This window comes from Leucopleurus acutus (assembly GCF_964270905.1).
Source record: "Leucopleurus acutus genome assembly, chromosome: 14".
In the NCBI taxonomy this organism is placed as follows: domain Eukaryota; kingdom Metazoa; phylum Chordata; class Mammalia; order Artiodactyla; family Delphinidae; genus Leucopleurus; species Leucopleurus acutus.
The window spans coordinates 48,512,516-48,656,694 of NC_139156.1; the positions used below are offsets into that span (position 1 = coordinate 48,512,516).

At 38.6% G+C, this 144,179-nt stretch overlaps 1 protein-coding gene across 3 annotated transcripts; it reads left to right on the forward strand.

Moving 5' to 3' along the window:
* Positions 1 to 31,103: 31,103 nt before the first annotated feature.
* Positions 31,104 to 108,300, forward strand: WAPL (WAPL cohesin release factor). Of its 3 annotated transcripts, none has more exons than XM_082854217.1 (19): positions 31,104 to 31,537; positions 34,200 to 34,720; positions 55,821 to 56,864; positions 60,056 to 60,174; positions 84,005 to 84,100; positions 85,261 to 85,413; positions 85,689 to 85,825; positions 86,542 to 86,653; positions 88,841 to 89,068; positions 92,196 to 92,307; positions 92,681 to 92,778; positions 93,493 to 93,569; positions 96,323 to 96,498; positions 97,198 to 97,313; positions 97,687 to 97,851; positions 101,061 to 101,268; positions 102,015 to 102,103; positions 105,546 to 105,641; positions 105,985 to 108,300. In XM_082854217.1, the coding sequence occupies exons 2-19, from the start codon at positions 34,222 to 34,224 to the stop codon at positions 106,048 to 106,050; spliced, it is 3,591 nt and encodes a 1,196-aa protein (XP_082710343.1). In that variant the 5' UTR covers positions 31,104 to 31,537; positions 34,200 to 34,221; the 3' UTR covers positions 106,051 to 108,300. The 3 variants fall into 3 exon arrangements, with proteins under 3 accessions (XP_082710343.1, XP_082710345.1, XP_082710344.1); XM_082854219.1 differs by having other exon boundaries at positions 60,074 to 60,174; XM_082854218.1 differs by lacking the exon at positions 31,104 to 31,537 and adding an exon at positions 32,386 to 32,396.
* The last annotated feature ends 35,879 nt before the right edge of the window (positions 108,301 to 144,179 follow it).

A 144,179-nucleotide genomic window follows, 5' to 3' on the forward strand; every position in this document is an offset into this window, starting at 1 on the left:
ATAGCTAGAGAGATAAATGAAGTAGAACTGAGAGTCCAAGAATAAGCCCTTACATTTATGGTCAATTGAGAGACAAGATGCCAAGACAATTCAAAGGGAAAGAATAGTGTTTTCAACAAATGGTGCTGGGACAACTGGATATCCACATGCCATAGTGAACTAGCTCACATCATATGGAAAAAAACTAACTCAGAATGGATCGTATACCTAACTGTTGGAGCTAAAACTATAAACATTTAGAAGAAAACATAGAATGAAATCTTCATGACCTTAAGCTAGGTATGACCCCAGAAGCACAAGAAAACAAAGTGGCGGAGAATAAATTAGACATCATCAAAATTAAACACTTTGGGGACTCAAAGGACACCATCAAGAATGTGAAAAGACAACCATAGAGTGGGAGAAGATAATTGCAAATTATATGTCTGATAAAGGGCTGATTATATCCAGAATATATAAAGAACTCTTACAACTTAACAATTTAAAAAATCCATTTTAAACTTGAGCAAAATACATTTTTCCAAAAAAATAAAAAGATATACAAATGGCCAATAAGCACATGAAAAGATGCTCAACATCGTTAGCCAGCAGGGAAATGCAAATCAAAACCACAATGAGATACCACTTCGTATCTACTATGATGGGTTTAATTTTTTTAAATGGAAAATGACAAGTGTTGAAAAGAATGTAGAGAACCCACATACATCACTGATGGGAATGTAAATGGTGCAGCCACTGTGGAAAAGTTTGACAGTTCCTCAAAAAGAACTGAAAACATGTTCATACAAAAACTTGAACATGACTGTTTCATAGCATTATTCATAATTGTCAAAGGTAGAAACAACTCAAATGTCCATCAACTGATGAATGGATAAACAAGGTGTCGTATATACCTACAATGGCCATTTTTTTTTTTTGCGACACCGAGCAACTTACAGGATCTCAGTTCCCCAGCCAGAGACTGAACCCCAGCCCCAGCAGTGAAAGCCTGGAATCCTAAACACTAGGCCACCAGGGAACTCCCCCTACAACGGACTGTTATTCAGGAATAAAAAGGAGTGAAGTACTGATACATGTTACAACATGGCTAAACATCAAAAACATGATGCTAGATTTTAAAAGCCAGCCACAAAAAGCCACATATTGTATGATTCCATTTATATGACTTTCCTGGAATAGGAAAATCCAAAATAGAGAAAGTAGGTTAGTGATGGCAGGACCTGGGGAGGGGGAATTGGGAGTAACTGGTATTTATTGGTAGCAACTGCATATGGAGTTTATTTTGAAGGATGATAAAAATGTTCAAAAATTTTATAGTATATTCTTTGAATATACTAAAATTACTGAATTGCACACTTAAAGGGTGACATTTATGGTATGTGAATTATATCTTGATAAAGCTATAATTAAAAAATGGGTCGTAGACTAAATGTAAAAAGCTAACATTATGAAACATTTGGAGGAAAACATAAGAGAAAACCTTTGCAACCTTGGAGTAAACAAATACATTTTAGATAGGACACAAAGAGCACAAATCATAAAAGGAAAAATGATTAAATTTCAAAAATGTAAAACTGCTGCTTGAAAAACATCATGAAGAAAATGAAAAAGCAAACCACAGACTGGGGAAATATCTACAATACACAAAACTGAAAAAGGACTTGTTTCCAATATATATAAAGAACTCCTTCAATTAAGGAAAAAGAGAAAAGCCTGGTGAAATAGGAACAAAAACCTCACCACATGAGTGGCCAAAAAACAGAAAAAGATGCTCATCATCTGTAATCATCAGAGAAATTCATAGTAAAACCATGATCAGATACCACTACACACCCACTAGATCAACTAAAGCTAAAAAGACTGACAAGTATTTATGATTATAAAACTAGAACTCTCATATATTTCTGGTAGAAGTATGAAATGTTAAAACCAATTAGGAAAACAGTTTGGTAGTTTTTTTAAAAAATGAAATGAAACATATTCTTACCATAAGAGACAGCAATTGTACTCCCTAGAGAAAGGAAATATATATTTACATAAAGACTTGTACATGAATATTCATAGGAGCCTTATCCATAATAGCCAGAATCTGGAAACAGTATAAATGTCCATCAACAGGTAAATGGATACATAAATGATTGTATATCCATACAGTGGTATATTATGCAGGAAAAGGAAGAAAAAAAAAAGAATGAACTGTTGATACACACAACAACATGGTTAAGTCTCAGAAACAATCTGCTGAGCAAAAGCAGCCAGACAGAAAAGGGTACATACTGTACATTCCATTTATACAAAATATAGGAAAAACAAATCTATAGTTAGAGAAAGAAGATACGTGATTCTTTGGATCTGAGAGTGGTGCATGTAGATCACCTGGGGATGGGCACAGGGAACATTCAGGGATGATAAAAATATTCTATATCTTGATTGTGGTACTGGTTACAGGTTATGTGTATGTTTTTCTAAACCCATCAAATTGTACTCAAAATGGGAACATTTTATTATATGTAAATTATGCTTCAATTGAGCTGATTTTTTAAATCTCAAATTGATTTTTAAAATATATGCAATTCAGGGACTTCCCTGGTGGCGCAGTGGTTAAGAATCCGCCTGTCAATGCAGGGGACACAGGTTTGATCCATGGTCCGGGAAGATCCCACATGCCATGAAGCAACTAAGCCCATGTGCCACAACTACTGAGCCTGCGTGCTCTAGGGCCTGCATGCTGCAACTACCGAAGCCCGCACGCCTAGAGCCCGTGCTGCGCAACAAGAGAAGCCACCGCATTGAGAAGCCTGCACACTTCAACAAAGAGTAGCCCCTGCTCACTGCAACTAGAGGAAGCTCGCATGCAGCAACAAAGACCCAATGCAGTGAAAAAATATATATGTGTGTGTGTGTGTATGTGTGTGTGTGTGTGTGTGTGTGTGTGTGTATATATATATATATATATATATATATATGCAATTCAGGGAGTTCCCTGGCAATCCAGTGGTTAGGACTCATGCTTTCACTGCTGGGGGCCCAGGGTTTGATCCCTGGTTGGGGAACTAAGATCCTGCAAGCCTCACGGTGTGGTCATATATATATATATATATATATATATATATATATATATATATGCAATTCAGATCACAAAGGCCAATCTCTCTAATAATAAAGAACTTCTAAAAATCAAGAAGTCAAGGACCAACAATTTATGCAGAACATTTATGCAGAAAAATGTAGAAAGGCATGAATATAGTTTTCAGAAAAAGCAATACAAATATGAAAAAGATGTTTAGCTTCACTTATAAAAAGAGAATGCAAACATATACCACAATGGGGTTGCATTCTCACCTATCAGATTGGCAAAATTCAAAAGACTGACAACACACCCGCTGGGACTGTGGGAAAGCAGTCATGCATGAGACAGTCACATATATATGCAGCTCATGCATAGCTGGTCCAGATGCAGAATGGCAGCTTCCCCAAAGAAGGAAATTTGGCAATAACCACCAAATTACAAATGCACATACATTTTGACCCAGCAATCTCACTTTTGAGAATGTATCTGACAGATATTCCTACATATGGACAAAAAGATGTGTATACAAGTTTACTTACTTATAAGATAGTTTTTAATAGTAAATATTGGAAACTCCTCAAGTGTCCCTCTGTGGGTATTTGATTAAATAAACCATGTTTCTTCCATATAGTGGCAGGTAGTTTTAAAATGAATATATTCTGGGGCTTCCCTGGTGGCGCAGTGGTTGAGAGTCTGCCTGCCGATGCAGGGGACACGGGTTCGTGCCCCGGTCCGGGAGGATCCCACGTGCCGCGGAGCGGCTGGGCCCGTGAGCCATGGCCGCTGAGCCTGCGCGTCTGGAGCCTGTGCTCCGCGACGGGAGAGGCCACAGCAGTGAGAGGCCCGTGTACCGCAAAAAAAAAAAAAAAAAGAATAAGTTCTTTGTATACTGATATGGAAATTTCTCTAGAAAATATTATTAAATGAAAAAGCAGGGCACAAAACAGTGTAAATAACGTACTACCTGTTTTTGTAAGAAAGAGAGAAAAAATGTGTATAAATAAACTACTTTATTGAGGTCTGATTGACCTACAAAAAACGGTATATATTTAATGATACAACTTGATGAGTAATATACACTTACCTGTATTTTCTTTTATTTGCATAAATAAACACTAAGTATTCACAATAAATGAATAAATGTGGTTCTCTGCAGAGAGCAGATAGGGAGGTAATGGGGTGATGGGGATGTGAGTGCAAGCAACACTTCTGAGCATGAACATTTATATACTGTTTTTGTATTTGAACCAGGTAAGTGTATTACCAATATTTTTAAAAATTTAAGAAAAACCCAACAAGAATGATATCAAATCTAGGAAGAATGTAATAAAATTATTTTACACATGCACACATATGCACACACACAAGCTCCATCTGCCTCCAAGCAAGCATCATTCATTGCCAGCATCAAAGATCATTTTTCAGTTGATTTTTGTTTTTGGCCGCACCGCACAGCTTGTGGGATCTTAGTTCCCAGACCAGGGATCCAGCCGGGCCCTCGGCAGTGAAGGCGCGGAGTCTTAACCACTGGACTGCCAGGGAATTCCCTGGTTTTTCTTTAAATCTTCAGTAACTCTGCTCTGCACTACAGAGTAATGTGATGTCTGGGCAGTGATTAGCACAGTGACACAAGAGGCTTGGAAAAATCTAGCTGAAGATGGGAAGAATGGAGCTTTGACTTTCTTTTAAAGCTGCCAAGCATGAACGTATCTATGTCTCTTGGTGGGAGGCAGAGATCATTTTCCACTATGGAAGCCATAAGGGCCAGATACCCACTTTTCCAGCTTCCTTTACAAACAGGGCATGGGCACGTACGACACAGGCTTAGTCAATCAGCTGCATCCTCCCTAGAGCCTGAAGTGAGAGCCAGTGGTGTGAAGAATCCTTTCTAGGGTCATCAGCTGCAACAAGGGTACCACCCAGGTGCTGGGACAGTGTAGGCCAGAAACAATGGTAGTAGAGAGTCTAGGGCTGACAGTGGGTCCAGTGGTGATGTCCCAGATTCCACGTTAACAGACCCAGTAGATGCTGCAGCGGCCTCATTTTATATCACTGGTTTCGTTTTCCAGCATAATATTTGCTGTGGCTCTGGCTACATAGCTTCCCTTGGACCTGTTCATTTTCCAGGCCTGGGTCTCCAAGTCTCCCCATATTCATGCTATACATTCCATTTTCCTTAAATCTGTCAGAGTTGGCTTCTGTTGTTTGCACCTAGTAACCCTGATTCAGGCATCTGGATTTTGTCAGAGTTTCTCTAGATAGAAATCAGAGCAAATAAGTGAACCCACAACCTAGCAGGGATCTCCAGGCATGCACTGCTGGTGGAAAAGTAAAAGAGGCTACAGAAGTCCCCTTAATCTTAAAATTGTGTGTGTGTGTGTGTGTGTCTCATAGGACAGCAGTGGGGGTAGGAGTCAGACATGAGAACACAAGAGGCTTTCCTGAGAAGAGGCTGCTGGACCAGGGTCCTGGCTTAAGCTGGAAGGCAAGCTTTGACAGGTACACATGGGTGTTAATTTCAGCCAATTATCATTGGAAGTAAAAGCTTGAGAGTGGGGGTAGGATAGAGAATCTGTGAAAGTGAACCGTCACATAGTTACTGTTTGAGGGTGTATAATTTTTAATAACAACCACGAATTCATATATTGCTCTTGAAATTTAAAAGACAGATGGGAAAAAGGGATTCAGCCATGAAGGTTTGTGTGTTTGCTCCTCTGTATATGTCCAACAACACTTCCATTAGATCTGATTCATTTATTCATTTAATACATATTCACTGAGCAGATAAAAAAGTGAATTAAACATGTGCGTCTAATTTTACGACTCTGGAAACCCCGATAAAATGACAATAAAGGAATTTATAATTACTTTTTTCTTCATTTGGATCTATCTTTTTTATTGTGGTAAAACACACATAATATAAATTTTAAACATTTTTACACATACAATTCAGTGGCATTAAATACATTCCTAATGTTGTTCAACCATCAACACTATCCATTTCATCATTCGAAACAGAAACTCCACACCCATTACACAGTAACTCCACGTTCCTTCCTCCCTCCAACCCTGGTGTCTCTGTTCTGTTTTCGGTCTCTATGAATTTGCCTATTCTATGTACCTCATAAAATGGCATCGTACAATGTTTGACCTTTTGTGTCTGGCTCATTTAACTTAGCATAATGTTTTCAAGGTTCAACCATGTTGTAGCGTGTGTCAGAATCTCCTTCCTTTTTAAGGCCAAATAATATTCCATTGTATAGATGTACCACCTTTCGTTTACTTATTCATCTGTTGATGGACACTTGGGTGTTTCCACCTTTTGGCTGTTGTGAATAATGCTGCTGTGAACGTTAGTGTACAGATATGTGTTCAAGTTCCTGCTCTAAGTTCTTTTGGGTATATGCCCAGAAGTGGGATGTCTGGATCATATGGTAATTCTACATTTCACTTTTTGAGGAACTGCCATGCTGTTTTCCACAGTGACTGCATTGTTTTATATTTCTATCAGCAATATATGAGGGTTCCGAGTTCTTCACATCCTTACCCACACTTATTTTTCATTTTTTAAAACTAACAGCCATCTCCAAATGGTATCTCAGTGTGGTATATTGGTTTTTAATGCATAGCCTCACAAAGCCAGGGATGTACACCCAAGCGTGCTTGACTGATCTTTCCATTACAAACCCTGGCCCTTCTGAGGCACAAACATGTTTGTTTTAACAAAGCAGAAGGTTTCCCAACATTGCAGGACTTAGCTTAGACATGCAGTGTTTGGTGCTGATACCATGTATCTCATCTTTAGCCCCATACCCTGGAATCCTGTTTCGGGAACTGTGGGAAAATGAGCCTCAAGAACTAACTTTGATGTATAAAAGTGTCCATGACATTATTCTCTTATAAAAGTAAAAAAAAACCTAGAATAATATAAATGTACAACAGGTCAAATAAATTACAGTGTATCTTTTCAATGAATATTATGCAGTGATTAAAGAATGATAATTATGAAGTCTTTGTTGAACCATTGCACCACTGAAAAACACTTAGGTGGAGAAAATGGTCTATAGCTATAGTAAAATAATATGAAGTGAAATGAACAAAGACCAGAAAACACACTCCAAAAAAAAGTTGCTATGTTAGGGTGTGGGATTATAGGTGATTTTCTTTTTTAAAAACATCACTCATGTCTTTTATTGCATTTCCAGTAAGAAAAGGGAAGGACAAAGTGAACCAGACACTTCACTGAGTTGGCTTATGAGTGACAACCGAATATCAGGTCTCACTTTCTAAAACTGAGATGCAATTGACATAAAACTTTGTGTAAGTTTAAGGTATACAGTGTGTTGATTTGATACATTTATATTGCAATACAATTGCCATTGTGGCGTTAGCTAACTGTTCGTCATGTCACATAAGTACCATTTTTCAAAGTTATGGGAACAATTAAAACTTTAGTATCAGCAAGTTTGATGTTTATAAAATGGTATTGTTGTCTATAATCACTGTACTCTGTACACGTTTACACTATGATATTGTGGTCTATAATCCCTGTACAAGTACGTCTCCAGGACTTACTTATCTACTAGTTGTAAGTATGAACCCTTATATAATATCTCTTCCAATTCCTCTACCCCCCAGCCCCTGGTAATCACCATTCCACTCTTTCTTCAAATCTGGTTTTTTAGATTCCACATGTAAGAAATATCACACCATATTTGTCTTTCTCTGACTGACTTAGCATAATATCCTCAAGGTCCATCCATGTTGTAGAAAATGGCAGGATTTCCTTTTTTCTCATGGCACAATAGTATTCTAATATATATATATATATATATATATATATATATATATAAAAAAAAACTAATACACATATACATGTATATATTTACATATATTAGAATATTATAGAATAAAATGGATTAGTATTCTATATATAATAGAATTATGTATATTATGTATTGTTATTATTTTTTATTATGTATTGTTATATATATGTATGTTATCTTCTTTATCCGTTCATCCGCTGACAGACACTTAGGTTGTTTCTGTATCTGGGCTGTTGTGAATAATGCTGCAGTGAACGGGGGAGTGTAGATATCTCTTCAACATCAGTTTTCATTTTTGTCAGGCAGCCCATCTCACTATGATTTTGAAATTTATTCTGAATCATCTGCTGGCATTTTTTGCCTAGTTACATCCTTAGATGGGTTCCAAGAAAGGTGTGATTAAAAACATGGTGTCCAAATTCTAGGAGTCCTAGACAAATTTGTCACATTTGGATGCAACCCATCACCAAGGTTTATGGCAGTTGGTTTGACAGGAATATCCTGATCCTCACATTTCCCCATGTATTAAACAACCACTAGATGCTGCTATAGGCTGTGATATGCTTCCCAGACAGGCAGTGTTTGCCTTTCCTCTTTCCTGTGGGGAAATGACAAACATGCATTTAAAAATGTTTTGTGTTAGGACACACCTGTGTGCATTTTTATGCCAAGTAAAGATCTGCAAATTGGAAGCATAACTTTTTCTACATCTTTTGAGCAGTGAGTTGGAACTAAGTATTATTGAGTGTCTTCTCTGGGCTGGGCAGGCAGTCTTCATTCATGTTCCATTTAATATCTGCACCGCAACACCCCCCATCCACTCCCCAGCCCTCTCCACCCACCCTGTGCCCCCCAGAGGCTGAGTTGTTGAGACAGCATCAGCCAGCTCCTTCCTGCTCTGGCTTCCCCTTGGGTTTGGCCAATGGGGAGCACCCGCAGGAGGTGGCACACAGAGGACAGAGCACCTGAGGTGTTTGTTCCCCAGTTTCCACTGAAGAACCCCTACTGGCTGGCTACGTCCAGCCACTAAGGGCCCCACCACCCATAGGGTAGCCCTCCGCACAGCCTCTCTGTCTCCAGTGTTTGTCCTTGAGGCCCACGGGAGATGACAGCCCTATTGTTCCTAGTCCCTAGTCTCTGCTCCCAGAGGACCACACTATCCCTGGTGGTTATTCTACACCTTATTCACACCTTTGTAAATAGTCCCTTTAGTAAACTCTCCTCAAATTACCCCATAGAGTGTGTCATCTGTTTTCTGCCAGGACCCTGACCGATATAATCCCTAAAGAGATAAGGAGTAACTCACCCAAGTTTAAGGGTTCGTAGGTGGCAGAACCACACTGGGAAACAGGTTGGTCTGCATCCTTTGCCAGGCCGGACTACACTGCCCAGGAAGGAGCTGACTTGAGGAGTGGGCAAGTTGGGCACCAGGGATGAGGTCCAGCACTGGGCACGGGGAATGACCTCTTCTCCTCCTCCATGCCCTAGGCTGCTGCACGTCCTGAGCCCTTTCCGCCTCTGTGTTTCCTGAAGTTGGTGTGTGCCCTCCTCATGATTCAAACACTGCATTTGCCCGGGAAGCCTTTGCTTGCAGAGCCCAGAGCAATCTCTCTAATGATTCCTGTGGTGGTTTTTAATACATGGCCACAAATTCTTGGAGATTCTCACCATCGGGAGTGGAGTCTAATTCCCCTTCCCTTGCATATGCGTTGTCCCTAGTAATTTGCTTCTAACAAATAGAATACAGAAGAAGTGATATGGTGTGACTTCCGAGGCTAGATCATAAAAGTAGATCAGCTTCTGTCTGCCTGTGTCCTCTTGGGACACTCCTTCATGGAATCTAGCTGTGATGAGACCTAGGTCACAGGGAAAGGCCACAGGCAGGTGATCCAGCTGAAACCCCAGCTGAGGTTCTAACCATGAGAAAGCCTTCAGGTCCCAGCCGTGGTTTGACTGCTACAGGAGAGATACCATCGAGAACTGCTGAGCTGAGCTAGGTGGTGACCAAGAAAAATAAAATAAAATAAAATGATTGCCATTGTTTTAAGTCACTAAGCTTTGGGATGATGTGTGACATGGCAATAAAAAATTTACAAACTCCTTTCTGCATTGGTGTGGTGGAGTCACCAATATTGATTGGAGTGTCCAATGTATTATGGAAGACTACTCTTCTCTAATCCTTTTTAAAAAATCTCCAAATCTCTGATTTTTAGTTTCACCATGATTGTCTTGGATAACTTCTTGGGATTAAATGTAGCTGAATTTTGTTCAGAACAAGTTCATGTTCTAGGGCTTGCTTTTTTCATCAAGAAATATATTGTAGACAACTTCCCAAGTGAGTAATTATAGATATCATGCTTTTTAGAAAGTAGCTTCACAGTAATAAGCTTAGTTTTTAAAGAGTTTTCCCAAGCTAAATATGCCACCAGATAACATCCACCCTCTACTGGAGAATTTATTAATTCATTCATTTAGACATTCATTCTCTCACTAGCTTATTCAAAAAACCACAAAGTGTTCGCTATATACCTAATGGTAGTTTTGAGAATATCAAGAACTTTTTAGAACACTAACCCTAATTTTATAGAGAACTTTTTTTTTTTTAACTTTTATTTATTTATTTATGGCTGCGTTGGGTCTTCGTTGCTGCGTGCGGGCTTTTCTGTAGTTGCAGCGAGCGGGGGCCACTCTTCCCTGTGGTGCGCAGGCTTCTCATGGCGGTGGCCTCTCCCCCGTTGTGGAGCACGGGCTCCAGGCGCATGGGCTTCAGCAGCTGTGGCTCCTGGCCTCTAGAGCGCAGGCTCAGTAGCTGTGGCGCACGGGCCCAGCTGCTCAGCCGCACAGGGCTCGAACCCACACCCCCTGCACTGGCAGGCGGACTCCCAACCACTGCGCCACCAGGGAAGGCCTATAGAGACCATTTTTGCTTAAGCTAACCACAGTTGGTTTTTTATTTTGCCATGAAGAACCCTGAATATAACAGCAATTCATATGAGGTGTGAGGTATAAGCAATAGACTCTCAGGGAAATGGAGAGAATCTGAGTCTGGTATCTTCCCTTATTGGGGTTAAGATAATTGTGGTAGGCAGTCTTTAAGATGGCTCCCAAAGATCCCTGCCTCCTGCTAGTCATGCTATTTTGTAATCTGGACCTAGTGACTTGCTTCTAACAAATAGAGTGTGGCAAAATAATGGGATATCACTTCCGAGATCAGGTTACAAAAGACCATGATTTCCATCTTGCTCTATTCCCTTCTATGTTTGCATTCTTTTTTTTTTAATTGAAGTTAGTTGATTTACAGTGTTTCAGGTGTACAGCAAAGTGATTCAGTTATACATATACATATACTCTTTTCCAGATTATTTTCCATTATAACTTAAGATATTGAATATAGTTCCCTGTGCTATACAGTAAATCCTCATTTATTTTACATATAGTAGTGTATGTATGTTAATCCCAAACTCAAAATTTATATCTTCATCCCTGCCTTGCTATCCCCTTTGGGTTATAACTGTAAGTTTGTTTTCTGTGGGAGTTTTTTTCTGTTTTGTAAATTAGTTCATTTGTATCATTTTTTAAGATTCCACATATAAGTGATATCATATGATATTTGTCTTTCTCTTTCTGACTTACTTCACTTAGTATGATAGTCTCTAGGTCCACCCATGTTGCTGCAAATGGCATTATTTTATTCTTTTTATGGCTGAGTAATGTTCCATTGTATGTATGTGTATATATATATATATATATATATATACCACATTTTCTTTTTCCATTCATCCGTCAGTGGACATTTAGGTTGCTTCCATATCTTACCTATTGTAAATAGTGCTGCTATGAACATTGGGGTGCAGGTACCTTTTTGAATTAAGTGTTTTCATCTTTTCCAGATATATGCCCAGGAGTGGGATTGCTGGATCATATGATAACTCTATTTTTAGTTTTTTAAGGAGCCTACATACTGTTCTCCATAGTAGCTGCACCAATTTACATTCCTACCATATGTCTGCACTCTTTAGTGAAGCAAACTGACATGTTGGAGAGGTCCAAATGATAAGGAACTGATGGGGATTTCTGACCAATAGTTCATGAGGAACTGAGTCTTCTCAACTACCATGTGAGAGCGCTTGAATATGGATCCTTCTCCATCAAGTTGAGATCACAAACTCAACTGATACGTTGATTGCCACCCTGTGAGAGACCTTGACATAGATGATGCATATAGACTGTGCCCAGATTCCTGACCCACAGACACTGTGAAATAATAAGTGTGTGTTATTTTAAGCCCCTAAATTGCAGAGTAATTTGTTACGTACCAAAGGTAACTAACAGTAATTATTTAGGGATGGGAACTTGCAAGTTATGGCATGTGGTGATGAAATAAGTAATTTAACTATTGCTTAGGGTTGCCTACAATGAAGTATCCATTGAGGCAAGGCTCTGGGGGACCAGATGGCTGACACCAAAAACCAGCATATAGGAAACAAGGAATTTAAGGGCTATGGGTGATGCCATTGCTTTGAACTCTGCTGCACAATTTAAGGAAAGAGATTGATAAGCACAAGTTCATAAATTCTTGTTCCTCTTCTACTTCGTTTTACTTTTACTTTTCCCTTTTCTTCTTTTCCCTTACCTTGCTGAAAAATTCAATCCTAAAGGCATTAGGTAGGACAGAACAAGGAAGGCATTTGTGCCTGGAGTGGAAGGAACTGTGGAGGCACAGAGCGGGTATTGGTGTCTGAATTGGGTAAGGAGAGTATTTATATAGGAGGGCGGCCTGGCATAGAGAGTCAGAACTTGAGTTGGCTGTGGAGGGCACAGGAGGGTGGCCTAGCATAGGTGTTAGAGCCCAAGAAAGGTGAGTAGGACAGCCCTGCAAAGGAGATGCTCAGTGAGGGCGTCATAGCCTGAGCATGACACTGAAAGTATATTAATTACCTCTTGCTGCATAGGAAATTACCCCCACATTTAGTACATGAGAACAATAAACTTTTACTATCTCACAGTTTCTGTGGGTCAAGCACTGAGACAGGGCACAGCAGGAATAGCTTGTCTCTGTTCTATGACATCTGGAGCCCTGGCTGACAGACTTGACAGGTGGAGAGCTGAAATCATCTGAAGTCTCAGCTGAGTGGGATCTGCTTCTAAGGTGGCTCACTTCAGACTTGGAAAGCCAGTGCTAAAGAGTTGGTTTCTCTCCATGTGGGCCTATCCAGATGTGGCGCCCTCCACAGGGCTGTTGAGTGTCTTCACAACACAGCAACTAGCTTCCCGGAGAGCCAGTGATCCCAGAGAGTGAGTCAGGAAGAAGTGATCCTTTTTAAGACCTAGTGTAAAAAGTCATATGGCATCATTTCCTTCATGTTTTATTCATTAGAAGTGAGTCGCTAAATCCAGCCCACAGCCAACGAATTAGGTTCCACCTTTTTTAGGCAGGAGTATCAGAGAATTCACAGACATATTTTAAAACCACTGTAGAAGCCATGGAGGGACAGCCTGGTATGGGGTCTCACAGTCTGAGCAGGGTGAGAAGGGCGTACACACAAAGGGGAAGCTGGCCTGGGTTTCCAGAGCCCAAGCAGGGTAAAGAAGACATCCATGTGGAGAGACAGACTGGTGTGGGGAGTTAGAGCCCAACTGTGTTTGAGGAAGTCATCTGTGTCTGTGTGGGGGTGGGAGCAGTGGTGGAAGATAGTTTGCATACAGGGGATTGAGCACGTGAGTAAGTGTATTAAGGATAACTGGAGTTTCTCACTGTCAGAAGACTGAGTTACAAATATAGAAAGGGAGAAAAATAACATAAATCCTGTGGTGTCGGAGGTATGAATGTTAACTCATGGTTTTCTAGATAAGATAGATAGATAGATAGATGTGTGTGTGTGTGTGTGTGTGTTTCCTATTGCTGTCTAGGGGGCCTGGAAGAGGATAATCCTAATAGCAATGATCATACCTAGCAACCAGAAATACCATTTTTCCTAAAAAAGAACCAGTGTTCCTTAGAGAAATGGCAGATTCCAGGCTTAGAGCAGGAAATATACAAGATGAGCTCAAAACATCTTTTTGTACCAGAAGGCAAGGATTGCTCAAAGAATGTTGGAGACGCGTCAAAAGGACCTGTGAGCCAGCATGAAGGGGTTCCTGCTGGCCAAATCTGGGACAATTTGAGCCAGTCAAAAGAAATGACATTAAGAAAGTACAACTCATTAAAATAAAATAGGAAAGCATGAGTCTATATAAATTAATAAACAAATTAATTAATTACGAATGGGATATTTACAGAGTTTCAAAATATCCACAAAATACTTGTTAATTTCAAGGAGAAAACGGTGACTTTACAGTGGCAAGGCCCGGCAGACACTTTCTTACTTAAGTGGTCAAAATGGCGGTCCAGTGCTTAGGGCTCTGAGCTTCCACTGCAGGGGGCACGGGTTTGAACCCTGGCTGGAGAACTAAGATACCATGTGCCATGTGGTGAGACCAAAAATAAAACCTATTAAAAAAAAAAGTGGACATCACCAGCAATGTGACAAATCAAAATCATGCACCATCTGTTTGGATGAAAATAGAAGGAAACAATATCACTTCAGTGATAACCCAAATCTAATCATGAGGAAATAGCAGACAAATCTAAATTGGGAGCTAAAAAAAATAACTGAACTGTAATCTCCCAAAATATCAAGGATACAAAGGTTAGGGAAAGACTGAAGAATTGTTCCAGAGTGAAGGAGATTAAAAGGACATGAAAACTAAAAGCAATGTACCAGAAGGCAGACAGCAGAAGCAAGAAGAACTACAATCCAGCAGCCTGTGGAACAAAAACCACATTCACAGAAAGACAGACAAGATGAAAAGGCAGAGGGCTATGTACCAGATGAAGGAACAAGATAAAACCCCAGAAAAACAACTAAATGAAGTGGAGATAGGCAACCTTCCAGAAAAAGAATTCAGAATAATGATAGTGAAGATGATCCAGGGCCTCAGAAAAAGAATGGAGGCAAAGATCGAAAAGATGCAAGAAATGTTTAACAAAGACCTAGAAGAATTAAAGAACAAACAAACAGAGATGAACAATAAAATAACTGAAATGAAAACTACACTAGAAGGAATCAATAGCAGAATAACTGAGGCAGAAGAATGGATAAGTGACCTGGAAGACACAATGGTGGAATTCACTGCTGTGGAACAGAATAAAGAAAAAAGAATGAAAAGAAATGAAGATGGCCTAAGAGACCTCTGGGACAACATTAAATGTAACAACATTCACATTATAGGGGTCCCAGAAGGAGAAGAGAGAGAGAAAGGACCTGGGAAAATATTTGAAGAGATTATAATCGAAAACTTCCCTAACATGGGAAAGGAAATAGCCACCCAAGTCCAGGAAGAACAGAGTCCCATACAGGATAAACCCAAGGAGAAACACACCGAGATGCACAGTAATCAAATTGGCAAAAATTAAAGACAAAGAAAAATTATTAAAAGCAGCAAGGGAAAAATGACAAATACTAGGGAACTCCCATAAGGATAACAGCTAATTTCTCAGCAGAAACTCTACAAGGCAGAAGGGAGTGGCATGATATACTTAAAGTGATGAAAGGGAAGAATCTACAATCAAGATTACTGTACCCGGTTTTTGATCCACCTCCTAGAGAAATGGAAATAAATACAAAAATAAACAAATGGGACCTAATGAAACTTCAAAGCTTTTGCACAGCAAAGGAAACCATGGACAAGACCAAAAGACAACCCTCAGAATGGGAGAAAATATTTGCAAATGAAGCAACTGACAAAGGATTAATGTCCAAAATTTATAAGCAGCTCATGCAGCTCAATAAAAAAAACAAACAACCCAATCCAAAAATGGGCAGAAGACCTGAATAGACGTTTCTCCAAAGAAAATATACAGACTGCCAACAAACACATGAAAGAATGCTCAACATCACTAATCATTAGAGAAATGGGAATCAAAACTACAGTGAGATATCATCTCACACCAGTCAGAATGGCCATCATCAAAAAATATAGAAACAATAAATACTGGAGAGGGTATGGAGAAAAGGCAACCCTCTTGCACTGTTGGTGGGAATGTAAATTGATACAGCCGCTATGAAGAACAGTATGGAGGTTCCTTAGAAGGCTACAAATAGAACTGCCATGTGACCCAGCGATCCCACTACTGGGCATACACCCTGAGAAAACCATAATTCAAAAAGAGTCATGTACCAAAATGTTCATTGCAGCTCTATTTACAATAGCCCGGAGATGGAAGCAACCTAGGTGTCCATCATCGGATGAATGGATAAAGCAGATGTGGCACATATATACAATGGAATATTACTCAGCCAAGAAACGAAATTGAGCTATTTGTAGTGAGGTAGATGGACCTAGAGTCTGTCATACAGAGTGAGGTAGGTCAGAAAGAGAAAGACAAATACCGTATGCTAACACATATATATGGAATTTAAGAAAAAAAAATGTCATGAAGAACCTAGGGGTAAGACAGGAATAAAGACACAGACCTACTAGAGAATGGACTTGAGGATATGGGGAGGGGGAAGGGTAAGCTGTGACAAAGCAAGAGAGAGGCATGGACAAACGTAAGGTAAATAGCTAGTGGGAAGCAGCCGCATAGCACAGGGAGATCAGTTCGGTGCCTTGTGACCGCCTGGAGGGGTGGGATAGGGAGGGTGGGAGGGTGGGAGACGCAAGAGGGAAGAGATATGGGAACATATGTATATATATAACTGATTCACTTTGTTATAAAGCAGAAACTAACACACCATTGTAAAGCAATTATACTCCAATAAAGATAAAAAAAAAAAAACACCAAAATATACTTTAGGAAGCCTTAAAAAAAAAAAAAAAAAAGATTACTCTACCCGGCAAGGATCTCATTCAGATTCAATGGAGAAATCAAAAGTTCTACAGATGAGCAAAAGCTAAGAGAACTCAGCAACACCAAACCAGATCTACAACAAATTCTAAAGGAACTTCTCTAAGTGGGAAACACAAGAGAAGAAAAGGACCTACAAAAACAAACCCCAAACAATTAAGAAAATGGTCATAGGAACATACATATTAATAATTACCCTAAACGTGAATGGATTAAATGCTCCAACCAAAAGACACAGGCTTGCTGAATGGATACAAAAACAAGACCCATATATATGCCGGCTACAAGAGACCCACTTCAGACCTAGGGACACATTCAGACTGAAAGTGAGGGGATGGAAAAAGATATTCCATGCAAATGGAAATCAAAAGAAAGCTGGAGTAGCAATACTCATATCAGATAAAATAGACTTTAAAATAAAGAATGTTACAAGAGACAAGGAAGGACACTACAAAATGATCAGGGGATCAATCCAAGAAGAAGATATAACAATTATAAATATATATGCACCCAACATAGGAGCACCTCAATACATAAGGCAACAGCTAAAAGCTATAAAAGAGGAAATTGACACTAACACGATAATAGTGGGGGACTTTAACACCTCACTTATACCAATGGGCCAATCATCCCAAAATGAAAATAAATAAGGAAAGACAGCTTTAAATGACACAATAGACCAGATAGATTTAATTGATATTTATAGGACATTCCATCCAAAAACAGCAGATTACACTTTCTGCTCAAGTACGCACAGAACATTCTCCAGGATAGATCACATCTTGGGTCACAAATCAAGCCTCAGTAAATTTAAGAAAATTGAAATCATATCAAGCATCTTTTCTGACCACAATGCTATGAGATTAGAAATGAATTATAGGGATAAAAATGTAAAAAACACAAACACATGGAGACTAAACAATACATTACTAAATAACCAAGACATCACTGAAGAAATCAGAGAGGAAATCAAAAAATACCTAGAGACAAATGACAATGAAAACACGACAATCAAAAACCTATGGGGGGGCCTTCCCTGGTGGTGCAGTGGTTGAGAGACCGCCTACCGATGCAGGGAATATGGGTTTGTGCCCCGGTCTGGGAGGATCCCACATGCCACGGAGCGGCTGGGCCCGTGAGCCATGGCCGCCGAGCCTGCACGTCTGGAGCCTGCGCTCCGCAACGGGAGAGGCCACAACAGTGAGAGGCCCGCGTGCCGCAAAAAAAACAAACAAAAAAGCAATTTCAAGTTTTGTATGGTTTTACTTCTACCCACCTCACATAATGGTGAAGACATTTATTTAATAAAAACAAAGTCAGAGAAAGAGATTGCCTCCATTCAGGAATACAGTAGGAAAACCACTTGCTCAAAGTGACTGAGAATTCTTTGAGGAATGAAATCATATAACCTGGGATTGTGCTAAAAGAATCTCTCACCTCTTGTAGCCACTGGCTGAGGTAGCCAAAAGTCAGACCCAAAGTTTGAGCCGTAATCTGATAAATTACAATTGATAAATGATCAGTTGAATTCACAGCCTCACTGTTTTGTTTTTGTTTTAATTAATTTTATTTATTTATTTATTTTTGGCTGCATTGGGTCTTCGTTGCTGAGTGCGGGCTTTTCTCTAGTTGTGGCGAGCAGGGGCTACTCTTCCTTGTGGAGCATGGGCTCTAGAAGCATGGGCTTCAATAGTTGTGGCACATGGGCTCAGTAGTTGTGGCTCATGGGCTCTAGAGTGCAGGCTCAGTAGTTGTGGTGCATGGGCTTAGTTGCTCCACGGCATGTGGGATCGTCCCAGACCAGGGCTCGAACGTGTGTCCCCTGCATTGGCAGGCAGGTTCTTAACCACTGTGCCACCAGGGAAGCCCCAGCCTCACTGTTTTTTAGCTGAAAGTCAAGGCAGTGATGAGGATTCTCAAAAGTGCAATGAGGTTCACACTTCTAACGATACTCAGCCTCGTTTGTCTGAAGAGTCACCTTGCTTGAAGACTCGTTAGAGACTCTGGAGCGAGTTACCTGCAAGAGAAGGCCAATCCCTCCTGGTGCTGTATCTAGACCTACTACGAGAACTATGGTTCTCAACCTTGGCTACACATCGGAATCACCTGGAGAGTCTTAGAAAACACTGTCTCTGGCTTTCATGCCTAGAAATTTTGATTTAATTTTTCTGGGGTCCAATTTAATTTGGGTTTTAGCAGCTCACAGACCTTCTAACTTGCAGCCAAGACTGAGTACTACTGGACTATAGAGATCAGACCCAGCTTGTCCCGAGGTCAGATTGCAACATAAAACACAGGAGCAGCCTTTTATGAAAAAAAATTTCAAGATTTAACTAACTCACATCAGCAGCATGCATTATTTGAAATTCATGTGAATGGGAGATTTGTCTTTTCTTTCCCATTTATTTATTTATTCAATCATTTATATCAGCATGGACTCATGGATATTTATTTTATATTTTGGGTTATCACCGATACTACTTTTATTGATCAAATTGCTCCAGCTTTAGCCATTGGGAGCTCTTTCAATTGACGTCTGTGTCCCCTTAACACTCCCAGAATTGTGAGGCTTTGTTTTTCAGCACTCCCTTACTTTCTGGCACTACAAGATGCTCCAGGTTTTTCTTGCACATTTGTTACCCCAGTCCTAGAATGAGTCATATCTCCAAGGGACCCTGGTTCCTTTTATTGGAGAATGGTATTTGAAACCAAGAGCTGAGAGCTCTGTGTAATTTTTATATCCTGCTACACTAAAACAAACAAAAACCACAAATTAAACAAACAAACAAAAAAAACCCTGAGTTCCCAGGGCCAACCTTGGAATCCCTTTCCTGGCTTCCTTTGAGAGTTGGGGTTGGGGGTCGTCCTGACCATCATCTGTTTGGGGACCTTCCTTCAGGTGGGCACCAGCCTGGCTCTGGTGGGCATTGATAAAACTAACAAATGATAGCGTAGTAAGTACTCAAAGAGAGGGAGAAACTAATGCAGTGGGGTGGAGCTGGAAGAAATTTCAAGCCTTGAGAGTAGCTCAGGGTGTGCTGCTTGTACAGACACAGTAGCTGTCATCTTTTAGATCCCGTGCTCTTGGTACCCCTAACCTGACCTGTTGCCTGGTCCACAGCAGTCCTCCATCAGCATCCTGCTGATGGTCCCACCCCATTGAGCTCAGAGTTGCCCACAGAATATTAGCAGAGCCCTCAATGTGGGAAGCCCCAAAGTAGTTCTCCAGCCCTACTGCTTGTCCTAGGCAGAAGAATCCTGCCAAGTTTCTGAATTTATTCTGTGTGCCGTTTGGGGATTTCTGAACTATCCTTGGTGACATCTCCACTGAAAGCAACATCTGGGAGGTTACCTCTGAGGTGAAGTTATCAAAGGGGTCCTCCAGTCAGCTCTGGACTAAGGTGGGTGGAGAGGGAACAGAGAAGAGCGAAGTAAAGGCCCTGTCCCAGGAGTGTGCCAGTCATGGGAACTGAGACAAACCCAATGAAGACAAAGGCTAGGAGGCAGCTGGCTCCAGGTCAGAAGGTTCAGTCAGTTGCTGTGGCAGTTCTGAGGTGATGACCCGTGGCTGCAGTGGAGGGTGGGAGGGGTAGGAGTGTTGCAAGGGGTGGCATTCCTGTAGGCAACTCACTGCTAACAGACACTGAAGCTGGCCAGCCCAGGTACCTACTAGGGAATAACAAGTAAGCCATCTTGACAGGAGTAAGGGAATAAGCAGGGAAGTGGAGGCTGGGAAGGTTTTAGAATAGGATTCTTATACCTGGGCCCAGACAAATTTCATGGCCTGGAGACTGAAACTGGGTGCAAAGCTGAGAGATCACGTGCGTTTTTCAGGGCACAGGGTTAACAGAGCTCATAGCATTTTCGCAAAGGTTGAGAGCCACTGTTGCTTCTGGGCAGAGTGAGATAAAACTCGGAAGCTGCCTAGGATCGGACCTTACAGTTTATCAACCCTGTCTGAAGTACAGTGGCCTTAACTCAGTGGGGCCTCCTAAAACCCTTTCTGTAGGGGGAAGGGGGACTGGTATTATTGTTTTCATTTCACCGAAACTGACAACTCATTCCTTTTCTATAATCCCAGGGGTCCTCTTGGAGATATCTCCGTGATTCCAGAGAAAAGGGTGCACAGCCTGGGGTGAGTACGTGAGACTCTGTGTGCAAACATTCATTCTGCAGGGGAGACAGAGCGAAGCCAAGGCCTGAGGAAGTCCAGGGCGCACACAACTAATTATGACTGCGACTACAACTTTGTGGAATACCTTCGGGGTCGCCCAGGGATTTGGGGGCGGATAAGAGGCCACGGGCTCGGAGGCCTCAGATCTGCTGTGTTGATCAGCTTCGGGAGGACAGAGGAAGCAAGGCAGGTGTGAGCGCCGGGGAAAGGGGACAGCGGCAAAACGTGCAGGAACCGTGCATCCGGCAGCAGAGACCCCGGTAGCATGGTGCGTGGCCCGATGGGCACTGTGCGTGGCCTCCGGCGCCCAGGACCCGCTGCAGACCGCGGGTTCACTCCCACACTTCCCTCCTGAGCTGCACAGGCCAAACCCGCTGTGGGCGGGAGGCACGGAGGTGTGGGTGTCCACTTCAACCGGGCTGGCTCAGTGCCAGTCGTTGCTAAGCCCTTTTGGACTCAAAAGCCTCAGATAAGGAGGTCAAAGCCCAGCTGGGGGTGGACGGGAGAATCCTGCCGCCGCTAGCCGGTCCCCAGCGGCTCCCGACCACTGTGCGGATCAGTAGAGCCGGTGTGCTCGGGCGAAGGCTGCTGCCCCGCGTTCTTCCGCCCGCGGGAGCCCAAGGACCCGCCTTCGTTCATCATCCCCCATCCGCTCCCCGGGCCACTGCCGAGTAGCCCCGCGTAAGCCGCTGGGCCATCGGTCAGTCCAGGAAGTGCCCGCGAGGTCGTCGGTACAACAAAGGCGGCCCCAAGCGGCGCCTTCTGTCTTGTAAATACCGGGCCGGGTCCCCGGGCACAGTGGAGCCCCGGGAGAGAAGCAGCCGGAGGAATCCCGCCCCCACTCCGCACCCTTCCCCCACAATTACGGAGCGCATTCATTTGAAATGTTAATGTTTTGAAGCTTCCCTTAGGCCTGGATCTGTCTCCTTGAAAGCAGGCTGCACCCTCTGGGATTAATAAACAAACCAGCATTTGGCTTGGGTGGGAGCCGGGTAAACATTTGTTGTCTCAAAGAGAGGCAGGTGTACTAGGACAAACGCGGGTAAATCATTACACAGTCCCGCCACTCGCTTTAAAAAGACTACTTTGTGCACAGATTCCAAGAGAGAGAAGTTTTCCCAATCTACAGGCCCTTATTTGCACCCTCCGGGCTGACGGCCCCAGCTCCGCTGACTCCTGCCCCCCGACCCGCACGGTGGAATCCGGGCCACAGGTAGAGAGCGGGGCGGCGCCGCGCCCGGGCGGAGCCAAGCCCAGGCCCCGCCCAGGTGCTATCAGGCCAGATCCCCGCCCGCAGCTCCACCGCCAAGTGGCCGCTAGAATTCCGGATGTCTTGGGGTAAGCCCCGACCACCGCGAGGTTCTGTGTCTCTGGCCCGTAGGCCTGAGCCTAACGCGCCCGGCCTCCTTAGCGGGCGGACACAGAGGGTTGTCACAACTGGTGTTTTTAAAAGACTTGACCTGTGTTTCCCTGCTCACATTCCATAGTTGTCGGGTTATTGCCAAAATAGCATCCTGTCGGATTCTTTGCTCAGCCCAGCTGCTAGCGATGATAATAGTACCCGCGAACACTTTGGCAGCGCTGACACTCTGCCAGTCACTTTTCGAATGCCTTCACATGGATTAATTTTTGATGAGATGATTCAAGTCATCAACGTTTCTTTCTAGAACAGGTACATCACTTACTCTCCCCCCGTCCTCTCGGGATGAGAGCAAATCGGGATGCGCGCACAGAATATGGGGTTCCAGTTGTGCAGGTATGACTTCAAGGGCTCGGGGTTCATATGTGCTGGAGAGAGGCTGTGGAGGTCGCCAGGGCGCCATTGTGGTCCTGGAACGCTGCCAGGCCCCCACAATTTCCCAACTTCAACATTCTTTAATCCATTAAACCCTCCAAGCAGGCGCTGCCTGGCCTTCCAAAAGCTTTTTCCTCAAGCTGGGAAAACCCAACAGAGAAATGATCATTTTTCAACAATGAGAGCCAACAACACTCATACATGATGAAGCAAGTCACATAAAAGAAAGAATTCCTTCCCACTCTCCTGGGAGAGGTCCCTCAGCGCAGAGAATATTGAGCTGCCCGAACTATGGGCCAGGCTGGGGTATGTACAGATTAGGAGGGCTCTCACCCAAGAGCTGGAGTTTGTCACTGGAAGAAATCCCTGCCCAGGTTATTCATAAGCATTTCTTTGAAATCCCAATTCCTGTGTTTCCTCTGTCCCAAGTTGTGGATCCCCTGGGCCAGCTGAGGGACACAGGGAAGGGAGGAGGAACAGCTTAGAGTAGAGGAGCCCGCTCTCTATCCCAGTAATAGCATCTGGGTGTTGTCAGAGGACCCAATGGACAAGGTGGGAAGAGATTGTATATCACCTGGGTAAGACTAGGCACTGTGGCCCCAAACTGTTGAATAAGCCTGGTCTTGTAGACACCTGTCTGCCCCTCTACCCTTGGTGTTCACAGATTACATATCTCCTAGGGTCTCCTAGATTTGTTTTATCTTGCAAGGACTAGTCCATTCCTGACTCCAACCTGGCCTCTTCCTCTAAATACCCCCAAAGTCTCAACCAGATTCTTACTTTTCCAGGCAGGCCTGAACCTCTGGCTTAAAAGGACAGCAAAACTATAGGGTTCCTCTACATGGCCTGATATTAAGGGCCCAGGATAGTACATGCTTCATGCCTGTGACCTTTGGGGAAAGACAGACACCTAAGTAGCTGGGTGATCTTTGGCAAATCATTTATCTTTGACAGTGTTCCTTAAGTTTCCCATCAGCAGAGTGGCTGGATAATAGAACCAAAATCCCTGAAAAGGAGATGTAGGGAAATCTGCATCGTAAACTCAGCACCTGGAAGCCTGCTCACCTGTTTTCTCACATGCTCTCCTGAGGCTCTACTACATGACAGTAGAGACGGTAATGTCACTACCACACTATCATTTGCCCTGCAAGTGAAATACTTGAAACTGAATCACCCTGGCATCCTGGCTTGGGTGAGCAGCAGTCAGAGGGAGATTGGCTTTCAGAGCAGGTGACAACCCAGAGGCCTGCCTCCTGTCACCGTAGCTAGGCAGTCAGCTAACACCACCTCACTGTTGGGATGGATCTTGCTCCCAGCAGCATATCCCACTGCCTCCTGCCTAGGAGGAGAGCCCAAGCAGATCTTTACTGACATTCAATAGCCTTGTTCTGCCACTGTTTCCATCTCAAGGATATTAATCTCTAGCCTGCCTACAGCTATCAGAATTCTTTTTCAACACTTCCAATACATACACTCATCATAGCCATTTTCCAGGCTTACTAGAAAGAGGCACAAAACTCTAATATGACCAAAACTCCACATGCCTGGTTTTCTGTATCTACTTTTGAGAACTATGGAAACACGGAATAGAGGATAATTGGCTTATGTGAGAGGGTATATGATTCATGGTAAGTCTATTTTTTTTGCGGTATGCGGGCCTGTCACTGTTGTGGCCTCTCGCATTGCGGAGCACAGGCTCCAGACGCGCAGGCTCAGCGGCCGTGGCTCACCGGCCCAGCCGCTCCGCGGCATGTGGGATCTTCCCGGACCGGCGCACAAACCCGCGTCCCCTGCATCGGCAGGCGGACTCTCAACCACTGTGCCACCAGGGAAGCCCCATAAGTCTGTTTTTTTACATTTTCCTTCAATAAATATTTACTGACCTTCTATAGCAACTTCTATAGATTCTGTCTATCTAATAAAGATATAATGCAAGGTCACAAATTTACTTTTTCTAGTAGCCACATTAAAAAAGGTAAAAAGGAGATGAAATTAACTTTAATAACATATTCTACTTAACACAATATATTCAAAATATTATTATTTCAACATTTTATCAGTATAACAATTGAGATACTTTATATATACAATTTTTGTACTAAGCCTTGGAAACCCAGTGCTTTGTATTTCCAGAACATCTCAGGTTGGACTAGCCACATTTCCAGTGCTTGGTGGACACACACAGCTGGACAGTGCAGTACCGTGCTAGATGCTGAGGATGAGCAGGTGGACAAGGTCTCTGACATCATACTGCTGACAGTCTAGTGTGGGAGACAGATAGTAGTCAACAAATCATTTTGGAGAGTGATAAGCGTTATTGAGAAAATAATACACCCGTATTATACAGAGACTGGGAGGCAGATTTAGATTGCCTGGGTAGTCGGAAAAGCCTTTCTGAGGCTGCAACCCAAATGAGGAGGCATTAACCATCAATTATCTATTGCCACAATAATGCTGTATAACAAGCCACTTCAAAACTCACAGGCTTACTATAATAGTTGGTTATTATTGCTCATGAGTCTACAAGTCAGCTGGGCAGTTCTTCTGGTCCCAGGTGGGCTCACACATGCATCTGTGAGCAGCTGCAGGTCAGGTGCGTGGCTATGCTGATCCTGGCTGGCCTTGCCTGTTTGGGGTCTGCTGGCTGTTGACTGGTATAGGATGTCCTCAGCTCTTTTCCATATAGCTTCTCATCCTCCAGCAGGCTAGCCCAGGCCTGTTCTCATGGTGGAGGCAGGGATCCAAGAGAGAATGTGGAAGCATTCAAGGTTTATGAAGGCTCAGGCTCAGAACTATTTATCACTTCTGCCACATTCTTTTGGCAGAAGCAAGTTACAAGGCCAGCCCAGATTCTGGGAGGAATTGGAAAGACACATTGCAAGAGGTGTGTGTACAGGGAGGGGTGGAAAATTCAGGCAATTTTGGCAATTCATCTCCCATATTACTTAAAAAGCTTTCAACACCATCAAGAAGTTAAAACAATGCTAAACTCTATGTGCCCAAAAAAATATCCTAAAAACATAAAAACAGAAATAGAATTGTAGGGAGAAACTGACAAAATTCCTCTTACGGTGGGAGGTTTCAATATACCTTTTGCAATTATTGGTAGTTCAAGCACACAAACAATAAGTAAAGATATGGAAGAGTTCAACATAATTTACGAGGTATTTAGTTCACAAATATTTTCAGCATGCTTTCTGTGTGTGAGGCACTATTCTAGGTGTGCTGGGCATACAGCAGTGAAAAGTCAACAATCCCTGTCCTCATAGAGTTTATATTCTAGTGGAAGGAAACAAACAGACAAGTTAATATGTAAAACAAACATGATTACTATGGTGAAAGACCAGAGGGAAAGGATATGGAGTGTGGGGATAGCAGGGTGAGGGGTTTAACTTAAATAGCATGGTCAGTGTTGTCGCTACTGAGGAGACACTGGAGCGAAGACCTGAGTGGCGAGGGCTTGAGTCCTGTGCTTATCTCTAGGACCAGTGGAGGGAACTGCAGTACAAAGACCCTGAGGCAGTAGCTGGGAGGTTCTAGTAGTAGACAGAGGCAGGCTTGGCAAAGTGGGATGGGATAGGAGTTGTCAGGGGCCAGATCATGCAGGGCCTTATAGGCCATGGTAAGGATTTTGGATTTTACTTTTCGTGATGGGAAGTCCCAGGAGGGTTTTTGTTGAGGGAGAGGGGTATCATAGAGCATTAGGGGTGAGGACCTTGGGGAGAAGAGGGCTGTTTCCAGACAAGAGTCAGGTAGCCAGACCTTTAGAGATGACTGGGTACCAATCCTTGTCAGGCAGCCTGTCCCCAGGGAATTTCCCTTGCTTTGTCTTTCAATTACCTAGACAGCAGTTTATTCCCCAAAGGATGTCACTATCTACAGAGAACATGTTCCAATTATCCCAGAAAACAAGGTAATTGGGATTGTAGTAATATTCATCGCCTCAATTCTCAGAATGAAAACCTATCCAAAGCAAGAACAAAAGGTAGCTCCAGAAAGCACTCCCTCCCATTTGGGAAAACCCAGTCATCAACTTTTGGAGTCACAATTTATGGGAAACTGTTGTTAGTTTCAAGTCACTTTCTTTTTATGATATAATCTTACATTAAAAAAAGAAAGAAATGGGGCCATTTATTCAACAAATATTTACTGAGCACCTACTATATGCCAGGTGCAAGGGATACAGCAGAAAACAAGACCGGCAAAGATCTCTAACCTCATACAGAAGATAAACACGCAAAATATGTGATATGTTGGATGAGGAGATAAATGCCCTGAAGAAAAATAAGGGGGGGAATAGTGAACATTTGAGAGTGGGTGTGTTACAATTTAAAATAGGCTAGTCAGGGGGACATTAGTTGAAAAAGTCCTATCAGCCCAATATTCCTCGGAACAGAGAGAAGGGTTGCAGAGTGTCAGAGAGATAAAGGCAGGGCGGGGCCCACATCTTGTAATACAACCGCTACAATGTTAAGGGTATGATTTATAATTTTATTCCACATTCCATGAAAAGGAAAAATTTCCTCTAGCCGATGTGGTAATTTTTGACCTCTAGTTCTTGGAACTGAATTATATAAGTTGTAGTACATTTTACTACACATTATCAGAGAAAGACTGCATAGCTCTATTTAGCAACTCCAGTTCTGACAGTTCCCATGACTGGGCTAAAACAAAGGCACAACAATGGCGGAATAGATTATTCTATTAGTTTTCTTTGTGGGATTTTCTTTTTTCAGCTAGAGTCCATCTGAGTGGAACTCAAGGTAGTGGGGATGCTGTGCTCCTCTAGGCAGCATACAGGGACAGCCTGCAGCATCAAAGGGTACACGCTTGCCTCAGATCCTTTTCAGTTTCTGAAATACATAGGAAATTTAATGGAAAAAAAATCAGACATCTGAGAGCTTTGCATAGAGGCATTCTAGCAAAGAAAAAAGCACCTACTGGGTATGTATGTGCACAGATTCAAATGAAGTGAAGAGAACCAACCTAGGGGGTGGGAATGGGGAATGGGCAGGAGTATAAGTTGAGGGAACTAAGAAAACAAAAGCAATAAAATATAAAAAAACCCCAAAAAGCTGCTTGCCCATGTGTTATCCACACTGGAATCCAGTTCGCTCACTCTGGTAGGGAACTCAGGGCCATGGCAAGGGAATGGGGTGGAGCCTTCAGAGCATTTGTTAGCCTCAGTGGAACCAGGGAGGTAAAGGGTAAAGTGGTGGTACAGCTTGCAAATCCACAGTCTGAACCTCCTCTAGGAGGGGCCCTGGAGTGGGCAGGCTCTCCTGTCTTTAGTGTGGGACACATGAGGGTGGAGAGCCCTAGCACAGCTCTTTTCGGTATTCATACACCAAGCTTCCACAGACTTAACACACACACACAATTTATTTTTCAAATCATGTCCTGGATTCAAGATCTGAAAGTAATAATGGGTCCTGAATGCTTAAGAAAAAGTTTGATTTCCTCATTAGTTACAACACCTGGAGCAAATGCCAACGTCTCCATTACCTCACTTGTAAAATAAAGATAACAGGTAGAGATGCAAATGAAGACTTCCTCAAGAGCCTGATATCATATCTGATGCATAGGTTCTTAATGTTCTCACCCATCCTAACAAAAAGAATTACATTACTGTCAGATGCTATGGGTATACCTTAAAACAGTACTTGTTAACCTTTAACATGTGGACCAATCACCTGGGGGAATCCTGTTAAAGTGCAGATTCTGATTCAGGGGAGTTGGGGAGGGGACAAGGATTCTTGCATTACCCAAAAGGCTTCCAGGTTCTGATTATGCTGGGGGTCACTCTTGGAGTAGCAAGAATTAACATTAAGTTCCATTACTTAACACAACGACCACACAAAAAGCCCTCAAAAGGAGCTCCACGGACTAGCTATTTCTTTAAAAATTTTACTTTTCCACTTCAGCTTCATGCAAACTCACTGACCCAGCTAAGTGCCCAGCACCAGCCAGGCCAGGGCATAATGAGCTTTGTGAGGGCATCATTTGGTCCCGGAGGGTTCACAGCACCCTTTTACAGAAAGATCCTGCAACTGTCTCCCCACCACTTTCAGCTTTTTGATCTTAGCCTTTGCCTCTGATGATAATTACCCCTTAATTAGCACCCACCACCATGTCATCTAAATAATTATAGTAAGTGCAGCTTGCACCTCTGCTGGCAGTCTTCAAACAAACTGATAAAACAAGATCCTATGCCAATTTTTTTTTTCTTTTTGCGGTACGCGGGCCTCTCACTGTTGTGGCCTCTCCCGTTGCGGAGCACAGGCTCCGGACGCGCAGGCACAGCGGCCATGGCTCACGGGCCCAGCCGCTCCGCGGCATGTGGGATCTTCCCAGATCGGGGCACGAACCCGTGTCCCCTGCATCGGCAGGCGGACTCTCAACCACTGCGCCACGAGGGAAGCCCCTATGCCAATTTTTAAAAAGACAAAACTGACCCAAATAAAAGTCACATGCCGTGGAACACGCAGACTCATTACAACTTCCATTAGAATAAGCTACTTGAGTTGGTTTTGAAAAAAAAAAAATTATATAGTGAAGTCCTAACCCCAATGTGAGGGCATTTGGAGGTAGGGCCTTTGGGATGTTATTAGTTTATGAGGGTAGAACCACTATACGAAGAGACAAAAATCATCTCTCTCTACCATGTGAAGAAATAGCAAGAAGGCAGCCATCTGCAAGCCAGGAAGAGAGTCCTCACCAGGAAGAGAATCAACCTGCACCTTGATCTTGGACTTTCTAGCCTTCAGAATGTGAGAAATAAATTTCTACTGTTTAAGCCAAAAAAAAAAGAAAAAAAGAAAAAAGTTGGTTTTGATACAATCAAGTATTGATATATTTGGGAAATTGTAAATGTCGGAATGTAAATTTTGCAAGCAGTTGTGCAAAAGTAAAACAATTCAGCCATACTAAAATCCACTTTAAATTCCTGTTGGGAAGGGCTACAGGATGTCTGAACTATTTTTTCTGTTTGTAGTTGCCCGAATATATTGGAGGAGTCTGGTAACTTCTGGTGCATTCAAAAGCAAATTACCTTTTGTGGAGGAAGAGGCGGGCTTTTCAAATAAAGCAATTAGTAGTTTTCTAATTTCCCAAGTGGATCTCCATTCACCGCCTACCTAACAGCAGTGCCATCCGAGCCCAAAGAATCATGTACATCTCTTAGGAGGAACCAATTGTGCTACTCTTAACGTGGTTTTCCCTCCGCAGCCTTAAAAACAAAAAAGGAAAACTAAAACTTTCCGAGTTTCTGAAGAGGTAATACATTGACACGGAAAAAACTTCGAACAGCACAAAATGGTGTATAAAGAAAAATAAATGATCTCCCATCATCCGCCACCTCCCTGTCCTCCCCAGAGGCAATCACTGGTTAAATTTTTTATTATGGAAAATTTCAGATATATAGGTAGAGATATTGGAATGAGCCCGTGTATAACACAGCATCAGCAATGAAAAACACCCCACTGGCTTGTTTTATTCTCCTTCCATCAGTTTTTGTAGGAGTTATTTTAAAATAAATCCCAGACACTGGATCATTTATCTGTCAAAACTTTTAGTATTTCGTCTTTTTTATTTTCCCTTCTCTCCTTCACATAACCACATTACTGTCATCACACCCAACAAGGTTAACGATAATTCCTTAATACCATCCAATATTCTCAGGGGTCACTTTTAACGGGTTCGGGACGTACAGAGGGAGAAAGAACTACGAAGGTAAGGACCGAGGGGATACAGGTGGCACAATAAAGAGCCGAGCTGACATCGCTCCAGGCCGCGACCGTGGATCGGTTGCCCAGCTCCCCGGGCCTCCCAGTTCCCGCTGTCATTAACTGCGCAGGGACAGCACCGGCCAGGACGGGTCGAGGGCCGCACGGAGCCGCGAGCTCCCAGCCTCCCGGCTCCCAGGCGGCGACCCCAGCAGGCCCGGCGCAGCTGTACAACCCACCGTCCCCAGACACCGGCGAGTCCCTGGAGGGGAAACGATTGACACAGCTGCCTGCACTGCGCCCCCGGCCCTCCCCCGTGGCACCTGCGTCTCCCGGCAGGGCCAGCAGCTGGGAACTTGCTCCGGAGCCCGGGCCGTCCGGGTCCGCCGCCACCTCTCCTCCCGCTGCCAGCTCCCGCGCCGAGCTCTCAGCGCCGCGACCTCGCGGACCCGGACTACAACTCCCGTCGGGCCCCGCGGTCGGCCCAATGGCGGGCGCCGGAGCATGCGGGGCGCGGCGCCTGCGCGGCGGTTTGAGTAAGCAGCCGCGCGATTGGCTGCGGGGTCGGGCGGCCGCGCGGGGCCTGTGGGAAGCGGAGTGACGGAGCGAGCCGCTGTTGGAGGAAGGAGGTGGGGGCCGGGAGCGCAAATGGCGTTGAGATGGTTCAGGGCCCTGTTCAAACTCTAGCGCTGACCATTCACCGACGGAAGCGGCGGCGCAGGAGGCGGCGGCGGCCCATTGGGGGCACGTAGCGGGCTCTGGTACCAGCTCCGGCGGCGGCGGCGGCGGTAGCCAGGGAGGCCTAGGCCCGGGCCCGGCCGGCGGCGCTCGAGGCGGGGAGGGAAGTTGCGGTGCCGCCGCTCCTCCCCCCCCTCCACCGGGTTTCCTATTTACCGAGAGCGGAGTCGCGGGTTCTGACGGTGGCGGAGCCCTTTGCCTCTCTTCGCTCACCAGCCGGCCCCGTTCTCCCGCGCGGGGCTCCGGCGCCCGCCCGTGGGCCGTTGGGAGCGGGAGAGGCGGAGGCAGCCCAAGGCTAAAGCACTCGCCAGGCGCCGAGGGTAAGTGAGGTCTCGGGTGGCTGCCTAGGCCCGGAGCTTGCCGAGGGTGGGGGAGGCAGGGGTCTGGGAGGGGGTGATGGAAGTCTCTGTACCTCACCCACCCGGCCTCTGAGGAAGTTGGGCAGGGGAACGATCTGAAGAACTCTTTTCCCTTTTATTCTGAGTTCTTTCTGGGCTACGGCTGATTTAGTTCCCTCCCCAGGCGCGGTCAAGTGCGTTGGTTTCAGGCCGGAATTTTTTGCCGTCTTTCCTCCGCCCCTGGCCGCCGCGGAGGCCTTCCACTGCCCTGGGGATTCGGTGGCAGAGGCTTCCGGGGCGTCGGAAGCAACATCCCTTTCCTGGGAGGTGGGGGTGGGGAGGAGAAAAGTTGCGTGAGCTTCCCCGGGAGGGGGGCCGCCTCTCCCCGCCACCTCCTCGCGCACCGCCGCCCCCAGGTGAGGATTTCTGGGTGATGAGGTTTGGCTTTTCCGGCTTTCATTCCGTCGTGGAAGCCCCTAAGTCCTTGGAGATCTGAAAGACGCTGGATTTGGTTGGGGGTTAAGTGTGAGGACCTTTTATCCCAGCGCACTTCCCAGAAAATTCGACCTGGCTTTGGGCTGGGGCAAAGGCCCACCGACAGAAAAGACTTACTTGTGAATCATTCTTTCCTTTTTGGTTAGGGTAATCTTTGGCGTTTGAAGCCTGAGCAAGATAGCCTGTGTTCTTGAAGTATACTGAAAATACAATGTCACATACGTCTACACACTTGTTTTTGAATTTCTGTGTACTTTACACTCGAGCCTTGGATAATGCCATCACAATAGTTTGTCTAGTAACTTTAAAAAAAAAAAGACGTGGAAAACTGTAAAGACAGTCAAAGGTAGGGGATATTGTGTAATGAACTCCCATGTATTCATCTTTCAGATTCAACAGTTATTAACTCTAAACCAAATTTTTCTCATCTATGCACTTTCCATTCCACACCCCTTCAAGTTAGAGAATCACTGACATTATTGCATCAGTATTTCAGTATATATTTGTTAAAGACATGGGTTTTTTAAAAAAAACATAAGCATGATTTTCTTGTAACTTGAAATAATTCACTCCTTAATATCAAATATTCATCTGCAGACTTTCAAGTTGTAACAGTTAATGCTTTATGGTTCTCGGACCACTTTTGCCATGAGTTTTTCTGGTATGGGCCTAAAGTAGCCCAAGTCTAGATTTTTGGTTTGGCCTTTAGTCAGCATTTTTAGGTAATTACCGTGTTAGTGTATCCAAAACATTCCAGCTTTGTTGGTGTATGTGTAAATATAGATTTGTAGATCAGGGCTTTACATCCCAGGAGGAATGAAAAGAAATGACTTATTTTGTGTTTCTTGTACCTGCCAAATATACTTAGTTTTTTTAGCTATTCTTAACAAGAAAGACAAGATTTTTTAGTGTAAATCTACAGTAGAAGGGGAAATAGATTTCCCAAAGGAGAAAGTTTTGTGAGATATTAAAAGATTTTCGAACAATTACAAACTATTTTCTCTTAAAGCAGATGTGTATGATGACTAAATTAAGTATTATTTTGTCCAATTAGAATTGGCTTCTAACCAAAATATTAGAGGGGAAATTGCTTTACTAAATATATATATGCACACATACATATATCAAACTGAGTTTATAGGGATTCCCTATAAATTGGGAGAATTTAAGTTGATAAAGGGAAACATAAACTACAGATTAAAACATTGAAAAGTATAGGTCAAAATATCATTCTGATTGTTGTATTGTGTAAGAAATGGATAAGGATTGATAGTGTTTAAGAAGTACTTTAACTTGTTTTAAAAATGTTTGACTCTTGATTTACTGTCCTGAAATTTTTGTCCTAGTACTTAGTATGTAGATAAATCAGATGAATCAATTTATCCTATCTTCAAGCAAAGAGGAAAATAAAGTTACATGTTTCTTTTGCTTCTTTTAATAATCCATGGACCAGTCATTGTAATATGCTGGAGTTCACTAGCTCCGGCAAATGAGCACAGCACTATGGAGACAAGGAAGGTAGAAGAAATACGGTTTCTTGCACTAAGGGAGATGACCAAGTAAGGAATATTCTTCAAGTCATAATTCATATTACATTAGGCCAAAAATCAGGTTTTTAAGGATGGGTTAAAAGCTGCAGGTTCTAATATGTGGGAAAATAGCACCATTTTTCTGACTTTTTCCCCCTTATATGAGTAAGTGCTCTGAAATTTCAAGGAACTATATTTAGTCAATTATTTGACATCTCTAAAATCCTGAAAAAAATTAACATTTTGTGCTTAAGATTTTATATTAAGGGTAATTAGCCTATTCAGATTATTTTTTATGGTAAAAGTGATATGAGAATAATAAGTAGATGAATTTGAAACTTTTAAAGAAATCAGTGTTCCAGTATAAGTTGGTTTTGTGAATGCTGGCTTATAAGTTGGTTAGTTGTTAGGCTTTCTTATTCTGAAAGTAGCAAATGAATATGTACTCGTAAAAAAGATTAACAGAAGTATGTAGAGTAAAAAATGAGCCCCTCTCTGTATACTCCCTCCCCTTATTTAACCTTGTACCTTGAATGTGGAAAAGCCATATGGGGAGAAAAGCCATATTTACTTGTTAAATATATGGTGATTATATATTTTCTTACTTTTTTTTTTCACAGAGAATATGAAACAGGTGTCAAAATGACATCCAGATTTGGGAAAACATACAGTAGGAAAGGAGGAAATGGCAGTTCAAAGTTTGATGAAGTCTTTTCCAACAAACGGACCACCCTTAGCACAAAGTGGGGAGAGACCACATTTATGGCTAAATTAGGACAGAAGAGGCCCAATTTCAAACCGGATATCCAAGAAATTCCGAAGAAACCTAAGATGGAAGAAGAAGACACTGGAGATCCTTTTGGATTTGACAGTGATGACGAGTCTCTACCAGTTTCTTCAAAGAATTTAGCCCAGGGTAAAGGTTCCTCTTATTCAGAATCTAGTGAAGCTGCTCAGCTGGAAGACATCACTTCTGTACTTGAAACTAATAGCAAAATTAGTCATGTGATGGGTGAAGACATTGTTGTATCTGATAAATGCTTACATTTGGAGGATACCTTGCTTGGGAAAGAAAAGAGCACAAACCGTGTCTTAGATGATGATGCAAGCAGAAGTAGCTGTGCTAAATTAATTATTTCAGGTAAGTTTTGATTTTCTTTATTCTGAGCCAGGAGAGCTTTGTGTAAGCTAATATTTAGTTAAATGATTTTGATTTAGATTCTGAAATATTACACCTCTTGGGGTTTTTTTCTGCATTAATAATTAATGGGGACCAAAGATAATTTTGTAGAAGAGATTTAAGAAATTAAAGAAACCAATTAGGAGTTGAAATTTTACTTAAGCAACTTGGAAATTAATGTTTCCAGACTGTACCCACAGTACATTTTGGGAGTGATCTTTCATTAATCCTTAACTCCAATTGAAGTAAGAAACATCTTTTTGTTGTGTTGGGATTGCACAGTATCTCATTTCTATTACTGTGGAGGATTTGGATGGTTACTGATAATGAAACTGAGATGAGCGTTTACAATGAGGATTAAGTTTAGGAGTTAACACTTTCTTCCAAAACTAGGAAGATTAAGGAAGTATGGAGTGGAAACAAAGAATTGAGCAAATTGAAATTAGTTTGGAGTCTGGTGCCAGTAGCAACTTGTATTAATAGATTTTCATCCACAAAACCAGTTGTATTTTTAAAATGTTAATTTGTAAACCTGGCATCTAGTGTTTGTTCTTAAAACAATGTATTTTATCAGTTGTACCCCAACTCGTTTTTTTTTTTTTTTTTGTGGTACTTGGGCCTCTCACTGTTGTGGCCTCTCCCGGCACGAACCTGTGTCCCCTGCATCGGCAGGTGGACTCTCAACCACTGCGCCACCAGGGAAGCCCCTAACTCGTTTATGTAAAGGATTTAAGACTTACAATAATAAATGATAAAAAGTGCAATTAACTAAAAGACTGAAGAGCTTAGATTGGAGATGGCAAGGGAGACAGCCTGCGTGCCTTATCAGCAATAGGATAAGGATCGCACTGTGGTCTAAAACAAACCTTAGTTCTTGACTTCCTGACAAAATTTAGTGATAATAAAAGGTTACATAGGGACTTCCCTGGCAGTCCAGTGGTTAAGACTCGGCGCTTCCATTGCAAGGGGCTCGGTCGGGTTCGATCACTGGTGAGGGAACTAAGATCCCGCATGCTGCGCGGCCTTTAAAAAAAAAGTTACAGAGAGCTCATATTTTAAAAGGAGGTAAAGACAAAACTTTCCTATTTCGGAATTCTGTAGAGGAATTTGTCCTTTGGGGGCTTACTATAAGGCACCTCAAATACTTTGCCTTGCATAGTTTTACAAAAAATCCTGAACATTTTTCACTCTTTTTCTCACCCTTGAATGAGAGGATGAGCCAGCTGTTACTGTCATTCCCTTGGTCCTCCTGGTTAATTCTGATTTGGCTCTTCTTATCCTTTTCCTACGTTTCTCCTGAAACATTGTTCATAAATTAAGGTTAGGTTAAATTTTCATTAGAAAACAGAGCATAAAAGCTGTTTTCCAGATAAGCTCCTAAAAGTGTATTCTAATCATAGAACCATTGTGCCAAAATGAACTTTAATTCAGCTTTCCTTGTTTTATAGATGAGACTCAAAAAGATTAAGTAACAGTCCAAGTTTGGGTAGTGGCAGAATTTGAATGAGATTCATTTATTGATTTTTTTCAAAACGCACACCTACTTTGTGTCCTCCACTGTGCCAGGCTCTGGGAATGCTGTTCCAGTCAGTTATCCAGTGTTCTAGTCCTCAGTATGGGACAGATAGGCTGGAGGAGGGAAGATGAGGCTGGGGAAGTGGTGAAACTGGTCAAGGTGCGCAGACACAAGCTTTCCCAAGTGCTGTCTTTGGAGGAGAGGGGGGCATCACTGGCAGGCAGAGGGTATCATCAATAGGATAAATGTTTAGGTACAGGGAGAACAGGAACTTGGAAGTGAAATATTCATAGGCAGCAATTGCTTATATAGTTTTGCTCATGTTACATCTATATATATCCAGAGTGCCATTTGAAGTTGTTCACTGGGAACTGGAAACATAATTTTCTGTAGAAATGAGGTATTAGCTTCCCAGTATAATGTAGCTAAATTGTAGTTCTGGTGCTGATACTGTGGACTGCCTGGAAATCCAAACTCCATTATAATGGGTTTGTGAGGGGAAAATATATACTAAAATAGAGAAAATAGATGTTCAAGAACATCTTGTTCCTCTTCCTTCTTTCTTCGCAAGGCACCCTTAGTAGAAAGGGAATGGTGTAGCACTATAAATATTTCTTACTTTCTCCTCTCCCTCACCCATCCAGAGCTGCAGCAACCCTGGTAGCTTGCTGTAGGATAAGAAGGGAACTTTGAAGGAGTGCATTTAATTCTCATGGTCTTATCCTATCCCTAAGATGTAAAAGTTATTGTTCTTATAAACCCTGTATAAGTTCATGTTTATAAGTTGGTTATAGTTCTGAGAATACTTCTATACATGATGAGCTTCCTTTTTTGCCCATCTTCTCTAAAATTTGGGCATTTCTCTGTGCCTAGACTCTTTTCTTGCATTATGTCTGTCAGATTGTCATTGCCTTTGCTATCATTCAGAAAACCTTCTCATTTTAGCTGAAGTTTAGAAATTCAAACCTAAGGTTTTGATAAAAGGAGTCTCTGTAAATCTAGAGTGGTTCCTAAACCTTTTTTGAATTAGAGATCTTTTGAGAATGATAAAATTTTGGACTTCAGATAAAAGTGCTGTACACCTATTTTGGTCTCAGAAATTCTTTGCAGGTCATGTACAGGAAATTTTATGATTATTCTGTTCAAAGTGCACAAGTCACTTTCTTTGGTATCCTTCCAGTGGAATGTTCCTGCTCATTCATACCATTTTTGCTGCAGAATTATATCACATCAGTGAAAAGGACTTATCCAAGCTCAGACTTACTATATCATATCTCCTGGCATTAAGTTTTAAAGTAGATCTCTTTATGGGGTAGTATGTGGTTAATTTTTAGGTACTATTAAAATTCTTTGTTTTAAATATTTCATACCAGATAGTGCTTTTTAAGATTATGGCTTACTTGAAGAGGAAACCCAGAATGAGGTCATGATAAAATATGATGGTTGCTATTTTCCAAATAGGTGCTTGGTGGGTAAGGGAACCAGAAGCAAGATTACAAACTGAATGAGAACTACAGGGAAGGACTGAGTTGCTAAAACATCCTAACCTTGATTTAAGAAAAAAAACTTTTTAGTGTGGAACTTTCAGACACACAAAAATACAATGTTAAAAAGAACGTCATGTACCTGTTTTCTAGCTTCAACAGTTGTCAGTATATGGCAAATCTTGTTCCATCTATTGTAGACACTAGTCTCTCTGCCTCCTGGATTTTTTTTAAAATTTATTTTATTTTATTTATTTATTTTTGGCTACGTTGTGTCTTTGTTGCTGAGCACAGGCTTTCTCTAGTTGGGTGAGCGGGGGCTACTCTTCATTGCGGTGCGCGGGCTTCTCGTTGTGGTGGCTTCTCCTGTGGAGCACGGGCTCTAAGGTGCGAGGGCTCAGTAGTTGTGGCGCACGGGCTTATTTGCTCCGCGGCATGTGGGATCTTCCCAGACAAGGGCTCGAACCTGTGTACCCTGCATTGGCAGGCGGATTCTTAGCCACAGTGCCATTAGGGAAGTCCCTCTCCTTGATTATTTTAAAGCAGCTTCAGGATTTGTTATTTTATCTGTAGATACTTCAGTTGCAGTTATCATTAAAGCCAGTGAATCCTCAAACAAGTGCGACACTTAAAAATGACTTTTAGCAGGGCCTAAAACTTTGACCTTTTGAGAGATCTTGGAGTATTCTTATAAAGTTTGGAATCCAGGGCTATGTGCATTAGGGGTAAAAGAAAGCTTCTCTTGCCTTTTATATGCAGCTACTTCTATTTTCCATCTTTGTGCTTTCTGCTACAGGTTTTTAATCTGGGCTCCAGAATAAAGTGTGTAAAGACTTGTATTTCTATTTGGCACACTTTCCTCGCTAGCCAGCTGGGATTCAGTCTACATTTCCTGCCAAATATTGAGATAACTATGGCATAGGCTCTTAATTTGCATGACTGTCTTTGTAGCCAATAAAATTTTTTCCATTTGCTTAAAGCTGTATTGAGTATTTGTATAAGTTAGAGGGCTGTTACTGTCAGGAAATTAGCAACTTTGATTTAGAACTGAAGAGGTTTTTAGAAAGGGAAATGAATTGTTCTCGTCCTGAAAGCTTAAAGTAGGCCAGGAACTTGTGACCTGAGAGGAGATTGTCATCTACTCATTGGATAAAGTACAGGTGATTAATAAGGATTACTAAAGAATTCTGCAAGTACAGCATCAGCAAGAGTTACCTGTCTTCATTTAGATATTGAATGTATTTGTCATATAGAATATACCTGTCGTACCTGAAATCAGCTTCTTTTAAGAGAAGAGGATAAGGGACTTCCCTGGTGGTCCAGTGGTTAAGACTCTGTGCTTCCACTGCAGGGGGCATGGGTTCAATCCCTGGTCGGGAAACTAAGCTCCTGCAAGGTGCAAAGCTGGCCAAAAAAGAAAAAAAAAAAAAAGAGAGAAGAGGAGAAGATGCCTGTTGTTACTTTGTTCTAAGCCCTTTATGTATCAGTTGTTCTTTAATCACAGCTATTTAAGGCAGGTGTTATTCCCATTTTAGAGGGGGTAAAGCATAGTTCAGAGAAGTTGAATAACTTGAACTATTAAGTGGAAGATCTGAGAAACATCCAAAGTGTTCTTTTCATACAGTGCTGCTGTATTCTGATGTGAGTGAACTTAATTTTATCATATTTAAAGCTTTATATTTAACAGACTGTCACTATACAATGAGTTTTCTCTTGATGTTGGAAATAACTTTGACAACAAATTATGGATTATCTTTTGCCTCTGTTTAAGTAATTTTCTTTTTAATAAGAATAGAGGCCAAACTACCTATAATACTTGCTGAAGAAAGCTGACCTTATTTTTATAGTTAATAGGTATCTTCTGTTTGTTAATTTTTTGTTCTGTATGGAACTTTAACAATATGCAAATTCTGAGACACTGTAATTTCAAGTAAATACATTTTGTTTTAAAGTAGAGCTTTAGTTTCTTGTAAAGGAGTTTCTTTGTGAAAGGAGGTTCATTCTTAGCGTTTGAGCAGTAACACAAGCGCAGGTAATCACTAATAAGTTTCTTCTCAGATCCAGGTTGAATACCAGCCATGAGCTGGTACAAGAAAACCGTAAGCATAGTCTCTGTCCTCTAGGGATGGAACTGTTGACTTCTGCTGGCTATGATAAATAAGTATTTCTAAAACAATGGCAACACATTTTTGTAATGTTTGTTGTTTTTCAGAGCATTTTCAACATGTATTCCATATTCTTAGAATTTAGAACAAGATGATGCACTGTATATTTTTATGGTTCAGCCCCTGACTCTTTAGGAAATAGTCCTCAACTTTTCCAGACCTCTGGTGGTAGAGGAGGATGAATTTTTCATAAGTAGTTGTGGGGATGCCTTCCTTCCAACCATCCAACTATAATTTCAGTGTCTTCTGTATGCCGGGTGTTGGGTGTATGTCCATGAAAAAGATCTTGCTTTTTCACATTCTAGTGGGCAAGATGGATTGAAGAAAGAATAAGACAGATTGAATAAAGACAAACATTTTCTGCAGAAAATGACAGAAAAATATAGGAAGCTGTGAAATATAGGCTAATTTACCTGGTCTGAGTGAGGCCTGGGGGCAAGACTGACATTTGACTTGAGACCTGCTGGTGCACTGGGAAAGGATAAAAGTGAACCTGCTTGGTGATGTGGGCTATAAGGAAGGAGACATCAAGAATGAATCCCAGGTATCTGATGTGAGCAACTGAGTATGTTGTAGTGTCATTCATTGAGATAAGGGGACATTTATGAGGGGAAGTTCGTGAGTTCAGTTTTGGATACATTGAGTGTAAGATATTTGTGAGATATGTTCAAGAGGCAGCAGGATCTGCTGGTATGGAACTTCTTAGATAAGAAGTCTTGGTTAGCAATGATAAATTTGTGAATCAGCATATAAATGTTATTTGAAAGTACAGGATTAGAAGTCATTACAGAGAATGTAAGGAGAAGTACTGAACTGTGAAGAACTTGCAATACTTAATGGATGGAGAGAAGAGGAAGAAAAACTAGATAAGGAAATTGAGTAGGAGAAGCTAGAGTACCTGAAGGAAAATCATGTAAGTGATATTTTATAGAACCCAGCAGAAAAGTGTTTCATGAAGGATCTACTGAATTGGAATTCCTGCTGTAAAATCAATGAAAATGAGGACTACAAAGCAGGCATTGGATTTTACAGCTTGGATAGAAGTGGTCTGAGCAGTGAGTACACAGCTAGGAAATGGGGTTGGCAAGTGTACACAACTTGTTAAAGATGTTTGAAGGAGAGAAGAAAATGGGCAGCTAGAGATAAATGAGGGGTTCTGGAAAGTTTGATTACACAAGGGAGCCTTGAAGCGTAGGATCCAAAACCCAGGGGGAGAGTGGTCTTAGGAGAAGGGATGCTGCATTTCTTGGCTAGGAGGAAAGGTGGGTGAAAATGTGAGTTTAATGGGAAGATGGAAGATGAGGTGGTTTATGAACAAAAGCTTCTTTTTTTTTCTTTGTTTCCATAAAGTGGCAAAAGAAGTCATCTCTGAAAGGGAGATAGAAAAAAGGATGGGTATGTGGTGGCTGGAGGGGAGGAGCAAAGGGTTCAAATAGATGTTGCAGAAAGTGGAAAAGGAGGGAGCTGTCTAGGGAGAAAGTAGAATTTCTGGACATTATTGATGCCTTAGTTGAAGTTTGTATCACTGAAAACTCATGGTTGCTGATCTCCCCATTGAGTATGTGTGTTTCCCCCTCTTCTTTAGTAGGCCCTATTAGCCAGAACCTGCACAAAATACAGAATTGGATAGAATAATGAGAATTACCCTGGACTGGCATTTTGTCTGAGTAGATATGGAATGAACAGATAGAGAAGAAAGAATTTAGGTTATCAACCAGAGAGTGACTGAAATGATGGACTGTGCAGTTTAAAGTTTACTAACTGGACAGGGTGGGTGGGTAGGAGAAAGGAGAGAAGAGAGGTCAGTATACTGAGAGTCTTATTAAATAAAAGCCAAGAATAGGATTACTGGAACAAGCAAGTTGGATAGTTGGTAGTGATTAAAATATGGGTTATCTGATTTTTTAATATTTGAAAGTTGAAGCATTTTAGGACATGACAAGTTCCTGGATGAAACTGTGAACTGGTGGCACAGATGGAATGTAGAAGACTGTTGATGGGAGAAGATTAAGAAACTGGGAGGTTAGGGGTTTGGAATTTGGTGGAATTCAGGATGATAGCGAAAGTGGCATGCAGGGGTAGATTATAAATCTTTGTGTAAAATCCTTTAATGAAGAATAAGGTTGTTAGATGACAGATATGAGGAATATTAGAGGGTAACTAGGTGGCACAAGCCTCAAAGGAATGGGCTTTTATAAGAGTGGGGAGTAGTAATAGTTTTATAAAGGGCAAGCCATCCTTCTCTGAGATACTAGAGGGCACTGCAGGAGAAGTAGCATCCTTAGGTTTCAGTTAGGACAAGGAGGTGATAGAGGGCATGACCCCTAGGTGTGTGTGAGTTTGCTCTTCACTGAGGCCTGAATACTCTGGACTTAAAAGGTACGGGGGGTGGGGGTAGTGGGTTGTTGGATTAGGAGATGGGAAAGAAGTGCAGGTACATTTTGAGTGTTAGAGTACAGGAGGAGGTAGATGACAAGATGTATTTGCCTTCTCATGTATTTTTAAAGTTTTCATCTTGATTTATCAGTCAAGGTCGCACTTGGAAACATGGCATGCCCCAGTTAGGCTCAAACCGGGAGGGTTTTAGGCTATTTACAAAGGTGTGGGAGGAATGTTAGGGAAAGCCTAGCCTGGGTTAGCTGCAGTGAAGCTATTATCACCCAGTTTCACAGGGGCAAGGGATTAATTGGGCCATTTAGAGGCCACCTTAAGAAGAGCAGTATCCTTCTTTTGAAGGGGCCTCATAAGGAGGGTGCTTGAGGATAAAGTATTTGAACCTAACTCTGCTCCTTCCCTCCTCTGTCCTGAGGCTCCTCATAGATGGAACCCGAGGGAAGCCTGAGGGTAAGGAAACTTTGTTACAGGTCAGCCTCCCGGGGCTGAGATCAGGGTGGAGAGTAGATCTGGAAGGGCAAGTAGAAGATAACTGGTGCAATATCTAAAAAAAAAAAAAAAAAAAAAAAAGTGGAAATGTACACAATTAGGTAATCATTATCAAGATAGAGACTACTTCCCTCTTGTCAAAAGCTCTTTCATGCTCCTTTGTGGTGGGTCCCTTCTCCCACCACCAACCCTGGCATCTACTGATCTGTTTTCTGTTCCTGCAGCCTTGTTTTTTCCAAAATTTCATATACCTGAGGTCATAGAGTATGTAGCAGTTTCAGTCTGGCTTTTTTCATTTAGCATAATGCTTTTAAGAGTATTCCACATTGTTGCATGTTTCAGGTTTTTTTTTAACATCTTTATTGGAGTATAATTGCTTTACAATGGTGTGTGTGTTTCTGCTTTATAACAAAGTGAATCAGTTATACGTATGTCCCCAGATCTCTTCCCTGTTGCATCTTCCTCCCTCCCACCCTCCCTATCCCACCCCTCTAGGTGGTCACAAAGCACCGAGCTGATCTCCCTGTGCTATGCGGCTGCTTCCCACTAGCTATCTATTTTGCGTTTGGTAGTGTATATATGTCCATGCCAAAAATATGGAACGCTTCACGAATTTGCGTGTCATCCTTGCGCAGGGGCCATGCTAATCTTCTGTGCATCGTTCCAATTTTAGTATATGTGCTGCCGAAGCGAGCACTGTATCAGTATTTTTATTGTTGACTAGTATTCCATTGTATGTACCACAATCCATTCACTAGTTGAAGGACATTTGGGTTTTCAGTTTTTGGCGATTATGAATGAAGTTGCTTACAATTCCATTTAGGTTTTTGTGTAGAGATATGTCCATATTCCTCTTGGGGCAAGTACCTAGCCTAGGTGTGGATTGCTGGTCATGAAAATACTGAAATGCTTGCAAAGGATATACATTTTCTGTAAAATAATAAATAATATAATTTCCTGTAAATATTGGCATTTTAAAATAAAACTGACATGCAATAGGTATCATAGTGATTTCTTTAACTTTTTTATTGTAAAATAAAACACAGATACAGAAAATCACACAATATAATAAAATATCTAGAAATACATGTTTTGCTTAGTGAATTATTATAAGAGCAACACTGTTGTAACCACCACCCACATCAAGGAACAGAAGAGTGCCAGCCACTCCAGAAGCTCTTCCTTGTGTCCCCTCCTTCACCTCAAAGTAATTGCTATCCTGTTTTTTATTGTAATCACCTCTTGCTTACAAATACATAAGTATTTGCTGTTCACTTTCATACATTAAAAAAAAACAAGTTTTTCTTTAACAGCCAGAAGATTTACAGCACCCTTTATCCTTTTTGAAATTGTATTTCTATCCCACTTGCCCTTTAGAATTTGATCCTAATGAATATGTCTTTTTTTTTTTGGCTGCTTTGGGTCTTTGTTGCTGCACGTGGGCTTTCTCTAGTTGCGGCGAGCGGGGGCTACTCTTCGTTGCGGTGCACAGGCTTCTCATTGTGGTGGCTTCTCTTGTTGTGGCTCGCGGGCCCTAGGGTGCACAGACTTCAGTAGTTGTGGCATGTGGGCTCAGTAGTTGTGGCTTGTGGGCTCTAGAGTGCAGGCTCAGTAGTTGTGGCGCACGGGCTTAGTTGCTCTGTGGCATGTGGGATCTTCCCGGACCAGGGCTCGAACCCGTGTCCCCTGCATCGGCAGGCGGACTCTCAACCACTGCGCCACCAGGGAAGCCCCTGAATATGTCTTTTAACGGTCATCTTTTCATAATTCTTTGTACAAAAATATGTTTATAAATTTAAATGTAAACTTTTAAGAATTTTCTGTGATTCTGATGCTTTAAGTATTTAAAAATTCTTCTAGATTAAGTTATGACCACAGTTATTAGTGTATAATTGATCAAATGTGATTGCTGTGAGTCTTAAAGGCAAAGTTTATTGGAAATACACCTCTTAATGATATGCGTGGCACCTTTTTTCAATTAGCTCATGTATATGTGGATGAATATTATTGCTAGAATTACGAAGTCTTTGGCATCAATCTATTCCTATTTTTTAATACATGTAAATGTTGAGATACCATATTGACAAAAATAAGAATGGAGAGAGTTTTGCTATGGTAGTTTCTATTTGGAAAGCAATAATTGGAACCACCTGACATGCAAAGGATTTGTTACCAAGACATTAGAGTTACTCAGTTATTAAGCACAGAAGCTAATAATGTATCACATTATTTCTTTATAGGTCATGCCAGAGTAGGAGCAGTGTATCATAGATTACGGGTAGGTGAGGGATATGCCATTATTTGTAACGTGGGAGAAGAATGATTAATCCCAGGTGGGTTGGTAGATCAGTTTTTGGACCAGAGTACATGAGGAAGATGGGGATTTAGAAACCAACGTCCCTAAAACTTAATTGTGCCTGTATATGTTTTGGAAGGTCTTTGTGTAACTCCAGGGGTCTGTGTATCTAGTTTGAAGAGTTAATTGTCAGGGTGGCCTACAGTTTGAGGATTGGCTTGGGTATGTGGGTGTGGTTCCCTGTTCTTCTGCAAGGGTGGGCAGAGTTAGGCAGCTTGAGCAGGAGGCCACAGGAGCAGACAAGCTTCTTGGTGTGTGGGTGGGCAATGGCAGTGGGCAGTAAGGCTCTCCATGGGCTGTTGTTGATGGGGACTGAGGGGAAGTTGAGTTGACTTGGACTACTCTGTGTAGTGGGCCCAGCTGAATGCTGCTTTTGAAGTTTTTTTGGCCATGCTGTGCATCATGCAGGATGTTAAGTTCCCTGACTAGGGATCGAACCCGTGCCTCCTGTAGTGGAAGTGCAGATTCTTAACCACTGGACCACCAGGGAAGTCCCTGAAGTTGTTTTATATTTACTGTTTTATCTTTAAAATTACATGTGGGCTGTGTGTTTGATAGGTATGATTTATAAAATGTAAAAACATTTTAAATTACCACTTGAAATGCTTAACTTTTTAAGTACTTTTTACCTTCCACATCTTTGAGTAAAACTGATCCACTGAGGATGATGTGCCATGTTTTTCCTGTGAGTTTTTTAAGTGCCCTTGATAGATAGCCACATACCTTCATTGACAGTGAAAAATCAGTTCCCTTTCACAGAAGCAAGTGCTGTTAACAATTTCTTACATAGACTTTCATAGTCTTTAATATGCACAGCATATAAATCTGTGTATCCTTAAAAACAAACACATAAATGGGAGCATGATGTATATCTGTGTATACTGTGTGTGTATAGTGTATTGTGCCTTAAAAAACACGGAAAGGGCTTCCCTGGTGGCGCAGTGGTTGAGAGTCCGCCTGCCGATGCAGGGGACACGGGTTCATGCCCCGGTCCGGGAAGATCCCACATGCCGCAGAGCGGCTGGGCCCATGAGCCATGGCCGCTGAGCCTGTGCATCTGGAGCCTGTGCTCTGCAACGGGAGAGGCCCGCGTAAAGCAAAAAAAAAAAAAACACAAAAAAAAACCCACAGAAAAATCTTTAAGATGTACACATCAGTATTTATAAATCTATCTTGTTCTTTTTTAGCAGCTTCATGGTTTTCCATTATATGGATGTACCATACTTTAGTCTCTTAGGGGTAGTTTGGCTGTTTATAGTCATTTGCTATTACAAATAAATGCTACTTGGAAAATCATTCTACTTATGTTTTTGAGAGTCATGTTGTCAGTATAGTGGCAGAAGATGTTTCTAGAAGTTGAAACATCTAGAATTGAAAGAGCATATACATTTAAATATTCAATTGATATTGCCAAATTTCCCACTTAACAGTGTGGCTTTTTTTTTTCTAGCATATCATTCTGTCTAACTTTGGACTTTGTCTAGCTGAAAGTAGAAAAAAAATGTTTTTTTGGGGGGTTTAATTTTTTCTGCTTTAGAATATATACATCTTTATGTTTTAAAATTTTTAAAAATCTATCTGCACATGGTACAAAATGATAGTGGTTAAAAGCTTCCCAGCCCCTTTCTCCAGTTGTCCCAGCTCTTCTTGGAGTGATCGACCATTCATAATTTTGTTACCCTTTCTGACATATGCTGTGCACCTACAAGCAATACAAACAGTTGCATATATGTGTGTGTATTTAGATCTACAAAATGATAACGTGCTGTTTTGTACCTTGCTTTTTCACTTAATATATCTTGGGAATAAGTCTATGTCAGTATATGAAAGTTTTCTTTCTGGCCTCCCTCCCTTTTTTATTTAAAAATACTGCTGCATGGTGTGTCAATTTCCCTATGTTTTGTAATTTCTTAACCAGTTCCTTGTAGTTGTCAGACCTTTGGGTTGCTTCCAGTGTTTTTGTTTTCTTTAAAAAGTTGCTTTATTTTTCAGACAATAAACACCACTTAACTATGTGGCTGTCAACTGTCTACTAACTGAAATCTACCGTCCCTCATCTGCAGAATGGGATACAGCTTCACATTTCCTTATCTGAAACCTTTGGGGCCAGATTTGTCTTGAAATTAGGATTATTTTGGAATTTAGAAAGTGTATGTATTTCACATTAACACCCGTCAGGGGCTAGGCAGCAGTCTAATCAAGACAGCTGTTTCTTCAGGAAAAAATACTATCAGTAGCCTCACTTAGGTGAGGTCAGGTTTTGCTTCAAAATGCATTATGAGAAAACTTTGTTTTCAGAGCTTTTTAGATGTTAGAATTGTGGATAAAGGCTTGTGAACTTGTAATAGTACCTACATCAGATGGTTGCTAAGAGATCAAATGAATTAATAGATGGAAAGTATTTAGGACAGTACTGGGCACATACTGAGGCCTTAGTAAGTATATAGTTCAATTGTTTTACTTTTTCCAGCTTTATTGAAGTATAATTATTGTATAACATTGTGTACTCTGATTTTTAATTGTGAATGAAATTGAGTGTCTTCTCATAAGTTATTAATTCATTCTATTTCTTTTTCTATTGATTACTTTTATGTGTCTCTACCTGCTTTTTCTGCTGGGACGTTCATTGGACTTATCGATGTGTAAGAATTCTTAGTATATATATATTTTTCATAGAAATCTTTTAAATTAATTAATTAGTTTATTTCTGTCTGCGCTGGGTCATCATTGCTGCGCCTGGGCTTTCTCTAGTTGCGGCGAGAGGGGGCTACTCTTCATTGTGGTGCGTGGGCTTCTCATTGCGGTGACTTCTCGTTGCGGAGCACAGGCTCTAGGCACGCGGGCTTCAGTAGTTGTGGCATGCAGGCTCAGTAGTGTGGCTCGCGGGCTCTAGAGTGCAGGCTCAGTAGTTGTGGTGCACGGGATTAGCTGCCCTGTGGCATGTGGGATCTTCCCGGACCAGGGCTCGAACCCTCGTCCCCTGCACTGGCAGGCGGAGTCTTAATCACTGCGCCACCAGGGAAGCCCTGAATTCTTAGTATATTAAGGAAATCAGCCTTTTGCGTTTCCTTCATGACTAATGATCATTTTTCATGTACTTATTTGGTAACAGTATAGTTTCTTTGGTGACATCCGCTCACATTTTTTTGCTCAGTTTCAATCGGGTTGTTTATTTTCTCACTGAATTTTGAGAGTTCTTTATTCTGGGTACAAGTATTATATCAGACATATTTATTGCAGACATTTTCTCTGACTCTGTGGCTTGTCTTTGCATTCTCTTAACAGTGTTTTTTGCAGAGCAGAAGTTACTGGTTTGATGTAGTCCCATTTTATCAAATACTTCTTTTATGACAAGGGAGTACACTCTCCTCCCTAGGCATCCCCTTCATTGGACAGCACTAATTGATTTGTTAAAGAAAATATTTATTTATTTATATTTACATATTTATTTATTTAGCTGTGCCGGGTCTTAGTTGTGGCACACAAGATCTACATTACATCGTGTGGGATCTTCAGTTGCGGCATGCAGGATCTTTTAGTTGCAGCCTGTGAGCTCTTAGTTGAGGCATGCGGGATCTAGTTCCCTGACTAAGGATTGAACCCGGTCCTCCTGCGTTGGAAGCGCAGAGTCTTAACCACTGGACCACCAGGGAAGTCCCTCTAATTGACCTTTAATGCTCATCAGTCCTTTTAGTTTCTATGAATTTGAATGATTTCTACACATTGAATAAGTTTGTTCTCTCTTTGCATGACAGCCACTCAAATTAGAGTCAGCTTGCCATGTAATGGTGGCACACCCCCCCACACACACACACACAAATTAAACTTTTCTCGGTACCTCAACTGTATTTCATGGGTCATGGTCTCCAAAGCCACTTCTCTATCATCTGTACAGTCGCCTTAGAAGTCAGAGGTTTTTGTTTAAATTTAGTATTTAGCACATCAGGTGATACGCACTGCAATTTGCCCAACACATTAGATTTTAACCTCTTCATCTCATCTAGACCTCTTATATTAATGTGGGTTAAGATGGTTTATCTGCTTTAGTATTTCAATTTTCAGCAGCCACCACTAGAGGTAGTGTAATATGTATTAGAATTTGGTATGGTTCTTTTTATGAGATCTCTTGGTCATTGGTTTAATTGGCAGCCTTTGTCGTCATTGGCCTCTCTGGGCTGCCTTTTCTTTATCTATATAATGATGGGTTTGGTGAAAAGTGAAAGGAAATATCTTCACTTTCTTCTAAGAAGGGTGAAGGTAGTATATATGCTATTTGTATATACAGACTAGCATACAGTTACACAGGTGTGTGTGTATATCCATCTTCAATAAACATCAATTCATAGTCAGTCTTATTTCATTTTTATTACCACCTACTCCCTTTCAACAGTGGATTATTTTGAAGCAAATTCCAGACACTGTATTTCATACATAAATATAATTCTTTTTTTTTTTTTTTTTTTTGCGGTACGCGGGCCTCTCACTGTTGTGGCCTCTCTCGTTGCGGAGCACAGGCTCCGGACGCGCAGGCTCAGCGGCCATGGCTCACCGGCCCAGCCGCTCCGCGGCATGTGGGATCTTCGCAGACCGGGGCACGAACCCGTGTCCCCTGCATCCGCAGGCGGACTCTCAACCACTGTACCACCAGGGAAGCCCATAAATATAATTCTTTAACAGCTCAGCACTCCAAAAAAAAGATAACTGTAGGATCACTGTTACAGTTTAAGGTACTTAATATGTACCTTTGTTAATTTTTACTTTTTTTTTGTTTATTTGGTTAATTTTTACTTTTAAGGCTTTTGAATAGACTATAGACAATATAAAATTCAAGAGGTATGGAAGACTTTCCCTTTATCCTTCTGTCATCCCTTTCCCTAAGGGCAACCATATCTGTAGACCTGCCTCATTCTTTTTAACAGCTATATAGTATTCAGACATGTGGTTGTATGATAATTTAGTTAGTTCTTTATTGATAGGTATTTGTATTGTTTATGAAAGCAGAAATCAGGAAACAATGTTCCTTGTTGCTTATGTTATTCATACTCATGGAGAGTTATTTGTAAATAAAACAGCTTGCTTCAGGGTCAGTCTATTTCTTTCATATGTACGTTTTTAATTTTAAAAAGTATTACCAAATTGCTCTCTGTAGTGATTGTACTAAGATATATTCCTACAGAAATGTAGTTTTATTTATTTTTATTGCTCTGCAGTATTTCTTTATTAATAGACCACTATTGATTGTACTGTTAATGGATATTTATATTTCTTTGTTTTGGAATGACGTCATAAGTGTACTTCCCTTATGTTGAACCACGTGGAATGGCTAATACTTGATTATTTTAAAAGTGGAAGTTTCATATGGTTAAGTTTAATAAGTCGTTTAGTGCACATATGCATACATTTCTTTTAGGTAAGTACTTTGAAGTGGAATTTCTGGGTAATAGGATAACTGTTATGTTTAGCTTTTGTAGATAATTCGAGAGTGGTTGTTCCCATTTCCATTCTGAGCAGTTGAAGTTGCTTTACCTCCTCCGCAATACTTGGCACTGTGAATTTTAACTCTTTCGTTGGTTGTTTAGTAGCATCTCATTATGGTTTCAGTGGCATCTTTCTAATAACCAATGAATGTCAGTGCCTTTTAATATATTTATATTTTATATGTTTATTGAATATCCTTTTTTATCAAGTGACTGGTCAAGTCCAAGTCTCTTGATCATTTTTCTATTTTAACTTTTTATTGGGTGTCTTATTGAGTTGGGGCATTCTTTACATAGTTGTAATCAACCCCCCACCCTGCCCCGGCCACCCCCACCCACACCCACCCACCCACACCCACACCCACCCACACCCACACACAGACACACACACACCCACAAACACACACACACACTCTCTCTCACTCACTCTCTTTCTCTCTCTCTCTGGTATGGTAGTTCTCTTAAATAGCGTTTTTTGGTGTGTGTGTGTGTGTGTGTGTGTTTTAATCTTTTCTTGGCTGCGCTGAAGCATGTGAGATCTTAGTTCCCTGACCAGGGATCGAACCTGTGTCCCCTGCAGTGGAAGTGTGGAGTCTTAACCACTGGACTGCCAGGGAATTCCCTAAATAGTGGTTTTCTAATGGACATTTAATTTTCTTTTTAACATCTTTATTTGAGTATAATTGCTTTACAATGGTGTGTTAGTTTCTGCTTTATAACAAAGTGAATCAGTTATACATATACATATGTTCCCATATCTCTTCCCTCTTGTGTCTCCCTCCCTCCCACCCTCCCTATCCCACCCCTCTAGGTGGTCACAAAGCACCGAGCTGATCTCCCTGTGCTATACAGCTGCTTCCCACTAGCTATCTACCTTAATGTTTGGTAGTGTATATATGGACATTTAATTTTGATGAAATTTCTTTTGCTTTATGGTTAAAGATACAAGATGTTCCAGTACACATTATTGAATAATCCTTCCCATAGAGATCTGAAATTCTGCAATTAACATATACTGATTTCCCACAGATATTTTGCTCCTTCTCTTGTCATTTACCAATTAAAAAATGTATTTTGGAATGTTTGAAAACCGGCTAAAATTATAGATACTCTCCCTGAAAAATGTGTGCACAGGCATTTTTTTCACACAGTGTCACAGGTTTGCAGAACCCATGAAATCATTTCATAAATCTCTGATCAAACCTCCCTTCCCACTTTTTAAATACTTCAGAGTTCACTTTACGCATGGAAGCCTTAAATTATCCCACCTGATTATTATCCTGCATAAACCCATATATACTCATATTATTGCAAGTACTGATGTGTTTTTATTTTTAAGGGAATCATCTATTTCCTTTCAAAATTAAGAATCTTAAGGGAATAATAAGCATTTAATTAATCTTTAATGTGAGGTTGCTTACTGTTTTTTAGATAAGCAGAATGAGGCTCAGAGAGGAAATTCGACTTGCCAGATTTTTACACATCTAGTTATTGTTTTAGCTGTGTGGTTCAATACCATGTTTCTCAAATTCCACATAGCCTTTATTATGCTAAATTCCCTCCCTTGTGTAATACCGAATATGCAAAAGATTGAGTACCTATCCAGTGATACTAAAATCTAGTGATATTAAAAAGCATTTATTAAGTATCTTTGCAGATGGCTCTAGGCTAAGTCTTCTGCTAAAAACTTTCTACTTATCCAATCTTCACCCTTTAGGCTGAGGAAGAACAGTAGGCGTTAGAGTGTAGTTTTGGATTCCTTGCTTGAAGCTGATAGACACAGGACCTAAGGGAATATTGATGAACATACAGGTTAAATTCCACTAAGAAATGTCTCACTAAAAGATTATTAAAAATATATTTTATATGTGGCAGAGTTGTAACAGCTATGATAATTTGCATTTGTGTGATGTTCTGTAACCTGCATATATCCTTAGATACATTATCTTCTTTTATCTGTTCAACTTGTCCTTGAGACAGATTTTATTAGCTCGTTTTTTCAGATGAAGAAATTGTCCCAACTTTTTTTTTTTTAATGTTTATTTTATTTTATTTTTGGCTGTGTCAGGTCTTAGTTGCGGCTCGTGGGATCCTCCGTTCTGGCCTGTGGGCTCCTTGTTGTGGTGTGTGGGCTCCAGAGTGCATGGGCTCTGTAGTTGTGGTGCGTGGGCTCTCTAGTTTTGGCCTGCGTGCTCAGTAGTTGTGGTGTGCAGGCTTAGTTGCCCAACAGCATGTGGGATCTTAGTTCCCTGACCAGGGATTGAACCCGAGTCCCCTGCATTGGAAGGTGGATTCTTAACCACTGGACCACCAGGGAAGTCCCTGTCCCAAGTTAAGGTGACTTGCCTAAGGTCATTTTAGCCACTAAGTGGCAGAGTTGACACTCATCCATTTAACTCCTAAACTGTTACCTTTGCTAGAAATACATTACTGTTTATATAGCTGGTTTAGATTAAAACAGAGTAAACACTGATATTTATCTTCTCTGTTTACCAAAAAAAAGAGGTGTGGGGGCATACCAGGTTGGACATTTGAGCAAAGATAGATGAGTATGCTTCCTTGCTAAGGTGGTGTGAGTGAGCCTTGTTGGCATACAGAAAAGAGTTTAGCCACCTAAGAACTGGAAATAAAGAAGATTTCCGAGTAGAAATGTTGCAGAAGCCCTAAAAGTGTCTCAATAAAAGCCATTTTAAAAGAAAAAAAAACCAACTCATTTTTATTTCCCCTCCCCACCCTTGATGTTTTGAGATATAAAGTGAGTTTATCTGACAAGGAAGCTGGGATGTTTGAGGAAGGAGGGCAGTTGAAAGTAATTGCTATTTTGCATTTTAGGACAAGATAACCTTGCTTTCTCTTCTGAAGGTATAGTTAAGAATATTTCTTGAAGACCTAAATGATGAAGGACTGTAGAAAGTATTTATTTTACATATCAGAATACTGTTGTGGAAAACTTAGATAGCTTTTCTTGTGCAGAACTCTTTGTTGATTAAATTAGTTTTTATCTGTGCAGTGTATTTCTGAAGTTTAAAAATTATATAATATACTTTAATAATTAATCTGTAGGATTGTTTATGCTATATAATTGAATACATGAATAAATTGTATTTACTAGTGACATAACTTTTAGTGATAATACTTCTTTCTCTAAGGCTCTTTATTATTCTTTGCACTTAAATTTATAAGGTATACTCACAACAGTTAGATTTACATATGAAAGGCAGCCCATGAGAATAGTAACTGTTAAAACACAACACATATTCTCTGACTTTAGGGGAAATGGGAGTGGTAAGTAAAACTTGAAGTAGTAATTTTTAAAAACATGGATAATAAAGTTTACTGTAACATAACCTTTTTTTTAAGTCAGAAGGATGTTTATTACATAAAACAATTAGAAACAGCTTAAATAAATTTTGTGACATTAAGACAGTAGAATGCTATGTAACTATAAAAGTGGTGTGGTGTAACATTTAGTGACATCTCATAGACGTCTGTATAGCTAGGCATGCAAAGCATTCCCATAGTCATTTTTTAGCAAATAATTCCTTTAATAATGCTGTAAAGTAGTATGGGTCAGTGGATTCCCTTTTGAGCACAGGAGGAAATTGAAGTCCTCAGGAAAACGCCCAAAGTTAAGGGTCTTGCCTGAGCTCTGTAGGGCTAGTTGGTTAGGGCAACACAAGTCTCCAAATTCAACTACTAGTGCTCTTTCCACTTGTTATAAGAGCAGTGGTATCATTTCTTCAGGTTTGGTTTTAAACTTGGCTTTGCTTCTGCCCCTTTAAGAAAGTATCAGATGCCAGAGTCAGCTTTTAATTCTTCGCTTTTCAGTATTGTATACTTACTGATTTGGTACTTCTGAGATTATGAAAACTATAGTTCCTTGCCTTTGGTTGGAAAATATCCAAGAATAAAACAGGTATACCTATAAATTAGTTGCCTTGTAGAGGTAGGTAAATATAAATTACATTTACACCCATTGGGTAGCATTAAAAATTGTACAGTGAATTCATGTAAAGCATCCCTTTGCTTTTATTTGATGGTTTGTTAATTGAGATTTGTAAATGACTTTTCTTAAATGTAGGTTTTTTTTGTTTTATTTTGTTTTTTGGTAATTTTATTATTTGGCATAAACATTTTTTTTTTTTTTTTTGCGGTACGCGGGCCTCTCACTGTTCTGGCCTCTCCCGTTGCGGAGCACAGGCTCCGGACGCGCAGGCCCAGCGGCCATGGCTCACGGGCCCAGCCATTCCGCGGCATGTGGGATCCTCCCAGACCGGGGCACTAACCCGTGTCCCCTGCATAGGCAGGCGGACTCTCAACCACTGCGCCACCAGGGAAGCCCCTGGCATAAACATTTAACCCGACTTTTCCTACTAACAAGTGCTTGGAGAATTAATTGTAGTACCAGTTTGAATCACATTTCCATCTCATTTAGAAAAATTTAAAAAATATTTCTGATGATAAAATTAAAGACAACAGAAATGAATTTCCCAAGTACAAAATAAGTAGGCAATTTAAGATTTACCACTGGCTGATATGGATAAATAACCACTGTAGCCATGTAACTTAGGCATCAGAGCCACTGTTTAAAAAAAAAAGAGCCTTGAAGTTGTATGGCTTTTAGCATTAGAAAAAAGAATGGAAAGCAGAAATAAAGAAACCTGACCCTGGAACAGGTTTCTAGACAGAGCTGGCATGCCATATGGGCAACCCTACCCCAGAAGAATAGACACTGCCAGAATGTTTTCATTAATTGTGTTACATTGTTAAGGTTCTATTAAATAATTTTTAAACATCTTTATTGGAGTATAATTGCTTTACAGTGATTAAACATTTTTATTTGAAAAATCCATAGTATGTCTTAGAAGGTTTGGCTGAGTTATTTATATGTCATTCTGAATTGATCCTGTTTTTTAACACTGCTGAAATCTCTTGAGTTTAGGGTAACAATTTTAAGGGACTTGGATGCCTAGGGAGAGGTCACTGGAAGACATGAGAGCTGTATACTGGAAGGGGAATTATCAGATATATAAACATTTATTTTTTTCACAATTTAAAATTTTTGCAATTTTTTCATAATTAATTGTACTATTAATTAACCAAATGTCCCTTTTATTTGTTAACTTTTATATTGCTGTCACTCATATTTTTATCCTTTGACTTATTTTTCATTTTTATAGATAAAGTGGAGAACTTTAGTGAAGAACATGAAAAAAATAGTCACCATATTTACAAAAATGCTGAAGACAGTACTAAGAAACCCAATGCAGAAACAACAGTGGCTTCTGGATACAAAGCTGATGAAATCAAAGAAACAAATGATACTTGGAACTCCCAGCTTGGAAGAAGGTCAGAATCTCCATCAGAAACATCTTCAATCAAGGGATCTGTAAGAACTGGTTTGTATGAATGGGATAATGACTTTGAAGATAGCAGATCAGAAGATTGTATTTTAAGTTTGGATAGTGATCCTCTTTTGGAGATGAAGGATGAGGATTTTAAAAATCGGTTGGAAAATCTAAATGAAGCCATTGAGGAAGACATCATGCAAAGTGTTCTTAGGCCAAGCAACTGTAGGACGTATTGTAGGGCCAATAAAGCAAAATCCTCACAAGGAGCATCAAATTTTGATAAGCTAATGGACGGCACCAGTCAGGGCTTAGCCAAAGCAAACAGTGAATCAAGTAAAGATGGCCTGAATCAGGCAAAAAAAGGCAGTGTAAGTTGTGGGACCAGTTTTAGAGGGACGGTTGGACGGACTAGAGATTATACTGTTTTACATCCATCTTGCTTGTCAGTTTGTAATGTTACCATACAGGATACTATGGAACGCAGCATGGATGAGTTCACTGCATCAACTCCTGCAGATTTGGGAGAAGCTGGCCGGCTAAGAAAAAAAGCAGATATTGCAACGTCTAAGACCACTACTAGATTTCGACCTAGTAATACTAAGTCTAAAAAAGATGTTAAACTTGAATTTTTTGGTTTTGAAGATCATGATGAGACAGGAGGTGATGAAGGAGGTTCTGGGAGTTCTAATTACAAAATTAAGTATTTTGGCTTTGATGATCTCAGTGAAAGTGAAGATGATGAAGATGATGACTGTCAAGTGGAAAGAAAGACAAACAAAAAAAGATCTAAAACGGCTCCATCACCCTCCTTGCAGCCTCCTCCAGAAAGCAGTGATAATTCCCAGGACAGTCAGTCTAGTACTAATAATGCAGGTAAGACTTAAAAAAAAAACTACAAGTAAACGTGTTTTTCAGGCTTAAGTAACAGCTACTTAGTTTCCTCCTGGATACTTAGTTTTAGCTTGTTACTACATTTAATTTTAATAGGAGTACCTATTTAGTGCCAAAGATTACCTTATCCAAAGATAACAGCATTTAAATGTTAATAAAGTCCCACCTTTTAAGGAACCAGTTTGTAAATTGGGGAGTCTTTTCATATTTGTATTTTAATTCTACCATTAGCACTTGAGAATTTTAGTGTGTTTCCGCATCCGTGTGTGTGTGTGTGTGTGTGTGTGTGTGTGTGTGTGTGTATAATGAACATCTTGATATTTCAGTTTTGAAAAACTAAATGCAATGGAAACATAAGGATAGATTTTGGTCATTTAGAACTATACTGATACTAGGTGGTTGTAATGAGGGAAGTATTAGAAAATTAAAATAAAAAAGCCTAATCAATAAATGTTAAAAAACATTCTAAAGAAATCTTAAATTTATGAAGTTAAGATTAAATCTTAAGAATCATCCTCGTAAGTTGACTTAATAAAATTTAAAAGTGCTAGTTAAGTATTTATACACTCTTATCAGTGAAAAATTAATTTGTCCCTTAAGATAGTAGGACCAGTAATGACTTGAAGTCCTTGAGGAGTTGATAGTCTCCACTGAGAGACAAACAAAAGAAATAGGTTAGCTTTGCTATGAGTAAGTCCCTACTTGACAAGGGCTTTGTGAAGTGGATTGAATGTTGAGCGACGAAGAGTATGTGAAAGCCTCTGGGATACAGGGGTTATATTTATTTGTATTTAACCAAATACAGTTTTCCTATATCAGTTTACTTGTTAAATAGAGCTTTTGTCCTTTTAGGGTCATAGAACAAGAGTCATTATGGTGAATTAGAACTATCATAGTAGGGACTTCCCCTGGTGGTCCAGTGTTTAAGACACCACGCTCCTAGGACTTTCCTGGTGGCGCAGTTGGTTAAATCCACCTGCTGATGCAGGGGACACGGGTTCGAGCCCTGGTCCAGGAAGATCCCACATGCTGCGGAGCAACTAAGCCTGTGCGCCACAACTACTGAGCCTGTGCTCTAGAGCCTGTGAGCCATAACCACTGAAGCCCGCACACGTAGAGCCTATGCTCCGCTAGAATAGAAACTACCGCAATGAGAAGCCCACGCACAGCAGTTAAGAGTAGCCCCTGCTCGCTGCAACTAGAGAAAGCCCGTGCACAGCAACAAAGACCCAGTGCAGCCAAAAATAAATAAATAAATTAATTAATTTAAAAAAAAAAAGACTCCATGCTCCCAATGCAGGGGACCTGGCTTCTGATCCCTGGTCAGGGAACTAGATCCCTCATGCCACAACTAAGAGCCCACAGGCTGCAACTAAAGATCCCATAGAATTCTTACATACAGATTTTCTTATAGAGTGTATCATACTTGAGGCTACCTACCATTTTGCTTCATTTGGCCTAAAAATAGGTTTGCTAGATTAGAATCGCTAAAGCTAGAATTACACAGGAGTAGCCCCTAGGAGCCCGCCTTACTCCCCACTGCAAAAAAATAAGAGTATTTTCAGAATTCAACGTAGTGTTGAATTGCTTCTGAAGAACTGAAGTTTGCTGCAGCCTTGCTAGTCACTTGAGATATGACTGGGTAGACAGCTTTACATTTGCTTTCTCAGGAAGATGGTTAGTAATTATGTACTGAAACCTGAGCTCCAGTTCTGCTACAGCCTTCTTAGCTCTTATCCTAACCTTGATAGCAAGTTATCGTAAATCATTAGGCTCCCTTTGAAAAACATCATGTTGATAACAAATAATGTTTAAAAATGAGAGACTGTTTGATTGATATATCCAAAGTTGGAATCTGAGTCTTCATACACTGTATGAAACAGCAAACATTTTTAAGGGTTGGGACAGAGAAAAGTCTTCCTATTTTTTTTTGGGGGGGGGAATTGATAGTTCATTCTTATTTATTTATTTACATTTTTGGCTGTGTTGGGTCTTCGTTTCTGTGCGAGGGCTTTCTCTAGTTGCGGCGAGCGGGGGCTACTCTTCATTGCGGTGCGCGGGCCACTCATTGTCGTGGCCTCTCTTGTTGCGGAGCACAGGCTCCAGACATGCAGGCTCAGTAGTTGTGGCTCACGGGCCCAGTTGCTCTGTGGCATGTGGGATCTTCCCAGAACAGGGCTCGAACCCAGGTCCTCTGCATTGGCAGGCAGATTCTCAACCACTGCGCCACCAGGGAAGCCCAAGTCTTCCTATTTTTAAAAAAATATTTATTTATTTATTTAGGCTGTGCCGAGTCTTAGTTGCCGTACACAGGATCCTCGTTGCCGCGTGCAGGCTCTTTAGTTGCGGCATGCGGGATCTTTAGCTGCGGCGTGCAGAATCTTTAGCTGTGGCATGCGAACTCTTAGTTGTGGCATGCACATGGGAACTAGTTCGCTGACCAGGGATCGAACCTGGGCCCCTTGCACTGGGAGCGTGGAGTCTTAGCCACTGGACCACCAGGGAAGTCCCCTTCCTATTTTTTTCTTTTTTGTTTTTGTTTAGGCTAGAAAAAAATATAGCCATTTGGAAATTAGTGTAATCCTTTGGTTAGTTTTGTGGGAGTACCACAGACCACTGAACTACATTGTACTAGGTCATTCTGTATCTTGCCAAGGATAGCTATATCCTTTTTTGGGTTTTTTTAAAAATGTGGCCTCCTCAGATGTAAGCAGGCATTCTTTGAAGGCCAACATGATTAAGTGTACTTAAATTCTAGAAAAATGTTACAGGTGCATATCACCTGATGATGTGTGTGTGTGTGTTTGTGTGTGTGTGTGTGTGTGTGTGTGTGTTTAAACTAGACCATGCCAGTGTTAATGTTGATAGATAACTAGCAGTTATATGAACTTCGAAGAACAAATTATTCTGGAAAAGAATTGATTTTGCCAGTGAAACTGGAGCACATACACAGCAACTAGGTTTCTGATTTTCTTTTAGAGTAGGGGACAAGCAGGGAGTGAGCACGGGAGAATGAGACTTAATATCATTGGAGTATTTTGTCAACTCTGTGGTGCTTTTATTCCTTTTTTTTTCTCCCCACAATATGCTTCTTTCTCCTCAAAATGTTCATAGGTTGTCTGGTAGATAATTTGAAATAATAGAAAGCTAGCTAGTTTTGATTACCATTTCAGAAAACTTGGATTTTACAGAGGATTTGCCTGGTGTGCCTGAAAATGTGAAGAAGCCCCCAAATAAACAAGGAGATAAATCAAAGGAAAATACCAGAAAGATTTTTAGTGGCCCCAAACGGGTAAGTAAAGCACTATCGGTGATTTGTATTATTGTTGGAGGGCTCAGCTCTTTTTTTATTTAAAAATTACTAACAAACATCATGGCAATTAAATTTTGTCTTTCAGAGGATATATGTAAATTATTTTTTCAAAGCATTGTAACCATTTTTTGAAGTGTGGTAAAACATATGTAACATAGTCTTTATTATATGCAAGTGTACAATTCAGTGACATTAAATACATTCATAGTGTTGTATAACCGTCACTGTTACCTATAACCAAAACTTTTTCATCGTCTCTAACAAAAACACTGTACACATTAAACAATAACTCCACCTTGACCTTCCCAGCCTCTGGGAAACACAGTTTTACTTTCTGTCTCTATAAATTTGCCTATTCTAGGTGCCTCATATAAGTGGAGTCACGCAATGTTTGTCTATCTGTACTTGGCTTATTTCACTAAGCATTATGTTGTCAGGGTCCATCCCTGTTGTAACATATATCAGAATGTTTCTTTTTTATGGCTGAATACCAAATTTTGTTTATCCATTCATCTGTAGATGGACAGTTGGGTGGTTCTCACTTTTTGGCTATTTGAGTCCCTGCTTTCAATTGATTTGGATACTTAAGAGTGGAATTTTGGGGACATATGGTAGGTCTTCGTTTAACTGCCAAAGTGTTTTCCACCTTGACTGTACCATTTTTATATTCATATTAGCAATGCACAAGGTTTCCAATGTTTCCACATCCTCACCAACATTTATTTTCTGAGTTTTTTTTTTTTGATAATAGCTATCCTAATGTGTGGGAAATGGTATCTCATTGTGGTTTGATTTACATTTTCCTAATTATTGATGTTGAGCATCTTTTCATGTACTTGCTGGACATTTGTATATCTTTTTTGGAGAAATGTCTATTCAGTGCCCTTTTTTTTTTTTTTTTTTTTACATTTTATTTATTTTTGGCTGTGTTGGGTGTTCGTTTCTATGCGAGGGCTTTCTCTAGTTGCAGCAAGCGGGGGCCACTCTTCATCGCCAGTGCCCATTTTTGAATCAAGTTGTTTGGTTTTTTATTGTTGAGTTATAGGAGTTCTTTATATATGAATGTCTTATTAGATACATAATTTGCACATAGATGTTCCTATACTGTGAATTGTCTCTTTACTTTCTTGGTAGTGTGCTTTAATATCAGTGAAGTCCAGTTTATCTATTTTTTTCTTTTGTTACCTGTGCTTTGGTGTCATATCTAAGAAATCATTGTCAAATTGGATGTCATGTACCTTTTCCCTATGTTTTCTTCTAGGTTTTATAATTTTAGGTTTTACATTTAGGTCATTGATCCATTTTGAGTTAATTTCTGTATATAGTGTAAGTTAAGGGTCCAACTTCATTCTTATGCATTATATAAGTCATTTTAATATGGTCCAGCCATAGGTATTGAGAATAATTTGCTTGACTTTACCTTTTTTTAAAAAAAATTCCTTTACTTAAATAGCTTGTATAGTGTTAAACAGTTTTATTATTGAAAATTGCAGTTAGAAGTTGTTGACATTTTTTGTAGATTGAACTACTTTTAAGCAACTAAAGAATGAGTGTGTCCATATTATCTGGCCTCGTTTTATTTTTATTCTTTTACCTCTGTAAACAGCCAGTTAGGAATCTTTTCAGAGTGATTGTGTTATACTTTTGCAGCCCCAGGTGCTCACCCCCCACCAGAAAAAAAAAATGCTTAATGCTCATTTCAACAGAGCTAACTTGCTCTGGAGCCAGGGGCCAGGGTAGTGTGGTATAATGGCTATAGCCCTTAATGCTTAGGTGAGGTTTTGGTTTATAAAATTGTGTATGGCATGTGTTGATTTCTAGTGTAAAAGTTATACATTTTTTGGTCTCAGGATTACTTCACATTCTTAAAATTTTATTAAGAATCCCAGAAAGCTTTTGATTATATATGTTATATTTATCAAATTGGAAGTGAAAACATATTTCAAAGATACTTATTAATAATTCACTTAACAGTAACCCATTACATGTTAATATAACATTTTAGCGAGAATTATTTTCTTAAAAATGTGGTGAGAAGAGTAGCATTGTACATTTTTTGCAAATCTCTTTATAAAGTTTGGCTTAGTAAAAGACAGGTAGATTCTTTGGGATTAGCAGATGCAAACTAGTATGTTTAGGATGGATAAACAACAGTATCCTACCGTATAGCACAGGGAACTCTATTCAGTATCCTGTGATAAACCATAATGGAAAAGAATATGACAAAGAATATATATAACAGTCACTTTGCTGTACAGCAGAAATTAACCTAACATTGTAAATCAACTATATTTCAATAAATTTTTTTTAAAAGAGCTAGATTCTTATATCCTCTATATTCAGTATTTTTCATTGTTGTTTTAGTTGAAAAATATGAAGAAAATCCAGCCTCACATAGATAAGTAGTTGTATTTTAAGTAGCTTTTTCAGATAATTATAGACCTTCTTCGTTGACATTACACCAAAATTGAAAAAAAATGGGAGTTTCTTTTTTTCTTTTATAAATAAATAAATAAATAATTTTATTTATTTATTTATTTATTTATTTATGCATGCCTGTGTTGGGTCTTCGTTGCTGCGCACAGGCTCTCTCTAGTTGAGGTGAGTGAGGGCTACTCTTCCTTGCGGTGCGTGGGCTCCTTACTGTGATGGCTTCTCTTGTTGCAGAGCATGGGCTCTAGGCGTGCATGCTTCAGTAGTTGTGGCTTGTGGGCTCTAGAGTGCAGGCTCAGTAGTTGTGACGCATGGGCTTAGTTGCTCCGCGGCATGTCACATCTTCCCGGACCAGGGCTCGAACCCATATCCCCTGCATTGGCAGGCGGATTCTTAACCACTGCGCCACCAGGGAAGCCCCGGGAGTTTTTCTTTTCTTTTCTAATGTTTATTTATTTATCTATCTATCTATCTATCTATCTATCTATCCATCCATTTATTTATTTATTTGGCTGTGCTGGGTCTTAGTTGTTGGCATGTGGGATTTAGTTCCCCAACCAGGGATCGAACCCAGGCACCCCCTGCATTGGGAGCGCAGAGTCTCACCCACTGGACCACGAGGAAAGTACCTACCCCAGGAGCTTCTTAAAGATTAGTTGTAACTTGGAGTCTAAAACCGTGCCAGTGAACCTTTCATAATGTTGCATTACAATCTGTTGGTCTGTCTTGCCTTTGAATGGATCTTTTACACATGCATGCTTTGTAACATTATACATTGGTCATTTGGAAAATACTGGTTAGACTGATTTATCTAAATCTTTCAGTGGTGACACACTTCATTATACAGTATCAAAAATATTATTAATATCACTGTCAAACTCATTAGAAAAGTCTTTTAAGTATTGGGAAGCTATCAAGTTCACAGTTCTCCAGAATTTTAGCTTTGCTTAAAAGTGGAAATTTTTTCATTGGCAGAAAATACTTCAGGGAAAATGACTGGCAATGACAGGCCTACTTTGTTCATTTTTGAGAAAATGTCTGCATAATACCCAAGTCTGTATAAGCATAGTTTGTCAGTTTTTTAAGTAAAGAATGGTGTTCAGAAAAAAAGTGGCTGGTTCAGCTTGAAACTTGAGCCAGTAGTGGTTTTTTTTGATACAACCACACTTTATATGCAACAGAAGTGTTTTAGGCACACTGGTTTTGTCACATAGACCATTAGTGCACTTAGGGTTACGATTTAATGACTAATTTTCACTCCTTTATCAAGGGCTTTTTTCTTATGTGAAACTGGCATTTTATTTTTTAACTATGAAGTGTGTAGCAGTGAAGAATATGACTACTTATATACAGTTCAGAGCCCCTGCCTTGATTCATGCTAAGACACCAACAGCTTTACCCAGCATTGCTTTTGCACCATCCCTGCAAATATCAACGAAGTGAAAAAGGCAAACAACATATTATTATTGTGAAAATGGTTTTGTCTTTGTAGACACCCTGGAAGAGTTTCCTGAGTCCTTTAAAGCATTCTACTTTATTTCTCCCACCTCAACTTTTTATTATAAAAAGTTAAAATATACAGAAAGTGTAAAAAAATGTGATGAATAACTATATTCCTCTATCTAGATTGATCCCCACCCCCCCACCAAATCGTCATAATTACACACAGTCCCCTTCCTCTTCCCCTTTTTCTCTTCTCTTCATATGTGTGTGTGTGTGTGTGTGTGTGTGTATTATATAACATTTTTCCTGTCGTATTTGAAAGTTGTTGAGATAGCATGCATTTCTTAAGAAAAAAGACAGTCTCATACCTAACTGTGGTTATATGATTGTAATACTTAAGAAAATTAGTAATTCTTTGATATAATCCTATGTCCAGGCCATATTCAGTTTTCCTCAGCTGTCTCGAAAATGTCTTTTAGTGCTGTTTTTCTCCCCAAACTATAATCATTTACTTGTTATGTCTCTTTAATCTTGAGCAGTCCCCTCATCTTTTTAAAATTCCCCATGGCACTAGTTTTTTGGCTTTTTTTTTTTTGCTTTTAAGAGCCCAGGATATCTGTCTTGTAGAATGTTTCACATTCAGAATTTATCTGATTGTTTCCTGATGATGTAAGTTGTTACTCCACTATATTAAAGTAGTATGGTGTCATAGAACACTGGAAGTAAGTCTCTACGTTTGATTAGGCTGAGGTTTAAACATATTTTGGCAAGAATGCCTCAAAGTCATATTGTGTATGTTGCATCACATCAGAAGGTATGTAATATCTGGTTGTTCCACTCAAAATTGTTTGACCACCTATTGAAGGTTGTGACCACTGGATCTCCCCAAAATAAAAGTATGTTTTTCCTTTTATAATTTAATTAGTAAGCTTCTGGATGTGACTCTGGCAGCACGTGAATATTCTGTTCCCCATTATTGTTTTACCTCATAATTTTAGCATCCATTGTTGATCTTTGCCTGCATCAGTTATTACACTGACAGTTACAGAATGGTGAGTTTTCTAATTGCGATTTCTTCTACATTTAATAACTGGAATTTTGTAAAAAGGAGTTTTCTTTCTCCCCATCCCAACCCCGAACTTCTATCACTATAGACTCAATAATTTTTACTTATTAAATGTATTTATAATAGATTTGGCCAGAGTAAACCATTTCAAGCCATTTCTTGTGTCCTTTTGATATAGACCCATCATCTTTGAGCTTTTCTTTTGCTTTCTGCACGAAAGATGACCCGGACTTATCTTGTGCTTTCAATCATGGACCCATCCAAGGATCCTTGGTTCTTTTTGTGGGGATTAGTACTTAGAAACCCAGAACTAAGTGCTGGGTGTGTTCATTGCTTCTAGGCTCTTTCACTGGACAGAGCTATGAAATACATTGAAAAATAAACTGAGTTCATACTGATAGTTTCATTTCAAATCTAACATTTCAAAATTTGGTACTTAGCTTTCTTTATTGTACAGTACACATTACTTTTTAAATTATAACACCAATATTATTATGAACAGTAAATACACTAAGTGAAGTTAAAATTTCTTTCCAGTTCTTTTTGTCTTTAGATTATTTCACTAATGATGAAGTCATAGTAATGTGTTCAAAAGTTTTGAAGTAATTTTTATCTTGTGTATGTTAATTCAGTATTCAAGTTCATATGTACTTATTTATGTTCATTTTTTTAAACTTAGTTTTAAACTTAATATTGGATATATTTCTTTCCTACTAACACAACTTAGGAGGCAGCAGTGTACATGTACTTGACCCGATTACGAAGGAATCTCTCCGGCCTAAAGTAAATCAGGTCATGCAACCAAGTAGGCAGAAGACCTATTTACTGTTGATGGATAGTGTCAGAGGAAAATTAAGAAAATCATTATTAATTTATGAAACCAAAAGAGCTATGAGATTGAACTCATTTAAAAGATGTAATATAAGTAAAGCCTGCCTTAAAACAATAGTCCTGATGTAATCCCCAAAGAGGCTTCAGTAAATGTTTTAATTTCCTTTTAAACCTCCTATTGAAAGATTTGCCCAAAACCGTCTTTAAGTGGAATTGTGTCCGAATTTTTTCACTTAGATACTACTACTATTTAGGTGGATCAGTAAGATTCAAAAATGAGACTTTGATCCAGAGTGTTATAGTACTTTAGTAAAAAGTAATAAAAAATGCTTTAGATCCCATGGAAGTTATGTATCCTTATGAAAATATCTAGGTAAAGAATTTAGAAGCCTCCTTCAGGAAGAGAGCAGCAAGAAGTTAAGCAGTATAAAATCCCTAGCTCTTAAAATAAATAGGTCATCCATTTGTCTTCAAGACAGCTAAAAGACTACTTAAGAGTTGTTTAAAAGGAGAGAACCATTGAGAAACAGAAATAGTGGAAATTTAACCTTATTGAGTTTTGATGAGTATAAAGGAATACAGGAAATAAATGGGATCAAAGTTTTAAGCATTTATAGATTAACAGAGTGGAAAGAATAGATTTGTTTCATATGTGAGAAATCAGGATTCATGGTTTCGATGTAAAAAAGGATAAGCTCAGTTCTCCAAGGAGTTTTATGTAGGTTATCTCCCAAATCTCCAGAGAAAAAGGAAAGGCAGGGGTCACTAGGTAGGTGGGCATAGGAAATGTACTCAGCAGTTGTTCCATTTCTCCATTATAATAGAAATACCCTCCTGTAGCTGATAGGTCAGTGGGAGTATCTGGGTCTTCTGCATTCTGATTAAAGGCACTAATGACCTCATTTCTGAGTGGTAGAGAGGTGGCCCACGTCTTGTAGTGGCAAATTTTCCTCCTTACCTATCAGGCTTTCTTAGCTCATGTTTTGGATTGAATAAAGCTGTTGTGGAGGGTAGCCCTGTACATTGGAGGATATTTAACAACATCGCTGGCCTCTACCCACCAGATGCTAGTCCTGTTTTCCCCTGCTCTGTGCGCCTCCATTTCAACCAAAAATGTCTTGGACATTACTAAATGTCCTATGGGGGTCAAAATGGGCTCCCCTCTCATTGGGGGTATGTGTGTGTATGTATGATTTGAGAGTAAGTTGTAGACTTAATGCTGATTACTCCCAAATACCTTAGTCTTTACTTTCTGAAAACAAGAGTACTCTACTCTATAGCTATAGTATACCCATCAAAACCAGGAAGCTAATAATAACATTGATATAATAATTCAGTCTAATCCACAGATCCCATTCAGTTTTACCAATTGTCTCATTAATGGCCTTTATAGCAGAACAAATCACATATTACTCCCCCCTCCCCCACATCTCCCAGAGAAAGAACCCATGATCCAGTCCAGAATCACATGTTGTATTTAGTTGTCACAAGTCTCCACCCTCCTTCTGTCTGGAACATCTGTGTCTTTCCTAGTTTTTCCATGGCTTTGACATCTTTGAAGAGTTAAAATCAGTTATTTGTTGAATGTCCCTCAGTTTGTGCTTGTCTGATGTTTTCTCCCGATTAGATTTAGGTTTTGTGTATTTGGTGGAAATACCTCAGAAGAGGTGCTCTGTTCTTACTGCATCATACCAGGTGGTGCACAATGTCACTTTGTACCATTGCTATTGATGTTAACTATCCCTTGAGGCCTGTCAGGTTCCTCAACTCCTCATCAAACTTTTACCCACTAGTTTTAGCATTGATTTTTGCCTGAATCAATCTTTGCTATGATGGTTGTTGAATTTTTTTTTCTAATTACATCCTGCCTTCTCTAGTTGTTAGTAGTTGGCCTTCTACTGGTAAGGTAGATTTTTTTCCTCTCCTTCATGTATATAAAAGAATATATGTATTTATATATTCATTATGTAGTATATACATTATATATTCATTTATTTATAAATTTCTTTATATCAGTATGAACATGGATTTCTGTTTTATTCCGTCATTTGTTACTGTTATTTATTTAAATGATAGTACTGTTATTATTTCGATACTCAGATTTTCTTAGACTTGGCCTGTTCGTGGTTTTTCAAACTGGCTTTTAACATGGCCCACCACTTTGCATTTCCTTACTAATGACACACAAAGATGTTCAAGGCTCATGATGCACATTCCCAGTTGTGGAATCAACCATTCCTCCAAGGACCCCTGTTTTCTTTTAGTGGAGGATGATCTTTAAAATTTGGTCGCAAAGTATGGTCATTTCTTCTGGGGTGTCATTGCTTCTAGGCCTTCTTTGAGTTAACAGAGCAAGGAAACACGTGAATATATGCATTTTCTTCCTCTCTCCTTCGCCACCCCCCGCCACCACACAGACACATACTTATTTCATATCTTTGTATATTTAGAACCATGAGTTCACACTGATACCTCCAATTCTAGTTCAACACCACAAGTTTTATTCTAGCCTTCCCACTTTGCACATTTTACTTCTCTTTGTCGACAGTGAGGAATCTGCTTCCCAGTATCCTCAATACATTTACGTATTTGCTCAGTCCTCTTGTATATAGCCAATTTCCTGACCACACAGGCCATCTCCTCAGCTTTAGTGCCACCAGCCAAGAGGTCCCTCTTCCCTCTCTCTATCTTCCCATGTTAGAAAACATTAACTTGGGAATTCCCTGGTGGTCCAGTGGTTAGGACTCTGCACTTCCATGGCTGGGGTCCCAGGTTCGATCCCTGGTCAGGGAACTAAGATCTCACAAGCTGTGTGGTGCAGCCAAAAAAACCAAAAAACTAACTTTTTAAGCTTGCTGGCTGTGAGAATTTTCCCCAACACCTCACCAGGTATATAAAGAATTCTGTTCGTAACAGAATTGAGGGCTGGCTGGGTAAACACATGTGGCAGAAAGAAGATGAGGAGGTAAAGTAAACTTCTGGTAAGAACATATTTGAAATGATTACTCAGAAAAGTTGTCACTTACAAGGGAGAAAAGTAAATATAGAGTTTGAGGCATTAGCTTGAAACATACCTGGTTTTAAGTACCTGAGCCTGAGTACCTGTTGTTTCTGTATGTGGTTTTATCATTTGATAATTTTTTAAAAAATATTTATTTATTTATTTATTTATGTTTGGCTGTGTGGGGTCTTTGTTGCTGCACGCGGGCTTTCTCTAGTTGTGGCTAGCGGGGGCTACTCTTTTTTTTTTTTTTGTGGTACGTGGGCCTCTCACTGTTGTGGCCTCTCCCGTTGCGGAGCACAGGCTCCAGACACACAGGCTCAGCGGCCATGGCTCACGGGCCCAGCTGCTCCACGGCATGTGGGATCTTCCTGGACTGGGGCACGAACCCGTGTCCCGTGCATCGGCAGGCAGACTCTCAACCACTGCGCCACCAGGGAAGCCCGGGGGCTACTCTTCGTTGTGGTGCGCAGGTTTCTCATTGTGGTGGCTTCACTTGTTGCAGAGCACAGGCTCTAGGCACACAGGCTTTAGTAGTTGTGGTGCGCGGGCACAGTAGTTGTGGCTCGTGGGCTCTACAGCGTAGGCTCAGTAGTTGTGGTGCACAGGCTTTGTTGCTCCGCAGCATGTGGGATCTTCCTGGACCAGGGCTCGAACCCGTGTCCCCTGCATTGGCAGGCGGATTCTTAACCACTGCGCCACCAGGGAAGTCCTGATCATTTGATAATTTTAATGTTTTTTTTTTTTTTCTTTCAGTGCCATCTTATTTCTGATCACTGGCTACAGTTTCCCTGAATCCCATTATTTGTAGTTGCCATATATTGGGTTGGCTAAAATGTATGTTCCGTTTTTTTCCATAATATGGCTCTAGTAGTGCTTAGTTGTCACTAACTTCATTTGAAACAATTTTGTTAGATTGTATGTGACTGTCATATCAGCGTGCATTTAGAAAAAAACAGCAGGGGCTTCCCTGGTGGTGCAGTGGTTGAGAGTCCGCCTGCCGATGCAGGGGACACGGGTTCATGCCCCAGTCTGGGAGGATCCCACATGCCGCGGAGTGGCTCGGCTCGTGAGCCATGGCCGCTGTGCCTGCGCGTCTGGAGCCTGTGCTCTGCAACAGGAGAGGCCACAACAGTGAGAGGCCCGCGTACCGCAAAAAAAAAAAAAAAAATCAAAATTGGTGAATTTTTGTGTAGCCATTTTAATATTGAAGATGGAAGAAAAAAAGCAACATTTTCGGCATATTATGCTTTATTATTTCAAGAAAGGTAAAAACGTAACTGAAGCGCACAAAAAGATTTGTGCAGTGTATGGAGAAGGTGCTGTGACTGATCGAAGGTGTCAAACGTGGTTTGCAAAATTTTGTGCTGGAGATTTCTCGCTGGACGATGCTCCACAGTTGGGTAGACCAGTTGAAGTTGATCGTGATCAAATTGAGACAGTAATTGAGAACAATCAACGTTATACCACGTGGGAGATAGCCGACATAATCAAAATATCCAAATCAAGCGCTGAAAATAATTTTCACTAGCTTGGTTATGTAATTGCTTTGATGTTTGGGTTCCACATAAGTTAAGCAAAAAAAGCCTTCTTGACCATATTTCCACATGCGATTCTCTACTTATTGTAATGAAAATGTTCCGTTTGTAAAACAAACTGATGGGTGATGAAAAGTGAATACTGTACAATAATGTGGAATGGAAGAGATTGTGGGGCAAGCGAATCACCACCAACCACACCAAAGGCTGGTCTTCATCCAAAGAAGGAGGTGATGTGTATACAGTGGGATTGGAAGGGAGTCCTCTATTATGAGCTCCTTCTGGAAAACCAAACGATTAATTCCAACAAGTACTGCTCCCAGTTAGACCAACTGAAAGCAGCACTGGACGAAAAGCATCCAGAATTAGTCAACAGAAAACGCATAATCTTCCATCACAAGACCGCATGTTTCTTTGATGACCAGGCAAAAACTGTTACAGCTTGGCTGGGAAGTTCTGATTCATCCGCCATATTCACCAGACATTGCACCTTCGGATTTCCATTTTTTTTGGTCTTTACAAAATTCTCTTAATGGAAAAAATTTTCAATTCCTTGGAAGACTGTAAAAGGCACCTGGAACAGTTCTTTGCTCAGAAAGATGAAAAGTTTTGGGAAGATGGAATTATGAAATTGCCTGAAGAATGGCAGAAGGTAGTGGAACAAAACAGTGAATACGTTGTTCAATAAAGTTGTTGGGGAAAATGAAAAATGTGTCTTTTATTTTTACTTAAAAACTGAAGGAGCTTTTTGGCCAACCCCGTATGTGCTGATAAGTTTAGATCATTTTTTCTGCCTGCCCTGCTTTTTGTTTGATTTCTAGCTTTCCATTCAGCTGCTGCCAGTTTGCTCTCTTCCTAAGGGATTATCTATATAATCATCCCAACTAACCTTCTGTGCTTGGAGGGTTATATTTTACCTTGGGCTTTGGCCATCTTATTTTGCCAGTTAAGACTATTTGCTGGGTCATTGATGAAACTAACCATAATGTCAATCTCAGTTTCAGTTCTCAAATATTTATAGCTTCACTTTCATCATTTCCCTGTGGTTTAATGCTGGGCCCATGTGGTACTGTCTTTTGTTTGACTCTCAAAAGAACATTCTGGACTTTTTTTTCCTCTTCCCTCCTGTCATTCAATATGACATAGGATAGTGGGTTTATGGGCAGTTGAATTAAAACTTGATTATCAGTATAAATCATGGTTATATATTTAGCTGTATTCAAAAGTTAAAATTGTATAAAGCTGCAGTTTTAAAGTTAAGTATAGTTTTTATAGTTTTGTAAACTCATTTTTTTTTGTTTTATAAAATGAGTTTATATATATAGGTTGTCAACTTAAAAACAGAATCTTACAATTGAAGAGATTTTAAAGGACAGGTAGTTCCACCTCTCACCCAAGAACAGATGTTCCTTTATAGTATCCTTCTCCAGCAATTAGAACTCACTCTGATGAAGCAGCTTATTTTTCTGTCAAATTGTTTTACCCATGGTTACCTTTGTTCTGTGTCTGGGGATTCATTGACCATCCTGGGATCCAGTCATCGAGATAGCAGTATGAGATTCACTATAGTCTCATGGACTAGAAACCTGAGACATAGATAAACGTGAAGCCCGAAAAAAAGAGAGACTGTAAGCCATTGGTCTGCTGATGAGGGATGCTGGCCAAAGTGTAAAAGTAAAAAGCAGGTTGGTGAGTCAAAGAGTTGTTGAAGCTGAGCGTGTTCTGGCTGAGCCTGGGTATGGAAGAGGGTCAGTTTTAGTTGACTTTTCGTTGTCATTGTTTTTACATAATACCTGCATTTCACAGTACTAGGTACTGGGAATATAAAAAGGAGAAAAATAAGTAAGTGTCTTAGAAAGTGAGGTAGAATGTTTTTTCCCCACGGAAACTTTTGAGTAGTCTTAGTATTTCATACTCATTATGTTTGTTCCAAAGCAGGAGTATCTGTCTTCCTTTTATATAGGTAGTATTTAACTTAAACATTGAACCAGGTACTTAAGTCATTGATCTGTATTCTATAAAGATGTAGGAAAGTGTAAGTTATTTTCTTTATGAGATCTAATTCGGGTGGTTTTCTTTCCTGTAATATTTTATTCTGGAAGGATTTTAATAAGGAATAAAAGCACCATTAATCTTTTTATTTTCTGTAGTTCAGGTTCCTTTAAAGTTTGAAAGTTCAAAATATTTCACTATAACTTATTTCTCAGAAAGTGAAGTTTGAAATGAGAAAATGTAGCCATGGGTTAATCAAGAACATGGGAACTCGAACAAACATTTGACAGAGGGAGAGAGAGAGAGAATGTGTGTGTGTGTGTGTTAGGTTGTTTATAGTTTGGAATTTGGTTTTCTAGTTTGTAGTACATTTTATTTAGAGTTCATTGGGATTCTGACATCCAGAAAACTCTTTGCTGAACTTTCTTTTATTGATAGTCTTACAACTTTATGCTAATGATGACCATAAATTAACATTAGATGTAAAATATTGGGAGTTTTTGGGGGATGGTGACCATATATTTTTTCACCTTTAAATTCTTAGTGTCTGAGATACAGAAGGTGTTCATAAATGTTTATTTCTAGGATTTTTGAAAGTATCTTTCAGCAAATAATCTTCATATAGTACTAAATGTTTGGCTTTTTTATGTTTGAAAATTGGTAAACATCAAATTTGGGAAAATTTTACCCAATATTCTTCAAATAGTTTTTGGCTCTCTGTCCCCTTCTGGGGACTCTTAATATACTTGTCTTGCTTGTATCAGCCTAAAATCAACACGTATAACCTGTAGTCTGACAGAATAAGGCTTATTGACTTATTGCAATAAAGGATACTGCACAGCAGAGAAACCAAGGGGCATCTTACCAAAGAAAAGTTTTTGTAGGATTTTGGGGGAACTGGGGAGTTTGGGTAAAATTTAAATGAAAGTGTTTGAGAGGTTCAGGGCAAAGTACTATCTGTGAAGGGAGTTAATTTTTACTTTCTCATACAGTTATTGGGCTGGGTGAACTTGTCCCAGTGTGTGCTGACATTCTTTCCATCTTTTTAATTTCTTCAGTCTTGGTTTCATTTGGAGATAGTTTAGATAGTTTCTGTTGCCCATTTTCAGGTTCTTCTACAGCGTCTAAGCAGCTATTAATCCCATCTCTGAAAGTTTAGTTTGGGTCTATTTTATATCTTTCTTGTCTACTTAACGTACTCAGTTGTTTTCCCTACTTTCTTACATATGTGGAATATAGTTACAGTTATTTTCAGTGTCTTTGTCTCCTAATTCTGTCATCTGCCTTGTTTCTGGGTCTGTTCTTACAGTGAACAGAGACAAAGTTGGTAGAACCAGATTGAAAATAAATGAGGAAACTGTGTTAAGAAAAAGTAAGGAATAGATGAGTTGAATCCAAAATTCAAGCCTTTTTGTCTTGATGGATTTCCTGGGGATCTACCACAAATACAACTTTGAGCTTCTTAGAAGCCAGGGCAAAGAAGATTATCAGTGGCCCGTTTGCTTTTTAGGAGGGGAGATTAAAAACAGAAAACTCTTACTACCCTTGCACCAGGTATGGGTTATGTTTTCATCTTTTTCTGTGCCTCAGCTAAGAAGTATTGCTATTTCATTTATTATTGATGGGCTGTTTAATTAACATTTGATTTAAGAACATAAAAGAAGAATATCTTTATCCCTTCCCATTTTGTAGGATTGCCTGTGTTAAACTTGAATTCATCTTTTTATTACTCTTTGATTTCTTAATTTAACTGTTGTCTGAATTTGATTTAGTTGCTTCATGGAAATTAAAATATTAACTGATAGAATGATTTATACTTTTTCTATTTTAAAAGTTTTCTGAGAGAATTTTAAAAGATTTTTAATATTTTTTATCTGGAAATAATTAAAAAATAGTTTGTACTTGGAAATAATTTCAAAATTACGGAAGAGTTACAAAAATAAAATAGTACAACAAACATTCCTTATGAATATTATCTTAATATTTACTTTTTCATTTGTTCTTTCTCTTTGTGTGTATATTCATACATATGTATTTTTTCTGAATATTTAAGGGTAAGTTCATATATATATTTTATATATATAATTAGCCCTTTACCCTAAATACAGTGTGTACTTCCTAATCAATTACATATCCACATCACAGTAATCATCTTTAGTAAATTTAACATTGTTCCAGTATTTTTACCTAATCTGTTGTGTCAGTTTTGTCAGTTGACACAGTAATGTCCTTTGTAGCATTTTCTCGTCTCTGCTACAGGATCCAGTCTAGGGTGAGGTATTTCATTTAGCTGTCATTCATTTAGCTGTTTAGCTGTGTCTTTAGTCTCTTTTAACCAGGAACATTTCTGTAGTCTTTCTTTGTCTTTTATGACATTGACATCCCCTGATCCCCCTTTAAAAAAAAAGCTTCTCATTTTGGTTTAATCGAAGTTTCTTCATGATTGTATTCAGGTTATTCATTCTAGGCTGGGATACTGTGTAAGTGATGATGTATTTTTTTCAGCGTGCCACCTCTGGAGAATGTTAATTATGATCACCCAGTTAAGGGGTTGTCTATTCCTCTGCTGTATAATTATTTTCTTCCCCATGCAACTAAAAAGCAGTCTTTGAAGAGACTATTCAAATACCTTGTTCTTCATACTCTTAGATTTAATATACATGATGATGCTTTCCTGATTCAGTGTTTGCTGTGCCGCTTGCAAAATATTCAGTCGATTTTCCCCATTTATTTATTTATTTTATTTGTTTGGTTGTTTTATTTTTCTTTTATCAGTATGGACTCATGAATCCCTGCCTCTTTAATGGTTCAAAATTCATTATTTATTTTGGAGGTACAGTTGTCCTGATTTGGCTAGTCTGGCTCTTCTGTTGCTGTGACATACCCCCATCATTCTATGGGCATTTTCTTACTTATTGACATAACACAGTTTTCCAGATTCATATTGTACCTGCTCTGCTCCAGCCCTGGAATTAAGCCCATTCTCTGAGAAGTCTCCATTCCTTTAGTGGGGAATGGTACTAGAGACCAAGATCTGGGCAGTAGATGTAGTCATCACTTCTTGGCCCTTTTAGTAATAGATGGAGATAGGAAACATTCATGTATATGCATATAGATTCCTGCATATGCACGTACCTGTTCTAGAAATCATGAGTTCACACTAACTTCAATATTAGTCCATCCCTACAGGGTTCTTTCTTGCCTTCTGTCTTAACCCTGACTCCCAGCAATATCAGCACTTTTACTCAAATCTATAATACATCTAAAATAGTTTGAGAATTGCTTTGTTCATTCCACTACAATAAATAACTCTACTACTGTGTTTAGGATTTATTTGTAATCCTGCACTTGCCCTACCCTACACTGCCACTGACCCAAGGTATAAAGTCAAATACTGTGTTCATAAGTAATTTAGATGAGTTCTGTCTGCCTGTCTTTTCTTCCTATCTTCCCTTCATTGTATTTGCTATTCATTTGAATTATGAGTAGGTTTATGTGTTCTGGTTTGCTTTCACTTTTAGGTTTTTTTCCCCTTTCATTCTCATTTATTTAATTTATTTGGTTGAATATGTACAACATTAGCATGCTTCCAAAAGTCAGCACTATACAAAAAGGTAAGTTCAATGAACGGTCACTTCATTGAGTGATGTTCTGGCCCATCACTCACCCTGGTAGGGACTTCTCTGCTTTATCCTTTCTGTATTTCTTTTTATAAAGATAAGCACAAATTTTCTTATCTTCCCCCTTATATAAAAGGTAGCATCTGTATGTGCACTTTTCTTTCTATTTAAATTTTTATTTAGTAATAACTCTTGGAAATTGTACCCTGTGAGTTCATAGATCTTCCTCAGAATATATATGTTTACACTTTTTTTAAAAAAAGTTGGCTTTAGATTGTATTTTTCCTTGGTTTTTTCCTTCTTCTCTTAAATGTTCTTTATATCCTTCAAATTGTTTCTTTTAAGGTTATACGTGTGTAGGTTATATATATACAAATCCAGTGTTGGCAAAATCTTATATATTCAGCACACCCCTATCATTATTTAGTCCTAATTTCAGTTGTAGCATTTGCCTCAACTACTGTGAAAGAAATCTCAAGTTAGTTTTTAATAGGTAGCTTATTTTTCTGTGGCGTATCAGACCTTGGCTGTTTATCTCTGGACTATTTACAAGTTGCTGTATTGTCAGAGACCCCTTCCTCTGTGGGTGGTGTCCTGCCATCTCTAGAGTATTGAAGAGTAGAAATAGTAAGAACGGGAAGGGGAGGCAAAGAACCATCCCTAGAAGGACAGGACCCAGAAGGTGTACCCTACTTTTTTGTTCATTCATTGACTAAAACCTGGTCATGTGCCCACACAAGTAGCAAGAGATGTTGGAAAATCAGGGCAAGCATACGTCCAGCTAAATATTCTTAAGAGGAAAACGAAGGGGAGAATGAACATTCTCTATCTACCCATAGGTGTCTCAAGATATTTTCAGCTTCTCTTTTCGTGTTTCTAAATTTGATAAATCATCTCCCTAATACGACTGGTCCATTCTATATTTAGTGATATTTTTAGTTGTAAAACTGATGCTTATTTCAGCCGATTTTTCATCATGGCTCATTCTAGTATCTTTTTATTTAACAATTGTTGAATTGTAGACTTAGTTGTATTAGTTTTCACAAAGGGCCAAGTATTGGATTTTATGCTTTGTTACCTGGACTTGTTTAGAGCTTATGTTCAGGTTATGCTATTTCAAGGTGATATTCTGATGTGGCAATGCTCGCTTTTATAAAGTTTTATAATATTGATATAAATACTTTTGAAGTTAAAACAACTGAGTAGTAGGTGTATTGTTCTTCTTGTGGATAGGAATTGACAGTTTCTTCATAAAAATAGCAGCTGTATCTTTGAAAGGTTTATCTGTAGCACTTAATTGAATCAGGCAGAAAAGAAAGATTTTCAGCTCTACTTCTCCCGTATACCTTTGGATTATATTCTTTGCATAGTGCTCTATCTTAACATATTCTAAATGTCTAGTTCTTAGCAGTACAGACATTCTTGGTTTTAGTTTAGGGATAGCTGCAGTTTTTCCTCAAATAATTTAATGCCCTGAATATTTAACAAATTATGAAAATTTACTTTAAGGCTTTTTTGGTCATAGTTTAAGACAATTTGGGATTATATGATTATGCTTAAAAGAAAGTTCTAAAGAGCTAAAGGTAGCCTAATCTTTGTAAAACTTTCTTCCTCAAATTCCCTCTGCTTCTACTGCCCATCTTTAGGGGAAAAAAAAAAAAAACTTAACAATTTTTTTAAAAAGCCAAATCCAGATTAATTTTCCCTTTTTGAATTGCCACTAAAGTACTGCACGTGTGCACAAACGCACGCACAGTGGTGCGTTGTGGCACTTTGCTTTTTCAGAACTCTTCTAGTTTTAGAACGTGCTGATTGAATTACTGGTGGGAGTGCAATTCAGTTATGACATCCTTGTGTGCGTAAGGCTGGATGAATTCTAATAGGCTTACTATATTTGTTCTCCTTTAGTACACAGTATACACAGTACTCTTTAAAACTCAGAAATACGTTTGGTACTGCTAAAAAATTCATATGGCTTAAGAGCGGTTATTCCAATTTCTTTCCCTTTTGAGACCCAGCTCAATAAAGGATAACATAATACTGTAATTTCTTCTTAGCTTTTCATGAAGGAACTCTTCTTATCTCTGCTTTATAATTGTGATTTAACAAGCCAATCTGTTAACCACAGCCTTGGCATTAATGTAAAAACCAGTTTTTATCCATTGTTTTTGTAGATGCTGGATTCTCTCTCATGGATAAATGCTCTATGGGTCTGTCACTGGCATATTTTTTCCTTAGCTGTAATACAGTGTTACATTTGAGGTTCTTGTTTGTCATGCCCCTGGAGAACTGAAAGAAGAGAATAGTATGTTTAAGATTACTAGGACTGAAATGTGCTACAATGATTGCAAATCTTTAGAATGTTAGAGTAGTCTTAAGAGCTTTCTGCTTTTTTTGTTCTAAGTATTCTTCCCATTACATTTCAGAGGAAACAGAATCCACAAATCTTTTAACACAGAAAAGTTAAGGAATCTGGTTAATATGTGCATCTGCTTTTTAAACCAGAAAAAAATTAACAAGAATTACAGATAAGCCTGGTGGTGTAATCAGAATGACCCAGTTAAAACTTAGCTAGGTTGCTAAATGATAGGAGTGATTTTCATTTTCCATGAAAAGTTGATTGCTATCTGGTATATTTGCAGATACTGTACACAGTCACTTTCACTGAGTGACATTATGATGTGACATAGTAGTGTTGTATTGTTTCCATATACAATTCACTTAGGTGCATGTGGAACTGTTACACCATTTGGAATGATGTGAAGAGCTCAGAGTCGGTCAGTGTTGTCATAACTTAACCTCTGCCACCCCCCCCACCCCATGTGTATGTATTAGCCACATCCAGATGTTATTTTTTATTTTAATTTTTAGATAGTAGGGTGTATCTTCATCTCCTGCTGCCGATGGTAAGCTCTATATTAACCTTGTAAAACTTTGAAATAATTAATAGTCGAGGAACAGTTCTCATTGGATTCACTTTCTTTTAGATTAATCATTAGCATTAAAATGGCAAAACCTTGTCAAAACTTAAAATAATAGTATTTACTAAGCTGCCTAGTTCAACAGAGTAAACAAAATGTTCATTGAATGTGTCTTTTGAATATAACTTATGCAGTTATTGTGTATACTTTTAAGCTTCAAAGCCTTTTCAAAGTTTTTTTTTATTGTGGTAGAAAACACAACATGAAGTCTACCCTCTTAGGAACATTTTAAGTGTACAGTATTGTTAACTGTAAGCACAGTATTGTGCCACAGATTTCTAGAATTTTTTCATCTTGCATGATCGAAACTCTATACCCATTGAATAGTAACTTCTTACTTCAGTCTCCCTCCAGCCCCTGGCAACCACCATTTCTGTTTTTATGAGTTTGACTAGATATCTCATAAGTGGAATCATGCAGTTTTAAAGTCTTTCTGTGACTGGCTTATTTCATTTAGGGTAACATCCTGAAGGTTCATGTTGTAGCATATGATAGGATTTCCTTTTTCCTCTTTTAGGCTGAATAATATTCTGTTGTATGGATATGTAACATTTTCTCTGTTCATCTGTTGATGGATAGTTAGGTTGTTTCTACCTCTTGGCTGTTGTGAAAAATACTGCATTGAACATGGGAGTGCAAATATTTTTATGAGATCCTGCTCTTAATTCTTTTGAATAAATACCTGAAAGTGGGATTGCAGGATCATGTGGTAGTTCTACTTTTAATTCTCTGAGGAACATTCATGCTGTTTTCCGTAATGGCTTCATTATTTAAATTCACACCAACACTGCATGAGGGTTCCAATTTCTCTGCATCCTTGCCAACACTTGTTATTTTCTGTTCTTTTGCTAGTGGCCATCCTAATGGGTGCGAGGTAATATTTCATTGTGATTTTGATTTGCATTTCTCTTATGATTAGTGATGTTGATCATCTTTTTGTATACCTATTGGCCATTTCTTCTTTGGGGAAATTTCTGTTCAAGTCCTTTGCCCATTTTTTAGTCAGGGTTTTTTGTTTTGTTTGTTTTTGCTGTTGACTTATAGGAGTTCCTTATATATTTTGGATAATAATCCCTTATCAGATATATGGTTTGCAAATATTTTCTTCCATTCCGTAGGTTGCATTTTTCTCTCTTGATTGTTTTCTTTGCTGTGCAGAAGCTTTTTATGATGTAGTCCTACCTGTCTATGCTTGCTTTTGTTGCTTGTGCTTCTTGGCAAGAAGTCATTGCCAAGACCAGTGTTACGTATTTTTTTCTCCCATGTTTTCTTCTAGGAGTTTGTAGCTCAGGTCTTATGTTTAAGTCTTTAATACATTTTAGTTGATTTTTGTGTATGGTATAAGATACGGGTCCAGTTTCATTCTTTTGCATGTGGATATCCGGTTTTCCGAGCACCATTTATTGAAGAGACTGTCTCCATTGGTGAAGATCATTTGACTATATATGGATTTATTCATAGGCGTTCTATTCTGTACTGTTGGTCTATATATTTGTCTTTATGTCAGTACCCTACTGTTTTGATTACTGTAGCTTTGTAATGTTTTGAAATCAGCAAGTGTGGGGCCTTTGGTTTTTTTGTTCTTTCTCAAGATTGTTTTGGCTATTCAGGGTCCTTTGGGATTCCATATGAAGTTTAGGTTCATTCTATTTCTGTAAAAATTATTACTGGGATTTTGACAGGAACTGCATTGAATTTGTAGATCACTTTGGGTAGTATGACCATTTTAAGAGTATTAAGTCATCTAATCCATGAACAAAGGATGTCTTTCCATTTCTTTGTGCCTTTATTTTCAACATTTTGTAGTTGTCAGTGTACAAATCTTTTGCCTCCTTGGTTAAGTTTATTCCTAAGTATTTTATTCTTTTTGATGTTACTGTGAATGGAATTTTCTTCATTTCCTCTTTCGATTGTTTTTTGTTAGTGTATAGAAATGCAGATGAGTTTTGTATCATACAGCTTTATTGAATACATTTATTTGTTCTCACAGGGTTTTTTTTTGATGGAATCTTTATGGTTTTCTATATACAAGATTATATATGTGAATAGAGAAAATTTTACTTCTTTCTTTCTGATTTGGATGCCTTTTATTTCTTTTTCTTGCCTAATTACTTCTGCTAGTATGTAGAATCAGTGAGCATCGGCATCCCTGCCTTGTTCCTGATCTTAGAGGAAAAGCTTTCAGTTTTTCATTGTTGAGTATGATGTTTTAAAATATGACCTCTATGTTGTGGCAATTTCCTTCTGTTCCTGTTGTTGAGTGATTTTTTCATGAAAGAGAGTTGAATTTTGTTAAATACTTTTTCTGCACCAATTGAGATGATTATGTGATTTTTGTCCTTCATTCTGTTAAGGTGGTGTATCACATTGGTTGGTTTTCATATGTTGAACCATCCTTACATCCCAGGGATACATCCTACATGGTTATGGTGTATGATCCTTTTAATGTGCTGTTGAATTTAGTTTTCTAGTGTTTTGTTGAGGATTTTTGCCTCTGTATTTATCAGGCATATCATTCAATTACTTTTGAGATGAATTAGAACAGTATATCCCAGTCTACTTTTTGTAATAATAGTATTTGTTAACAGAGTGTGTTCATGTCAGTTATCCCTTTTATTGCAGTCCTCTGTTATGTGGGTAGACCATATACTCCAATTCTTTTTATGAAGGTGCTGAACTCAGAATTGCACATCATCACATAATTATTATAACTTGAATTATCAGCAGTAAAACTTGTATAGCACATATTGTTTCAGGCACTCTAATATGTGTTTTACATATATTCATTTAATCCTCACAACAACCCTTTACAGTCGGTACTGTTATTAACCCCATTTTACAGATGAGAAAGATGTTTAGTAACAGGCAGTAGTAGAGCTTACTATTTATCTGGACCATCTGGTTCCTGTGTCTCCTTTATAACTGTTAGGTATATATTGCCACTCACAATTAACTGGAAGGGGGTCTGTTTAATTTATATATAATTTTTGGTATTAATCTTTCTAAAATTTTTATTGGAGTATAGTTGATTTACAGTGTTAGTTTCAGATGTACAGCAAAGTGAATCAGTTATTCATATACATATATCCACTCTTTTTCAGATTCTTTTCCCATATAGGCCATTACAGAGTACTGAGTAGAGTTCCCTGTGCTATCTAGTAGATCCTTATTAGTTATCTGTTTTATATATAGTAGTGTGTATATGTCAGTCCCAATCTCCAGGGTCTGTTTAATTTAGAACGTTGACCTGACTGTGCTATACTGTTATCTGTGGAACCAGATAATCTTTTTGTTATCCAAAAGATGGTTTGTTACCTGAAATCAGTGCTTTTTAAAAATAAGTAAAGTGCTTAAGCCTTGAGGCACCTATTCCTTTCAAAAGTCTGTTATCTTCCTGAGCTTATGGCTGTGCTTTGGGGATTAGAGGCTGCTTAAATGAGGGATCTAACAGTTAGCAGGCATGTAGATTATATAGATAATGTTTGAGAGGAAAATAGTAAGGAATAGAGCTAGGTTTAAAAATTTATGTTCAGTCTGCTCTGTATGGTTGTGCCTTAGGGGGCCTGATCAAGTCATTGCATGAGTGCATAAATTGCTTTAGATTACTAATGCTGCATTACTTTATGCTAACCTGATATATAAGAATAATATGTTCATATACACAATACAAATGAGACTGCTTTATGTAAGTTTCACAGTAGATTCCTTCTAGCATTAAGATTTTCTGACAAATTTAATATGTGAGTCAGTTTAAACTTTATCTTTTGAAAAACCAGTTCTTTTGGAGCTTACACTGTTGTCTTTGTCACAGCATGGTTATTTTGAAGATAATATTTGTATAAAAAGATAGCTTTGTATGATGCTTAATTCCAATTATGTTACTTCACTGCAGCTAATAAGGGAAGATGGTTAATTTTTTAATGCAGATTTTTGGCCAGTCTTGAAGTATGTTTCTCTTGTACTCTTTTTTTTATTGTAGTACTGAAAGTATGAAGATCATTAATTAATTACAGTATTAAAAAGAAAAAATTTCTAATGAGATTATTTATTTGAAGTTTAAAGGACATAATTTAATATCACTTTTGTAAAGGATGGAGAAAATGTCAGTCTGTTTAATTAGTCCCCTTTTGAAAGTGAGGATTTGTTCCTTTTATACAGATTTAATCCTATGGATTTGATCATGCAGGCTCACAGTTATTTATCCTCAATTCTGAAATTCAACGTGTTAAAACTGAAAGTTTTTTTTCATTAAGCTTATAGTATATTGATTTGGCAGCAAACTAATCTGAACTGGGGTGGGGCAATTTACATCTTTATCCCACCCGGTGTGAATTTTTATACATTTGCATGTATTTTAGTATATAGTACTGCTTTAGATTCCAGTGTGTTATGTAATATGTTATACATACCATAGTTACCTTTATAAAACCTGAAAACTTGAATAACGGCACTCATCTGGCCTCACCAGTTTCACTTAAATGAATAAGGACTTTTATCCCTTGTCATAACCTGCCTTATTTTCCGTGTTAGAAGAACGTGGGGCATGAATCAGCAGTTACGAGGAATAAAGAACAGGTTGAATTTAACTATATTGATTAGTTAATATAATTATAAGTTAATATAAGCCTGGCAAGAGGTTTAATTGCTTTTCTTGGTTGGTAATGACTGTCCGGAACACTGATTGTTGATTTTGTGTCAGAATAGCACTGTGACTCCATGTCTGCCATCGGCATGGGAGCGTGGTGGGAGTATAAGCCAGATATTGTTTATCCTGCTCTGTCTAGGATATATGTTTATGTATTTAAATTACTCTATATGATTTTTAGTTTTAGTTTTAAAATGAGGTAATTTTATAAGGATGCAAAGTAAGATGGAAACAGTTGATCTTTTTCTCATTTCTCTAGTCTCCTACAAAAGCTGTATATAATGCCAGGCATTGGAATCATCCAGATTCAGAAGAACTACCTGGGCCACCAGCAGTAAAACCTCAGAGTGTCACAGTAAGTGAACTGTACTTTTTAATTTCATGTTTGTGTAATGAATTTTAAATTAAACAGTTGCTATCTTCATTCATAATTTGAAAGTCTCTGGCTTTTCTGTTTAACAGTTTATTTTCAACTTCCTCACTAAAATTTAGTGGCTTTAGTTTAACTCATTGGAAAAGTAAGGATTGTGGACAGGATAACAGAAATTCTGGTGTTGCTCGGTTATAAATGAAAGCCTTAAAAAATATTGGACTACTTTTTCACTCCTGACGTTTTATGGAATTATAGTATTTAGTGTTTAAGGGTAAATTATTTGAAGTTTTTATTAACTGTTAAGAGCTATATTATAAATTACGTATTTCAAGTTTGTATTAATGATTAAAAGCTATATTATAAATTATATCCTACATTGATCTTAAAGTGTCTTTGAGTGATTAATTTGTTTTTCAGAGCAGAACTTTTTCCTGCATTCCAGTAATACCTTTCAATTCAAAACACATTTGAAAAAGATTCTTATCAAATTACTTTTTTCAGAATAACTGGTAGGACCATGCATTAATACTTACAGATTAATGGTGACACCTCAGTCATCTGGAGCTATCAAGGAATGGGTTCTTTATAGACAACAACAAAAAATAGGGATAGAGATCATTCTAAAATGTAATGTACAGTTCCATGTCTTCTTGATATATTAAACTTCTTTCACTAGTATTAAACCATTATTGTGTATATTAGTAATTATATACCATGCTCTTATTATGGCTTTTTCCCCCTACCCCAAACTATGGACTCCTGTACTTAAAAAATTCTTTTGTCTATCTATTGTAGTTTTCCTGTCTGTCCTGAGCTGCTTATCAATGCTATTTATGTATGTAATGGTGGTTCTTTATTCCTTGTAATGGTCCTGGAGATGATAACAAATTGTATGAAATGTAAAGTTAAAAGGACCAGAATAACTTCCTGAGTGGTTCTTTTGTGAATAAAACACATATGAGTCTTATCTTGTAGTGCATGGAATTTTAAAGTATCCCTTGTGACCTTTCAGAGGCCTCCTCCTACCTTTGAGGGGGAGAATAGGGGTTTTATTACTCTTAAGCTAAATTTGCCAAGTAGATGAGATGTTACTATTTTTATATATTTATTTAGAACAACTAATTTAATACCTTTATTAATAGGTGAGGCTGTCTTCAAAGGAGCAAAATCAAAAAGATGATGGAGTTTTTAAGGCTCCTGCACCACCACCCAAAGTGATAAAAACTGTGACAATACCTACTCAGCCCTACCAAGATATAGTTACTGCACTGAAATGCAGAAAAGAAGACAAAGAAGTAAGCAGCCATATACAGTTTTACTGCACGTGGATAGAATTTCATATGTAATTTAGCCTTTTAATATCTTGAACACATATCAGTATACTGATACTCAGTTTTGAACCACAAACTTATCTTGTCCTACTACTACCCATGTTTTTAAAACATTTCTTTTGGTTGCCATCTAATAAACTATTTTATACACTTTTAAATAAAGCATAGCAAGTGCTTTAAATATTTAAATATGCTACTTCATAGTTACAAAAGAGGTGGACATATTTTTTTCTTGGCAGTTGTATACTGTTGTTCAGCACGTGAAGCACTTCAATGATGTGGTGGAATTTGGTGAAAATCAAGAGTTCACTGATGACATTGAGTACTTGTTAAGTGGCTTAAAGAGCACTCAGCCTCTAAACACACGTTGCCTTAGGTAAGATCTTATTTTTATATTTGAAAATTGTGTGCATGCTTTCTCATTAAAATTTTCTAGCTCATTAGAGCCAAACATTTGTGATTTTTCTTATCATAGGTGTAGGTTATAGCCAGTGATGTTAAAATGTGATTGATTTCTTTTAAGGGACTTGATTCTACATGCACAAAGGAAAGTTGGATGATATAGCATTTTAGCACAGCATAGGCTTCAGTTTCCAGATGCTTAAAAGAGTGTTATGCCAAAGAATCTTTTAAGTACTTTTAGCCCCAGATTTTACACATGCAAGTGATAGATTTGATTTAATTTAAGCATGTTTTGATTTGGATCATCTTTTACATACTGTAATGGATTGAATATTTTGGTTTGATTGAGTTATCCAGTCATTTGGAATATGTCCAATTAGATATTTATAATCTTTATGGATCAGAAGCATTTTGAAAGGTAGCTGAGATTTTTTGCTTTTCATTTAATGGTAGTAGTAATGTAAGGAAAACACTGAAGATGATCATGGGTTATTCATATTTTTTATATAGCATACCTAATCACATCAGTAAATTTTTAATAACTTGTTTTGCCCATGTTTTTAATATTGTGATCTGCATGGGCAATGCTTTGACACACATACATCCCCACCCCTGAGCACCCTTTTGCTTATTTTGGTATACGCAAATAAAAAAACTTCAGCCCCCTTAACCTAGTCTATTTTCTTCTAGTGTTATTAGCTTGGCTACTAAATGTGCCATGCCCAGTTTTCGAATGCACCTGAGAGCACATGGAATGGTAGCAATGGTCTTTAAAACCTTGGATGATTCCCAGCATCATCAGGTATTTAAGTTTCTGGGATTGAGAAGCATTATTTTAGAATTCTAGTTTATTTGGCTACTGAGAAATACCTTCAGGAATTCCCTGGTGGTCCAGTGCTTAGGACGCTGAGCTTCCAATGCCAGGGGCCTGGGTTCGATCCCTGGTCAGGGAACTAAGATCCCACAAGCTGTGTGGCATGACCAAAATAGGAAAAAAACCCAACCTTCATTGGATATTCATCTGTAAATATTTCTCATTATGGGTTGAGTTAGTTTTATGTGCTAAATATTTAGAGCTTAATGCCAGAATTCTTGCTTAATAAATCATTTAAGATTATCTTCTCATGACATTTTTCCTCCTTAACTTGTCAGTATATCCTATTAACCGTTATATAACATACCATACCATACCATACTGGATACTGTAGCTAACATACCATGCCATACTGGATATTTAATTCTGTAAGTACTGATTTCCTCAAATCAGAAAGTACTGGAAAAAAAATCTTTTACTAGTTTTTGATAATAATAGCATGAAAAAAAGTTTTGATACTAATTTTTTTTTAGCATTCTGTCTGGATGTTGAATCCCACTGTGAAATGGAATCATATCCTCATTTTCATTATGACTTTGACACTTAAAAATAAAGCGTATTTACATATAAAAATCGGGTTTAACATTTTCAAAGTTAGAAAAAAATCATTATTAATCATCAATAGTGATATTTTGAGATGGCTTTATTATATTTTTGTTCAGGGAAATTATGTTCCAAGTGCAGATTAGGTGACATAATCTAATATTGAGTCTTCTGAAACTGAAATCAGTATACTTAACCCCAAGTGAGGATAACTCCATTACCAAGTTGTAGCAGGTACAAAACAATGAGGGAGAAGAGAACTAAGAATTAATTTGCTTTCTTATGCAGTTATGAGAGGACCAAGGCATTAATATATGTTCTTAGGGGCAGTGGATCTCCTAAGGCCTGTACTGTGACATCCTTATTTCCAAATATATTTTGCTCTGTAAGCATTTAATTAGTCACCTAGTCTGAATTTTGGGGATTCAAAGTTTAAATCTTTAGATAGTTAATTGTGTTTCTGTGCATTGAAATAAGTGTAAGATCAACTATACTTCAATAAAAATAAATACTTATGTAGGAGGGAAAAAAAGTAATATCTCAAATGTTGGAATATTCAAACATAGACCTCTTTGTTATATTAATGCTTACCTATATCACCTTCAGTACTTGTAGATTTTATTATAAGCAGAGTGTGCTAACTACCAGATCTGAATGATTTTGAGAGCACATTATATTAATGATTTTTAAAAAATTACTTGGTTCAACCAGACCTGATGGGTTTATTTTAAAGAAATGAGTCTAAATATGTTTATTTGAGCATCCTAGTTTTATGTATTGACACAAACCCAGCTGTGTTTATTTTTACAAGAAAAAAATAAGTTTCTGATACAGATTTTAAAACACATTTACATTATTGATTTTGTTTTTTTTTTTTTTTATTTTTTGGATGTGTTGGGTCTTCGTTGCTGCCCTTGGGCTTTCTGTAATTGCGGCGAGCGGGGGCTTCTCTTCTTTGCGGCGCGTGGGCTTCTCATTTGCGGTGGCTTCTCTTGTTGTGGAGCATGGGCTGTAGGCGCGCGGGCTTCAGTAGTTATGCACAGGCTCAGTAGTTGTGGCACACGGGCTTAGTTGCTCTGCGGCATGTGGGATCTTCCCAGACCAGGGCTCGAACCCATGTGCCCTACACTGGCAGGCAGATTCTTAACCACTGCGCCACTAGTGAAGTCCCTACATTATTGATTTTAAATGGAAATTTGCCTTTACTGTATCATAAAGGACAAAGAGTGAAGTGTATTGTAAAATAGAATTATGTATTTGAAAAAAGGTTTTGTAAACTCTTCATTTAGCACAGAATGGCCAAAAACATGTAATTCCACTTAAATGCTTCTAGCTGTGGCGCGTTCATATAGGGAAGGTCTGTAGAAAGGAAAATCTTAAGCAGTGGTGCTTTATGTATTTATTTAATTCACATTTCCCTAGAATATTTTAAGAGTGAGGTTTTCACTGAATAAAACATTTTCAAGGTTTCCAACATATGAACAAATGTCAAAATAGTCTTGTTTCCTGAAATTGTCACTAATTGCTTACATTAACTTTTTTTTTTTTTTTTTTGCGGGGGGTCCGTTGAAGAATCTGTCCCTTTGTACAGCTGCCCTCATGTACATACTGAGTAGAGATCGTTTGAACATGGATCTTGATAGAGCTAGCCTAGATCTAATGATTCGACTTCTAGAACTGGAACAAGATGCTTCTTCAGCTAAGCTGCTGAATGAAAAAGACATGAACAAAATAAAAGAAAAAATTCGAAGGCTCTGTGAAACTGTACACAACAAGCACCTTGATCTAGAAAATATAACGGTGGGTTCCTTCCTTCTATTGTAAAATGAAAATTACTTTCAGAAAGTTTTTAATTTGTCACAGCAGCTGTATGACTTTGGACAAATCATTTAACCTCTTGGTTTACAATTTGGCAAATTCTTCTAAGGTTTAGCTCTGAGCATAATTCTGTTCCCTGCCTGAAATTCCTAAACTTGGCCCATTGGTATTTAGATTTCTTTTCCCAGTAAATTTTTAATTGTGTTTTGCCTAATCCTTCCCTTTTGAAAAAAATTTTTTTCCAGCGTAGAAACTACATTTAGGCTATTAGGAACTTCAATTTTTAACCCTCTGTGGGTTTCAGGAATAAAGATTTAAAGGATCTTCAGAAAGAACCAGTTTCAATGAGCATTCATTTATTCCATAGTATCTTACGATGTCTGATTAACTGCTGCAAGGCACCAAGACTCGGAAGATTCCTAGGCACCTGCCCTTCTGTCAAGCAGTGTCCTTCATACTCAGGGTCATGGCCATGGCTACCCTTATGCTCAATACAACTCCCTAAGTTCAAGATGACTATGTTGCCTTTGGTTGATTTTAGTTCTACTTTCCTCTGGCTTTTTTTAACTTGTAGAATCCCCAAAGACTAGTAGGCCAGTAGAAGATGAATTGGCCTTGTCGTTTTGAAAAAATAAGATTATTTATATATACCTGACTTTCAGATATTTCCAACATCTGAACTATATAAACATTGATTTTTCGACTGCCCACTAAACTGACAACTGAAGACATTTGCCTCAGAAAATTACAGAATGCTTTGTGCTACCCACATATGAACTTAGGGTTATTGCTCTGTTTAGTTAAGGTACAGTAGGGAATAGATTCAGGTAGAGTGGAGGGTTGAGGGGTAAAGCAAGTTAACATTAAAAAGCAGGATACAAAATTGACACGTATTCAGTACTTTCACTTATTAAAATTAGAAAATAGCTGTTATGCTCAAAGTGTGGCTAAACAATCTTTCTACCTCACCAAACTATTTGTATACTGCTTTTAAAATATATTCATAATTTTTATTTACTTTTAACAATTTTACAACATATACTAATTTTTAATGCTATAAAATAAATTTGAGCCTATAATTTTTATTTGCATAATGGAATAAATACAGCTTTTAAAAATTATTATTATTAGTTCATCTCCCATATTATTGAACATTTAGATTCTTTCCAGGCATTCGCTCTTAAATAACATGATGGGAAACTTGTTCATTGAATTTTCTCCATCTTTTGTGGAATTTATTAGGATGGTAAACACCAGATAATAACTTTGTTATACTGTGTTAAGTAGTTAACTCACATGATTAAAACCAGAACACACAGTTGCTAATATTAGGATGCCTGCCTCCCCCCACCCCAACTTCAGCTATTCTTGGATATTGTGTTTGTTTTAAATTTTAACAGTAGAATTGTTTCATACAGTGACTATCTCCTACACATTAATTTTGTTTGTTTCGTTAATTGCTCAACCACTTCCTTGAAATACATTGCTTCTCCTGATGTGCCATGGAAAGATACTTTAAAACATTAATATTATAATATTAAAATATAATTCAAATAACTGAGAGCTCACAATTGCTGAATAGCATTCTGATTAGTGATTTGGTTGTGCTTTAATGCTTTGAGGACTATTCCAGTTTCAAATAAAATGTTTGAATTGTAGGCTATTACTATCTTATTATATACTGAATATAGCCTAAAATATCAAACAGTCCTTTTTATGCCTATAGAAACAGTCAAGTCCCTTTTTTGCATAAAATCTTATGAGTCTTTGCTATATTAACATCAAATCTTCCTAAGCAAAGAAAGCCTCATTAGTCTTCAGTTTCACTTCTGTGACTCATGTGCTAACCTGCCTGTACCGATCTCATTACATTACTCTTTCAGGGACTTAGAATGAGAATTGAGCAAAATTTAATTTGTTTTTGTAGTGTTGAATTCTAGTTATATATTTGTCACCTTGGATATCAACCTTGTTCTTTTTAAAGTATAGAGTAAAATCTATAAGGTACAGAATAAAATCTCTTCTAAATCAGTAATAGGAAGATTTTCACTGATAAGGTCTGTTTTTTGCATTTCTGAATATCTATTTTATATTCAGTTCCAAATAGGCCAGGAAGACTTAATGTAAACTTGGATCTTTCAAAGGAAAAAGCTTTGGGAAGATACCCAGGTCTTTTCAGCCTTGTTAATTAAAGCATTTCTTTTGTTACACTAACGTTCCTTTATTGCAACAGGAACCAAATTGCCCATTGTTGGTGGGTGGTTTTATGTTTTTTAAAAGAAATACAATAAAAAGTAAGATTAATAATTAAAGGCAAATAAAGAGAAGGAAAAACCGAAACTGGTTTATAAATATGGCTCTGACTGTTCTATGCTTCCTCTAGTGGTAGTCCTGAATCATTATTTATATATAATTTTGTCATGGTGGCCACATTATGTATATCTAAGCTGCTAATAACCCTGTAGTATAAAGTTTAAAACTGGTGAATCTGAAACCCTAAAAGTAACAAAGGATTTTTGTTCAGAATAGATAAGAAAATGTATAGAACAACAGGAAAAAGACAAGCAACTTTGCAAGAAAATAAGGAAAGAATATTTGACGGGACTTAACAGTAGAAGAAATACAGTTAACTGATAAATATATGAATACAAGCTCATTTGCTATAATTAGAAAAATGCAAAGTAAAGCAATAAGATACCAGTTTTTACCAACAGACAAAAATTTAGACACACCCACACCTTGTTCCTAGAGTATTACTTTTTACAGCCTTTGTGGTAAATTAATCCAACATATTGATTTGCAGTTAAAATACATGTACCCTTCAATTTGCCCTTGAGTCTTTATATGATGGTACCAGTATATATTTTATTGAACTGGCAAGTGATAGACTACTTTAAATAATGGATTTTCTCTGAAAACAACCCAATGGTTAAAAACATTTCTTCAGCTTAAGAATTTAAATGTTTAATTTTATTTAAAAAAGCATTTTCTGTATTACTGTGGGCTGGTAGCATGCAGTATGCGTTTTAAAAAAAGCAGTCTCTAGAAGTGTTGCCTCAAGAGTTATTGCTAAGAGTCAGTATTCATTAATGGTGCTTTTGATTTTCAGACTGGGCATTTAGCTATGGAGACATTACTGTCCCTTACTTCTAAACGAGCCGGAGACTGGTTTAAAGAAGAACTACGGCTTTTGGGTGGTCTGGATCATATTGTAGATAAAGGTATGATATACACACACGTATAACATTTTTATATATTATTTGAAGCCTGCGGAAAATATTCTATTTACATACTTCAAAGAATAATTGCATCAGTTTGAAAAGGTCTGTTCCTTTTCGTAGCATCTTGAAAATCTCTTAACTTTTAAAGGAAAGGCCATTAACAGTTTGATATTGGGGAATTATGGAAATAAAATAATTATAATCAGATTGTCATAAATTTCAGCATCTCACATTATAAAACTTAGAATAAACAGTGTTCAGAGAGGTTCCAGCATATTCATAGCATGTGTACAGATGGCTTTTAATGTTAGTAAAGGGGGTAAGTATTGAAGTGGTGAGACATGCTAATTTATGTCCATTTCTTTTCTCCTAGTGAAAGAATGTGTGGATCATTTAAGTAAAGATGAAGATGAAGAGAAACTAGTAGCCTCATTATGGGGAGCAGAGAGATGTTTACGAGTCTTAGAAAGTGTAAGTATGGACAACTATTTGGAGAAAATTATTTAATCTTAAATGTGACTCTGTATGTGAGACTGTCATAGTTTATATTACATATCCCTTGAGTTTCACTTTTGTTAATCCAAATTGAAATTGTAACTGTAATGCAGTCTATTTGTTCTTTGACTTTTATGAATGACTTAACCCAGTTCAGTGTAGATTAGAATTTATTCTGCCGGTGAATTTCAGGATGCATAGACTGTGTGTTGACCAGATTGGATTAGCTAGGTACTTTATGAAACATCTATGGGAAAATAATCTAGTGTGAATGAAAAGTTCCTGGCACAGATGAAATTGAAATTGTTCCTTTTCTAGAGTGTCAGGTACATTTGATAAACAGATGTAATTTTTTAAAATTCTAAATGAATCTACTTAAGTAGTTTAAAATACTAGTTTATTAAGTTAGTGATTGCTCTTTTCTGACATTTAAAGTGCTTGGTAGTTCATTACAGTGAATGTATAGTACAGAATATATTAATTATGAGCAAGCAATTATAAGAATGGTGTTTAGATTCTGTAATAAAGCTATAGCTCTATTATTTTAAATTTAGAACATGTGGGTTGTTATTCCCTTAGATGACAAGGGCTAATTATGCCTCATCTTTATGTCTTTTAGAGCACTGTGTGTTGTGTGTGAATGAATGAATGTTATGGATTGCCACAAAACTTCAAAATTTTCCCTTTTAGGTAACGGTGCATAATCCAGAGAATCAAAGCTACTTGATAGCATACAAAGATTCACAACTCATTGTTTCATCAGCTAAGTAAGTTTTTCTGAAATGTCATGATATTTATTTAAAGCATTTGGATTGACCATAAAGGAAGTGCCATTGTATCACCTTCCTCCATAAAGTACTTCTTTCTGTCAAGTTCTGTGAACCAGAAGTGGTGCAGTATAGTACAAAAGTTAGAGGAGTACAGATTCTGAAGCCAGAATAACTTGAGTTTGGATCCCAGCTTCAGAACTTCAGCCCTATAACCTTGGGCAAGAATACTTACAGGTTCCTCAGAAGGGGGGTAATAATTGTATCTACCCACCCAAGGTTGTTGTTGCAATAAAAAGAATTAGTATATGTTAATGTATCTTAAGTTATATATGATATATATTTTAAATAATATTTTAATTCTAAAAATTTTTAAACTATCTTTTGTATATTGTATATAATATATATTATATACAATATATATTAAGGAGTTTTTATATATATATGTAAAGTCTAGAACAATGCTTGGCATATAGTAAACACTAAGCATTAGTCCTTATTTTTATTGTAAATGAAGTTTACTAGCTGCCTTCTACTGTTTATTTATACCTGTTTCCCCAGATCTATATGTAGCTTCCTCCTTTTCACACTCTCTACCCAACTTTCTTGACATTAGGCTAATGCTGTCACTCAGTGTGTGTAAAATTTCCAAGTATGTCTCCAGTCCTGGTTCTAGCTTATTACAGCAGCTTCTTCCTAATATGTCTATTTTAGTTTTTGATACCTCTGCCCTGGTACTCTGGCCTCTAGCCTCTCTAACATAATACCACAGGGGTTTAACTTTCCCCAGATTTCTGTCTTGTAAAAATAATCCCAAACTCCTAATCTCTGTGATCCGTTGTCTTTGGATGTATGTTCAAAGTCCTTAGTAGAGTATCAAAGGTCCACTACAGCCTGACTCAAGTTTATCTGTTTTTTAAGTTCTTATTTTGGAGAATTTCAGAGACAGAAGTAGACAATAGTTTGATAAACCCCAGTGTACACTTCATGCAACTTGAATAATCATCAAACATTGGCCAGTCTTGTTTCCATGTATAACCCTATCCATTCCCCCCTCTACATTATTTTGGAGCAAATTACAGATTTCATCCATAAATACTTGAGTATATAATCTCTAAAAGAGGACTCTAAAAAATATAACAATACCATTTTCATCTCTTAAAAATTATTAATTGCTTAATATTATCATAAATCCAGTCAGTATTCAAATTTCCCATAGTCTCAAATTTCTAATAGTCTCTAGTTCCCAATAGGCTTGTTTTTAATCTGTAGGTTTCCCCTCCATCTCTTTAAATTTTGTATCACAGTTAGTATCCTTAAGGCATGTGTTGTTGTTTTGTTACCATGTTTTACCCTCCCTCACCAAAGAGTATTCTTGCAAGTTAAATCTATTTCTTATTTTTAAAACGTCTCCTGTATACTTCAAATGGACTTCTAAAAGGAGGTTAGGAACCTTTGCGATTAGGAACTTGTGTCAGATGTCTTAGAAGTGGCAGTAGACGTCAGAATTGGATGTTTGTGAAAGACTTTTTGAAACTTTCAGTAGAACCCTGATAAATGCAGGGATAGCATATTGAACGATTAAATGGTATACCCTTACTGTTCTCCCCTCACCTCCCAACAGATTTAGCTCAGTGCTACTTAAGGCAGTTAACAGTAACGGCATGGTAATTCTGGCGAACATCCTCAAACATCTAAACAAATTATTTTAGGTTAGACACGAACACCTTCCTCACTAGAGGATGTGTTTTAAGGAGCAGCTAGAGGGGGATTAGATACAGTACAGTTTTCTTTAAGGGTTTTGTGTGGTATATAATACATGAAGAATCAACTGACAGAGTCAGCTTACCTCATTCTCTCATAGACTTTTTTAAGTTAATGGACTTAGTGATTTAAAGAGAGTCTTGAGAAATATTAGACCCACTTAAAAATTACATTTCCTTGTTATTTTGGGTAGCATCTTGAGAGTCCTTGGATGTATCTGGTACCCTTGTATGTCTGCCAGGAGACATGTCAGTTAAATGACCTCATGTTAAAAAAAATGATTTGCTCTGATGTTTATGAAGTATTTAACATCCATTTACATAAGGTTATTATGCAATGTTAATATAAATAATATACTTTACTTGCTAAGAGCTTACATTCTAAAGGAAAAACATTAAATCAAATTCAGAAGTGTCCAGTGTTAGCTTTTAAAGGTTTTACCTTGTTTGGAGTGGGGTAGTGGTAGTTCTGTTATGTTGGAGAGATTGGTAAAATGGGGGACAGCTGTAGGTAGTATAGTTATAAACTTCTGCATTGACTTTATAATTTTAACTTTGCTTAGAAAAATTTATATTATCAGGTTTTCCCAAAATAAAATTGAGCACCTGGTGTGATATCAGACATGTTTGGTACATGACTGGATAGTTGATATAACTTTTGGGGTAGAAAAAAATTAATTTGGCAGCATTTATGACAGATTTATCTTTTTTCTTTGTGTGTTTTAAAAATATTTATTTACTTATTTATTGGCTGCGTTGGGTCATAGTACTGGCACGCAGGATCTTTAGTTGCCGCATGCATGTGGGATCTAGTTCCCCGACCAGGGATTGAACCTGGGCCCCCTGCATTGGGAGCACGGAGTCTTACCCACTGGACCACCAGGGCGGTCCTTATGACAGATTTAAAACATTAAGGTCGAAGTAGGTAGAAATTCTTAGTGTAACTATTTTAGTTTAGCATAATAGTCTGTATTTTGTCTTCTCTTCAAGAGCATTACAGCATTGTGAAGAATTGATTAAGCAGTATAACCGTGCTGAGAACAGTATATGCTTACCTGACAGTAAGCCTCTGCCTCACCAGAATGTAACTAATCACGTGGGCAAAGCAGTGGAAGACTGCATGAGAGCCATCATTGGGGTGTTGCTCAATTTAACTAATGATAATGGTAAGTCATATTTTCTACATATATTCTCAATGATAGATTGTATTACATGTTTAAGAAAGTTAATCCCCCCCCCTTTTTTTTTACTCTTTTGTTTATTTTGGCTGTGTTGTGTCTTTGTTGTTGTGCATGGGCTCTCTCTAGTTGCAGTGAGCACGGGCTACGCTTGGTTGCAGTGTGTGGGCTTCTCATTGTGGTGGCCTCTCTCGTTGTGGAGCATGGGCTCCAGGTGTGCAGGCCTCAGTAGTTATGGTATGTGGGCTCAGCAGTTGTGGCTTGCGGGCTCTAGAGCACAGGCTTAGCACTTGTGGCACACGGGCTTAGTTGCTCTGCGGCATGTGGGATCTTCCTGGACCAGGGCTCGAACCCGTGTCCTCTGCATTGGCAGGCGGATTCCCAACCACTGTGCCACCAGGGAAGCCTCTCCCTTGTTTCTTGTCTTGATGTAGTGATTTTTAAATTGCCATCATGTAATTCACTTATTCATGTATAGATTTAACTGCTTTTAGGAGTTGATATTTTTAGAACCAGCTTGGTAGCTTGGCTCAGAAATATTATAATCAACAATGTATTTTAATAAAGGAATAGCTATACTTTTTTTTCAAGATACATGTTTTTAACTTTTAATATTCATGTTAATAAGTATTGGTTGTCATAAAGAATCAGTAACAATTTTCATACTCTTCCCATTCTCCATTTTAGAATGGGGCAGCACCAAAACAGGAGAACAGGATGGCTTGATTGGCACAGCGATGAACTGTGTGCTTCAGGTTCCAAAGTACCTACCTCAGGAGCAGAGATTTGATATTCGAGTGCTGGTGAGTTGAAGTGTGACTGTTTCAGAAATGAGTACTTGATCTATTAAGATAAAAACTTCATCTTAGTTTTGGATTTAAGAACCAGCTGTTTAATATGTTGTGGGTTTCAATTGATTCCTTATGAATATACCTCTTATTGTACAAAAGAGAGCTATGAAGGGCCCTGTGTAAAAATAAAAAGTATAAGAACTAAAAGTGGTGACTTTTAAAAGTGGTGAAATCTTTGTTTGGGAAGATCATATACTGGTTTTTAACCACTTTGTAGATGGTAGAGCACTGATTAGTTTTCTGGCTGCCAGTAAGAGTTATGTATATTGTGTTCATTTGCTTTTAATTCTTCCCTGTGGTAACATGCATGTTTTAATTTTTATAGGGTTTAGGTCTACTGATAAATCTAGTGGAGTATAGTGCTCGGAATCGGCACTGTCTTGTCAACATGGAAACATCGTGTTCTTTTGATTCTTCCTTCTGTAGTGGAGAAGGAGATGATAGTTTAAGGATAGCTGGACAAGTTCACGCAGTTCAGGCGTTAGTGCAGGTAAGCAACAATTTAAAACCTAACACTTTCAGTTTGTTGCATCTGTCCAATTTCTTGATCAGTTGCATCTTCTCTCTCCCCCCTACCTCCCCTCTCCCTTTCTCTAACTCTCACCAGTTCTGTGAGAGGTACACTGGGTTAGAATGTATACCATTACTTCTCTGCTGACTGTTTTCAACTACTATAATCACTTGTTAGACATTGTTAGCAAAAAGCAGAAACAAGGCATATTTGTTTATGAATCAAAGGTAGATGATTAACAACAAATTAGGAATTAAGTTCTAGCGCTATCCTGGTTCAAGTCCTCCAGCATTTACTTACTGGTCTGATCTGTGCAACTAAATATTGGGACGTACTTTTCAAAGTATAATTTCCTGGCTTAGGAATTGTGTCAGAATATGTGTTTTAAATTTGATGTCTCCAACTCGCTCCACCCCAAAAACCGAACACTCCCTCTCCCCTCTATTTATACTCCCCCCCAAACCGTATGTGAGTTTTTGTTTTTTGACAATGCTGGGCATTACAGTTTTTACTTTTTGCCAGTTCCTAGCTACCTTTGTAATTTTCTTAAATGACAATTTGTACATGTTCACAAGTGATAGAGAACCATTCTTTTCATTTTTTTCTGAAGCCTTTGCTAACCTTTAATCCTTTCGGCCTTTTTGAAACTAGAAGTGCTTGAACTGTGTCTTGAGGTAATCTTCAACAACTTGGATCTTTTCCTGAGTCATAACTAGAAGCCCATCATTCTCTTTTCAAACATTTTGATCTCAGGACTTCTCTATACTCTTAACAATTATTGGGAACTCCAAAGAACTTTTGTTTATGTGTACTTTATCTATTGATATTTACTAAATTAGAAATCAAAACAGAGAAAAGTGTAAAATACAGGCACTCATTCTATTAACCACTGGAGCAATAACATAATCACATAGCATGTAGATTCTGGAACACTCCACCGTACAGTCATGAGAGAATGAAAGAAGTCAGTTGACCTTTTAATATTCTTATGAATGCAGTTTTGACTTCACCGACTCCCTGAAAGGATCTTGCGTTCCCCTAGGGATACTTGAACCCAATTTTAAGAAATATTGCTTTATATAAAGCTTAAATTTTATTTTCTTAAGGGTATTAAAGTTTACATACTACTCTTGTATATACTCAGCAAGTTTTTGAGATCTACTTGGCATTTAGTTTTCAGGTAGTTGTCATTAGTAACTTGGGATTTTCTCCAAATTGTATCAGCAAATATATGAAATGCTTTCTGTACATTCAACACTGTATCAGCACAGGGAAGTAAGTGAAGGCAAAAGATTTTAGTGTGTGTTCCCTTTCAGACTTTTTGGTGTATACTTCCATTGACAATTGTACTTCCATTGTTTGTTTTTAATTGAAGTATAGTTGATTTAAAACGTTGTGTTAATTTCTGCTGTACAGAAGAGTGACTCAGTTGCACATATACATTCTTTTTCATATTCTTTTCCATTATGGTTTATCCCAGAACACTGACTATAGTTCCCTGTCCTGTACAGTAGGACCTGTTGTCCGCCCATTCTATATGTAATAGTTTGCATCTACTAACCGTAAACTCCCAGTCCATCCCTCCCCCACTCCCCTCCCCCTTGGCAACAAATCTGTCGCTGTATCTGTGGGTCTGTTTCTGCTTTGTAGATAGGTTCATTTGTGTCATATTTTAGATTCCACATATAAGTGGTATCATATGGTATTTTTTTCTTTGTGACTTACTTCACTTAGTATGATAATCTCTAGTTGTAAAAAGTATGGAACACTTCACGAATTTGTGTGTCATCCTTGTGCAGGCGCCAGGCTAATCTATTGTTCCAATTTTAGTATATGTGCTGCTGAAGTGAGCACTGTACTTTTTTTTTTTAACATCTTTATTGGAGTATAATTGCTTTACAATGGTGTGTTAGTTTCTGCTTCATAACAAAGTGAATCAATTATACATATACAAATGTTCCCATATCTCTTCCCTCTTGCGTCTCCCTCCCTCCCACCCTCCCTATCCCACCCCTCTAGGTGGTCACAAAGCACCGAGCTGATCTCCCTGTGCTGTGCGGATGCTTCCCACTAGCTATCTGTTTTACGTTTCGTAGTGTATATATGTCCATGCCACTCTCTCACTTTATCACAGCTTACCCTTCCCCCTCCCCATATCCTCAAGTCCATTCTCTAGTAGGTCTGTCTTTATTCCCGTCTTGCCCCTAGGTTCTTCATGACATTATTTTTTCCCCTTAGATTCCATATATATGTGTTAGCATACAGTATTTTTCTCTTTCAAAGACTTACTTCACTCTGTATGACAGACTCTAGGTCCATCCGCCTCATTACAAATAGCTCAATTTCGTTTCTTTTTATGGCTGAGTAATATTCCATTGTATATATGTGCCACATCTTTATTCATTCATCTGTTGATGGGCACTTAGGTTGCTTCCATGTCCTGGCTATTGTAAATAGAGCTGCAATGATACATGACTCTTTTTGAATTATGGTTTTCTCAGGGTATATGCCCAGTAGTGGGATTGCTGGGTCGTATGGTAGTTCTATTTTTAGTTTTTTAAGGAACCTCCATACTGTTCTCCATAGTGGCTGTATCAATTTACATTCCCACCAACAGTGCAAGAGGGTTCCCTTTTCTCCACACCCGGTACTTATATTGTTAATAATACTAGTTGAGATTCACTTCTGAGTCTTTCTCTGAAAACTGGCCTTTTACTTTCACTGGTTCTTGTTTATTTCTTTAAATTTCTTTTAAAGAAGCTATGTTGCTTTTCCCCAATACTATGTAGTTTTATTCAGTGTCCTTCCTTCCCTCCTTCCAGTTAATTTATCCAGGCTGCTTAGGTTTAAAGAATTTTTAACTCTTTTAATTTTAACCTTTAATTTGTAGTTTTTGCTTGTATTTCCTGTCAGTATTATCTCAATTAAGGGAAGGAGTTAAGATTTTCATTTTTGAAAACAATGTATGCATCATCAGTAGATTGCACTTGATTGAACCCCAGTGGCATTTATATTTTTGTTTTGGCCTTCAGTTGGATGTAGAGTGAAGGCTTTTATTGATACCCTTTTTACCAAACAGCATGCTTCTTAGGGTTAGTGATGTTTAAAAGCAAATAGAGCCTTATATTTGGGTACATACATGTTGGTTGGTGATCCTTTCAATGATCTTCAAAAATGATGTTTATCAGCTATTCCTTGAGAGAGAGCGAGCAGCACAGTTGGCAGAAAGTAAAACAGATGAATTGATCAAAGATGCTCCCACCACTCAGCATGATAAGAGTGGAGAGTGGCAAGAAACAAGTGGAGAAATACAGTGGGTATCAACTGAAAAGACTGATGGTACAGAAGAGAAACATAAGAAGGAGGAGGACGATGAAGAACTTGACCTCAATAAAGGTATATTTATTTTGACTGGTGTATTAAAAAAAGTAATGTGGTTTTTTTCCTGCAAGACTTTCTTTTAATTCGTGTGTTGTAATAATCTAGCTATTTTATGGCCTCTCTAGTTCAGTGCAGACAAGCTTTGCTTTTTCATAGTTCTTCTTCATTGGCTTCCTAGCCAATGGAGGAAGGTATATGTGCAGTGTGGGGGAGGTTTGCTTTTCCTCCCTGGTTCGTTCTTTACTCATCTGTAAAGAGAAGCAGCCAAATAATATGACCTCTAAAGGTTTTAGAGTTTTGAAATTTTGCCCGTATTTTAAATTGGGTTGTCTTTTTTTGTTGTTGTTGAGTTTTAAGAATTCTGTGTATTTTAGAGGCTTGACTCTTATCAAGTACATGATTTGCAGGTAAATTCGGTGAGTTGTCTTCACTTTTTTGATGGTGAAGCTTTAAATTTGATGAAGTCTAACTTAATCTGTTTTTTATGTTGTCACTTGTGGTTTTGGTGTTGTGTCTAAGAAACCATTTCCTAACCCAAGGTCACAAAGATTTAGTCCTGTGTTTTCTTCTGAAAGTTTTATGGTTTTAGCTTTTAATTAAGGTCCCTCTTCCACTTGTGTTATTTTTTTGTTAATTTGTGTGGATATCCCATCTTCCTAGCACCATTTATTGATGTTCAGCAGTTGGTTTCCTGGGGGCGTTTGTTTTCTTGTGGGCTTTTTTTTGGATGTGCTGTTACGGTTTTGTTTTAATACTTTCAGCCCTTCAGCATGCTGGCAAACACATGGAGGACTGCATTGTAGCCTCATACACAGCACTACTTCTCGGGTGTCTCTGCCAGGAGAGTCCAGTAAGTTCAGTGTTGTTTTATGTATCTTAAAAGGATTCCATTGCGATCACTTCACATCATTACCTAATTATTATTTATTTCCCCTCATGCTAAAAACATTTATATATTTGGTGAGCTTTAGAAGGTGCATTTCAAAGTAAGAGTATATTGGGTTTGATGAGTAAGTTCCAGATTGATGGAGGAATGATTTCACATGTCTTTGGTTGAAGTAAAAGAACATCATATAAAACCTGCACTCAGCTGACTTAAGGTGGAAAAGTCTAGCCTCAGTGATATCATCAAGGACTCATAATTTCTATTTTTAAACTCTGCTGTCCTCTGCATATTGTCTTATCCTTTGCTAGCTCTCTTCATGGCCCTATGCTGACTCTGGCTATGTGTCTCATCTAGTTAAATAATGTCCAGCAGAAGAACGTGGCCTCTTTGTTTCTTTGTAAGAGCAATGGTTTCTTTTCTCTAGGACCTCTCCACACCCACTGCAAAAAGTAGACTTCCCTTTACCTTGGCCAACATCAGCTCACATGATTTTGTTTGATCTACTCACTGGCCGGGAAAATGGGATTACTATGTGAGATTTAGATCATCATTATGTAACTATGAGAAGCATGTGAGTGTCTACACAATTGGGCTGGATCAGCACAAAAGTGGACAGTTCTGGCTGTTCAGACAGTCTGCTTTAAAATCGGGGACATGTGGATTTTTTCTCTTTTTTTTTTAACATAAAGGCCCAGTAGAAGAGCCAAATTTTACAAAAAAAGGAGTTGTTTTTTTCCCTTACAAGCAAGGGCATTCAGGACGCAAGAAAGAGTGGAGATGTATTGTATAGGAGGATTAGAAGAACATAATTATGATATGAAGGGCTTCTATCAGCCTACCCTTATTTCCTCATTTTTGCCATTGAGTTTTCTGCATTGCCCTGTATCTGTCTGTCTTAAGTCCTGTGCATTTTTCTGAATCCTTCTTGTTCATCTCTTCCATATTTATATTATAGACAAGCTCAGATCTAAATGCACAGTAGCCCACTTCGTTGTGGCCTTTGCTGGCACAGCTGCTTTCAGGATCAAGACCAGAGTTCTTACTGTGGCTCTGGAGTCTCTGCAAATCTTTATTCCTTTTCCTGAATCTCTTCAGCTCAGCTCTTTTCCTTATTTCCTTAAAATCCGGAGATTAAGGACAAATGAGAAACACATACCAAGCAAAGGGAAGGAGGAAGACTCCCCCCTCGCCCCCTCAAAAGAAAAAAACAATGGGTATGCTATTTAAATTTAAAGATTTTTAGGTATTCTATTTCGTATACACCTGGTTTCAATCATGTTCTTTCTTAAATAATCATTCTTAAAATTAATTATCAGGTGTGATTTATTTAGGGCCATCTTTCCCATGTTAATAATTTCCTATTTGTCTATTTCTCTCCTGTCTCTAAAGAGATAAGTTCCTTAGGTTGTAAACAATATTGTGAATTCATAGAGCCCAGGATGTCTTTGTTGCCTTGGGAATCATTATGATTATAACCCCAAAGAGCTAGCTGATGCCACAAAATCTGAAAGAAACTGGTTTGCCCAATGTTTAAGTGGAGGAGAGACAAGAAAGCAGGTGGTTATATGCAGTTAAGTGCTGCTTTATGGTAAAGGACAACATGCTTAGGAAGCCCAGGAGACTCTGGTGTCATTTTCCATTACCCACTATACATCTTGGTGCATTGCAATGGTCAGTCTTCTCTCTGCTCTTTCTGTCCTTGCTGCTCTCGACACTCTCCATTCCTGAAATCCTGCACACTGCCACCATAGCTGACTTCCTTAAGAGCACATCTGATCATGTAACTCCTCTCTCATCAGTCTTTCCTGACTCACCATCATTTAGGGAATGATGACTTTGTTTACTGTAAGACTCCAAACTTAAATGCTTCTCCAATTTTTCTTATTTAAAATTTTATTTTATTGAAGTATAGTTGATCCAATATTAAAATCTGTCATACCCTGTGGGTACTTTTTCTAAATTTCCCAAATAGGCCATGCCATTTCACACCTTTTCTTTTTATACCTGCTGCACACTATTTAAAAATAAATGCTCAGGGACTTCCCTGGTGGTCCAGTGGTAAAGAATCCACCTTTCAATGCAGGGGATACGGGTTCGGTCCCTGGTCAGGGAACTAAGATCCCACATGCCATGCAGCGCGGCCAAAAAAAAAAATTGCTCAGGCTCTCCTTCCTGTGCCTCAGCTACTTATTATGTTGTATTCTGTAGTGTGTTGATAGAAAAGGATTTGATTTGGGTTGTTGAGGGCTTTCACTCAAAATCTAGGATCTCATCATTTATTCTGAATGATACAAGTACACTTTTCTATTGAGCACTCTTCATAGACAACATAGCCACTGTTCTTCCCACCACTGTGCTATCATGTCCCTTTCCTAGAAACTGGTTAAAGATGTCATTAAATCCAGCGTTCCTTTACCTCTGCAGTTAGTTACCATAGGTATTGCCCTTATAACATACTCTCCACTTTTCAGTATATTTAAAAAATACAAGTATTTTAAAGATTTTAGCTCCAAGATCTAACTCAGTAGCAGTTAAAGTTGGAAGGAGGGGATTGGTTGCAAATTTCCTAAGAGATAATATGTACTCTTTCCTCCCCTGCCTCCATCAACAAAAGTCAAATCGGAAGCTTCCCACTTCCTCCCCATCTTGTGGCCCAAAACTCGGGACAACATTTTTTTGTATGTGCTTTTTATTATAGGTGAGCCTCCTTAGAAGAGCTATGCTTAAAATGCTTAAAGCATTTAAAAAATATATTGAAATAAAACAGTTTTTAAAGCAGGCCATCTATTTTTCTTACAACAAATTGGTTTATATATAGTTTGGCTGCTTCTTGGTAATAATGGAGGGAAACATTTTAATCTTCTCTCCTGGCATTGCCTACATTTTCCTTCTCATAGATAATATTATATTATCTTCGGAAAGATACAGTTAATTCCTAGCCTACATAGGAACACTAAGAATTTTCTTTGATCTTTTTCTTTGTATTCCTAAGCAGCTTTTTGGATACATTCTAAGTCTGTACTCCTTCCCTCTCCCTCCATCTCCTTCCATCTCCACCACCCTTCACCCCCCCAACACACACATTCAACAGTGCATTTTGTTATTTCAGGCATCTTTCTGTGCATTTACAAAAGTAAACATGCACATATTTCTTTGTAGCCTTTGTCAGCTTTACCTTTTTTCCTTTCTTTCTGAGAATGGGATAGAGTAGGGAATGGACGCACACACTTACAGAATTAAGGAGTGTGGAAAAGGAAATCACATAGGTCCTTGAACTACTATCTACAAGGAGTTCAAGGACCTTGTAGAAGTTTGAAATAGGGTGTGTGTGCCAAAACCAACAACACAGTGCAAGGTTCAAGCTTATGGTTTGTGTCACCTGATCAATGTTTCCATGTTTCCTCAGATCAATGTGACCACTGTGCGTGAGTATCTGCCAGAAGGGGACTTTTCAATAATGACAGAGATGCTCAAAAAATTCCTGAGCTTCATGAATCTTACTGTAAGTGGCTTCTATTGCAGCTTCTGTGGTTTTAATTATGATACATTAATGACAGTAGAAATACAAATACTTGGCCATAGTGAATAGAAGCAAAAAAAAAGATTCTCTTAATAATTGTGTTCTGTTTCTTTAAGATAACTGAATTATTATGGCCAAATATATTGATACTGTATTATCAAAGCCACAATTTAATCTGTTTTGATTCATAGTGTTTGTTTGGTTTAGTAAAGCTAAAGAATTTAAGCTCTTATTCAATACTTTTGAAAATTTGATAAATATTAATTGTTACTTCCTCTCCCCGCCCCCCCCCCCCCCCCCCGACCTCAAATCCTCCCCTTTTCAGTGTGCTGTTGGAACCACAGGCCAGAAATCTATCTCTAGAGTGATTGAATACTTGGAACATTGCTAGCTGCTTTACCTTTGCTTCAGGTGCTCGGTAATGCTGGAGCTATTCTTAGACAAAGAAAAGTCACGAAAGAAGTCCTTGAAGATATACCAAGAACATTCATCAGTATCATTCATATGTGGATTTTTAAGGCCACCTGATTTCTTCTTCGTCATGCATTCTGCATTTGCTAAATGACAGTTACTACATCAATCTGCAACTATCAAAAATGAGGGAAAAGGTTCAGGCTGTTAACAGTTCCACACAGTATTTAAACACACTTTGGCAGAATTTATACTCTCCCCTTGTTTTCTTGCTTTTATTCTGGGCAAGTTTTAAGGGGAAAATTTGTGCTGCTGTTAGTGCAACTGCTGTGTATGTTGAGCCACTGTTGTCATGCCAGCCAGGTGCAAAGGCAGCTTAGCTACTGAGGTATCGAATGTTCTGGGGACATTCTAGACAACAGCTTAGTTCCTTTTTCAGGCTCATTTGCTTTTGCTTTTTTGTTGAATGATTCCGATCGTAAATAAAGCTTTTAATAATTTTGTGAATTTTTTTTGTTGTTGTTCCCTGAACTACTGTCTATATTTAAAATTAGATGGAATCCAAAGACACAAGGGATTAATAGTATATTTTTTTATTCTTGATTTGGTTTGGGTTGTCAAAACTATTTTTCACCTTTGAGACCATGACCATATTCATTATCATATCATAATGAGTCATAGCTATAGACACAAGAAAACAAATAACAGTTTGAGGGAGTATAACATGATGTGCCCTGTTAAAAGGATGAAGCAAAATAGACAAACCCAGGGTAGTTTACCCTTAATGTTAGGGGAGGCTCTTGAAACATGATTAAGTTTTGAGGGAGAACTCTCTAGATATATTTTCTAATGTTCAGTACAGTAAATATAAGTAAGCTAAAACACCAATGTAGAATTCATGTTTCCAGATAACATGTATATTCTTCTATAAGAGTGACAGGATCAAATGCATAAACGCAAAGCCTTAAATTGTTGGTTTAGAGAAGATCCTTTTTTTCATTCAGATTCTTTTAGTTCATAGAACAGTGTGTTGTTTGGAACACACAAAACACATTTTATGTATTTAATTTCACAACACTGCAAATTTTTATTATATTAATTATTGTTCAGACCACTGGTTAATACATTTTTTCTTTTTTCTTGATCAGGCCTGAATACAGGCTTTCCAGAGATTTCGTTTAATACATTAAAATACCTTTCAGGTAGTTATGTTTCTTCATTGGATTTGTAAAACTTGAAGCCATAAAAATATTAGTTTGGTGTGTATTGGGGAAAATAGCTGAAAGTCTAATTTTTACCCATTTAGACTTTGTTATTTCCTTGTATAAAGTGACAAATTGGGGCTCTTGGATCAGTGCCACCTGTAATGTTTTTTAATGCAGTGGCTGCCTTTTATTGTCTTCCTATTTTTGATAATGCAGATTGTTGGGAAATCTATAAGGAAGTAACTGATTCCAGTCAAATTGTTTTCTTCTTCCTCCTACCCACCCCAAACCCCACCCCATCACCTTTTAAGAGCATAGTATGCCAGTGTAACTTGGGAAAGATTGAGGTTGTATTTGCCCTGAGTATAAAAGCTAGCTTAGCAAACTATTTTAAAAGCTTATTGGTAAATGATATCCATAAAATTGAATTAGTTAAATTATTTTAAAATACACTGATATTTCTTACTCATTGGATTTAGGAAGAGATTTTTAGTGTTGATCAAACTGACTTGTGGCAGATGGTAAGGGGTATTATAAAACATTTGGATAAGAACAATCAGGGCGAACTACATTTTTCTGTTACACTGGTAATCATTTGAGAATTGATTTACCTCAGTGTTTAACAGTTTTTTTGTTTTGTTTTTTAAATAATAACTAATTGTCAAGCACTGATAGAGATGCAGATTTTGGTGGGGAGTGGTGGGGGAGAAATCACCTCACCAACCGCAGTGCATTTGTGTGTTTTTAACCCTCAGAGAACTCTGCATTTTAGGGTACTTGAGGCTGACTTGCAAATTAAAGTTTTAAAGTAACCTTTTTTTCCATTGTAAATATTTCTGTAAATACTATCAATCGGAAATTAGAAGGTAGAGTACTTTTTTGAATCCAATCCTATTTTTATTTTATACAGTATTTCTCAGCTGTGATCTTTGGAGCAAAAGCCAACGGCAGGAAAAAACTAGTTTGTACCAGTTTCATGAAGTATGTCTTTGGGTTTTTGTAAATAATTTTAACTCAAATAAAATTGCTACTTTCAATACACATGTTGTCTTTAACATAAATCTATTGAACTATTTTGGAGGAGGAAGTCTCACGAACTTGATATAGCCAACTAATGGGAAACATGATGTGTCACTTAAGTGAGTTTCACACTTTGAATATGCACATAAAAATTTAACCAATTTTTGTTAAACACTATATCTCCCCATGTTTTTAATAATACTCATCTGAATGTAATGTCAACTGAGCAACTCACATATTAGGGATGGTAGTTTTCTGGTTGAGTAGTCATGCCCTCCCTGTGTTTATTAAGTTGCTTTAATCCTTTTGCTCCTCTGAATATGACCCAAGACTTCTTTGCGTTTGAGTTTTTAGAGCTGCTTTTTAGTTTTTCAGTTTTCTTCTTAGTTGACAGCCTTTAAGTTTCCTGTATTTACTCAAGTGGGTTCCTCAACCTCTCCTCAGTGCTTTTAACTACAAACCTAGATGAAAGGATCTGTCCTGGAAGTTCCCATCTACTTTCCCCTCTTACCCACATAGAGATAGTATATAACCTGTTTAAGAGTGCAGGCTAAGGATATAGAAAGATTGTTAAAAAAATGCATAAATTTTGAATATTAGTGATGTTTATGGACTTTGAATAAATTCCTGAACTTTTATTCTGTTTACTCAGCCAGAAATGGGGGATAGTACTTAACCTCAGTGTTGTGAAGATTAAGATGGTACATGTGAAGCATTCAGTGTTTCAAACAGGTCTTGGTAAACAGTAGCTTTTATCAAACAATTTTGTTTTCACTCCATCAGGAAATGGAAGAACAAATGTGAAGAACAATTTTAAACACCTGGGATAATACCTTTTCATATCACTGTGGGTATTGGGTTTGGGTTACTTTAAAGGCAAATCTCTAAAATTGTTGTTTCAAAACATATTATTAATATCTTGGTAGTGACTAATAAAGCAGGGGAAAAATGGAATAAACTTAAGTCATCATTAAAATGTTTCAAATAAGATTTTTCCTTACATTAGAAGCAAGGACCAGAAGAAGTTTGCACAATTCACTGTCAGTTAATTGGTATCCTGATACTGGATGCATAGATAATTTCATACAGAAAGTCTTTAAACTGAAGAAAAAAATTGAATAAATACTGTTGAGTGTTTTGGTCAAACCTCTATTTCCTTAGCTTCTGTGCTTGCAATTTGAATACTCCAAAGGCCGTGCACTGGCTCAAGGAGCAAAAACAGAAAACCATACCTGTACACCACCTAGATTAAAAGGACCTGTCTGCCAGAGTTGTATAACGGAGACTATGGGTAAATAGAACTATACTGTTACAAGGCTCAGAAATCTTAATGTAAAGTAGTGTAATACTTAGTAGACTGAAGTCAATTAAAGATGCCTGTTATAATGCCTAAAGCATCCAGTAAAAAGTAATGCAAAAAGATAACAGCTGGAGCCCCTTACAGGAATCGAAGTCAAACACTGGAAAATATTTGATTAACCAAAGGTAGGGAAAGAGTAGCAGTAACAAAAACTGATGAGAAAAATAGAAAACACATGTAAGTAAAAAGCAAAAACTGCTTTCCTCCTAAGACAGGAACAAGCCAAGGTTGTTCACTAAATCTAATGATACCAGTAATTATTTTAAATTACTTTAACACTCCAATTAAATGGCAGAGATTGTTAAATTGAAAAATGAAGAGTCACACAATAAACACAAATATACAAATAATTTCAAAGAAAATGGATATACAAATAGTTTCAAAGAAGATGGATGGGAAAAGATACATTGTGCGAGAATTAATCATAAGAAAATTGGAGTGATTAAAATCAGGCAAAGTAGACTTTTAAGACAAAGGAATATTAACAAGTCTAAAAAGCATTTCATAATGATTAGGGAAAGGGAAAAATCTGTATCAGTAAGAAATAACAATTATGGCTATGCACCTAGCAGTAGAACTTTTAAAATGCACAGCAAAAACTGAAATTAAAGGGAGTGTCTACTGAAGAAAAACAGCCTAAAAGTTGTGAGTTAAGTTTTATTTGGGGACCTTACTGAGGACTATAGCCCGAGAGCTTCTCATATAGCTCTGAGGAACTCCTCCAAAGAGGTGAGGGTGGAGCCAGAACACATAGGAGTTTTTGCTGAAAAGAACATGTAGTCAAACATTGAAAGATTACTGCTGATCACAAAAACTTCAAGCTAATGGTTTTAGTGCTTTTCTGTGTATGGGAAGATGCAAGAGTCGGCTCACAAATCATTCCTTAGATATGCCTCTTAACTACCTAGGGCCAGTATCCAGATCACAGAATCTTAACTTTTTTCTTCCATCCTGAATTCCCCTCAGGGTATGCCTTCGTGGTGGTGGGGAGAGGGGGTGTGCAGTGGCTGAGGGCAGGCAACATTCTTTTTCCACAGGAGAAATAGATATAGTCACAGTAACAGTTTGATATTTTAACACCTCTCAGGAATTGATATATTTTACAAATCTGTAAGAAAAGAAGAACTGAATGACAATATCAACTACCTTGACCTAACTGACATTTGTGGGACATTTACACTGAACAGTTTTTCCAATGCATGTGAAACCTTTACCAAGACAGACCACACGATGGTGGTCTCAGTGAATTTCAGATGACTGAAGCCTTGATCACAAGGAATTATATCAGAAGGCAATACAGTACAATATCTAGAACATAATATTTGAAAATTAAATACACTTCTAAATAACAGATCAGAAAGGAAAACTAGAAAAAAAATTGAACTAAATGACAAAATACAAAAAAAAATTTGTTGGATGCAGATAAAGCAGTGCTTAGAGGAAAATTAGCTTGAAGAAGCTAATTACTGGAAGAAGCTAGAAAAAGATGAGCAATTAAACCCAAGTAAGTTGTTGAAGGAAAGAAGTCAAAACAAGAGCAGAACTCAATAAAATAAAAAAGACAAGCAATGGAGAAATTTTACCAAAGCCAAAATTTTGTTGTTTGAAAAGTTAATAGAATTGATAAACACTTAGCAAGACTAATCAAGAAAAAGGAAGTTACAAGTTACCAATGCCAGGAATGAAAGATGGAATATCACTATAGATGGAAACTGCAGACCTTTGAAAGGATGATAAAGACTTACGAACAACTTAAGCCAGTAAGTTTTACAACTTAAGTGAAATGAGCAAATTCCTTGAAAAACAAAACTTACCAAGGCTGACTCAAGAAATAGGAAACCTAATTTGCCCTCTATCTATAAAAATAATTTATATTTTAAAATCTTCTTACAAATAAAAGTCCTGTCCCAGAAGAACACTAGTGTATCATAAAACATTTAAGGAAGAGTATCAATCTTAAATAGACTTATTGAGAAAGCAGAGAATGGAATACTTCTCAAATCACTTTTATGGTCTTACCCATATATCCCTAATACTAAAGGCAGACAATGGAAAAAATAAACAGCAAAGGGAAAAAAACCCACTACAGACCAAATTTTATGAATAAAGATGCAAAAGCTTTAACAAAATACTAGAAAATAAAATCCATTATTATATAAAAAGTATAATACATCACAAGTGGGGTTTATCAAAGGAATACAAGGTTGTTTTAACATGAAAATCAAGATAATAAACCATATTAACAAAATAAAGGACTAAAATAATATGATCACCTCTTTAGATACAGAAAAAGTATTTGACCAAATGCACCCCCCCCCCATTCATGATTTAAAAAACCCCCAACTCTTGGCAAACTAGAAAGAGATGGGAACCACCATAATAAGAAAAAGAGCATATAGGAAAAGTACAGTAATGTATAATACTTTACTCCTAATATTGAGAAAAAGGCAGAGATGTCCAATCTCAATACTTTTTTTTTAAGAAGACTTGGCAAACGGACCTAAAATTCACATGAAAATGCAAAGGACCTAAAGTAGTCAAAATAATCTTGAATAACAAAGGATGTACACTACTGAACTTCAGGTTTCACTATAAAACTACAGTAGTCAAAACCTTGTGATATTAGCATAAGGGCAAATAGATCAGTACAGCAAATAGAGCCTAGAAACAGAAGCACATATATATCACCAACTGATTTGTGGCAGAGGCAGCAAAGCAATTTAATGCAGAAACTACTTTTTAACAATGGTTCTGAAACAACTAGATATCCATTTAAAACAAAATCTTGATCCCACCTCATACCAAACACAAAAATTAATTCCAGATGGTTCCTAGATCCAAGTGTAAAAGCTAAAACTATAAAGCTGTGCAAAAGCTTTGACGTTTCATTAGGTCCCATTTGTTTATTTTTGTTTTTATTTCCATTTCTCTAGGAGGTGGGTCAAAAAGGATCTTGCTGTGATTTATGTCAGTGTTCTGCCTATGTTTTCCTCTAAGAGTTTGATAGTTTCTGGCCTTACATTTAGGTCTTTAATCCATTTTGAGCTTATTTTTGTATATGGTGTTAGGGAGTGATCTAATCTCATACTTTTACATGTACCTGTCCAGTTTTCTCAGCACCACTTATTGAAGAGGCTGTCCTTTCTCCACTGTACATTCCTGCCTCCTTTATCAAAGATAAGGTGACCATATGTGCGTGGGTTTATCTCTGGGCTTTCTATCCTGTTCCATTGATCTATCTGTTTTTGTGCCAGTACCATACTGTCTTGATTACTGTAGCTTTGTAGTATAGTCTGAAGTCAGGAAGCCTGATTCCTCCAGCTCCGTTTTTCGTTCTCAAGATTTCTTTGGCTATTCGGGGTCTTTTGTGTTTCCATACAAATTGTGAAATTTTTTGTTCTAGTTCTGTGAAAAACGCCATTGGTAGTTTGATAGGGATTGCATTGAATCTGTAGAATGAGACTTCAAAGCTTTTACACAGCAAAGGAAACCATAAACAAGACCAAAAGACAGGCCTCAGAATGGGAGAAAATATTTGCAAATGAAGCAACTGACAAAGGATTAATCTCCAAAATTTACAAGCAGCTCATGCAGCTCAATAACAAAAAAAACAAAAACCCAATCCAAAAATGAGCAGAAGACCTAAATAGACATTTCTCCAAAGAAGATATACAGACTGCCAACAAACACATGAAAGAATGCTCAACTTCATTAATCATTAGAGAAATGCAAATCAAAACTACAATGAGATATCATCTCACACCAGTCAGAATGGCCATCATCAAAAAATCTAGAAACAATAAATGCTGGAGAGCGTGTGGAGGAAAGGGAACACTCTTGCACTGTTGGTGGGAATGTGAATTGGTACAGCCACTATGGAGAACAGTATGGAGGTTCCTTAAAAAACTACAAATAGAACTACCATATGACCCAGCAATCCCACCACTGGGCATATACCCTGAGAAAACCATAATTCAAAAAGAGTCATGTACCAAAACGTTCACTGCAGCTCTATTTACAATAGCCAGGAGATGGAAACAACCTAAGTGTCCATCATCGGATGAATGGATAAAGAAGATGTGGCACATATATACAATGGAATATTACTCAGCCATAAAAAGAAACGAAACTGAGCTATTTGTAATGAGGTGGATGGACCTAGAGTCTGTCATACAGAGTGAAGTAAGTCAGAAAGAGAAAAACAAATACTGTATGCTAACACATATACATGGAATTTAAGAAAAAAAAAATGTCATGAAGAACCTAGGGGTAAGACAGGAATAAAGACACAGACCAACTAGAGAATGGACTTGAGGATATGTGTAGGGAGAAGGGTAAGCTGTGACAAAGTGAGAGAGTGGCATGGACATATGTAAAATAGATAGCTAGTGGGAAGCAGCCGCATAGCACAGGGAGTTCAGCTCAGTGCTTTGTGACCACCTAGAGGGGTGGGATAGGGAGGGTGGGAGGGAGGGAGATGCAAGAGGGAAGAGATATGGGATCATATGTATATGTATAACTGATTCACTTTGTTATAAAGCAGAAACTAACACACCATTGTAAAGCAATTATACTCCAATAAAGATGTAAAAAAAAAAATAAAGTAAGATATATCTGTATTGATTAAACCAACAAGCTTAAGCTAGCTTTAATACCAGATATTGACTCAAAATTAAATATTTACTAGATCACATGACCCTAAAGTTCATTCTAGCCAGCTACCTTGATATTTAGAAATATTTAATTTGTAAGTGATTATTTCTAAGTCAATCAAATAGAAGTGTTTTTTTTTTTAAATAAAGATGTACCACCTACCTATAAAAAAAACCCAACAACTATAAAGCTTTTAGAAGAAAGCATGAAAGAACATCATCATGATTTGGGGATTGGCAAGAATTTTCTTGACAAGATACAGAAATCAATAATCAAAAAATTGATTCGTTAAATTTTATTAAAATCAAAAACACCTGTTCATAAAGGTACACCATTAAGAAAATGAAAAGGCAAGTTTTAGACTGGGAGAAAATATTCACAAATCATATGCTTGATGAAGGACTTGTATCCAGAATATAGAAAGAACTACAACTCAAAAAAAGCACAAACAGTCTAATTTTTAAATGAACTTGAATAGGTACTTCACAAAGGATGATGTATGAATTAATAAACACATTTAAAAGCGCTCAACATCATTAGTAATCATGGAAAATGCACGTTTAAATTACGAGATACTACTCTATTCAACAGAACAGCCAAAATTCAACCAAATATAACACTAAATGTTGGCACAAATGAGCAACTGGAACTTTGTTAATGTTGCTGGTGGGAATGGAAAGTCATAACACCACTTTGAAAAAGTTTTGGGATGTGATTGTAAAATTAAAAATACATTTCTCTTTCAACTCAGTATTTCCATTTTGTCCAGGAGAAATGAAAACATTCAACAGAAAAATGTGTGAAAAAATGTTCATAGCCATTTTTTATTAACAATAGCCAAACACTGGAAACAACATAGATGTCCATCAACAGGCAATGGATAAACAAATTGTGATTTATTTATGCAACAGAATTTAGCAATAAAGAGGAATGACCTACTCTTTCAAACAACAATGTAGATAAATCTCATATTTATAATGCTGAGTGGAAGAAGCCTAACAAAAAAAACTTACATATAGCATGAATCAATTGATACAAATTTGTAGAACTGGCAAAACAAATCTAAGGTGAAAACATTCACAACAATTAGTCTGGAAAAAAATAACAGAAAGTTAAATGAAAAAATCTTTTTTTAGAAAGTTTAAAACAAACCTCCTGATAATTTATGGGTTAGAGAAATTATGATGGAAATTCTTCAAAAATTAGAACTAAATGATGACAAAAATAAAATATCAAAAGTCATAAGAAGCAGCAAAACAATACTAAGGATAAACGTTTAACCTTAAATGTTTATATTTGAAAAACAGAATGACTGAAAACTCTAAAGGACAAACTTTCCACTTTAAAGATAGAACAGCAATAGAATAAACCTTTGATAAGTAGAAGTTAACAGGCATTAGGCTCTGCTGTGCTGTGCCCTGGAGACAGCCCCCGGGGGCGAAGCAGTTCCAGCTAGAGGAAGAGGATAGTGAGTCTTCACCTCCCCTTTTTTCCCCAACTGACAAACTGAGGCTAAAGGTGCCTGGCTTCCTGACTGTGCTTGGGCTAAAGCACTCCAAGATGGCAGAGGAGTAAGATGTGGAGATCACCTTCCTCCCCACAAATATACCAGAAGTACAACTACAAGTGGAACGCCTCCTACAGAACACCTACGGAATGGTGGCAGAAGACCTCTGAACCAGCCTTAGCCACTGGGGGCAGACACCAAAAACAGCAGGAACTATGAACCTGCAGCCTGCAAAAAGGAGACCCCAAACAAAGTAAATTAAGCAAAATGAGAAGACACAGAAACACACAGCAGATGAAGGAGCAAGGTAAAAACCCACCAGACCAAACAAATGAAGAGGAAATAAGCAGTCTACCTGAAAAGGAATTCAGAGTAATGATAGTAAAGATGATCCAAAATCTTGGAAATAGAATGGAAAAAATACAAGAAATGTTTAACAAGGACCTAGAAGAACTAAAGAGCAAACAAACAATGCTGAACACCACAATAAATGAAATTAAAAATTCTCTAGAAGAAATCAATGGCAGAATAACTGAGGCAGAAGAACGGATAAGTGACCTGGAAGATAAAATAGTGGAAATAACTACTGCAGAGCAGAATAAAGATAAAAGAATGAAAAGAATTGAGGACAGTCTTAGAGACCTCTAGGACAACATTAAATTCACCAACATTCGAATTATAGGGGTCCCAGAAGAAGAAGAGAGAAAGAAAGGGACTGAGAAAATATTTGAAGAGACTATAGTTGAAAACTTCCCTAATATGGGAAAGGAAATAGTCAATCAAGTCCAGGAAGCGCAAAGAGTCCCGTACAGGATAAATCCAAGGAGAAATACGCCAAGACACATATTAATCAAACTATCAAAAATTAAATACAATGGAAAAATATTAAAAGCAGCAAGGGAAAAGCAACAACATTTAATGGAATCCTCATAAGGTTAACAGCTGATCTTTCAGAAGAAACTCTACAAGTCAGAAGGGAGTGGCAAGACATATTTAAAGTGATGAAACAGAAATATCTACAACCAAGATTACTCTACCCAGCAAGGATCTCATTCAGATTTGACAGAGAAATTAAAATCTTTACAGACAAGCAAAAGCTAAGAGAATTCAGCACCACCAAACCAGCTCTACAACAAATGCTAAAGGAACTTCTCTAGGCAGGAACTTCTCTAGGCAGGAAACACAAGAGAAGGAAAACACAATAACAAACCCAAAACAATTAAAGTGGTAATAGGAACATACCTATTATGTTCCTATGTTCCTATTATGTTCCTATAGGAACATACCTATTATGTTCCTATAGGTATGTTCCTATAACTACCTTAAGTGCAAATGGATTAAATGCTCCAACCAAAAGACATAGACTGGCTGAATGGATATAAAAACAAGACCTGTATGTATGCTGTCTGCAAGAGGCCCACTTCAGACCTAGGGACACATACAGACTGAAAGTGAGGGGATAGAAAAATATATTCCGTGCAAATGGAAATCAAAAGAAAGCTAGAGTAGCAATTCTCATATCACACAACATAGACTTTAAAATAAAGACTATTACAAGAGACAAAGAAGGACACTACATAATGATCAAGGGATCAATCCAAGAAGAAGATATAACAATTGTAACTATTTATGCACCCAACATAGCAGCACCTCAATACATAAGGCAAATGCTAACAGCTATAGAAAGGGAAATCGACAGTAACACAATCATAGTAGGGGACTTTAACACCCCACTTTCACCAATGGACAGATCATCCAAAATGAAAATAAATAAGGAAACACAAGCTTTAAATGATACATTAAACAAGATGGACTTAATTGATATTTATAGGACATTCCATCCCAAAACAGCAGATTACACTTTCTTCTCAAGTGTTCATGGAACATTCTCCAGGATACATCATATCTTGGGTCACAAATCAAGCCTTGGTAAATTTAAGAAAACTGAAATCATATCAAGTATCTTTTCCGACCACAATGCTGTGAGACTAGATATCAATTACAGGATAAAATCTGTAAAAAAATACAAACACATGGAGGCTAAACAATACACTAAATAACCAAGAGATCACTGAAGAAATCAAAGAGTAAATAAAAAAATACCTAGAAACAAATGACAATGAAAACACAACAACCCAAATCCTATGGGATGTAGCAAAAGCAGTTCTAAGAGGGAAGTTTATAGCAATAGAATCCTAACTCAAGGAATGAGAAACAACTCAAATAAACAACCTAACCTTACACCTAAAGCAATTAGAGAAAGAACAAAAACCCCTCAAATTTAGCAGAAGGAAAGATATCATAGAGATCAGATCAGAAATAAATGAAGGGAACACTAGCAAAGATCAATAAAACTAAAAGCTGCTTCTTTGAGAAGATAAACAAAATTGATAAACCATTAGCCAGACTCATCAGGAAAAAAAGGTAGAGGATGCAAATCAATAGAATTAGAAATGAAAAAGGAGAAGTAACAACTGACACTGCAGAACTACAAAGGATCATGAGAGATTACTACAAGCAACTATATGCCAATAAGATGGACAACCTGGAAGTAATGGACAAATTCTTAGAAAAGCACAACCTTCCAAGACTGAACCAGGAAAAAATAGAAAATATAAACAGACCAATCACAAGCACTGAAATTGAGACTGATTAAAAATCTTCCAACAAACAAAAGCCCAGGACCAGATGGCTTCACAGGCAAATTCTATCAAACATTTAGAGAAGAGCTAACACCTATCCTTCTCAAACTCTTCCAAAATATAGCAGAGGGAGGAACACTCCCAAACTCATTCTATGAGGCCACAATCAGCCTGATACCAAAACCAGACAAAGATGTCACAAAAAAAGAAAACTATAGGCCAATATCACTGATGAACATAGATGCAAAAATCCTCAATAAAATACTAGCAAACAGAATCCAACAGCACATTAAAAGGATCATACACCATGATCAAGTGGGGTTTATCTCAGGAATGCAAGGATTCCTCAATATATGCAAATCAATCAATGTGATAAACCACATTAACAAATTGAAGGAGATAAACCATATGATCATCTCAATAGATGCAGAGAGAGCTTTTGACAAAATTCAACACCCATTTATGATAAAAACCCTCCAGAAAGTAGACATTGAGGGAACTTACCTCAACATAATAAAGGCCATATATGAGAAACCCACAGCCAACATCGTTCTCAATGGTGAAAATCTGAAACCATTTCCACTAAGATCAGGACCAAGACAAGGTTGTCCACTCTCACCACTATTATTCAACATAGTTTTAGAAGTTTTAGCCACACCAATCAGAGTAGAAGAAGAAATAAAAGGAATCCAAATCGGAAAAGAAGTAAAGCTGTCACTGTTTGCAGATGACATGATACTATACATAGAGAATCCTAAAGATGCTACCAGAAAACTACTAGCGCTAGTCCATGAATTTGGTAAAGTAGCAGGATACAAAATTAATGCACAAAATCTCTTGCATTCATTTACAAGAATCTTTTACATGAATCTTTTCATGTGATTGTTGGCCATTTACGTATCTTCATTGGAGAACTGTCTATTGAATTGCTTTGCCTATTTTTGAAACTGGGTTATTTGGTTTTTTTTTTTTTGTTGTGTTGTAACAGTTCTCTCTATATTCTGGATACTAGACCCTAATCGGATATATGATTTGCAAATTTTTTTTTCCGTTTTGTGGGCTGTCTTTTTACTTTCTTGATAGCTTCTTTTTTAATTTTAGGAAAACATGCATAAAATAAAAGTATCAGTTTAACCATTTTAAAGTGAAAAAAAAAAGAAGTTAAAAAAAAAAAAGAAGTTAATAGAAAAAAAATTTTTAATTGGCCAAAAATAGATTCTTTGAAGAGGGTAACCTAACTTTGGGGATACTGACCAAGAAGGAAGAAATAAAGTACACATTTAAAAATTAACTATAAAAATACAAAAGTACAGAGATAGTGATTTAAAAGACATTAACTGAATACTCTGAATAGATATATGCTAATGAAATAGATAACTTAAGAGACATTATCAAATCAGAAAAATTAAGTGAACAAAACACACAAAAAGAAATGAAAAGCAGAAGAGTTTTAGAACTTCTAAAGAAATCAACATTAAGAAAAAAATTCCATAACATATATAACAGAAAGTTCATGGTTTTGAAAGTTATTTCTGGGCTTCCCTGGTGGTGCAGTGTTTGAGAGTCTGCCTGCCGATGCAGGGGACATGGGTTCGTACCCCAGTCCGGGAGGATCCCACATGCCGCGGAGCGGCTGGGCCCGTGAGCCATGGCCACTGAGCCTGTGCGTCCGGAGCCTGTGCTCCGCAACGGGAGAGGCCACAACAGTGAGAGGCCCGCGTACCACAAAAAAAAAAAAAAGAAAAAGAAAAAGTTATTTCCACTAAATTTCCAAGCAATAAACAGTTCCAATTTTACACAAATTCTTCTAGAGCATTGAAAAAGAGGAAACTTGCCTAAATACTCGATGAAGTCCATATAATACTAATAACAAAATAAGACAAGGACAACAAGGAAAAGGAAATTGCAGGCTTCTCCCACTGAAAACCATAGACACTAAATTCCTTTAAAACATGTTAGCAAATTGAGTCCAGCAATTTATTAAAAAAATACAGAACATGTCCAAGTTGGATCTATCACAGGAAAGCAATGGTAAATTAACATTAGGGAAATCAGTATCTGTAACTCTTCACATTAATAAATGACAAAAACCGTGGGATCTTCTCAGTGGATGCACAAAAAGCATTTAATTAAATTCAAATAATATTCAAAATAAATCGAAAGCCTAGCTGAAAGAATTATTTTATTTGAAGATTCAGTATTAACAAAACAAATTCAAAAATATTCAAAGAAAAAAAGATCTTTTAGCAAGGTAGGAATAGAAGGGAATTTCCTTGAAACAATCAAAGGTATCTAGTATAAATCTACAGAAATGTATCTTTTTTTTTTTTTTTTTTTTTTTTTTTTTTTTTTTTGTGGTTCGCGAGCCTCTCACTGTTGTGGCCTCTCCTGTTGCGGAGCACAGGCTCCAGACGCGCAGGCTCAGTGGCCATGACTCACGGGCCCAGCCACTCCGCGGCATGTGGGATCTTCGCGGACCGGGGCACGAACCCGTGTCCCCTGCATCAGCAGGCAGACTCTCAACCACTGCGCCACCAGGGAAGCCCCAGAAATGTATCTTAATAGTAAAATCCTAGAAGCATTTTCTTTAAAGTCTGTAACAAAATAAGGATTTCCAATGTCAGTACTTCTATTTAACATTATTTAGAGGTTCTAGCTAGTGTGATGACAAGTAATTACAGACATAGAAGTTGAAAATAAAGAAAACCTGAAACCACTTGCAGATATGATTGTCTAATACAAAATCCAGGGCTTCCCTGGTGGCGCAGTGGTTGAGAGTCCGCCTGCCGATGCAGGGGACGTGGGTTCGTGCCCCGGTCCGGGAAGATCCCACATGCCGTGGAGTGGCTGGGCCCATGAGCCATGGCAGCTGAGCCTGCGCGTCTGGAGTCTGTGCTCTGCAACGGGAGAGGCCACAACAGTGAGAGGCCAGCATACCGCAAAAAAAAAAAAAAAAAAGTATAATACAAAATCCAAATAAATCCATAGAGAATTTGTTAGAAATAAAAAGATAGTTTAGCAATATAGTAGATAAGAATTAAAAAAAACTGAACAGCCAACAGAAGAGTTCAAACCATCCTGCTGAAGACAAATTAAAATGCTGGCAAAAAAAATTCTTTTAAACCTTTTAAGAAAAGCACTGAAGAACTAACAGGCTAGTGAATCATTACTTGGCTTAACAAAGAGGTGAGAAGGAAGAACCCAGCACTCACAATCACTTTTGCCCTGAGGGATTTCCTTGTCCCCAGGTAATAATAGTGAAACTTTTTTTTAAAATTTATTTTATTCTTGGCTGCGTTGGGTCTTCATTGCTGCACGTGGGGTTTCTCTAGTTGCAGCGAGCGGGGGCTACTCTTCATTGTGGTGCACGGTCTTCTCATCAGGGTGGCTTTTCCATTTTTTTTTTTTTTTTTTTTTTTTTTTTTTTGCTGTACGCGGTCCTCTCACTGCTGTGGCCTCTCCCGTTGCCGAGCACAAGCTCCGGACGCGCAGGCTCAGCGGCCATGACTCACGGGCCCAGCCGCTCCGCGGCATGTGGGATCTTCCCGGACCGGGGCACGAACCTGTGTCCCCTGCATCGGCAGGCGGACTCTCAACCACTGCGCCACCAGGGAAGCCCAGGGTGGCTTTTCTTGTTGCGGAGCACAGGCTCTAGGCTCGTGGGCTTCAATAGCTGTGGCTCACTGGCTCTAGCACGCAGGCTCAGTAGTTGCGGCACACGGGCTTAGTTGCTCCACAGCATGTGGGATCTTCCCGGACCAGGGCTCCGACCTGTGTCCCCTGCATTGGCTGGTGGATTCTTAACCACTGCACCACTAGGGAAGCCCCAACAGTGAAACTTTAAAAAGGATTATGCGTCATAAACATTACATAGGCAAATCTCTGAAATACCATACATCTGTGGAAAGAAAGAGATCATTCTTCTACTGACACGATCTCAAAGTCATATTGTTAGGGGGATATTTAAGTTGCACAGTAATATGCACAGTGCATCATAATCAGTTAAAGTACATATTTATATGATATCTAGATATGCTTATGAGTGCATAGACAGAAAAATTCTGGAAGGCTACTTATCAAACTGATAACAATGATTTTTATGTTGGAAGATGACGGGAGGGGAGATGTCAGGGTGAACTTCGTTTAATTGGTATCGATTTGGATTTCTTTTAAATAAGAACATATTTATTCATTTCATATGTATTAAAAATAAATTTGAAAGGCCAGAAAATCAAATGAACAGACATAAAGCTGGTATTTTTGCCACTGCTACCTAGTAGCTCTCTGCAGAGGATTCTAAATATTGAGCCTAAATGGTGATCTGGTTACATTCAAGAGCATCCCAGCAAACCACCCTCAACTTAGTTCAAATAGTCCTAATAGCTCAGTGGAAACTTGAGCTTTGTGGGGGCAAGTTATCATTATTTAGTGCCAGACGTAGGCAGTAAATATAATAAACATGTTACATGCAACTAAGAGTCCTTGAGAGGTTAACAGGTACTGTATATTTCAAACAGCATCATATGAATAGCTTAATGCAAAACTGGGAATGATTTTTAGACCTTTTTAATGAATGTCTTGATCCCTGGAAAAAAGCAAATACTATTGAAAACAGAGTCGATTTCCAAATAACAGTCTGTTTAAGGTATTTAGAGTGTTTTAAAACATCAAGAGCAGAAGCAACTCAAAACAACTCTGTTCAAGGATGTGATGAGAACGGGACCACTATTTGCTGATAAACGATCAAGACTTTGGGAGGGAAAGCAGGCCTGTGAGCAGCAGAAACCTGACCCTCCGACGAAGAGCCAAGTTGAGGATGACACCATAGGGCAGTCGCACTTTTCAGCTTTCAAGTAATACTCCCTGATGGCTGATTTGAAACCTTATAATTCTCTTAGAATATGAAACATCAGAATTTTTACTGGGGCGATTTTTCTCACAACCACCACCAGAATGTCTGACACACAAAACTTGAGTCGAGCTCTGAAATCGGGATGAACTGAAACAAAGGTTTTACCTTCCAGTAAAGTTGAGCTTTTTACTCCCCTAGTTACAAAACTGTAAAAGCCCAAAGTTTGTACGGTGGTTTTGGGGAGGATGACTGCAATATGAAATTAACGTTGGCACAAATCCTAAGGTATGTGAAGCTTGGATTTTATTTAGAGAGTTTTTTTGGTGACTGCTACGGGTCCAACATGGTACTCGGTGCTTTCACATGTCTCTTCTCTGATATAATCCCTCCGACATCCTGGAAGGGTGAGTGGTATCTGTATTTCATTGAGAAATAAATTGAGGCTCTGGGAGGTCAGGTTGGTTACCTGAGGTCCCACAGGGGGCAGAATCAGGATTCAAACCCACAACTGCCTGATTCCAAAGGTAAGCACCCACGCTGTCCCACCTGGGGTGACCTCTCATTGTATCCCCTGCAAGGGTCTCTGCATCTTTCTGTTTCATGGGTTTCCCCATCCACACTGAGTTTATTGAGGGCAGGAAGCATGGCTTATTCATGTTTGAATGCTCAGGGTCCTGATGAAACTAGCTTAAGATAACTTTTTATTTTTCTCTCATCCAATTTCTAAAGTAAATTCTGATTTCTTACAGCAAAGAAGAAACCATTTAAAGTTCTAAGGAAGAGAGTAATTAGAAGCAGTAGGACTCCAGGAGGGACATAGTTAAGAAAAAAAAATTAGGCCGCTGGATACCTCATTAGTTTGAATGTGCTGAGAAGCAATTTATATGTCAGTTGGCAATTTGGGATGAATTAAAGACAGGTACTTAGAAAACTAAGCAAATTATTAACTTAGAGGTAACCAAAGTTACACAAGAAAAGAAATGTAATCAAGGTATATTATATACAGCTCATCTGGGAGTAATATTTACACAATTGTTATTATGAATATTGATTTCACCAAAACTTGTGATATAGATATGTTGGAAGGGTAAATATGGGGCGGGGGCCATAGGAGAGGGAATCTGAGTCTTCCAGGGTGGCTAGTTGATGAAAATACCAAGAAATAGCAGTACAAGCATATTGTTTAGAAATAAGGAGGTGTGACTTCCCTGGTGGTCCAGTGGCTAAGACTCTGCTCTCCCAATACAGGGGGCCCGGGTTCGATCCCTGGTCGGGAAAATAGAACCCGCATGCATGCCACAACTAAGGGTTCGCATGCTGCAACTAAGACCTGGCACAGCCAAATAAATAAATAAATATTTTTTAAAAAACTTAAAAAAAAGAAATAAGGAAGTAACAGGCATAAGAAACAGCTGAAAGAGCAGGATGTGGGTACTTCTGGGGAACGGGGATGAGGGTGCGTTGGAGGAAAGCCAAGGGAACTGTTATATTTCATTGTAAGCATCTTCATTGTAAAACTTCTGACTTTTTAAGGTACATACATCTATTACTTTGACAGAGCTAAAACTTAAATTATAAAGTAAAGTGAGTGGTAGCTGGGACTGTCTTCAGGGTGGAACCCCCATCCTGAGTTGAACCTTTAGACCATGGAACTGTTTCTGAAGTACCTGAGTGTGAATTCTTGCATGATTAGCCATGTGGAGCATTAAATAATTTTTGGTGACTAAACTGAAACAAAAATAAACGTTCAGGGTTTTAGTACTGTAGTTGTCAGTACTCTAGCCATACAGCACATCATGGAAAATAAAACAGTACAAATCAAACATTACTTAAGCACATACTGCTACTCCAGCTTTTTCTGTTTTCTGTTGCTGTCATTCAAGGTGAAAATGTAAGCACAGTTTTCATAAAAATAATTCACCTACACTGAACATTTGCTGTATCTATGCCAGACGCTGAATAAACCACTTCCTGCCTTTAACCTCTGCATCACTGAAGAGTTTCTGAGACGGTAAGCATGAATTACTGCACGATCTACCATGGCCAGCCAGAAATAGCTTAAGTGGGCTAATATTAAATACAGCATTTATTTTTAGGGTTTTAGGAGTGACAGAGCAAAACCACATTCAAGAGAAACTAAAATGGAATAAAGTAAACCATCTTTTTAAAGCACCTGTTAATTTTCCAATGACTACCTCACCTTGCCTCTCCAACCTAGGATGACATTTTGAGGGACGTTTTAATATAAACTTCTAACCTTTACTGAGCACCTAGGATGTGCCTGGCACAGCCTTCAATATTTAGATACTTCCAGAAGAGCTGATGTTTCAGTTATGGGGTTCTAGGTCTATGCTTGAAGACTTTATAAAGTGTGAACAAGCTAACTCTTCATTTTCAAGGCAGTATGACGGTAAAAAGCAATGAAAATTAACTTTAGGGCTTGCTTGGAAGTTAATGAGTTCTTTATCATGCAGTGTGTAGCTCCCTTACATGCTACATCAAATTAATACAATGATGTTTTAATCAAATCTTCTACATGGTAAAATGACCCGCCAGTGCTGGACCCACTAGGGGTGAGCCACAGGTGTATATAGCCTCATGTGGTAGGAAAATGAACAACTCCTTTGGAAGAGGCAGTGCCGAGTGGGGAGAGCCTACCAGGGCCTGGTTCCATGACAGTCGATAAAGTGGTTGGACACGGCCAGCTGTTTGCAGGGCTGGGCTGCTCCAGTAGTCCCAGTAAAAGCCAACATCTACTGCATATCTACAAGGTGCTATGTATGGTGCTAGGGGCTTCCTGTGCACTCCCTCAGTAATTGTCACACTGGCAGGAACTGCAGCCTGGAGAAGGCCAGGATCACAGTTAGCAGATAAGGGCTAACTCAGTGCTGTAACCCAATTCTCTAAGCCTGTCCCGTACCAGCAATGCTCCCTGTGTCTGCAAGCTCTGAAGGGCAGTTATGTCCTGCTGAGCTCCATGGATGTTTCCTGAAATAATCTGCTGGGTTAGAAGACTGACTGATGTATTTTATCTGTGCAGTATTTGACATTTATTTCTGTTTTGCTCCATCTACATTTTTTACTAATACTTTGGTTTTTTGAAGATGTAGCCTGAATGAGATATCCAGGAAGAAGCCGGGTGTATTGGGGAACAGTGTCAAGAGAGGAAACTGAGTTAATTGTCCACTCATGGGTTCACCCAAAGTAAAGTTTTCTTTTTTCTTTCGTGAAAGAAATAAAATAATCTTAGTCTCCTAATTACAGAAAGGATAATACCTCTGTGTGTTTCCTTAACCAAGGTTTCTTAGACACACAGTGGACATCTGATGCTGATGCAAAGCCTAAGGCCCTGGTTTAGCGTGATTTTATGTTTGTTTTAGGGATTGTGGCAGCCATTATGTGAAAGTTTCACAAGACCTCAATGGGAAAGGAGATGATGTATTAAAGTAATGCCTAATGAGCAGGCATTGTTAAGAAGAGGGAAGCCCTAGTTGAGACGTTCCCGATGACACCATGTGGAGAAGAAGCCATGCCCACCGAGCCCAGCTCAAATTTCTGACCCACAGAATCATAACTGACAAAAGGACTGTTGTTTTAAGCTACTAAGTTTGAGTGTACTTTGTGACACAGCTACAGCTGACTGAGACAGACCCTTATTAGGAACAGCCTAAGTTGGAAAGATTCATAGCCCAAGGTTGAATCCAAGCAAGTTAAACTCGGGAGCATAAAAAGTACACAGAGAAGAGGGTGAAAAGGTGACAGAATGAGGCAGGTACAGAGGGTAACAAACTATGAAGGGGAAGATGAAGCTAGTTCTATTGCTAAGGGATAAACAAGATCCTTAGAGGCCTGATCCTTAGAGGAGAACTTCGCACTATGTCTGCACATGGCAGAAGTTCAAAAAGTATTTGTTGAATAAACAAATGAATTCATGGGGCAGTCAGCTTTCCTGTCCTACTTATCTCCATTCCATCAACAAAATACATTCCTCTCAACTGTGTCAGCTGGTTTCTTGTTTATCTTGTGAGCCATATTGTGCCCCTAATAATACTCAGTTTCTTTGCTGTCTTTGCTCACTGGGATTCAAGTGGCTTTCCTCAGGCAAAATGTCAAAGGTTCCAAAATTCTTATACAGGGCATGCTGGGGAGGAGAAACCTGGTTGAAAGAGGACACTAGAAAAAAAAAATTTTTTAATGGTATGACCTATATAAAGTACACTACACAAATCTTAATTGTACAATGCTATAAAATGTGCATATGTATACACCATGTAACCACCACTCAGATCTAGAACATCCATCATCCCAGAGGTTCCCTCATGCATTTCCTAGGTACTATGAGGTAACCACTACTCTGACTTCTATCATCACAGATTAATTAACCTGTTCTTGAACTTCATACATATGGAAATACACAGCATGTCTTTGACTCCTTTTGCTCCACATAACGTCGAAAATTCATCCATGTTGTATCAGTAATTTGTTTTTATTGTACAAATATACCAACATTTATATACCTTGTTGATGAACATGAAGGTCATTTCCAGTCTGGGGCTATTATGAATAAGGCTGTCATGAACATTTTCCTACATATTTGTAGACATATGCACTCATTTCTCTTGGGTAAATACCTAGGAGTGAAATTGCTGATTCATAGGGTTAAGCATATGTTTAGCTTTAGTAGATAATGTCCAACAGTTTTCTGAAGTGGATAAAATGATTTACTCTCCCTCTGAAAATGAAGCATGCTCCATGTCCTTGTTAGCACTTAATACTGTCAGACTTTTATATTTTAGCTACCCTGTCTGGTATGTAGTGATATCTCACTGAGGTTTTAATTTGCATTTTCCACATGAATGATGAGGTTGAGCACTTTTTCAAATGCTTATTGACCATTTGGATGCCTCTTTATGAAGTGTCTGTTCAAATCTTTTGCCCATTTTTTAATTGAGTTGTTTTTCCTTTTCTTATTGATATGTAGGTGTTCTTTTGTCAGATAGATGTGTTGTGAATCTATTCTCCCAGTTGCTGTCTTGCCTATTAGTGATATCTTTTGCTTAACCTAAGTATTTACTTTTAATGAACCAGGACTTATCTTTTTAAAAATATGAATATGTAAATTATAATAATAATAAAATGAATACCTGCAAACCCACCCCAAATTTCTGATCTAGAACATGACCCCTACTTTGGAGCAGCTTGCCCTTCAAGTCAACTACTCCCTCCCTGCTACTCCCTCAGAGATAACTCCTGCCTTGAATTTTGTATTTATCATTCACATACTTTTAAAAATAGTATTACCTAATATGGATGTATCCCTAAACAACATGTTGCTCCACTTGTCTGTTTCTGAGATTTATAAAAATAGTCTCTTATACTGTTCTGTCTTCTTAGGCTTTCTTTTTTCCTCCTACTCACTTTATGTTTCCAAGATTCATCTTTATTTCTGCATGTAGTTGTAGATCATCCATTTTCACAGTTGGATAACATTCTACGTGATTTTTTCCCCCACAATTTATTTATGCATTAGCCTATCCATGTTGTTCTCAGTATTTTTTTTTTTTATTTCAAAGAATGCTGTTAGGATCCATCTTGCAAATATCTTCTTGTGCACCTGTGCAAGAGTTTCTCTAGGGTATATACAAAGGAGTGGAATATACAGCTCATAGAATGTGGTCATATTCTGTTTTGCAAAATACTGTCGAATTGTTTTCCAAAGTGGTTGTACCAATTCATACTTCCACCTGCAGTTAAAGGTGCCCCCATTGCTCCATATTTCCTCCAACACTTTGAACTATCAGATTTAAAAATTTTTCTTATTTGGTGGATATAAAATGATATCTCATTGTCATCTTCCGCTTTCTTCATTACTAATAAGCTGGAGCACTGGTCTTTAATCCATTTTTCTATTAGGTTATCATTTCCTTATTGATTGTTATAATTATTTATTCTCAATACTATTCCTTTGTTGGTTATATATGTTGTGAATATGTTCTCCCAGTTTGTGGCTTGACTCTTCACTTTCTTTATAGTGTCTTTTAACAAAGAGAAGTTTTTGATTTTAATGTAGTTGCATTATTAATCTTTTCTTTCATGATTAGAAAAATATTTTTTTTGGCTGCACCGTGTGGCTTGCAGGATCTTAGTTCCCTGACCAGGGATTGAACCTGGGGCTATGGCAGTGAAAGTGCCCAGTCCTAACCACTGGACCACCAGGGGACTCCCAGAATTTTTAAATATTGTTTAGTAAACTATTCTCTACCCAAGTTGATAAAGACATTCATCTGTATTAACTTCTAAAAGTATTAAACTTTGCTTTCACATTTAAGTGTTTGATTTGGAATTGACTTTTGTGTTACAAATATCAATTTCATTTTTTCTAGATGAATAACAAATTGTCCTAGCTTGATATGTCTTCATTCTCTATTGGTCTTTGTGGTAGGGTGAATAATGGTTCCCCGAAGATGTCTACCTTCCTAATCCTTGGAACTTGAGAATGTGTTACCTTTTATAGCAAAAGGGAATTTGCAGGTATTCATTAAGTTAAGGATCTTGAGAATGGGAGATTAACTTGGATTACGTGGGTGGGCGGGCGAACCCAATGTAATCAGAAGGATCTTCATAAGAGGGAGGAGTAGACTTAGAGAAATACAAGGACAGAAGCAGAGGTCAGAGATGGAGTTATATACTCTGAAGACAGAGGAAGGGGTCACAAGCCAAGGAATGCAGGCGTCTTTAGAAATTGGAAAAGGAATAACAATACATTCTTCTCTAGAGCTTCTTTCTAAAAGGAACAAAGCCCCGTGGACACATTTTAGAATTCTGACCTCCAGAATGATGTGATATTCAATCTGTGCTGCTTTAAGCCACGTAGTCTTTGGTAATTTGTTGCAGCAGCCACCGGAAACTAATATAGTCTTCATCATCACCTTTGTCATATATCAAGGTTTCATATTCTCCTGAGGCTTTCTAGGCTCTCTATTCTGCTTTATAATAATTATTGATCCTGGTAAAGCAGGTCCTTCATCCTCCTCCTCCCTATGTCTTGGCTAACTGACTCTTCTTAGGCCTTTGCTTTTCCAGATAAATTTCAGAATCTGCTTGTCAAGCTCCTCGTAAGACCCTATTGTGGCTTTGTTTAGAAATATATTGACTCTATGAATAGTCATTTTGGGAAAAATTAACCTCTTTCAATCTTGAGTTTTCCTAAGAACATAGTATACTCCTGTATTTACTTAGGTCTTTGATGTATTACAAGAAGCTTCAAATTTTTTTCATACTGGTGTTGTACATCTTGTGTAAGATTTTTCCATGGATATCTTGTGGGTTTTTTGTTCCTAATGAAAATAGTTATTATTAAGATTTTATTCTAACTACTGTTGAGGTATAGAAGTGTGATTGATTTTTAGATAAGTTTTTATTAACATAATAGTTTGTCTATAGATTTCTTTGGTTTCTATTAGACAATGATATCACTTGTGTAATGACAATTTTGTTTCTACCTTTCCTTTTTTTTTTTTTTTTTTTTGCGGTACGCGGGCCTCTCACTGTTGTGGCCTCTCCCATTGCGGAGCACAGGCTCTGGATGCGCAGGCTCAGCAGCCATGGCTCACGGGCCCAGCTGCTCCGCGGCATGTGGGATCTTCCCGGACCGGGCACGAACCCGCGTCCCCTGCATTGGCAGGCGGACTCTCAACCACTGAGCCACTAGGGAAGCCCTACCTTTCCATTTTTTTATATTTTCTTTTTCTTCTCTTACTACATTGGCTAGGATCACCAATGGAATATTGAATAGAGGTGGTGATTGTGGTCATCCTTTATATATTTCTAGTTTTAAAGGAACTTTAACATTTTCCCATTGACAACAATCTCTGATGTAGACTTTTTTAAAGTTAAGACCTGGTGTTGAACTTCATCAAATGCTCCCTCTCATATTTTCCTTTCAGTGAGATGTAGCAACGTATTTCAATAAGAATAGACTGTCCCTGCTATTGCTTTTGATTGTTTCTCTTCAGCATTTCTACCAGACATGTCATTCAACTTCTGATCTAATCTGCTTTGCCAAAGCTCAAGAAGGGGCAGCCCTGGGTGACCCCACCCAAGAGTAGATACATGACCCAACACACACGTAGTTCAATGCTGGACAAGTATGCCCATGTCAAGATCCCAAACTGTTCGTAACTGTGCAGCACTGGAACTTTCAGGTCACAGAGATAAGAGGTCAGAATTGGTGCCATGGCAACCCTGGACCACTGCAGAATGAAGTCACAGGGAACAGAAACCTGGAACCGTGGAGAACAGGGTAGAGTCTCAGAAAGGAGAGACAAGGACCACACATAAAAAGAGGAGCCTCCTCTGATCTTAATGCTTCCCAGATCCGAGCCTTGTTCCCATGAGGCCTGATTCTGCTTCATTTCTGCCCTTATAGAAGACATCCCTTTCCCCACTATTTGCAGCCTGAATGGGCTTGTCCACATGATTAAATAAATAAGCCTAACCCATATCTCTTCCATATCAGTCTTTGTGATGCTGGCCTCCACAGCATCTGTCACACTGACCCCCTGCTTTTCCATCTCCACCACCTCATTCAGGTCCTTCTCATGTTCCACTAGGGCTCTTGTGCTGGTGCCAAACCAGTCTCTGGGCTCACCCTTAGGTAAATCATTTCCCCAGCTTCCAGATACATCAGTCTGCAACCTAGCTCTGAACCTGCCTTGCCCAACCTTGCAATTGGCCATGGCTGCCCATCCCCTCTGGAGTCTGAGCATCTCCCCATGGCATTCAAGGACTCCCATGGTTTGTTTTCATCACCTCTCAAACTTCTCTCTCCTCTCAGCTACAAGTGACCCGAACTGATCAGAACTGTACTTACGTTGGGTCTTGGTGTGCTCACACTTTGGTCCCCAGAAGCCTTTGCTCCTGTGCTTTACTCCATCTGCCCTGCCCGTGCTCCTTAGGTCTTTGCAGGCTGCATAGAACAAGGAACCTCTCAGGTCCCTTAGGGATGGACACACAGGGAACTTAGGACACATCTCAGTAGTGGTGACCAGCCCTCAGGAGCACGTGTGCATCAGTCCTCTGCCGGCTGTCCTATGATTCCCATGCCTCATGTGCCATCTGTCACTTCCCCTCCTATGGTACCCCTGCTCCATCTACTGCCCCCTCTGTTCTCACTGCAGACACTGGTGTGTCCTTCCCTCCTGTCAGCACCCGAGGGCAGTGGAGCCGGGCTGACTCGCCCTTCTACCCCCAAGACCAGCTCAAAGCTGACAAGGAGCAGTAAGGAGGGCAGGAGATTGCCCTTGGTGGACTCCAAGTCCAGGGCTCCAGTCCCTGCGTGCATCTCTACACTGGCTAGATTGCGGAGGAAACTGCACTGCTGACCCCAGCCAGCTGGATGTCCCCTCCACTTAGCTCTCTTCACCAAGGGGTGGAATCAGAGGCCCCAGGAGGAGCAAGCCTCCCAAGGGCTACCTGGAGAGGAGGCTGACGCTGGCAGCTGCTGACAGCCATCTTAGGCCCCACGCCTGCCTAACCTTGTCCTTGTCTGACCTCTCCTAGGGTCTCGTCAGCACCCTGGGGCCGGCGGCACAGGGCCAGGATTCGCAGGTGTCATCGCGTGGGTAAGTAGGTAGGCAGAGTGACACATCCTGGCATAGGCACCACCTCCCTGGACCTCGCCCTGCTCTGCTCCTTCCCCTGGGGGCCTTAGGAGGTGCTGGCACCTTGGCCCCCATTCAAACCCATGGCCTCATGCTCCCAGCCTTCAGTCAAGGGAAGATCCACCTCTCCCACTCCCACAGTTCCTAGGGGAGCCCATCAGCTCCAATTTTGACCTCCTCTGTCCCTGCGCCACCATCCTCTCTGGATCGACTGGCCCTTCCTCCGAGCCTGGAAGATGTGGGTGTGGGGGAACTTGCGGGGTGGCGAGGCTGACCCCAACCAGCGCAAACAGCTCCAGAGCCCAAGTCAGGCTGGGGTCCGCCTGAGCGGGTTGCAGGGGAAGTCCGAGAGGTTGGCAACTGCCATCGGCATCAGCCCAATCAAAGGAGCCACCGGGACAAGCAGAGCTTGGCAGTCAGCCAGCCGTGGGGTTGTGGGGGGCGGTGGGCCGCCTCCTCCTGGACCAGATTGTTGGCTGGGGCTCAGCGAACTGCACATTTCCACCCTCCTGTGCCTGGCTGCAGGCCAGTTCTCTGGGTGCTCAGGGCCACGTGCCCAGGCCTGCCTGTCCAACCCTGGGGCTTACGTCAACCAGCTGCGGAGCTCAGATCCCTGACGCCCTCTTCACTGTCTGCTCTCCAGTTCTGAGTTGGACTGGAGAGGCCTCTGGGCTTCCCAGGAGTTAGGTCCAAAAACTGCAGTCCTTTCCTTGATTCCAGTGTGCCTACAGCGCTCCCTGCAGTGAGTCTCCAGTATGGGTAGCAGGGGACCCATTTCCCAACCTTGCCTTAACTAGAGATCCCTGGAGCCTTCCTTTTTTCTACCTGACAGACTCTGCCTCTGTGGGCTGTAGCCTTGGGTGTTGGAGTTAGAAGTTCTTAGTCTGTATCAAATATCCAATGTATAGAAAATGACACAAAACAAATGGGAAGCTTAGTGAATTATTACGAAAAGAATAACCTTGTATGGTTCAATACCTGCAAATGAATGTGATATATATCACATTAACAAACTGAAGAATTAAAATCATACGTTCATTTCAACAGATTCAGAAAAAGCTTTTGACAAAATTCAACATCCACTTATGATAAAAACTCTCCAGAAAGTAGGCATGGAGGGAACATACCTAAACATAATAAAAGCCATATATGATAAGCCCACAGTTAATATCATACTTAACAGTAAAAAGCTGAAAACATTTCCTCTAAGATCAGTAACAAGACAAGGATGCCAACTCTTGCCACTTTTATTCAACATAGTATGAGAAATCCTAGCCATAGCAATTGCACAAGAAAAAGAATTAAAGGAATCTAAAATGGAAGAAATAAACCTGTTACTGTTTGCAGATGACATGATACTATACATAGAAAATCCTAAAGATGCCACCAAAATACTACTAGAGCTCATCAATCAATTCAGTAAACTTTCAAGATACAAAATTAATATCCAGAAATCTGTTGCATTTCTGTACACTAAGAACAAACTATCAGAGAAATTAAGAGAACAATCCCATTTGCCATCACATCAAAAAGAATAAAATACCTAGGAATAAATATAAGGAGGTAAAAGACCTCTACTCAGAAAACTATAAGACACTGATGAAAAAAACTGAAGACCACACAAACAGATAGAAAGATATACTGTGTTCATGGATTGTAAGAATGTAGAATTAATATTGTAAAAATGATCATACTACTCAAGTCAACCTACAGATTCAATCCAATCCCTATCAAAACATCAAAACAGAGAACTAGAACAAATACTTCTAAAATTTATGGAAACAAAGACCCCAAATATCCAAAGCAATCTCAAGAGAGAAGAACAGAAGCGGAGGTATCATGCTCCCAGACTTTAGACTATACTACAAAACTACAGTAATCAAAACAGTATGGTACTGGCACAAAAATAGACACATAGATCAACGGAACAGAATAGACTGTCCAGAAATAAACTCATGAATATATGGTCAGTTAATCTATGACAAAAGAGGCACTGGGAAAACTGGACAGCTACATGTAAAAGAATGATTAGAACATTTTCTCATACCATATACAAAAATACACTCAAAATGAATTAAAGACCTAACTGTAAGATCAGAGACCATAAAACTCCTAGAAGAAAGCAGGCAGAACACTCTTTGACCTAAATTGTAGCAATTTTTTTTATTTGTCTCCTAAGGCAAAGGAAACAAAAGCAAAAATAAATGGGAGCTAATTAAACTTAAAAGCTTTTGCACAGCAAAGGAAACCATCTACAAAATAAAAAGGCAGATTACTGAATTGGAGAAAATATTTGCAAATGATATGACCAATAAGGGGTTAATATCCAACATATATAAACACCTCATACAATTTAAGGTCAAGAAACCAAAAAACCCAATTAAAAAGTACATAGAAGATATGAATAGACATTTTTCCAAAGAAGACATACAGGTGGTCAACAGGCACATGAAAAGATGTTCAAAATTGTTAATCCTCAGAGAAATGCAAATCAAAACCACAATGAGATCTTACTGCCCGCCTGCCAAATGGCTATCATCAAAAGGACAATAAATAACAAATGTTGGCAAGGATATGTAGAAAAAGAAACTCTTGTAGAAAACAAAAACACCAATGTGAAAAGATATATGCATCCCAATGTTTATAGCAGCATTATTTACAATAGCTAAGATATGGAAGCAATCTAAGTGTCCAGCAAGAGATTAATGGATAAAATATATATGTAAAAAAATACATAAATATAAATATATATGTAAGTATATATATAATGGAATGCTACTCAGCCATAAAAAAGAATGAAATTTTGCCATTTGCAACAGTATGGATACACCTGGAAGATATTATGCTTAGTAAAATAAGTCAGACAGAGAAAGACAAATACCGTATGTTATCACTTCTATGTGGGATCTAAAAAAATGAAACAAACGAATGTACATAACAAAACACAAACAGACTCACTCATATAGAGAACAAACTAGCTGTTACTAGTGGGGAGACGGGGGAGGGACAAGATGGTGAAAAGGATTAAGAGACACAAACTACTATGTATAAAATAAACTATATGTTGTTAGGAATTTTTACATTTATGTTTTTCACTTAATCGAGACCCCAGTTTTGTTGTGGGGATTTGTATGGGTGCCAGGGCTAGGGTAAAGCTACCTTTGTCAAATAATTGCAAACTTTCCAAAAGCTCAAAATAATCAGCTTTCAGTCCATCTCTAGGTGAACTTGTGACCAACTTTTTAAATTCTTTTAAGAAAGTGGTCTGTTTGAAGTCTCAGTCCTTTCTAGATTAATTTTAGTCACCTTTGTTTTCCAGAAAATTATCCACATAGCCTAACATGTCAGGTATACAGTTATGAAGCTGTTCATTACCTTATTTATAATTCTTTTTTGGGTAGAGTATTCTTTGTCTTATAATAAACTAATTTTTTATTGTCTTGACAGGGTTCATCTATGTCCAAATAGAAACAATACTTTCCTTTGCCAAGAACCAGCATTTAGTTGTATCCATCAAGCGTGAGGTTTGCTTTCCAATTGGTTTTTTTAGGTTTTCCATATTAAAGTTCTCCTCCATTTCCAATGTTTAAAATTTTGCTTTCAATTCTTAGGTTGAATGCATGCTTTGTGTAATTTCAATCTTGCTAAATAAAAAGTTCAAGTTTTTAATGAAAAAAAAAAAAGGAAACACAGCTGCCATAAAGGAAAAAAGAGATCAGAAACAAGGTTATAGTAAGTGATAGGTGGAAGAATATCTTTTAAACATAGCTAAGACAAAGAGTTAAAATCAGTTACATACAAAGCATACCACAAATGAAGAAAAAAATAGAAAAACTGATAAACGGTATAACAAAAAAGTCATATATGAGGAATTGCAGTGCTCACTGAATCTCAAAAGACGTCCCTGACCAAGTAATAAGAAAAAGAGCATTTTTAATGACTTCCAATCATATCACTACTATTATATAAATATTAAAAAACTGTAACATGCTTTACCTAACATTAAATGTACCTCTTCTCCACAGAAACCAGCAAATACCCTTGAAGATGAAATGCTAAGCACAGACCTTCCTTTTTTTTTTTTTTTTTTTACATCTTTACTGGAGTATAATTGCTTTACAATGGTGTGTTCGTTTCTGCTTTATAACAAAGTGAATCAGTTACACATATACATATGTTCCCATATCTCTTCCCTCTTGAGTCTCCCTCCCTCCCACCCTCCCTATCCCACCCCTCCAGACGGTCACAAAGCACCGAGCTGATCTCCCTGTGCTATGCGGCTGCTTCCCACTAGCTATCTACCTTACATTTGGTAGTGTATATATGTCCATGCCTCTCTCTCGCTTTGTCACAGCTTACCCTTCCCCCTCCCCATATCCTCAAGTCCATTCTCTAGTAGGTCTGTGTCTTTATTCCTGTCTTACCCCTAGGTTATTCATGACATTTTTTTCTTAAATTCCATATATATGTGTTAGCATATGGTATTTGTCTTTCTCTTTCTGACTCACTTCACTCTGTATGACAGACTCTAGGTCTATCCACCTCATTACAAATAGCTCAATTTCGTTTCTTTTTATGGCTGAATAATATTCCACATATATGTATATATGTGCCACATCTTCTTTATCCATTCATCCAATGATGGACACTTAGGTTGTTTCCATCTCCGGGCTATTGTAAATAGAGCTGCAATGAACATTTTGGTACATGACTCTTTTTGAATTATGGTTTTCTCAGGGTACATGCCCAGTAGTGGGATTGCAATAACATGGATTCTCATGGAGAGTCATTGCACCCATCAGCTTAGCTTTCTCCCAATTAATCCAATGAGAGAAGAGGCTGGGGGGCTGGGGAAGTTCCTTCAAGGAGAAGCTGGAGAGAAACCCTTGTTATATGGGTGTTAACATCATGTACTTGTGTGAAACACTAGGAAGTCAAAGATTTGTATTCCCCTGGCTGTTACTGGTAGTAGTTTCCTTTGGCTTCACCTGATGATGGTTTGATCAACATGAGGGAAACCTCCTTCTCAGTTACCACTCACTTCATACCAGTGTTTCTCCACTTGCCTAAGCATGAGAATTCCTGGGACCCTTGCTAAAAGCACAATTATCCTGGTGCTTCATGGAGGACTCAGAAGTGGGACCAGGAGGATGGACTTTTCACAGCACCAGGGGCTGTGGAAAAGACCAGGAAACACTGCTAATAACCATTCGCTCTGTGCTGCTTTATTCACAGATTCACAGATGTACAAATGAGATACAAAATACTGCACATATTTAAAGTGCACAGTTCAATGAGTTTTGACATAAATACCCAGAAAAGCATCAGCTTAAAGAAGATAAAAAAAATACCCATCACCCCCCAAAATTTTCTCATGCCCCTCTGTAATTCACACCTCCCTCCCTCCCATCCCTAGGCAACCACTAATCTGATTTTTTTCCACTAAAGGTAACATTGCAGGGGGCGCCTTCAAGATGGCAGAGGAGTAAGATGTGGAGATCATGTTCCTCCCCACAAATACATCAAAACTACATCTACATGTGGAACAACTCCTACAGAACACTTACTGAATGCTGGCAGAAGACCTGAGACTTCCCAAAAGCCTCAGGAGCAGCAGATTAAATCTCCACAATCAACTTGATGTACCCTGCATCTGTGGAATACCTGAATAGACAACGAATCATCCCAAAATTGAGGCAGTGGACTTTGGGAGAAACTGTAGACTAGGGGTTTGCTTTCTGCATCTAATTTGTTTCGGGTTTTATGTTTATCTTAGTTGAGCATTCAGAGGTTATTATCATTGGTAGATTTGTTTGCTGATTTGGTTGCTCTCTTCCTTTTTTTAAAAAAAATATATTTTTTTTTCCTTTTTCTCTTTTTGTGTCTATGTGCATGCTTCTTTGTGTGATTTTGTCCATATAGCTTTGCTTTTGCCATTTGTTCTAGGGTTCTAACAGTCCTTTTTTTTTTTTTTTTTTTTTTTAGTATAGTTTTTAGTGCTTGTTATCATTCATGGATTTGTTTTCTGGTTTGGTTGCTCTCTTCCTTTCTTTTTTTTTTAAACTATGTTTGAATATTTTTTTCTATTTTAATAACTTCATTTTATTATATTTATTTATATTTTCTTTCTTTCTTTTTTCTTCCCTTTTCTTCTGAGCTGTGTGGCTGACAGGGTCTTGGTGCTCTGGCTGGGTGTCAAACCTGAGACTCTGAGGTGGGAGAGCAGAGTTCAGGACACTGGTCCACCAGAGACCTCCCTGCCTCATGTATTATCAAACGGCGAAAGCTCTCCCAGAGATCTCCATCTCAATGCTAAGACCCAGCTCCACTCAACAACCAGCAAGCTACAGTGCTGGACACCCTATGCCAAACAAATAGCAAGACAGGAACACAAGCCCACCCATTAGCAGGGAGGCTGCCTCAACTCATAAGTTCACAGACACCCCAAAACACACCACCGGAAGTGGTCCTGCCCACCAGAAAGACAAGATCCAGTCTCATCCACCAGAACACAGGCACAAGTCCCCTCCACCAGGAAGCCTACAAAACCCACTGAACCAACCTTACCCACTGGGAGCAGACACCAAAAACAAAGGGAACTACGAACCTGCAGCCTGCAAAAGGAGACCCCAAACACAGTAAGTTAAGCAAAATGAGAACACAGAAAAACACACAGCAGATGAAGAAGCAAGGTAAAAACCCACCAAACCAAACAAATGAAGAGGAAATAGCCAATGTACCTGAAAAAGAATTCAGAGTAATGATAGTAAAGATGGTCCAAAATCTTGAAAATAGAATGGAGAAAATACAAGAAACATTTAACAAAGACCTGGAAGAACTAAAGAGCAAACAAACAATGTTGAACAACACAATAAATGAAATTTGAAATTCTCTAGAAGGAATCAATAGCAGAATAATTGAGGCAGAAGAACGGATAAGTGACCTGGAAGATAATATAGTGGAAATAACTACCACAGAGCAGAATAAAGATAAAAGAATGAAAAGAATTGAGGACAATCTGAGAGAATTATGGGACAACATTAAACACACCAACATTCGAATTATAGCAGTCCCAGAAGAAGAGAGAAAGAAAGGGACTGAGAAAATATTTAAAGAGATTATAGTTGAAAACTTCCCTAATATGGGAAAGGAAATAGTCAATCAAGTCCAGGAAGCACAGAGAGTCCCATACAGGATAAATCCAAGGAGAAACTCTCCAAGACACATATTAATCAAACTATCAAAAATTAAATACAAAGAAAAAATAGTAAAAGCAGCAAGGGAAAAGCAACAATTAACATACAAGGAAATCTCCATAAGGTTAACAGCTAATCTTTCAGCAGAAACTCTGCAAGCCAGAAGGGAGTGGCAGGACATATTTTAAAGTGATGAAAGGGAAAAACCTACAACCAAGATTACTCTACCCAGCAAGGATGTCATTCAGATTTGATGGAGAAATTAAAACCTTTACAGGCAAGCAATAGCTAAGAGAATTCAGCACCACCAAACCAGCTCTACAACAAATGCTAAAGGAACTTCTCTAGGCAGGAAACACAAGAGAAGGAAAACACTTACAATAACAAACCCAAAGCAATTAAGAAAATGGTAATAGGAACATATATCGATAACTACCTTGAATGAAAATGGATTAAATGCTCCAACCAAAGACACAGACTGGCTGAATGGACACAAAAACAAGACCGGTATATATGCTGTCTACAAGACACCCACTTCAGACCTAGAGACACATACTGACTGAAAGTGAGGGGATAGAAAAATATATTCCATGCAAATGGAAATCAAAAGAAAGCTGGAATAGCAATTCTCATATCAGACAACATAGACTTAAAAATAAACACTATTACAAGAGACAAAGAAGGACACTACATAATAATCAAGGGATCAATCCAAGAAGAAGATATAACAATTGTTAACTATTTATGCACCCAACATAGCAGCCCCTCAATACATAAGGCAAATGCTAACAGCTATAGAAAGGGAAATTGACAGTAACACAATCATAGTAGGGGACTTTAACACCCCACTTTCACCAATGGACAGATCACCCAAAATGAAAATAAATAAGGAAACACAAGCTTTAAATGATACATTAAACAAGATGGACTTAATGATATTTATAGGACATTCCATCCAAAAACAACAGAATACACATTTTTCTCAAATGCTCATGAAACATTCTCCAGGATACATCATATCTTGGGTCACAAATCAAGCCTTGGTAAATTTAAGAAAACTGAAATTATACCAAGTATCTTTTCCGACCACAATGCTGTGAGACTAGATATCAATTACAGGACAAAATCTGTAAAAAATACAAACACATGGAGGCTAAACAATACACTACTAAATAACCAAGAGAGCACTGAAGAAATCAAAGAGTAAATAAAAAGTACCTAGAAACAAATGACAATGAAAACACGATGACCCAAAACCTATGGGATGCAGAAAAAGCAGTTCTAAGAGGGAAGTTTATAGCAATACAATCCTACCTTAAGAAACAGGAAACATCTCAAATAAACAACCTAACCTTGCACCTAAAGAAATTAGAGAAAGAACAAAAAACCCCCAAAGTTAGCAGAAGGAAAGACATCATAAAGACTGGATCAGAAATAAATGAAAAAGAAATGAAGGAAATGATAGCTAAGATCAACAAAACTAAAAGCTGGTTCTTTGAGGAGATAAAATTGATAAACCATTAGCCAGGCTCATCAAGAAAAAAAGGGAGGGGGCTTCCCTGGTGGGGCAGTGGTTGAGAGTCTGCCTGCTGATGCAGGGGACACGGGTTCGTGCCCCGGTCCGGGAGGATCCCACATGCCGCGGAGCAGCTGGGCCCGTGAGCCATGGCCGCTGAGCCTGCACGTCCAGAGCCTGTGCTCCGCAATGGGAGAGGCCACAACAGTGAGAGGCCCGCGTACAGCAAAAAAAAAAAAAAAAAAAAAAGAAAGGAAAAAAAGGGAGAAGACTCAAATCAATAGAATTAGAAATGAAAAAGGAGAAGTAACAACGGACACTGCAGAAATACAAAGGATCATGAGAGATTACTACAAGCAACAATATGCCAATAAAATAGACAACCTGGAAGAAACGGACAAATTCTTAGAAAAGCACAACCTTCCGAGACTGAACCAGGAAGAAATAGAAAATATAAACAGACCAATCACAAGCACTGAAATTGAGACTCTGATTAAAAATCTTCCAATAAATAAAAGTCCAGGACCAGGGCTTCCCTGGTGGCACAGTGGTTGAGAGTCTGCCTGCTGATGCAGGGGACACAGGTTCATGCCCCAGTCTGGGAACATCCCACATGCCGCAGAGCGGCTGGGCCCATGAGCCACGGCCACTGAGCCTGCGCGTCCGGAGCCCGTGCTCCGCAACGAGAGAGGCCACAACAGTGAGAGGCCCGCGTACAGCAAATAAATAAAAGCCCAGGACCAGATGGCTTCACAGGTGAATTCTATCAAACATTGAGAGAAGAGCTAACACCTATGCTTCTCAAACTCTTCCAAAATATAGCAAAGGGAGGAACACTCCCAAACTCATTCTACGAGGCCACAATCACCCTGATACCAAAACCAAAGATGTCACAAAGAAAGAAAACTATAGGCCAATATCACTGATGAACATAGATGCAAAAATCCTCAACAAAATATGAGCAAACAGAATCCAACAGCACGTTAAAAGGATCATACACCATGATCAAGTGGCGTTTATCCCAGGAATGCAAGGATTCTTCAATATATGCAAATCAATCAATGTGATAAACCATATTAACAAATTGAAGGAAGAAAAACCATATCATCTCAATAGATGGAGAAAAAGCTTTTGCCAAAATTCAGCACCCATTTATGATAAAAACCCTGCAGAAAGTAGGCATAGAGGGAAGTCACCTCAAAATAATAAAGGCCATATATGAGAAATCCACAGCCAACATCGTTCTCAATGGTGAAAAACTGAAAACATTTCCTCTAAGATCAGGAAAAAGACAAGGTTGTCCACTCTCACCACTATTATTCAACATAGTTTTGGAAGTTTTAGCCATAGCAATCAGAGAAGAAAAAGAAATAAAAGGAATCCAAATCGGAAAAGAAGTAAAACTGTCACTCTCTGCAGATGACATGACACTATGCATAGAAAATCCTAAAGATGCTACCAGAAAACTACTAGAGCTAATCCATGAATTTGGTAAAGTTGCAGGATCCAAAATTAATGCACAGAAATCTCTTGCATTCCTATACACTAATGATGAAAAATCTGAAAGAGAAATTAAGGAAACACTCCCATTTACCATTGCAACAAAAAGAATAAAATACCTAGGAATAAACCTACCTAAGGAGGCCAAAGACCTGTATGTAGAAAACTATAAGACACTGATGAAAGAAATTAAAGATGATACAAACAGATGGAGAGAAATACCATGTTCTTGGATTGGAAGAATCAATATTGTGAAAATGAGTATACTACCCAAAGCAATCTACAAATTCAATGCAATAACTATCAAACTACCAATGGCATTTTTCACAGAACTAGAACAAAAAATTTCACAATTTGTATGGAACCACAAAGGACCCTGAATAGAGAAAGCAATCTTGAGAAAGAAAAACAGAGCTGGAGGAATCGGGATTCCTGACTTCAGACTATACTACAAAGCTACAGTAATCAAGACAGTATGGTACTAGCACAAAAACAGAAATATAGATCAATGAAACAGGATAGAAAGCCCAGAGATAAACCCACACACATATGGTCACCTTATTTTTGATAAAGGAGGCAATTATATACAATGGAGAAAAGACAGCCTCTTCAATAAGTGGTGCTGGGAAAACTGGGCAGCTACATGTAAAAGAATGAAATTAGAACACTCCCTAACACCATACACAAAAATAAACTCAAAATGGATTAAAGACCTAAATGTAAGGCCAGACACTATCAAACTCTTAGAGGAAAACATAGGCAGAACACTATGACATAAATCACAGCAAGATCCTTTTGACCTACCTCCTAGAGAAATGGAAATAGAAAGAAAAATAAACAAATGGGACTTAATGAAACTTAAAAGCTTTTGCACAGCAAAGGAAACCATAAGCCAGACGAAAAGACAACTCTCAGAATGGGAGAAAATATTTTAAAATGAAGCAATTGACAAATGATTAATCTGCAAAATATACAAGCAGCTCAATATCAAAAAAA

Coding starts and splice junctions, on each gene's coding strand:
- WAPL (XM_082854217.1), top strand. CDS start 34,222: ATGACATCCAGATTTGGGAAAACATACAGTAGGAAAGGAGGAAATGGC. Junction 92,308..92,680: donor GGATCATATTGTAGATAAAG/GTATGATATACA, acceptor CTTTTCTCCTAG/TGAAAGAATGTGTGGATCAT. Junction 102,104..105,545: donor GTCTCTGCCAGGAGAGTCCA/GTAAGTTCAGTG, acceptor ATGTTTCCTCAG/ATCAATGTGACCACTGTGCG.